This window comes from Balaenoptera musculus, chromosome 11 (assembly GCF_009873245.2).
Source record: "Balaenoptera musculus isolate JJ_BM4_2016_0621 chromosome 11, mBalMus1.pri.v3, whole genome shotgun sequence".
Taxonomy (NCBI): domain Eukaryota; kingdom Metazoa; phylum Chordata; class Mammalia; order Artiodactyla; family Balaenopteridae; genus Balaenoptera; species Balaenoptera musculus.
In genome coordinates this window covers 23,449,621-23,571,516 of record NC_045795.1, presented here as the reverse complement: position 1 = coordinate 23,571,516, position 121,896 = coordinate 23,449,621, and the positions used below count along the sequence as shown (strand labels likewise).

Genomic DNA, 121,896 nt, shown 5'->3' with positions numbered 1-121,896 from the left:
GGGGCCTTTTCTCAGAGGAGTTTTCAAAGCATTCCTTTGCTCAAAGTCCTGCATTGCCTCTCCATTTCTCTCAGAATAAAAACCAAAGTCCTTACTGTGGCCCACAAGACCCTAGATGACTTGGCCCTCTCTTATGTTTCTGATTTTATTACTCTGCCTATCTGCACAGACCTGTCTTTACCCTAGGGCCCTTCTGCTCCTTTTCCCTCTGCCCAACTGACTCTTCCCCCAGAAACCTGCATGGCTCGCTCCTTTATTTCCTTGAAGTTTTTGCCCAGTGTTGGTCACCTCCTCAAAGAGGCCTCTCCTGATTACCCTTTCAAAATTTTAATCTTCCCTGACCATCCTGGCACCCCTCATTCCCTTTAACCTGCTCTACGTTCTCTTTTTTTCATAATACTTGTCATTTTCTAATAGATCATATAAATTTTAAATTATGTTTACTTTTTATTGTCTGTCCTCCTCCCACACCAGTTCCCACAACAGAACGTAAACTTCACAAAGGCAGGGATCTTTGTTTTGTTCACTCTTCTATCCCAAGCACCTGGAATAGGGAATGGAACATAGTTAATGTCCAATAAGTGATTTTTTAAATCTTCTTTAGAGTAGCCCCCGCTCACTGCAACTAGAGAAAGCCCGCATGCAGCAATGAAGACCCAACCCAGCCAAAAAAGAAAAAAAAAATTCTTCTTATCAAAGTGTGTAATATATATGTGTATTTCATATATATATATGAAATTTTGATAACTTTTCATGAACTGAGCAAAACATGTAACCAAAAACAGAACCTTAACTAGCACAAAAGCTGCCCGAGGGCCTCTTGTAGTCACTGCCCTCCCCCAAGGCTAACTATTATCCTGACTTCTAACAATATATATTAGTTTTACTTGCTTTTGTACTTTATATAAATGGAATTGTACAGTAAGGGTTCTTTTATGTCTGTCCTCTTTTGCTCAACATTGTATTAATGAAACTGATCCACATTGTTGCATGTAGTTGTAGTCTGTTCATTCTTATTGCTATATAATAGTAGTCCATTGTGTAAATATAACCCAATTTATTTATCCTGAATGAACAAATTGTTTAAGCTCCAGATCCTTCCTATCCTCCTTGGTGTCGCCAGAGTTGTCAGGAAGATTAAATGAATTAATACACAGAAAGCATCTACCCAGTGTATAGTAGGTGCTCAGTAAAGCTTAGCTATTAATTTTGTTATATTCAGAAATTTTATTGAACCCACATTGATCTCGTCCTCATCTGAAGTCCTATACAGTTACTGTAGCACTCTTTAGGATGCCAACCTGGCTTTACCATTGGAAAGGGCCAAAATGAATGGCCCTAGGGGCCTGATCTGTCCTTGGTACATGAAACAAGCTGGGCCAATTTGATTCTTGCTTTCCAGGGAGTAAGGAAATCTGAAATAGTGGCCAATGACTGGGAGTTGCTGGAGTTAATGCATCTGGACCCCTTGGAGGAAAAGTCCAGGAATAGCCTCACCAAAGGCCTGGGAACTCTCAGGCTCCTGCCTTCCCTGGAATTGGCTTTTTAACCCTTTCTGCCATCCAGGGATCCTGTATCCTCAGAATATGCCCTCAGTACTCTCCTAATACAAGCCCCTTTTCCTTTTATTAGATAGACTCGGTTGTTGTAGCTTGTCCCCAACGGGACCTCAAGACTCATTTTCACTTAAATTATCAGGCTTTATAGTGTCGTGAATCCTTTACTTAATTCAATAACACCAGTTCTTTCATCTATCCATCCATCCATTCATTCAAGTTTTAAACATTATTGAGGGCTTATGATATCTCAGGCACTGCAGGATAGATCATATTACTCTCATTTTCAAATGAAAGACTCAGAGAGGCTGAATAATCATTGAGGTTACAAAGCTTATAGTCATAGAGAATGTTGGTTCAAGGTAATCCTTGCTCTTCATCATGAGCTTGGATGATATATTTTTTTGTCTGTACATGTCTTTTCATCCCACTTAAATTCCTTGAGGGAGGTCAAGGCTATCTTATACATCTGGAATCCCCCTTGGTGTACAAAACCATCTACTGTAGTAGACATACTACAGAATTGTTGATGGATTGCTCAGATGGGCAAATCCTTGCTACCCTTCCCTCAAAGACGCTTCACTCCTTCCCAAACCCAGGAAAAAAAAAAATCCCCCAAACAGTGACCAAGCTGATCTGTTGATCTGAAGGAGGGTAGTTTATTTAAATTAGTTTAGCTCTGGCTCACAATTTTGTGTTCTTTTTCCATGTTGGAGTCATAGAAGCCCCTTCAATCCCACCACATCTCCTTCACCACAAATCAGGGCAACTCAGAGATAGCCTTCTTGGCTGGGGGACCCGCTGGCTTCTCCTGTTCTCTTGCTTTCTCTTCATACATCAGGATCCTGATGGAGATGGGAAGAGACACAAGGATCAGGGGACAGTCCTCTCAAGAGAATAAATTTTAGGCCGCTGTGAAAGTCCAGGAAAAGGATGAGGTTTGTGGGGGTGGGAGGAGAAGGAGAAAGGGCAGGAGTGGGAGTACTGGGGGCTGTGGGGACCAGACCATGGATGAGGATAGCACCTTGGAAGGGTCTCTCAAAAGACGGAAGAGAAATGCATGCTGAGTAATGTGTAGAAGGTGAACCTGGGGATGGAGGTGGGGGGAGAGGAAACAGGTAAGTATAGGGGAGGTTGGAACTGGACCCTCACATTTTTAAGATGGCAGATCTCTTGCCCAACATCATCTTGAGAAAGTCAGAGTAGCTGAAAGTCTCCCCAGGGCCGCTGGATACCTCCCTGATTAATTTCTTTAGCTCCAGGTGAGTCTTGGGGACCTCAAGTTTCTCCAGCATTCGCTTCAGGGACATGATATCTGGAGGCAGAGGATGGGGGTAGGAAGAGGGGGAGCCTCTCTCACTCTGTCGCCTCTACCTCCTCATCCCCATTCCCCTTCCTGCCCTGGTCGATGGGCCCTCTCCCGAACCATTGGGAATGGAGCACTGTGGGAAAGACCTCCCTCTTCCTAGATCTGCACACTCCCCCAGGATCACCCTTTTCTCACCGATATCTCCGTTTCCATTCAGGTCAAACTCCATGTATTTCTCTGGGTGAGGGGAGAAAGCAGAGAGGGTAAGCACTGGCTGGAGGGTCCCAGGCAGGGGCAGGGCAGGGATTGACCGAGTGCTAGGTGTCGGGGGAAGATGAAGCAGAGGTGGGGCAGGTAGAGGAAGTGTGAAGGTTGGGAGGCTGAGGGCCCTGGTACGGTGTAGGGAACTAGAGGGGCTCCTGAGAGGGGCAGGCCGGGGAAAAGGACTAACCAGCGTGGCGATAGAGGCAGCCTTCCTTTTTCCCACCCCAAAAGTCAACTTCGTTTCTGCCATCTGCTCTCTTCCTGGGGAAATGCTACCCTCCTCACCCCCTTCTCCACCCCTATAGTTTTCCCCTCACTCTTGAAGGCTTCCAGTTTGGAGGGCAGGTCCTCGTCACTGCTATATTTGGGATCATCCAGGAATTGCTGTGGGGGAAAGCAAGAACCTGGGTAGGCCCTCCTGGTCACACACCACCGCCCCCCACCCCGCCCCCCGGCCCCGCACCTTAGTTCTTCCTTTTACCTTGTTGATTTCACTGAGTCGCTCTTCTTGCTGGGCCTTCAGCAGCCCAAAGGCTTTTCCTCCTGAAGGGGCGCAAAGGTTAATGTAGCCTCACTGCACCCTGCCTCTCGTCACCCCCAAGCCCAGCCTGAAGCCATCACAATTCTGCCTTCATGGGCCAGATTCCCAGCCCCCAGCCCAGGACTGTCCACCTCCTTTCTCCCGTTTTAGGATCCTGCCTATTCCACCTTCCCTACCCTGTAAATCCCTGGTTTGGCTCATAGCTCAGCAGATGCTGGAGGAGACAGACCAGGCTGGGCGCCTCTCTGTCTGCCAGCTGTCCTCTCCCACCAGCTTCCTGGAGGCCTCCCTCCCAAACTTCCCCTTTCCCCTCCTTCCCTCCTCCTCTGAGTTCCAGGCCTCACTTCCCCATCAGCTTCTGCTGACACTAGCACCCAGGAAGAAGGGGGAGCTGGGTGTAGAAAGGAGATGAGAAAACAACATTCTCCTTAATTCCTCTTAAGGGGAGCCCAGTGTGCGTGTGAAAGAAATATTTCGATAAGCCACCAAAGGAGTGGGGGAAGGTCAGTAAGACCCCAGGGAGCGTTTATTCTCAGGAACAAAGAATCTCTGAACAGGTCTGGAGGTTCAGGTGACTGAGGCCCAGGTTTCACAAGTCTGGACACGCAGGTTTGGATAGGGAGCTGAGGAAAGGCTGACTGAATTTTTCTGCACTGTGGGTGGGAGAAGAACCTGAAGTTGCTGGCAGATCTGGGAGGGTGGCAAGATGGGTGCAGGGTCTGGAAAGGGAGAGGTACTTCACTTCCCACCTGGCAGCTCCAGAGAGGCACTTGGAAATATGGAAGTGTCTGACAAAGGAGTCTTTGTTTGCTTTAGGATGTACAATGTAATCCCCTCATCTTATCTCCTTTGAAATTTTCAGTAAAATCTACAGAGCTCTGGAATTTGAGAATTTCAGTAGATTCTTTGGGGGAATTCCCTGGTGGTCCAGTGGTTAGGACTGTGGCGCTGTCACTGCCGAGGGCCTGGGTTCAATCCCTGGTGGGGGAACTAAAATCCCACAACCTGCATGATACGGCCAAAAAAAAAAATAGATTCTTTGGAGGCCAGTGGTGCTGAGAGAGATAGCATTGGTGGACACAAGAGCCAGGGGGTGAGGCCGACATTAGGGGTGGGGCGGTGCTGGTCACTGTGGGTTCAACAGAGTGGGGAGTAGCCTCTGATAAATGTCCTCCCTAGGCACAGTCTTTATCCCCTTTGCTGCTCTTTTTGGCTAGTGGCTTCTAAGGGAGGCCAGGACAGTGCGTCCCCCTCACTGAGACACTTTAGTCTAAACTCCCTGCCCCAAGCTCCAGCCACTCTGCCCCAGCACTGATGGGCACACCTTTCCTTCCCTCCCCCGCCCCCAACCTATTTCCTCTTCTGCAGCTGGGAGTCTTCATTTCTCACTGCCCTCTCCCTGACCCACATGATTGGGGGAGATGCTGATGGGGACTCTGGCCTCTTGAGTTCCCTTTATCACAGCTTCCTCTCCCCCTGAGGAGAAAGCTGCAACCCTGCCCTCCCGATGGTCTTGGTGCCTAGTGGGGGGAATCTATTTTTTTATTCATACATTCATTCAACAAATATTTATTGAGTGCTTACTATATGCCAGGCACCTTTCTAGGGCCAATGAACCAAATAAATGTAAACTCTTGTCCTCATGGACAATCTAATTGGGGGAGACAGACAATAAAAATAAACAAGTATATTAAAGGTGGTAGGTGCCTATGGAGAACAAAGTAGGGAGGGAGATAGGAAGGGCTGCGCAAACTGCAGATTTAAATAGGGTGCTTAGGGAGGCTTTTCTGAGAAAGTGATATTTGAGCAAAGATTTCAAGGAGGTGAGGGAACAATCCACGTGGATATATAGGAGGGGAGCATTTCAGGCAGAGGGAACAGCAAACGCAAAGGTCCTAAGGTGAGGACGTGTCTGGATGTCTGAGTATTCGTGAAGCAGCAGGAAGGCCAGGGTAGTGGAGCCAGGTGTGTGAGGGGAAGCAGAGGCAGGAGGTGAGGTCAGATTGCATAGGGCCTTGTAGGCCATTGGGAAGAATCTGGCTTTTATTTGGACTGAGATTGCGTCCCAGAGTAGTCTTTCCCTCGCGGGTGGCTTGGCAGACTACCAAGGTGAGATAGAGCTTAGATGCTCAGAAAAACTTCCTGGGAAAGAGAAAGTGACAGCTGCTCTGACCAAGGGACAAAAATGAAGTGTAAAGAGTAACTAGATGGGCAAGTGAGTGGCGAATGGAACTCAGCATAAGCACGGATGTGGGAAAGCCTGTGAAGAACAGAGATGCGAGAAGACACCTCCCACCAAAACCCAGGGGCCGGCCCGCTGGACCAAAGGGAGGGCAAGCTCACAGTCCGAAGTCAAGGCTGAAGGGGAGGTGGGGCCTCTGGGCAGAGAGCTGCCAGGGAGCAGCTGTGAACCCAGAAATAAGGGAAGTAGGTAACTCTGTGACAGGCTGCAAAATCTAGCTCTGAGGAGAGACGTGCAGAATCTCCTTAAAGCAGTGGTTCTCAGCGAGTGGTCCTTCCACCAGCATCACATGGAAACATGTTAGAAACGCACATTGTTGGGCCCCATCCCAGACCTACTGAATCAGAAACTCTGGGGGTGGGGTCCAGCAATAGCTTTTTAACAAGTGCCTCAGATGATTCTGATACACACTCAAGTTTGAGAGCCATGGGCCCTAAAGCAAGAGAGTGACTCCCAAGCCTGCAGGGCTTACTGTCCTCACTGAAGGTGTCAACATGGCTTAAGTACGTGTCAGTGGGTGGTGGGGCTGGTGAGTCTTGGAGGCAGAAAAAGGAGGAGTCACTGAGGCCAGAGTTGTTAGTGTCCAGCCAAGCAGTCAGGGAGAGAATGCTGAGCTGGCTCAAGAAATGACCCGCTAGAACCCTGTGAGGTTAGAGCCCCTTACAGGACTGGCACCGTGTTGCTAAGTATCCCTGATATGGTTCCACACTCTCCAGGGGAACTCCTGGTTAGAATTAGGCCCCCTGTGTACCTACATGAAGAAAATACACTGGCCAGAAAGCTTGTCTGTGCATGGGGGTGGGGGTCCTGGATGTCTTCTGTTTGCCCCTCCATTTTCCCTCTCCCACTCTGTTCTCTGCCCCAGGAGACTAACCTGTACAGACTATATCAAGGGCACCTCTGGCTTCTAGCTGTCTTGGCTGATGGGGAGCCTGGCAGGAAAACAACAGGAGGGAGGACATTAAGGGTATTCATTCCTCTGGCTCCCTTCCCACAAGGTCACCTCAGGCTGGCTGACACCTCCATCTATGGGCAATGCTCCTCTCCAGGCAACCTGCTCTACATGATGCTGTCCTTTTCCAGGTTTCAGAAGCCCAGGAAATAACTTTCAGGTGGTCTGTGAATTTGGAAAAGAAAAAAATGTACAACCTCTTCTCACGTCCAACATTACACGTGTTGCCTTGTCAAAGACCACTTCAGAGTTTAAAGTTCTTACTCAAGCCAACAACATCTTTTGCACTGATATATCTTTATTAAAGTCTAACTTCAACTTGCCTGTATTTCTTTTTTTAATATTTATTTATTTATTTATTTGGCTATGCCGGGTCTTAGTGTGGCACGCGGGATCTTTCATTGCGGCATGTGGGGTCTAGTTCCCTGACCAGGGATGGAACCCGGGCCCCCTGCATTGGGAGCGTGGAGTCTTACCCACTGGACCGCCAGGGAAGTCCCAACTTGCCTCTATTTTAAATCTCTTGTCTTTTAATGTGGTAATAAGTACATGGTTTTTTCTATCCCAATATTTTATTAGTATTTTGATAACTGGAGCTCAATGTAATTGTTTTACTTTGTTATATATTTTTTATTTTACACTTTACCAGAATGCCGAAGAGATCTGTGGCACAAAATGAGTAAAAACCACTGCTGTAATCTCTCCTCCCCTCATCCCTTTGGGCCGGGGTTACAATATGCCTTGTGATTCACGTATACCTGACCCACACCTTTGTAAATAAACTATCTCTGGGCACTTCCCTGGTGGTCCAGTGGCTAAGACTCTGCGCTCCCAATGCAGGAGGCCTGGGTTCCATCCCTGGTCAGGGAACTAGATCCCACATGCAGCAACTAAGAGTTCGCATGGCACAACTAAAGATCCCGCATGCCGCAGCTAAAAAAAGATCCTGCGTGCTGCAACTAAAGATCCCGCGTGCTTCAACTAAGACCCAGCCCAGCCAAATTAAAAAAACAAAACAAAACTGTCTCCTCAAATGAACCAAATTTGAGAACCTGAATGGATACAGTGTACATGTGTGTATGGGGGGAGTGTGGGGGGCTGGGAAGAAACGGATCTCTGCTGCAGCTCTATTTCTTATTGTAAATGAACAAAAGGGCATCCTGGTGTTTGCACCTGACTCAGGGGCTTGGTTAACAAGAGGCTTTCCCTGAGGCGGGAAAACAAGTTAGGATTCTGAGTCTACAAGGGACAGCTCTGTAGAACCATAACCGACTCACCAACATTGCTTTTGCCAAAAAGTCTTTTCTTTTCTAAAAAGCCTCCTTGTAGGGCTTTGAGGGAAATGTGGCAGCCGTTTATTTCTAAATTTCCCCTCTTGACGCCTGTAAAGAGATTGGAAACACACACACACACACACGTGCACGCGTGTGCTACATTTTCAGTGAAGCTAGGAGATACAGAGTACCTACAAACTCCGATTTATGTGTCTGTGTGACCAAATTCCCCGCTGAGCAGGCATTCCCCAGGAGTGCCTCTGAGAAGAGCAGGGGAGTAGGGAGGGTCCCAGTGACTGCTAAAAAAAGAAAAAAAAAAAGCAAATATTCCTTCCTGGGAGGAAAGGCCTCACCCCTGGAGGGAAAAGCTGAGGGCAGTGCTGACTGAACAGATTCAAATACCCGTAAAGGTGGAGACAGAATGTTTTGTTTTTTTTTAAAATAAATTTATTTATTTATTTATTTATTTTTGGCTGTGTTGGGTCTTCGTTTCTGTGCGAGGGCTTTCTCCAGTTGCGGCAAGCGGGGGCCACTCTCCATCGCGGTGCACGGGCCTCTCCCGTTGAGGAGCACAGGCTCCAGACGCGCAGGCTCAGTAGTTGTGGCTCACGGGCCTAGCTGCTCCGCGGCACGTGGGATCCTCCCAGACCAGGGCTCGAACCCGTGTCCCCTGCATTGGCAGGCAGACTCTCAACTGGTGTGCCACCAGGGAAGCCCCGAGAGAATGTTTTAAAGCAGCCAAAGGGACCCAGATGTGGCAGCCAAATTTTCCTAATATTAAGTTCACCACCTTAGGTGCACTTGGGAGATGGCAGCCTGTGAGGTCTCCTGTGAAATAAAGAAGCCTAAGGTTGGGGGTAAATGCTTACTTAACTGAGAGAGGTTCTCAGAGGCCAAGGAGGTAGTGGCTACACAGAGGTGCCAAATTTAAGGAAATAATCCATTGTGATGGCAAAAGAGGAGTCCTTGAACTTGTAAGTCTGGAAAGCCATCCTGACCCACCACCAAACGTCCTCCTGTTAATAATTTAGAAAAATCTAGCTCATTTAAATATGAGTGGAACTTCCCCAGTGGCGCAGTGGATAGGACTCCACGCTCCCAATGCAGGGGGCCCGGATTCGATCCCTGGTCAGGGAACTAGATCCCACATGCATACCGCAACTAAGAGTTTGCATGCCACAGCTAAGGAGCCCACGAGATGCAACTGAGCCCGCCTGCCGTAACTAAGGAGCTCACGTGCCTCAACTAAGACCTGGTGCAACCAAATAAATAAATAAATACTAAAAAAAACCCCTAAACTGATAAACTTTAAAAAAAAAATGAGTAACAAAAAGAAATGACCAGGGCTTCCCTGGTGGCGCAGTGGTTAAGAATCCACCTGCCAATGCAGGGGACATGGGTATGAGCCCTGGTCCGGGAAGATCCCACATGCTGCGGAGCAACTAAGCCCGTGTGCCACAATTACTGAGCCTGCACTCTAGAGCCCGCGAGCCACAACTACTGAGCCCGTGTGCCACAACTGCTGAAGCCTGTGCTCCTAGAGCCTGTGCTCCACAACAAGAGAAGCCACAGTAAGGAGAAGCCTGTGCACTGCAACGAAGAGTAGCCCCCGCTTGCTGCAACTAGAGAAAGCCCGCGTGCAGCAACAAAGACCCAACGCAGCCAAAAATAAAATAAATAAATAAATTTATTAAAAAAAAAAAAAAAAGAAATGACCAAAGCATCTGTTCAATTAACTATGAAAAAAAGGTAAAGAAGAAGAACACAATTTTCCAACAGATGACAACACACCAGAAATGTATTGCCAAAAGCAGGTGGAAACTGTGGCCCAAAATTCCATCATGAATTGAAAAACAACAAAACTTAGCATAGCCTTTTAACAGTGAAGGAAGGCCACATATCAGAAATCCAAATACTCCCACAAGAAATGATGGTTAACAGAGGGTACTAATAGGAACACAAGGAAATGTATACAAAAAAAAAAAAAAAGACAAAGCCATTTCAAAAACATACACTAAATTTCACTGGAGAAGAGAGGCATTTGTTATACAGTCCTAATTTTTAAAATCATAAATGACTGTTGTGAAATGATTTTTTTTCTATTTTAAAAATTTGAGTGGTTGTTTATCATAAACACCTTTTGTAAAATGCTTTTATTGTATTGATTGAGATGGTTATATGAATTTTCCTCCCTCATCTCTTCATGCATTGAGTTGTATGAATGGAAACTAGGTATTGCTTGGTCAAGGTTTTTTTGTTTTTGTTTTTGTTTTTTTTTTTTGGCCGTGGTGTGCAGCATGCGGGATCTTAGTTCCCTGACCAGGGATCGAACCCATGCCCCTTGCAGTGGAAGCATGAAGTCCTAACCACTGGACCACCAGGGAATTCCTGATTAAGTTTTACATTATTTAGTCAATTCTGGTTTAGGTTTGCTAATATTTTTAAGTTTTTTTTTCTTGCATCTATGTTTGTGAGGGAAATTGTTTTATAATCTTCCTTTCTCAAATTGTCCTTGCCTCTAAATCCTCTCCTGAAACATAATGTAGACATATGATTGTGCAGTACGTGGAATTCTCAATAGACTCTCTGTGTAAAAAAAAATTAGATCTGAAGCAATTGTGAAAAATGTTAACATCTGACAAAGCTAGGCACTGGGTACATAGGTATTCATTATATTATTCTCTATTAATATTTCAAATGCTGAAAATATTTCATGATAAAAATCTAAAAGAAGGGACTTCCCTGGTGGCGCAGTGGTTAAGAATCCGCCTGCCAACGCAGGGGACACAGGTTTGAGCCCTGCTCCAGGAAGATCCCACATGCTGCGGGGCAACTAAGCCCATGCACCACAACTACTGAGCCTGTGCCCTAGTGCCTGCAAACCACAACTACTGAGCCCACATGCCACAACTACTGAAGCCCACGTGCCTATAGCCCGTGCTCCGCAACAAGAGAAGCCACCACAATGAGAAGCCCATGCACCACAACGAAGAGTAGCCCCTGTTCACAGCAACTAGAGAAAGCTCGCACGCAGCAACGAAGACCCAGTGCAGCCAAAAATAAATAAATAAATAAATAATAAATTAAAAAAAAAAAAAACTAAAAGAAAACAGAGTGCTACTAGGCACCAGTCAGAATAGCTAAAATTAAAAAGACTGACAATACCAAGTGCTGACAAGGGTGTGGAGCAACTGGAACTCTCATACACTGCTGGTGGGAATGTCAAATGTTACAGCGACTCTGGAAAATGGTTTGGTACTTCATTATAAACATAAACATAGAATTACCATAAGACTCAGCCATTTTACTCTTAGATATTTACCCCAAAGAAAGGAAAACGTATGTCCACACAACGATTCATATACAAAATGTTCATGGCAGCTCTATTCATAATATCTTTTAAAAGACTGGAAATAGCACAAATATCCATCAACAGGTAAATGGATAAACAAATTATGGTACATCCACACAATGGAATACTACTCGTCAATAAGAAGGAATTAACTACTGACACATGCAACAACATGGATGAATCTCAAAAAACATGCTGAGCAAAAAAAGCAAGATGCAAAAGGATACATACTGTATGATTCCACTTATGTGGAAGTTTAGAAAGACAAATCATCTAGAGTGACAGAAAGAGGATCAGTGGTTGCCTGGGAAGGGACACAGTGGAACTTTTTAGGGTAATAATATCTTTTATACCTTGATTGTGATAGTGCTTACACTATCATTTGTCAAAACTTATCAAAATGTACACTTAAAATTGGTTCTTTGATTATATGTAAAGTATACTTTAATAAAACTGATTTTTAAAAATTATTTATTTAAAAAAAATTGTCCTTGCCTGGCTTTTGTAGCAAGGTTATATTAGTCTCGTGAAGTAAGTTGAGAAACTTTTCCTGTTTTCTGACCACTAGAATAATGTTTTTTTGGCGGGGGGTGCTGTGTTGGGTCTTCATTGCTGCGCAGGAGCTTTTTCTCTAGTTGTGGTGAGCAGGGGCTACTCTTTGTTGCGGTGCGCGGGCTTCTCATTGCGGTGGCTTCTGTTGTTGCGGAGCACGGGCTCTAGGTCTGAGGGCTTCAGTAGTGGCAGCATGCAGGCTCAGTAGTCGTGGAGCACAGGCTTATTTACTCCTCGGCATGCGGGATCTTCCCGGACCAGGGATCGAACCCATGTCCTCTGCATTGGCAGGCAGATTCTTAACCACTGCACCACCAGGGAAGTCCCTAGAATAATTTTTATATGACTGGAATGATCTCTGTTTTGAAGATATCATAACTATCTGGGCTTGATGATGTTTTTGGTGCTTAAATTTTGAACATCTGATTCAATTTCTTTAATGGTTATAGGTATATCAGGCTGCTAATTTTTTCTTGAGTCAGTTTTGGTCATATATTTTTCTAGAAAATTATTCATCTTATCAAAGTTTGCAATCTAAATATCTAATGTATCAGACATTACATTCCCTATAAATTACTTTTTTTGTGTGTATGTGTATGCCTTTTCTTTTTCTGTTTTACCAGTCTGGTCAGAGATTTTTAATATAAGTAGTCTCTGTAAATATGTATTTGTTTTCTGCTCTATTATTTCTTTGTTTTCTAGTTCATTAATTTCTAAAAGTATCTTTATTATCTTCTTCCTAAACTTTGGGGGATACTCTGTGCACTTTTTCTAATTTCTTGAAACGTCTGTTCAACTCATTGATTTTCAAACTTTCTTTCCTAATCCTCACATTTACTTTCTTCCATGAATTGTTTTAGCTGCATCCCACAGTTTAGTTAGGCAGTGTTTTCACTGTCATTCAGTTCAAAAAAAAATTTTTTTTTCTTTTTTGGCCATGCCGAGTGGCTTGTGGGATCTTAGTTCCCCGAACCAGGCCCCGCCGAGTCCTAACTGCTGGACCGCCAGGAAATTCCCAGTTCAAAATATTTTAAATTCCATTATATTTTCTTTTAACCTTTGAATTATATAGAAGTAAGTTTTTAAAGTTTACAAATACAGGGACTTCCCTAGTGGTCCAGTGGTCAGGACTCCGTGCTCCCAATGTAGGGGGCCCGGGTTCAATCCGTGGTCAGGGAACTAGATCCCACATGCATGTCGCTGCTAAAGATCTGCATGCTGCAGTGAAGATCCCGCACCGCAACTAAGACCTGGCGCAGCCAAAATAAATATAAATAAATAAATAAATAATTTTAAAAGTTTACAAATACATTAGAAATGCATTTTTAAATTTTCCAAATGTATGATAAATATTCTTTGTTACTCTTTTACACTGTCATGGATTTTGGTCAGCAATTGTGTTCTAAATGATTTTGATGATTTTTTCTAAACCTCTCTCTGTGTACCTGAAAACAATGGATATTTTCTAATTATTCTAATATTCTACATAATCCCATTACATCAAGCTTCTTAATTGTCTGCTTTTACTCTTTTATATCTTTAGTAATTATGTGCTTGTTTGATTTATCAGTTTCTGAGAGATGTGAGTTAAAGTCTTCCTCTAATATTGTAGATTAAATTTTTTTAAAAAAAAGGATCCTTGCACAGAGTGTCCGTGGGCACCCAGGACCACCCAGGAGTGGTCCCAGCCAGCCAGCCTGGCAGAGTTAGGGAAGGCTTCTCAGTGGGGTGGGGGGCGTGATCAGTCCCCAGAGGAAAAGGAGAGCACTTTGCCAGCCTTGGCTCATTCTCCCACTCAAAGAGAAATGGGGGAGAAAGAGGGTGAGAGATGGGGTGGGGGAAAGAGGTGTCCTGATGGGGAAGGGTGGAAGGGACAATGTGGAGAAAGATGGGAAAGCAGAAAGAGATGTGGAGACAGATGGGGGAAGAGAAAGAGAAATATGGAGAGAGAGGATGTCTGTCACATGGAAGGTGCTCGCTAAATATTTGTTGAATGAATGAATTAGTGAATAAGCAGACGTTTGCGTGCGCGTGCACATTAGCCTGTGTACATGGATGTGTGTGTGCATGTGTGTGTGAGATGTTTAGAGAGATGCAGCATGTAGATAGAAAGATAGGGAAGAAACAAGTCATATTAATAAAGATGGTGAGACAAAAAATAAGAGTTGTGGACAGAGATATATGAGAGATAAGGAGAGAGGTAAGGGAAAGAGAGATCAGAGAAGATGAAGATAGGATGTCTAGCACATGGAAGGCACTCAGTAAAGGCATAGTTGAATAGATGGATGAGCCCTGATGCTCAGATAGGGAGGCGTGGAATGGATGTTGAGAAGAAACCCACTATCCATCAGAGAAGCAATTGTCCTAGTTTCATCCTGAGATGATGAGGGCCTTAACTAGCAGTGAGAATCAAAAGGCAGAGGAAGATACTTAGATATCTCAGAGGCAGAATGGATAGCACTTGGGGTTTGTTTGGATGGGGGAATGGAGGGAGAAGGCAGAATAGGATAAGTCCCAGGATTTTGCTTTGAGTGACTGGGTAGATTGTTTCCATTCACTGGGGTGGGGAATATAGAAGGCTGACCTGGTTTGGGTAGACACTGATGATTTTGAAATGCCTGTGGAACATTCTGGAGGAGATGTCTAGAGGGAAGTTAGATAATCTGGACTCAGATCTCAGAAAGAGGCCTGAGGTAAAGGTACAAATTTAGATGGAGATATAGACTGGGGACTCGACAGAGACTAGCAGTAGTTAAAACTGCGGCTATGGACTTCCCTGGTGGTGCAGTGGTTAAGAATCCATCTGCCAATGCAGGGGACATGGGTTCGAGCCCTGGTCCAGGAAGATCCCACATGCTGCGGAGCAACTAAGCCCGTGCGCCACAACTACTGAGCCTGCGCTCTAGAGCCTGCAAGTCACAACTACTGAGCCCGCGTGCCACAACTACTGAAACCCGCACGCCTAGAGCCGGTGGTCCGCAACATGAGAGGCCACCGCAATGAGAAGCCCGTGCACCGCAATGAAGAGTAGCCCCCGCTCACCGCAACTAGTGAAAGCCCGCACAGCAACGAAGACCCAACGCAGCCAAAAATACATGCATACATACATACATACATAAATGTATTTATTTAAAAAAAACACAAAACTGTGGCTATGACAGAATTGCCTAGGTAAGCCCATAGTATATGCTCAGTTGAATGAAAGTAAGAGAAACATCCCGGAAGCCTTCCAACAGGAGAATGGTGTGAAAGCACATGTGGGGGTTACAGGAGTTGGGAGGGACTCAGGTCTGATTGCTTTTATGTCCCTGTGAAAGAAGAGGTAAGATGGAGAAAAGATCCAAGGTATAGGTCATGTAGAGTCAAGGTGATGGATGGAGTGGACAAGGTGAAGGAACTGTGAAATTAATGTATTTAAAAGTAATTTGCGGGCTTCCCTGGTGGCACAGTGGTTGAGAATCTGCCTGCCAATGCAGGTGACACGGGTTTGAGCCCTGGTCTGGGAAGATCCCACATGCCGCGGAGCGACTAGGCCCATGAGCCACAACTGCTGAGCCTGCGCGTCTGGAGCCTGTGCTCTGCAACAAGAGAGGCCGCGATAGTGAGAGGCCCGTGCACCGCGATGAAGAGTGGCCCCCACTTGCTGCAACTAGAGAAAGCCCTCGCACAGAAACGAAGACCCAACACAGCCATAAATAAATAAATAAATAAATAAATAAATAAATAAATAAATTTTAAAAAAAAGAAGACCTTAAAAAAAAATACACTTAAAAAAAAAAAAGTAATTTGCAAGTTGTGTGCAAGAATGTTCATAGGAGATGTACTCATAATATCAAACCAATAGAAATAATCCAATTGTATACCATCAGGTGAATGGATAAACAAACTGTGGTACATCCATATAATGAAATACCACTCAGCAACAAAAAGGAACAAGCCACTGACACCTGGAACAACATAGATGAATTTCACAGACATTATGCAGAATGAAGGAAGCCAGATACAGTAGTGTATACTATATGATTCCATTTGTATGAAGTTCAAGAACAGATTAAACTAATCTATAGGGGTATAAATCAGTAGTTGCTCCTGGGAGGGGGAGGGGATTGACCAAAGAGGGGCATAGGAGAGTTTCCTGGGGTGGTGGAAATGATCTGTATCTCAATTGCAGTGCTGTTTACATGGGTGTATATATTTGCCAGAGGTCATCAAACTGTACACTTAAGATCTATGTACTTTACTATATATATATATATATATATATTTACATCTGTATATAATGTCGTATACATGGACATTAAATCTTCCAGAGAGATGGCAGAGATTGAAATAGAGAGGAAGCTGGAGAGTCGGGCGTCTGCTCTTGGTGAATGTGAGGGAGTTGGACAATGACAGCAAGAAGGAGAGGCCAAAGGAGGTGGGGTGAACCTCAGAGGAGTCATGGTCAGAGGGTGAAAGTATAGCCTGAGAACCGTTAATTAGTTGAAAAATATTTATAAGGACTCAGCTGGAGGAGAAGTCACCCAAGTCTCACCCTTGCCAACACATAGAGGAGGAAACACCAGGTGAGATGGGATCACTTGTGCTGGGATTCCAGAATCTCTTCTGTTTTTTTCACTCCTTTTCCTGCTCTAAGCTCTAAGTTGGGAGTTTGTTGGCCCTGACCACCCTCAAGGCAGCCCACAGCTGGATGTTAAAGCAATCAGACCAGAGACGTGTGTACATCCATTTCACAACTTTCCTACTTGTTGCCTTTCTTCTTGAGTACCTGGTAAAAGTTTCTTTTGAAAAGTTACATCCTTGAGTTTGCTGAGCGGATTAGCACAGCAGTTCCCATCCCACAGGTTAAAGTTCCCTAGAGGGTCTCAGATTTATTGAAAGGGTCCTTGAATCCACACATACACCAGGATTTATTCTAGATGGACTTTAAAAAAAGCCAAGTACTGTCTTCATAATCCACAACAGTTTTGGATATTGGAAATCTTAGGTGGACAAAAGAGGTTGAAAGAGCAAAACACCTTTGAGTTCAGGCCCAGCTATAATCTTGGTCATTCTAGCCCAGGACTGGGGAGGAAATAAAGCCTAACACACACTGACCCTCCACTATAGTGGAGTCTGAAAACTGACAGACGCTACTCCCATTTTACAGATATGTAAGTAGGGGAACCATGATTCCTATTTACGTTGACTTGGCTTCTAAGCTGCATTGCCCTGGGACATGGAGTAGTGCCATGTGATTAATTATATGCCCTGTGAAATATGGAGTTTTATCCTCAGGCCAGTTGCCCATTCCAGCCCCTCACCCCCACTCCACTGGTGATGATCTTCCCTCCCTCCCCAAACCATGGGGTTCTCACAGTTGAGTACCAGAGACAATTTGCTCCACATTGACCCTTTGGGGATGGGGATGGGGCGTTGATAGGACAAGGCAAGGTAAGGGACAGGGCAGAAGCTGGAATTAAGGCCCAGTTGAGAAAAGCCACATATTGGTGCCTCAGGCCTCCCTCTTCTCTGTGACCACCAGGGGGCAGCCCTTGCCTTGCCATGGCACCTCATTTCCACACCCTCTGGTTAGATGGCCCTGAGGAGGCAGCCACTCCACTAAAAGAGAATGGCTGAGTCAGTCCTTCCCAGATTGTGAGGTACCGTGCTTGTCTAGGTGGTTCAGAGAGGTTCAATAATTTGTTCAAGATTATGTAACTAGTTTGTAGGGGAGCTGATCACAGCCTGACTTCAAGCCAGCATTCTTAACCATAAAATTACTGCTTCTCCAAAAATGCTCCAGATCACTGCAGTGGAGATTAGGACTGCACGATCTATGGCTGTATTGTGAAAACAGCGAGAAACTCGGACAGAAAGAAAGAATATGTACCGATATAAAAGGAGCCAGAGGGAAAATGTGTGGCGAGGGCTGGGCGGGCTTCACCCAGCATATTACACATCATCCTCTATTCTCTGTGCTGTGTTATCTCATGTAGGTGTGTAATACGTATGCAAGAGTGTGTTGCATACTCTTGTACTAATCCCTGCATAACCTGGGAGTTACGTGTAACATAATGGTATAACATAATGTGTATTTCATTTGGGTCTGTCAAAATGCATTTCATGTAATGGAGGCACTTTGTGATTTCTCAATGTTAGCTAAATAATGAATAAAATAAAAAATGAGTGAATTGACCAGTGGGTGATAAATCTGTGCAGAGCACACCTGGTAAAGCAGACCTCTGCAAGAGGTGTATTCCTTTAACAGGGATCTGAATGTGAATGAATCCAAACTTCCCCATCAGTGGCACTCACTCTGCCAATCCACCCAAGTCAACACATCCTAAGTGAAACAGGGTGATTGCTACGCAAATGCAGCTTCCAGACAAAGTCCCTGGCAACTCCCTGCCACCACCAATCAGCTGACTTCTGCTAATCCTCTCACTTATAGAATTTCTAGAGCAGCCCTGGGGGAGGGCCGGACTCAAAGGAAGGGAATAGATGGGGTGGACCTGGGCACTATTGAGCCAAGGGGAGGGGAAGTAGGTTAGCTCTGAGCCCAGAAAGGCTCTTGGAGGCTAATTCTTGGTAAAGGGTTGGTCTTCTTGAACCTCAAAAAATAGGGGAACCACATCCTGGTCTCACCCGTCCACCCACCCACCCTAGCATTACCGGCCATCTAAGCCCCACCCTCCCCCTCAAACACTTAGGCAACATGCCCACATGCTGCCCCCACCTCCTAACGACCCAGATATCACCGTCAGCAGCATCCTCTTTCCTCAGGGAGGTGTGCATCTGATGCCCGAGGCCCTAGGGAGTTGAGGTCCTTTGTAAGTGATGTGTGAGTCCTGTGTGTCACAGGAAGCTCCCCACCCCCATCCAGTGACCAAAGTCCTGGTCAAAACTAGTGGGTTGTTTTCCTCCACCCAGACCTCACTGCTCATGTCCCCCTCGTCAACAGGAACACCCTTCGACATGGCCCGGATGCTGTTGCTCATCTTCATCACGGTCCATCCAGGTGACAGGGGTTTCTCCCAGGACCCTGAGGGGTGTGGGGCTGGGAGGATGGAGGATGGGGGAGGCTGGACATAGATGTCCTGGGGGAGCAGACTGGGTGGGGGCTGAAAGCAGGGGGTCCCTCCATAAAGCTGATACCCAGTGGGCTTCCCCAGTTCGCAGTTCCCTCCCTGTCACCAGCTGGGAAGGTCATTCTCCAGCTTCCATCCCAGAACTCTTCCTTCCCAGCCACGTTCCTAACAAGATAAAGTTTAAAGAACTAGTGAAAAAAGGGCTTGAAGGAAGGAAGGGCTTGAAGGAAGGGGTCAAATCTTTTTAAGGGGTCAGTTTTAATTCGATGAGTTTAATAAACTTATTAAACAAGGCTTATTATCTAGGGTCTAGATATAATTAGGAGTTTAGGAGATCTAATTAAATCTAAGTTAAGTTTCTTAATGAAACTGATTTTAATTGTCAGACATATTCATTAACTAAAGGCAGTGTGGATTCCAGACCAGCATCAGCATCAGTGGGGACCTAGGGCAAATTCTCAGGACCCACTCCAGACCCACTGAATAAAAAATTCTGGGAGTGGAGCCTGGGAGTGGGGCCTGTTTTAACAAGCCCTCCAGGTGATTCCAACGTGCCCTCAAGTTTGAGAATCACCGAAATAGAAGAATGATTAGTAAATTTCATTAACTAGAGAATTAATCAAGAATTTTAATAATTGGTTTAATTCATCAATTTAGGTAAGTTAAATAGGGATCCCAAGCAATTATAGCCATGTCTTCACCTGGAGATTTAATTAGTTAATGCTCTTTAACAAAAAAAAACCAAAGTAGCAAGGATGGTATGCTACAGAATGCTATTAGTACTAAGATAATACCTGGAATAATATAATTAATGCTATTAGTTAACTAGGCAGCCACATTCATGAATGAGCTTCACTTTCACTGTGACAAGTTAAATTTCAGCAAAATATTACTAGTGAACGGAACTGGAGAATGATGGGAGAGGGTGAGGGTGAGAGTTGGTATGGGAAAGAATTTGAAAAACAATTTAATAAGCAATGTTAAGAAATTAGATTGGTAAAGAGGAAAGGATTAATGAGACATCTAAAGTGCTCATCCCTCTGGGCCCTCTGTGGGTGGGGTACAGCAGGGATAGTCTACTGCAAGCTCTCTTGTCCTTTCTCTTTGGAGTAATTGGGGAGGCGTTTCTCTGGGTCTTCTCTCTGCCCCCAGGATCCTGTGCTCTCTGGGTGTCCCAGCCCCCTGAGATCCGTACCCAGGAGGGCACCCCTGCCTTCCTGCCCTGTTCCTTCAATGCCAGCCAAGGGAAATTGGCCATTGGTTCTGTCACGTGGTACCAGGACAAAGTGGCCCCAGGGAAGGAGGTGAGGAATGAGACCTCAGAGTTCAGGGGCCGCCTGGCCCCTCTTCCCTCTTCCCGCTTCCTCTGTGACCACCAGGCTGAGCTGCACATCTGGGACACCCGAGCCCGTGACGCCGGAGTCTACGTGTGCAGGGTGGAGGTGCTGGGCCTGGGTGTCGGAACAGGGAATGGGACTCTGCTGGTGGTGGAGAAAGGTGAGGTGCTGGGAAGCTGTGCCTCCTTGGCCGGAGGCCCCACTCTCCCTGGTAGTCGAGTTGAGAGTCCTTCCCTGAGGCCCGCTGTCCTCCCTAAGCCTGTGCACGCTCCTTCCCAGGGTCTCCTTTCCTAAGCCCTTCTCCCCCTCCCCATCCCCGCCCACATGCAGGACCTCCTCAGCTAGCGGCCGGCACAGTCTTCCTCCTTCGGGCTGGGTTCTATGCCTTCAGCTTTCTCTCAGTGGCCATGGGCAGCACCATCTATTACCAGGGCAAATGTGAGTAGTGGAGCCGGGACAATGGGCGCAGAGATGGGAGGGGCACTGAGAGGGCTGGAGCAGGCGGAGACAGAGACCAAGAAGAGAAGGAGGGCTGCAGCACTGAGCTACTCCTGTGGCCTCTCCACCAGGCCACTGTCACATGGGAACACACTGCCACTCCTTGGATGGCCTCTGATGAGTGATTTCAGACCCCAGTGATCCCAAGTTCTTCAAGAGACCCCCCCAATAAATCCCTCTCTGCCCCACCATTAACTCCTTTTGTGTATTTCCTGCTCCATCTCTAGATGCCCCAATGTGCCCTGTTCTGGGTTCTCCCAACTCTTACTCTCCCTTCTACCAAGTCTGGTCTGGAAAGGTCCAAGGAGGGAGCTTCCCAGGATTGTGCCTAGAGTCCCCTCCCACCATCATCCTGAGACTCAACACACCTCCTTCTCCCACCCAGGAGGCTAAGGCCCTTTGTTCTGAGAAAAGTGGAATATCAGACATGATTAGTTCTACTTCTCAATGGCCCACAGACAAATGCTCTTTTCTGGCCTTCAGGGGAGCTTGGGTCCCTAAACACTCTTCTTCACCCAGTGAATCCCAGGTGGGTAAGAATGGGTGGGAGAGTAAGTTGCTTAGGTTTTGATGGTGGCCCTGTTGAGCTGGGGCTTGAGGTGGATGGAGAAGCCTGAGACACAGAGGGTGGCGAGACCATGGTCTTTACTGGGTGAACCACAGGATGGCCCTGACCACCCGCCTGGGTTGGACGAGGCGTCTGGAGGTGCTCAGATGGGTTTGTTCTTGGCAATGCAGGCGTAGTCCGTGCTGGGGTCCTCCTTGCTGCCTTCCCTTTCTTGGTTGCCGGGGCCAGGTCCCTCCCGTTCAGGCAGCCTCAGCAGGGACGCATAGTGGGGCTCCTGTTTCGAGAGCTGGGCCTGGGGCCGGGGCGGAGGGTGCTGACAGGAGGTCCCCAGGAGCCTCCCTCCCCTGACACTCCCCTCTGAGTTCTTGCTGCCCCCCGCCCCACTTTCTTACCTCATTGCCTCTATTTGCGCGCTCTCTCCCTCTCTCTCTCTTTCCGTCTCTCTCTCGTCCTTTTCTCTTTGTGTCTCTCTTACTCTCTCACTCTCCCCCTCTATCACTCTTAATCTCCTTCTCTTACTTTTTCTCTTGATTTCTCTCGTTTTCCCTGTGTCTCTCTCATTCTCTCTCTGATTTTTCCCTCTCACTTTTGTCCCTATCTCCCTCATTTCTTCCCCTCTCTCTCTTTTCTGTCTTATTTCTTCTTTCCATCTCTACTCCTTTCCTTTCCTCTCTTCTTCTCATCCCTTATTTCCCTCTTTCTGCTTCTCTCTTACTTCCTCTGTCTCTCTGTCTCTCCTGCTCCTGTTTCTCCCTCTTCTCCTGCCCCCCGACCTCAGCCCCCTCTTGTTGCCCCATCACGCACTTCCCTGCCCCAGACTCACCCAGCTCCTCTCCAGCCTCCTCACTGGAAGAAAAGAAGAAGCTCAGCTCGGCCCTTGCCTCCCTTGTGCCACCTCCCAGCCCTCCTCGCTCACTCTCCCCACACCAGCAGGTGTTTCCTCACTTGCCAACCTCCCTGTGGTTCCCACAGCCAAAAGCCAAGGTCTCTCTCTTTGGACACTCTCCCCTCCCGTCTCCCACCCAACTTCTGCCCCCTTCCTCAACAGGAGGGGCGAGTCAGTGTTGATGGGGGCTTCTGGGAGCACAGTAGGAAAGGGTGTGTGTTGGGCGGCACAGGGTGCTGCCTGGGGGTGAGGGGCGAGGGGGTACGAGGGAGGTGAGGGTGGGGCTCACCTCTCCCACGGAGCCGACACAGGCAGATGGACAGAACGACCACAGCGAGGGGCAGGAGCACCCCCAGCCCTAGGCCCCCATATAGGTAAGGGCATATCCCTGCAGGGAAAAGGGGTGAGTGTCAGAGGGCCCATTTCTCTCTTCAGCTTACCCCATCCTCCTCGTTGGTCAGGGATCTCAGCTCCTTTCTCCAACAGTTTTAGAGGCAGAAAATCATTCTCTCAGAGGTTCTTCACCCCAGACTGTGTTCCGTCACCTCCTCCCAGAGGTGGCCATCCCTCATCAGTGACCTTGCTCGTCCCCGAGACCACTCGCCCCTCAGAAACCTCCCACCACTACTGCTGCCCTCTCTGGGCCTCCCCATGAAGTCCCTTTTCCCCTGCACTGGCTGGCCCCGAGAGACCCTGGCCACCTACCCACGACCCGCGCACACACGGCTTTTTATCCACTGTTCCCTGTGCACCACAACCCTCCCTGGGCGGAGGGTTACCTTACCGTTTGCCTCACAAGCTTTCATTAGGTTGGGGACTGAAGACTAGCCTGCAGGTTGGGAAACCTAGCGCTGCTCTTCCAGGCTAAATGGCCTGGGGTGAGTCACGTGCCCCAAGTTCCTCATCTGTAAAGTCCGGGGCCTCTGTTACAATCGTTTCCCAGACTGAGGAGCCTTAGCTATGTGTCAACCCTGAACTGGGCTCTTTCTATTTGTCACCGCTAATCCCCATAACAATGTAGGGTATTATGGTGCCCATTTCCTTGGTGAAGGACCTGAGACTCGAGGCTGGACTCCGACAAGGACGTCCAGCCCAGAAGTGGCAGAGCTGGGGTTCAAGGCCAGCTCTGTCCAGCTCCAGAGCCCACTCTGTTTCTCCAACCCTAGGCTGACCAACTGGTTCATAGGGGCCTCTCCAGCACTGGATAGTTCTAGTTTCCGGTGAGGGGGCTGAGGCAGGAGCTGGGGTCCGGAGGGTGTGTGGGGACGGGTGGGAAAATAGGGAAGGTGGTGTCCAGCGCCACCTGGCAGCTACGGCCGCTCCCTCAGCCCCAGAGCAACTCAGGAAAGGGGGGCCCCCACTTGGCTGGTGTGGAGAGCCGCTTCCCTTGGGCAGATACTGCTGGGGCTGAAGTGGGACATGGAGGAGCGTCTGGGGCCCATAACTTCCCCTCAGGCACTTCCTGCCCTACAACCGCTGGTTCCTGTTTGAGGGCAAAGAGGGGGCTGCTGACTTCATCCAGAGCCAGATGCGGTGACCAGGGTGTGGAAACTGAGACCATCCTGGGTTCAAGAGGAAGGCTGGGATGTGGGGGGTGGAGGGGGGGAGGAGGGCCTGCGGTGGCCATGACGGGGAGTGGCGGCAGAAGTGGATTGTTTAAATTTCTTTGGGGAGCGCAGACAGAGGCCAGACAGAGGATTCCCTCAGGGCCCAGGGAACCTCAAAGCCATATTCTCCCTTCCTTCATCTTAGACTCACCTCACTCTCGGGGTGACTGTCCCCTCCCTGGGTTTCCTTCATGGGGGTTCCCTGCTCTCGCCCGGCTTACCTAGAGTCTGTGGCCAGACTCCAGACTGACCGGAGCTGCCTGGGTAAAGTGTTGCCACCTCAGACATTCCTGCCCCTCCTCTGGTTTAACTTCTCCCCCAGCCTGGGTGCCTCCTAGCATTGTTAGGAGAGGAAGTTAGGCTTTGAGGGTTAGGGTTACAACATCTTTTCCTTTCAGACTCCTAGGACTATAATTCAGCCTGTGATCCCTGTCAGCTCCAGCCATCCTATTGATCCTGCAAGTCGTCAGTGATCATATACCTTCTAGGTGCCTTCCCTGATTCACTTTTCCCAATTACACTGTGTCGCTGAGAGCTCATGATCCTGGTATGTGTGGACACACACTCCAGCTCCCAAGGCAGACTGGGAGTTCTGGTGGATTTGGGTAACTCTCCTGGTATTCTGGGGCTGTATCTAACAGGGCACTTGGCTGACTGATTAACAAACAGGAGAGTCAGAGACAGCCAGACTAGATCGACATGAGCACTGCTGATAGATCTAGGACAGAAAGTTGATGACAAGTTGGTGTTGGGAGAAGAGGTGTGGGCAATCCAGATGGCCTTCCTGCAGGGAGCAGCATTCTGATATTGAGCACAAAAGTAAGGGTGGTAGTCCAAGGACCTGGATGAAGGCCTCATAGTGGCACTGTGATGGAGAGGGAGATAACTGCTGGAGGATGGCACACCTAGTCCTTGAGGAGGGTGAAGACGTGGGAGCTCATGTGGAAGCAAGGACTGAAGAGGAGATCTGGTGCCTGGGCCCATAAGCATTTGCATTTCCTTCTCCAGATTGAGAAATTTTCTGCTACTTCCTTCCCTTCCCCCATCCACAGTGTTCCCATGCAGGACAGTAGGAAAATATTGTTTCAAAATGTTTTATTATTAAAACATTCAAACAGAAAAAAATTGAAAGAATTGTACAGTGAACCTATCCCTACCACCTAGATTCTACAATTAATATTTTTCTATATATTTGCTTTATCATATATCTATCAATCCATCTCATTTTTTGATACCTTTCAAAGTTGCAAACCTCAGTACATTTTACCACTAAACCCTTTACCATGCTTATCATTGACTCAAGTTCAGTATTTGTTTCCCTATTCTTTTTTGGGGGGAGTGAGGAAGGTGAGATTTACATACCCTGAAATGGACAAATCTGAAGTCAGTGCTCACTTTTTAAACTGTCTTGTGGTTAACGGCATGGAGCCAGACTGCCTGCGTTCAAATCCTGTCTCTGCTACTACTGTGTGACCTTCCACAAGTTCTTTAACTTCTCTGTGCCTCAGTTACCTCTTAGAGTTTTTTGGGGGGTTTTAAAATAAATTTATTTATTTTATTTATTTATTTTTGGCTGCGTTGTGTCTCCATTGCTGCACTCAGGCTTTCTCTGGTTGCGGCGAGTGGGGGCTACTCTTTGTTGCGGTGCGCCGGCTTCTCAATACGGTGGCTTCTCTTGCTGTGGAGCCCGTGATTCTTAACCACTGTGCCACCAGGGAAGTCCCCCTCTTAGAATTTTTATCAGGATTAAAAGCATTATTATAGGACTTCCCTGGAGGTCCAGTGGTTAAGAATCCACGCTTCCACTGCAGGGGGCACGGGTTTGATCTCTGGTTGGGGAAATAAGATCCCGCATGCTGCGCCGTGTGGCCAAAAAGAAAGGAAGAAAGGAAGGAAGGAAGGAAGGAAGAAAGAAAGAAAGAAAGAGAGAAGGAAGGAAGGAAAGAAAGAAAAAGGAAGGAAGAAAGAAAGAGCATTATTATATATAAAGTGTGTAGATTAGTGACAGGCACATACCAAATGCTATCTGGATATTAGCTATGTTGTTATTATTATTATTATTACCTGAACACACAGAGTTATCAAGAAGGGGAAGTGATCTGGGACCACCTCCAACTTTCTTGACCTGGTTTTTCCTCCCTTCAACTCCTACTGCTCTGCCTACTATACCATTCATTTGGTCCTTACTGCTTTGTTTCGCTTACTCATTCATCCTTTTGTCCTTTCTTCACTTAACACTTAGTCAGCATCTACTAAATGGATGGAGCTCATTCTAGACTGTGAAGCTTTTTGGGGGTGGATGCCTCATCGCTCTCCTGTCTACACTCTGTGTAGCAAGGGAGGTAATGCTCTATTTCCATCCCTCCTCAGTGAGTCAATAGTCAGTGGTGAGGCTGAGGCCCCCTTCAGCTGCCATCACCGTGGATTGGCTTAACTCTGCCTTTCTCACCTAGCTCTGGGGGCTTGGAGGGAGCAAGGGAATGGGAGGAGGAGGTCAGTCCAATGTGGGGACAGGTTCTTCTTAGGAACCTAGACATCCATCCCTGAAGATTCCAGTTCTCGTCCTCCTATTCCAGCCCTTGACCTCAGGGATATGGATGCAGCCCTCCCTCCAGCACCCACCTCTGGGGTGCAGAAGAATGCAGACCAGGGACTTCCCTGGTGGCATGGTGGTTAAGAATCCACCTGCCAATGAAGGGGACACGGGTTCAATTCCTTGTCCGCAAAGATCCCACATGCCGCGGAGCAACTAAGCCTGTGTGCCACAACTACTGAGCCTGCGTTCTAGAGCCTGCGAGCCCGCGTGCCACAACTACTGAAGCCCGCGTGCCTAGATCCCGTGCTCCGCAACAAGAGAAGCCACTGCAATGAGAAGCCCGTGCACCGCAACGAAGAGTAGTTCCTGCTCGCTGCAACTAGAGAAAGCCCGTGCGCAGCAACGAAGACCCAGCGCAGCCAAAATAAAAAAATAAATTAATCAATTAATTTAAAAAAAAAGAAGAAGAATGCAGACCACACTAGCTATCTGGAGTTCTGTGTTCTCACTGTAGCTGCCTGACTTTCTGCAAGCTAGTTTCCCTCTCTGGGCCTCAGTTTCCCTTCCCACTGAGTCAGAAGATCTCTAAGGCCCCCTCCAGCTCTACCCTGAAAGCCTGTCTCTTCACCCCAACTCCCTCCCCAGTTCAGAGAACCCAGGCATCCAGCTGCCCCACCCTAGCTCTGGGTAAACAGGAAGCAGGGTGAGGGGAGCAGGGGTGTTCGGAAAGTCCCAGCCAGGTGTGTGGGTCTACAGGGAGGGGGTGGCCCCACCCCTGAGATATGAAAGCCCCCCTGCCCTGGCCCTGGCTCAGTCTCAATGGGGGCACTGGGGCTGGAGTGCCGGGGTAGGAGGCCCCAGGGGAAGGGATGCCTCCTGCTGGCTGTCGCAGGAGCCACTTCCCTGGTGACCCTCCTGCTGGCTGTGCCTATCACTGTTCTGGCTGTGCTGGCCTTGGTGCCCCAGGAGCAGGGAGGACTGGTGAGTGGCTGCCACAAATCCTCCAAGGGCCGTATATTGCTGATGCTCACTCACCTCTGGCTACGCCTCTTGCCTCCTCCTGCTCAGCTGGCTTGGCTGTCCCCCAGTGGGGATGTCTTCTCTGTCTCTTTGCTGGTTCTCTTTCCACGTTCCTGTGATGCTGTTGTGCCCTGATGTCACCAAGCCCCTTTCTGGTTGTCTGTATGTCTCTTCTCCTCTTCCCAAGACATACTTGGGCCTCTGTCTCTCTCCCCAAGTACAGATGCCTTGCTTGCTCTCCATTCCAGGGAGGTGTGTTTTGAGGCTGGGGCTGGCGGGAGAAACCCCAAGTCTGGAGCTTGCATCTATGTTGGGAATGGGAGGGGTGGGGTTGGCATCAGCTAAGACTGAACTCTGGGCCCTGTGACCCCACCCACTCAGGTAACAGGGACCGCTGACCCAGGCGCCCAAGCACAGGCCCATCAGCGATTTGGTAAGAGCCGACCATCTCCCCCTCCCCTGCTTCTGCCCCTCAGGGACTCCCAGCTCCCATCCACCTGCATCCCCAGATACTCTCTTCCTCCAGGAATCCAGGTGCCCCATCCCTGGGCCCTGGCGCCTTGTCCTCTCAAGGTGACTACACGTGGGTGGCCGCCCTGCCCCCAACCGTGGACTCTTCGCCCCTTCCAGAGTCCGGGGAGCTGCCGGTGGAGGAGGAGGCAGAAACAGATCTCAGCCCCAGGCTCCCGGCTGCCCACCTCATTGGTAAGGATCTCATAGACTTGAAGAGTCCAAGGGTGCCAGTTCTGCTCGCCCACAGTTAGGGTCCCTTTGCTCTGTTACTGCCGTGCTGGGTTGCCCACCTGCTTCGCCGCTTCTATAGTACGCACTCTTCTGCTCGTCCAGCATTCTAGCTTCTCGCTTTCCCCCCCCGCCGGACGAGGCAAAACCCGGCCTGGATCTCCCCACCACAGCGCTCCGTACCGCACACCAAGGTGCCCTCAGTCCCAACTCGTACTCATTGCAGAGGGAGCGCCATCACCCCGCTCCCCCAGCCCGGCTGGACTCCTGCAGTGGGTTAAAAGCCCCAACTGTCCCTCATGCCCACCCTCCCAGAAGTCCCGGGCCTGGATCACTCCTTTCAGGATCGGATTTCCGAGAGCCAACTGGCCCGTTTCTCCGCAGGCGCTTGGACCAGGGGGCAGGGGCTAGGCTGGGAGGCGAAGAAAGAAGAGGCTTTTCTGAGGAGCGGGACGCAGTTCTCGGGTGCCGAGGGGCTGGCCCTCCCGCAGGACGGCCTCTATTACCTCTACTGTCACGTCGGCTACCGGGGCCGGGCGCCCCCTCCCGGCGGGGACCCCCTGGACCGCTCGGTCACGCTGCTCAGCCGGCTGTACCGGGCGGGGGGCGCCTATGGATCGGGGAGTCCCGAGCTGCTGCTCGAGGGCGCGGAGACCGTGACCCCAGTCTTGGACCCCGCCCGGAGGCACGAGTACGGGCCCCTCTGGTACACGAGCGTGGGGTTCGGTGGCCTGGTGCAGCTCCGGAGGGGCGAGAGAGTGTACGTCAATATCAGTCACCCCGATATGGTGGACTACAGGAGAGGAAAGACCTTCTTTGGGGCGGTGATGGTGGGGTGAGGGCTACCCGCGTCCCTAAAACGACTACTGCATGGTGGGAGTATGTGAACGAATCAGCCTAGATACTGGGGACCCAGACACCAGGGACCCCATGGCCTTGGCGAAAATGTAGAAGACTGTTTGGAAACTGATTTTGAGCCTGGTGAAAATAAAGAATGTAAAACTTTAGTGCTGCCGGTACAGATGCTGAGATGCTAATGTGTCTTCATTCAGGGTGGGTACACAAATGTTGGTTAAATAGGCTCTCTATTTTTCTGGTCACTTGAAACAATTCATAACACCTGGCGTGGCCTCTGTTCCCTGGGGTGGGGATCTGTGGGTCCCACCCACCCCTGCCTCTGACTGGCCTTGCCCCAGCATTAGCCCATTTGGAGGGTAGAAGGAAAGGGCTCTCCACAAACCCCAGAGCATCTCCAAGCAACCTGATTCTCAAGGCCACATGGTCCCCGCAGACTCAACACTGCACTTTTCTCTCTTGGGTCCCTCCCGGTAGTGATAGGGGTCATTACCGGGGAAGGCAAGCACCACTCAGAAAGGCCCAGCCAGCAGAGTAAACCTGAATAGGGCTGATAATGAAGCACTGAGGGGACAGCGTTTCTGCCCTGCTAGCTGCCTGAAGGCCCTGTTAGCCACAGTTGACTCTTCTCCAAGGGAAGACCCACAGCTCGGGGAGCGGGGGAGTGGGGGTGGGGACCGGGGCATGAAGGGAGGAGGCTGAAGGAGTTGGGAGGGTGGTTGAGAAAGAGAGATGGGGTGGGGATAGTGCCCGAGGACACCAGGGAGAACCTGGGGAGGAGGGGGAGGAGGAAAAACTGATGTCACCTGGCCCTGTCCAGGGTGGGATGGAAGGTCCTCACCCCTCAGTCACACTTCAGGTCCCCTTTCCATAAGTGGGCAAGTGTCGGGGCCCCAGAGTGAGTAACAGCAGCCCCTTCACTCCATGACCGACTTTCAGCCCCGAGCTAGAGGAGGCCGAGGAGGATCCAAGGCTCTATCTAGGTTACCCCAGTGGGTCACCCCACCTCTGCGGCACACCGCACAGTTTTCCCCCTGCCTGGCAACGCTAGCAGGAAGGAAAGCCCAACTTCAGAGCCCAGTGAGGGCTGCCACTCTCTGAGTCTTCATTTCTGACTCCATATTTGTCTTTGACTCTGTGTCCAGAAGAGCCTTCCTGGAGGGGTGGAATGCATTTCTCTTTCCACTTCGCCCACCTCCCATCCCTCTCCTCATCATTCGCCGAGAAAATCAGGGAGACCAAGCTGGCATGGGGGGTGGGTCCTTCACCTACATCTTATTCCTTGTTTTTTATTTTCTTCCTCCTCTTCAATTCCATCCACTGAGAGATGGAAGCGGGTAGAAGACTGGGGGCTGGGAAAAGGGAGAAAGCCAGAATTCACCGAGTGCTCCGCTAGGTGCTCTGTTGTAGAGTTTAGGTCTTCTGTTCTCACAGGGCCCCGTGTGCGGTGGGCGTTCCTACTTCTCTTTGATAGACGAGGTTCAGTGACTGGTTCAGGTTGCACAGTTAGGACTGCGCTGGCACGGGGAGGGGCGTGGGGCGGGATCAGGCGGTTTGGAGCCCAGGTGCCTGACTGTCTGGAAGTCCCTTGGCTGTGATTCAGGTACCTGAGAATTTGGCCGCTCCCCGGGTCTTTCGCTCAGGCCGCAACAGCCGGAAATCTCATCTGAGCTGCAGGACTTCCCCCGCTTGGATAGGAATTCCCAGAGTTGGAAATTCCAGTGCCCTGAGGGAGAGTTAATTAAGTTCAGGTTCCTTTCTTGGGGGAGGGGCATATTCAGCTGGGCTTTGTTTTATGTAGGGTCTCCTGAGCCCCAGCAGTCCAAGGAGTGAGGTGCAGGGATCTTAAGCCCTGTGGAGAAAGAACTTCAGGGAGCCATGTCTCACCCCCAAGGAGAGGCCAATGAAGAATTAATTCCCAGGAAGACGCCATATTTCTTTTCTAAGCACACTTTATTTCTCGCCACTGACCAGTAGGGCGGTTACAGACACGACTCCCCTGGGGAGCAGAGGTTCAGTGATGTAGCGACAAGTCAGTCACCAAATCAGCATTATTTAGGCAACTTGATCAGATAAATATTTTTTAAAAACATAAGCAAAAGGAGGCACAGAGGCCAGGAGGCAGGGTGGGAATGACCTACAGTTCAGCTCCGTTTTCACAGAAAACACATCTGAGCCAAGGCAGCCTCTACATTGGGTCTCCCAGGACACCTTGACCTCCTGAATAAATACATTCATTAGTAAATAAATAAATAATAAATAAATAATAAATAATCACAAGTGCAAACATAAATAGAGGGAGCTGGCCCCGTTGGGGTGCGGCTGGGCTCCGCATCTCAGGGAAGTCTGGAAACATTGGAAGAAAGGGAGGCCTGAAGTCCACTCATGTCAAGTTCTGGGTGAGATCTTCTCAAGGAGTGTTCTGAAGTGTTCCAGTCAGAACCCAAGTTCCCCTGGCCCCCACATTCTGGCTGTCCCAGGTTGCATCCAGGAATCCAAAAACGAGGACCCCAGTGAGTTCCAGAGCTCCAGTTCCAATTCTTGGTGGTGGTCAGTGCCCCATTGTCCAGGCCACACTTCCCTGTATCCCTGATTTCTAAGTGTTGTTGTTGTTTAAAGTTCTAAGCTTGGAGCCCAGCCCTGAGCCCCTAATTCTCTTTCTAAACCAGAAGGGGATGAGGGGGTCTGAAGGAGTAAATAATAAAGTAATTGAGGTGGGAGAGGATGGATGTCCTGCCCCCTCACAGGGCAATGATCCCAAAGTAGACCTGCCCAGACTCAGCAAAGTCCAGATAGTCGGGCAGGTTGATCTCAGCACTGAGTCGATCACCCTTCTCCAGCTGGAAGACCCCTCCCAGGTAGATGGGCTCATACCAGGGCTTGGCCTCAGCCCCCTCTGGCGTCTCCCTCTGGCAAGGGCTCTTGATGGCAGAGAGGAGGTTGACCTTGGTCTGGTAGGAGACAGCGATGCGGCTGATGGTGTGGGTGAGGAACAAGTGGGTGGAAGGGCAGCCTTGGCCCCTGAAGAGGACCTGGGAGTAGATGAGGTACAGCCCGTCTGTCGGCACCACCAGCTGGTTGTCTTCCAGCTTCACGCTGTTGGCCAGGAGGGTGTTGGCATATGTGTTCAGCCACCGGAGCTGCCCCTGAGCACTGAGGTTGGCTGGAGGGAGGGAGAAAAAGAGGGAGGGGTGAGTCACTGTGACCCTGTCAGTTCCACTCTCCACATCCTGGCCCTCAAGTTCTGCCCACCCCCCCCACATCCGGTTCCTGTCCCCTCTGTCTGTCTTCCCACATCCCATCTGGCCATGAGGTTCTGAGTATCCCCCTCAAATTCTAAGTATCCTCCACCCTCCCCTTGAGCTCAGTGAGACCTTCTCACCCTGTCTCCAAGGTCTGTCTACCCTCAGCCTGGCTTCAGCTGCCAAATCCTACCCCTCTCCATCCCATCTGCTTCTTCATCCCCCAGACACATCCTCAGAACTCTTACCTACAACATGGGCTACGGGCTTGTTACTTGAGGTTTCAGAAGATGATCCTGAAGAGGAAAGAGAAAAGAAGAAGGTGAGAGACCCTTAAGCTTCCCAGAAAATATCCCACTACTTTGACCTCCTTTCCTCCTCCCCCCAAACCCAAACTCTAAATTTCCCCTACTGCTTCCATCCCAGGACTAACCCCTACCCCCACCCAAGCCCAGAATTAGGAGAGAGGCTTTGGAGACACTTACTGAGTGTCTGAGCCAGAGGGCTGATGATGGAGTAGCCAGTTGGGAACTGTTGGGAGAAGAAGGAGGATTAGTATCAAAGCAAGTCACCCCTGAAGGAGAAACAGCCGGCTGCTTCTCTAGCTTGTACTCTCTGCCCTGATGTGTCTCGTTTTCTCTCCCCATTCATCCATTTTTTTCATTCATCCATGCATTTAACAGTTCTTGCATTGAGTTCCTTCCGTGTGCCAGACACCCTTAGCTTCATCTTTCCTAGCTCTCTTTCATACCTGCTGTATCTCCTTCTGTCTCACCATCTTTATCCAGATGACTTGTTTTCTTCCCCATCTTTCTACCCATATCCCTTATCTGTCTACACATCTCTCTTTATATCTAAATCCCTGCTTACTCATTCATTCATTCGACAAATATTTAGAGAGCAACGCCCATGCGCCAGGCACCCTATTTCTCCATCCTTCCTTCTCTTCCCCCATCTCTCTCCACGTCTCCTTCTGCCTCCCCATCTTTCTCCACTGTTTGCCTCCCCAAGCCTCCCCATCAGCACACCTCTTTCCCCCACCCCATATCTCGCCATTTTTCCTCTCCCATTTCTCTCTGGGTGAGAGAATGAGCCAAGGCTGGCCAGGGACTCACCTCTTCCCTCTGGGGGCCGATTACCCCGAAGTGCAGCAGGCAGAAGAGCGTGGTGGCTCCTGCGACCAGGAAGAAGGAGAAGAGGCTGAGACACAAGCACCTTCTGGAACCCTGGGAGCCCCCTGCCGTCTTGGAGAGCGCCTCCTCTGCCAGCTCCACATCCCGGATCATGCTTTCAGTGCTCATGCTGTCTTTTTCTGAAGGGCTCAAGTCCAGCTGGGAGACGGTAGAGCCCTGTGGCAGGCTGTGTTAGAGGGAGTGAGTCGTCTGGCTGCCTGTCGGGGTGGGGGTGTGTGGTCTGGGAGGTTATTTCCAGGGGGGTCTGGAGTTGCTTGTCTCTCTCCTGGCTGGTCCCCTGGTGTCCTCGCTCTGGGAGCTTCTGCTGGCTGGGTGTGCAAACAGCTGCATTTATACGCTCTGGGGTGAGAGGAGGGCGGGGAAAGGCTCTCATTCAACCAGCGGAAAACTTCCTTGGTGGAGAAACCCATGAGCTCATCTGGAGGAAGCGGTAGCGGGTCCTACACCTTCTGTCTCGGTTTCTTCTCCATCACGGGGGCGGGGGTTTGGAAAGTTGGGGACACCCAGGCATCAAGGATACTTCCTACCCTACCCACCCGGATTCTGAGGGGGGCTCCCTGGGCCAGTTACTGCTGTAGATGTAGGACCCTGGAGGCTGGACCCCATTTCCCCTCTGCCCCCCAGTTCCCACTGTTTCCATTTCTTTGGGGGATGAGTTCTGTGGCCGATTTCCTTCTGATTTCCAGACCGGACTCAGGTAACGGTAGAACTAGAAATGGGAGGGGCTTCAGAAAGCTGAGTCCTTAATGGAGAGAAATCTTGGGGGAAGCTGTGCTGGGTCCTGAGATGTGTGTTTGGGTCCCTGGGGGCAAGAGGAGCTGGAGGAAGGGAAGCTTGAGGCTCTGCAAGGGCTGGGGGAGGATGGCAGGGACAAGCCTGGGACAGCCCCAGAGGAGTGAAAGAGACGCTGGGAATTCACGAACCCCACCACGGCAGGTCTTCTCCTTTCACTCTGACCGGGGACTCACCAAAACTCTGGTGCTGGTTTCAGTCTTGGCTTCCAAGGGCATGTGATGCCCCAATTTTTGCATGAAGACCCCACCCTTCAGAGTCCCTGTGTGTGGCCATGTATCTGCAAAGAATTCCCTGCTCCCTCCAGTTTCCTGGAGACAGCCCTGGCCCTCAGAGCCCCTGCCCATGACCATGTCTCCTGAAATGTCCCCTATGTTTTCCAGTCCCCCAGCCTTGGAGGCTCTCCCACTCCTCGGGGCCCTGGCATGGCCACGTCTTCCAGGGGGCCTCATGCTCCTCCTCCACAGTCCCAAACAAACACCCTTCAGTGTGGTCACTGCTCCTCAGAAGCCTCCTGTAACCCCCATTCCTCAGGGGTTCCCTGACCTCCCCTTCTCCAGACTTTGGACCTGCATCTTTCCTTTGTCTTCTCAGCTTATCCTCTGGTCTCCTCCCACCCCTGTTAGGCCACCATATTTCACCAGAGCCCCTTAGGCCTCTCTGTATGCCCACAGCTCCTGTCCCTCTAATTCCTGTCCTCCCTCCATTCCTTAGAGACATCTGGGGAATTCTCCCCTCCCAGACAGACAGATACAGGCAGACAGCATTTCAGAGAAAAGAGGTTTATTGGGCTTCATCAAGGGTCAGATGTTTCCTCGTGGGGTGTCCAGTCAAGCAATGGCTGGCTCTTAAGAGCCTTTCACTTCCTTCCAGAGCCCCTTGGTCCCTCAGACCCACTCTTTTTCTCTCTTGCTAGGTCATCCTTGTGCCCACGCCCTCTCACTCTTCATCTCTTGGGTGTATTATCTCTTTCTTCTGCCGTCCCCCTTCTCTCCATCCTCCATAAATAAATAATTTAAATTTTTTTCCCTTCATAAATAACCCCCCTCCCTGCCCCCAGTCATCCACCCAAGCTCCCTCATGTGTCAGCTCCCCTTCCATGTCCAGGGCAAGGCCCCCTAGATGGGCAGGGCAGAGGAAGGGCTCTGGGCGGGCATTTCCAGGCAGGCTTGAAGTCCTCAGCCGAGCATCCGGGGTGGTTCAGGAAGGTGTGGCCCCCTGGGGTGCCTAGAATTCCTTCTTTGGAAGCTCCAGGTGCCGAGAACGGGGGAAGACTTGAGACTGATGGAACGGTCAAAGGAGAGGTGTGGTGACCCCTGAAGTGGTCAGAATGGAGGCAAAATGGGGAGAAGGCCTTGAAACCAAATTTTTTCTTTCTGGATTTTTCTATAGAGCAAAGGCTCCGAAGAAGACACTACTGGGGCTGAGGAGCAGGTGGGAGATGCCATCTGTGTGAGTGGATAGCCGGTCTCCCCGAGTGAGCAGGAACACAGCCCCCTGGTACACTGAGCGCACCCAAGGTCCCTGTGGCCCTGGGCACACGGACTTCTGAGCGCTGAGGAGAGGCACGTGGAATGGGTACTGGGAGGAGAAGAGCTGGACCTCGTGGGCCAGGTAGAGAGGGGTGGGGGTGGCCTTGGGGAAGCAGCCTTCCCCGGAGAAGACCACCTGGGAGTAGACAAAGTAGAGGCCACTGGTGGGGACCAGGAGGGAATTGTTGCTCAGAGAGAAGCCGTGGCGGAGGAAGGCACGATCCGTGTTTGCTCTCCAGCGCAGTGAGTCCTGGGTGCTGGGGTCTCCTAGGAAGAGCCAGAGGGGATGGCAGTCAAGGACCTGGGGGTCAGAGGTCTCAATCCCTGAGGAAGCAGGTGCTGGACTGAGTTCCTGGGGGATGGTTGGGAGGACAGAAGGGAGTGGGAGTGGGGGTGAGCTGGAGGGGATGCTTGGGTCCCTGAAGGGGGATGGGAGGAGGGCTGGGGGCTACATGTCTAAGAGGACAGGTGAATGTTTACCAACAAGGTGAGCGGCAGGTTTGAAGGTGCCTCGGGTGAAGTGATTCGGGGGGTGCTGATGGGCAGGCTGTGCAGTTGAGGGTGGGAGGCCAACACCAGAGAGCCCCTAGGGGAGAACAGAGTCAGAGAGGTCCTCAGGCCCAAGGTCAGGCTGGGCTGCCCACACAGTCCCCATTGCCCTGCTGCCTCACCTGGGCCTCGCGCGGCAGGGCCAGCAGCAGTCCCAGAAGGAGGAGGAGTAGGGGGGTGCTGCACACCCTCAGGAGGTAGAGACGTCCAGGTGGTGTCATGGGGAGAACCTGCAGGGAGAGAGACAGTGAGCGGGGCGGGGCGCGATGCGGAAGACGGGCCTCCTGCCCGTGGAGACAGCCACCCTGAGAGACAGGGCGACAGACAGAGAAGGGGACAAGATGCAGTCAGGGAAACCCCAGGTGAGCAGGGGGAGAGAGAGAGAGAGGAACAGAGATGAGAAGGGAACAGAGAGGGATCAGAATGTGTGACACAGACAGAGAGAAAGAGATTGACAGATAAAGAGTCAGAGAGAGGGGAACAAACCAAAACCAAACCCACCAAGGCCACGGCCCAGGCCCAGGCCCAAGCAGGAGGTGCAGGAGGGGCCGAGGCCCAGGCGGAGGGACTGAACGCCCCGAGGGAAGGAGTCCACAGCCGGGGAAGCCCAAGGAGATGGGGTGGGAGAGTCTCACCTGCTGTGCGGGGCCCCTTGGCCGGGACGCCTGGGTCCCTTTATAGAGGAAGCGGCAGTGGCAGCGTGGCAGGCGGCGGGCGGGTTCTAGGCCGGGGCTGGGGCCCGGGGAAGCCCCCAGGGCTTAGAAGATGCTGCTGTTTCAGTCGAAGGCAGGAAAGGCTGAGGCCTAGGAGAGAACCGCAGGCTGGGGGCTCAGACGACTGAGTTCTGGGAAAGGGAGTGGGGTCAGGGGAACTGTGGGCTGGGAGGGCCAGGGAGCGGGGGTCAGGCTTAGGAGTTCCAGAGAAGGGACAGTAAATTCAGAGGAGGAGGAGAAGGGGAGCAGCTGGGGCGTGGGCTGGAGGCCCGGTTCCCTGAAGAGCAATTATGTATAACACCTCTGCACCCTTGGCTGATTACAGGCTTCTCTCTGTGCACATTTCCTCCTCTTGTACCCCTGTCCTTGTCCCAAAGACTCAAGTCACACTTGTCCCAGTATGTGCATTTTCCAGTTTGTCTGGCAGGTTTCATATCAAGAAGTTCCATTATATACCCTCCTGCCTGGTACATCCTGGTTTATGCCTGTTGTCCTGGTAGAAATATTCATGGACCCCCTTTTACTCTCAAAAGTGTTCTGGTTTGGAAGATCCCGCTCACGATGAGCCATGAACTCACGTATGATGAGGTCTTGTCTCACTGCTGAAGGATGCCCTCCACCTCATCCCGACCTCAGGTGGGCTCCACAGATCAGATTTATATAACCCCAGACAAACACATTCCAGGATCAAGGAATGTGGCAATTGCTAAAGTTCTCTACAGGGGATGCTTCAGAATTCCACACAGGTGGAGCTTAAGGGTGGCGACCTAGGGCAGGGTGGGGACAGCAAAGGGACTTGTCTTGCAGCTGCACTTGTAAAGCCAATACACTGTTGTAAAATCATTAAGGATTTCCCCCTTCTATTGATGTAGAACTCAGGTACAGTGAGGTGCACGTCTCCTAAGTGGGCAGCCTGATGAACTTTCCCATCTGTTTATAGCCATGTAGCCACCATCCAGTTCAACATAGTTTTTTTTTTTTTAATTTATTTTTATTTATTTACTTATTTATTTATGTCTGTGTCGTGTCTTCGTTTCTGTGCGAGGGCTTTCTCTAGTTGTGGCAAGCGGGGGCCACTCTTCATCACGGTGCGCAGGCCTCTCACTATCGCGGCCTCTCTTGTTGCGGAGCACAGGCTCCAGATGCGCAGGCTCAGTAATTGTGGCTCACGGGCCCAACATAGTTTTAGGTCCCCAGAAGGTTCTCTCGTGCTCCCTCCCAGTTCATACCTTCCAAAGATAACCAACCACTTTCTGACCTCTACAACTATAGATTAGTTCTTCCAGCTTTTGAGCCTCATATACATGAAATCACACAGACTTTACTCATCTGTATTTGGCTTCTTTCTCTCAACGTTATGTTTGTGAGATTCATGTATATTGTTGTGTGTATCAGTGATTTTTATTTCATTGTGATGTGATGTTGTGTGAATATACTCTAATTTACTTATCTATTTTTCTGTTAATGGGCATTTGGTTCGTTTCTAGTTTTTGGCTAGTATGAAAAACGTTGATATGAACGTTATTGAACATGAGCGAGTTTTCGCTTAGCTTGCAGGTTAAAAAAAAAAAAGCAAGGTTTCTAAAGATGATTTTAGTCACATTTCATGAGATTGAGAAAATAACAGTTGGCCCCTCAAATATTATTATTACTCTTACTAACTTGTTATGCTTTCATTTGGAGGTTTTTGGAGGGGCTGGGGCTGAGGATGGTGGTGATGGAAACTAAAGCCCTCCCTCTGCTGCACTGGGCAGAAAGTTCCTGAGGTGTCTTGGTGTCCTGTGGCACATAAGTGATATTCAGGGTGTGCATCAGCTAGTTCTCCTGTTTTCCTCCCCGCTACTTGAGGCCCTGCAACTTTGCCTTTCATGCCTTCCTAGTCTAACCTATTACTTCTTTTCATTCCATCTTTTTGGGTTTTTTTGGCTGTGCCTCGTGGCTTGCAGGATCTTAGTTCCCTGACCAGGGATTGAACCCGGGCCACGGCAGTGAAAGTGCGGTGTCCTAACCACTGGACCACCAGGGAATTCCTTCATTCCATCTCTTTAGCTTTCTCTCTATTTCACAAACATTTATTGAGCATCTGCACAAGGCATTGAGGAAACAGATGTGAAAGACAGTCCCCTGACCTCTGGGAGCTCAAAGACTAGTGTGGGTTCTGTGACAGTGGGCTTATGGCAGCCCACAGTAGAGCCATCACACTTGGCCTGGGGGAGAGGTGATTCAGGCATTAAGTATCAAGGCCAAGATGGCGAAGGGCATTCCTGATAGAGGGAATAGAAGGTGCAAAGACTGGAGGTAAAAGAGAGTATGAAGTGCACTAACCTGTGCAAGTGAGTACACATAAAAGGAGCAGAGATGAGGCTTGGGAGGTAAGCTGAGACCACATCCTGAGGGGTTTAAAACCAAGAAAAGAGGTTTGGATTTCATTGTAATTGTGATGGGAAGCTACCAAAATTTTTGAGTGAGAGAGGGACCCACCCAGATTGGTATATTTAAAACATGAGTCTGGATGCTACATGAAGAATGAATTGAGGAATGGGAGTTGGGGTCTGGAGGGGAAACCAGAAGTGTGGAGACCAGTTAGGGGGGTTTTGCAACAACTCAGCAAGGAGGTGACAAGAGCCTGCATTTAAATCGAGGCAGTAGCAGGAGAATGAAGAGGAGGAGAGAGTTTCTAGGCAAAATCTACAGGTCTTGGTGGCTGACCAGATGTGATGGCGGAAGAAGGGTAGCCACAGAGGCCTCTTTTAAATATCTTGGTCTCTATCTTGGTTTCATCTTATTTCTTTTAACCTCACTGTGTCTTGTGTCACTGTTGGCCTCCCTCTTGGTCCCTGCTCCTTTCCTTTCCTCTGTGTCCCTCTTTCTCTGGAGTCCCTTTTTCTTCCTGCTATCTCTTTCTGCCTCTCCAATGGTAGGAGCCAATGGACTAGGAGAACTCGGCTATATTAAAATGTAAAATGGTGTTGCAATTAACGGTGAGAAATAGAGAGAAACGGAGAAACTTCGGTCAGAGAGAAAGACTGGGGCACTGAAGAAAAAAAAGGGGAAGATGAGGACAAGTGATGGGGAGACATGAGAGACAGAGAGGAAGGAAGGGTGAGAACTGGGCCGAAGCTCCGTGTCACAGGCATTTGCGATGTGCTGAAGGATGCTCCTTGTGATGGGCCAATGTTGGTTTCAATCTCAGTTTTGGAGGTTGTGTGAAACTCAGTTTCTTTCTTGAGGAGGCCAGCAGTTGGTTTGGGACTTTCCCTGAGTGGGAGGGGTGATGACTGGAGTCTTGTGCTCCAAACCGAGGGATATACAGTTTCTACAGTGGTCTCTGTGGAGAAACTAGTGAAATCTCTGAGCCCTCCAAATAAGGCTGAAATGACAATAGCCTCAAACTTGAACCTAGCCTCAAAACCTAAAGTGGGATTACATATCAACTTTGATCCTAACCCATATTTAACCTCAACCCAAATCACAACTCAAACTCAACCCTAACCTCAAATCTAAACATCTCAATAAATGAACCCCCAAATAAACTTATCCTCTAAACTAACCCAGCCCTGTTTCTAGAGCTAATCTTGGAATTAACTCATCCCCATTCCTAATCCTATAGTTAAACCTGACTCTAAATGTAAGTTCAATTTGAACCACAAACCTAAAGTTGAGCTTTATCCTGCTTTTCCCCATTATTCATCCATGCCTCCATTTAACAAGTCTTTATTGGGAGCTTACTATGTGCTGGGCACTGTTCCAGGCAGTAGGAATATAGTGGCAAACAAGTCAGACAAGGTACCTGTACTTGTGGAGCTTCCACTCTAGTGAGGCAAGGCAGAAAAGAAATACACTGAAGAAGAAGGCAGTAAGTAGGGCTATGAGGAAATAAGATAGGGCCATGTGATAAGAGTGGCAGGGAACTACTTTAGACACAGTGGTCAGGAAAGTCCTTTCTGAGTAAATGGCATTTTAAGCTGAGACCCAAATGACAAGAGTGGCCAAGTGAAGGTATGGGGGAGAAGCATTCCAGGTAAAGGGAACAGCTACTGCGAAGGCCAGAAGGTGGAAATGAGCTGGGGGTGTTGAGGAACAGAAAGGAGGCCAGCGTGGCTGGAGCAGAGAGAGGTGGGAGAGAGGTGGGAGATGAGGTCAGAGAGCAGGGGCAGGGGCCCGATCATGCAGGGACCTGCAAGGACGGATAAAGCACCTGAATTTTACTCAACCATGGGAAGCTCTGGAGGGTGTCAGGGTGTGCACATGTTGCGTGGGGGTGGGGGGAGGAGGGAGGGAGGTCTGAGGTAGAGGTGATTGGATTTACATTTTTAAAAGGTCATTGTGGCTCCTGTGTTTAGACTGGACTGTAGTGGGTAACATTGCAAGCAGGGACACCAGTTAGGAGGCAATTGCAGTAATCCTGGGGAGAAGATGGTGGCCGCCATGAAGATGGAGAGAAGTAGACAAATTTGGGATATATTGGGATATATTTCATGGGTAGACTTGACAGGACCAGATGATGGATTGGATGGATGGTGGTGGGGTGGAAGACGGGGAGACTGGGAGAGAAGCAGGATTCTGATGGGATGGGAGAACCAGAAGTTCAATTTTGGATTTAAGTTTAAACCTATTGGACAGACATCCAAGTCTTGGATAACATTCAAGCCTTGCCAAGAAATGTCACTTGGCAGTCACATATATGAGTCTAGATTTCAGAGGCAATGTGAGAACTAGAGAGTCAACAATGGGAACTGTTGGCACGAAGAAAGCCATGGAATTGGAAGAGATACCTTATTTTACGCATCCCCCTAAGATTCCTTCAAAGTGTTTTCCCTCAGGATAAATGCAGTGTATCTCCCATCCTAAATTCCAGAAGCAGCAGCCTCTTGCTTCCGGAAGCAAAATCCTCCAGACTTAGTTTCCTTCTGAACTCTCACTGGGATTTAGCCTCCCTGGATCCGATTCCCTACCCAACAAAGGATGTTTCTACCAATCCATTTCACAGTATTTTATGGAACTCCTCAAATCCTCTATTTCACTTTTGAAAGCAACTTCCTCTGGTACTTTGAAACCTGGCTTTTCCCTAATGATGTTCCTTCTGTCTTTGGTGAAGGCTGCTCTTTCTTCCACACCCATCACTAGGAGCAGGGGGGCAGAGGAGAGGCCACTGTTCTCTCTCCCCTCTGCATCACTGATAACATCCTCCTCTCTTGAAGTCCATGCCTTTTGCATTTTCCACGTTCTTCTGGTCTTCACAGCACAATCTTCTCCACCAACATCTCTACCATGTACTTAACAATTTATATATCTAGATAAGTTTTTCTTCATCTCTCATTCCCTTCTTGATATTCTACCAAGAAAATCTTGAAAAACGTGATTTGGGTAAACTCAATGGTCTCATTCTTGGGTCTTTCTCCTAGGCTGCCAAGCATTGCAGAAGAGAGTCATGTCCTCATAAGAGGCCTACTACTAATCCTGACCATCTAACCTCAGAAAGCCCTCAGTGTTCCCTAATCTTTGTTTGTTGATTCCCTTGTTCTTCTCCTGCAGGTGATGTTCTAAATCTCCACGCCTCCCAACCTCTTTACTCTCAGTTGGTGATGCTATCGTCCTTTTATTGAACTTAAGGCCATCCAAGATGGATCTCTTTACTGCTTTCTTTTCCCTTCACTTTATGTTTCCTTTTTCCTTTCCTCTTGATTCAGAGAAGGACTCTTTCTCCTGTCCAAGGCTGATTCTTTGTACTCTGTTTCCCACTTCCCCATGTTTACCATACTCTTTCCCACCTTTCTTTTGTCTTCAGTATCTCTCTTTTCATGCGCCTTCATTTTACATACTCAACTTTATTTCTTGAAAATAAAAAGCCTTCCCTGGACTTTCTCCCTTAAATGTCCATCCATCTCTCACCCTCCTTTTCTGTGTGATGTCTCAAGAGACTAGCCCCCTAACTAACCACTTTTTCGGGAACTGGTAAAATTTTCCTCACTGTAAAATTCGTGGGTTGAGCTAGAGATGATACTGTTACCTTCAGTATTCACCATTCTATGCCTTTGTACTCACCACCTCCTTTTCCTCACCTCCCACTCATTCCTTAACCTACGTAAAGTGATTTCTGTGCTTCTGGTAAGTGGAAACTGTTTTCTCAAAATCTGTAATCGTCTAGTTCCTGAACCCAAAGGATCTTTTGAACTCTCACCTACTAGACTTCTTTGAAGCATCAGATATGGCCGCCCAGTCTCTGCTTGGCATACCTCTCCCTTGCCCTACTTCTCTGACTGCCCCCCCGACCTCTCTCCTTTATTGGTTCCTCTTCCTTTGATCATCCTCAAGGCTCTTCTGGTCACCCTCTCTTTTGGGGATCCTGTCCACTCAGAGGCTCCACCTCTACTGGAAAAGGAATGATGCCCAAACCTATGCCTCCAGCAGCCCCAACTTTTCTGTCGGGTTCCAGACGTGCTCACTGGAAATCTCCACCTGAGTGTCATGCTAACACCTCAAACTCAGCAGGACTTTCTTGAGTACTTTATTACTCTTAGCAGGTGCACCTCCTGTCATCACGTGTAGTTGGTCCTTGTCTGTATGTTGTTTCATTAGACTGCAAGCCCTATGAGGGCAGTGACTTTATGTCATTTATATCCGTTGCCTAGCAGAGCATCCTGCTCCTTTCAGGTGCTTAATAAAAATTTGATTGTATGTCTGAAATTAACTCATTTTCCCCTTAGCCACACTCCTCCTTGGTTTAGGGTATCATCGTCTTTCCTATGCCCTTGGCTCAAAACTTGGAGTCATCTAAGACTCCTCTTCCCTCACTCCCACCATCCAATCAGTTGGCATGACCTAACGACTTATCCCTGTCAAAGTTTATAAAATCTGTTCCTTCCTTTAACGCCACTTGGAGTTATTGGGACCTAAGTAGAAAGTACACAAGTTTTGGAGTAAAATGAGTTTGATGCTAATTCCACTACTTTTGAGCTGTGTGACCTTAAGCAAGCTATGGTATGTTTATGAGCCTCAGTTTCCTCATCTGTATAATGGAGATCCACCACGTCCCTTTTGGACAGTTGCTGGCAGGATTCTGACATTAGGAAAAGGGCTTGACATGGTTAACACATAGTATGTGGCCCCCAAAATGGCAGTTATTTTTATTCCTTGTCTGTACACCTGCAGCACTCCCCTGTACTCCCTCTTCTTCACAGCTGTCACAGTGCCACTGCCCACAGATAAGGTCCAAATCCCTTACCTTGACATTCTGTGTCCTTTCTTCAGCACATGCTCCCTCACACCTGTGCTTCGTCTACCTCAGGACACTTGTCTTTCCTGTTTTCTGACTCCTGGCCTCTGCTCAAGCTGTTTCACTCCTCTCTGGGGCCCTTCCATTCCCCCTCCCACAGAAATCCTACCCATTCATCAAATGCCCGCTCCTCCCTCAGAGACCCCCGGGTGCTTTCAGCCGGAATCCACCTCCCCTTCCCTTTTTTGCACATCCACTGTACCTTACTCGTTTTTACTCAGAATGCCTGGAATCAGTTGATTAGGTATGGGCCTGCCTCCCCTATTGGATGGCAAACTTGAAACAGAGTTTGCATTTATCATTGGGCTATTTGATGCTCAGCTGAACTGCACTGAATAGAGTCCCTCCCAGACCCTTCTAACTTAATCCAAACCTGCCCCAACCCAATCCCCCAACTGACCCTCTTCAATCTCACTGGTCTCATTCCCAATCCCGTTTCTCTAACTGAACCCCAACGCATCCTCCTCTGAGAAGTGATTCCTCTTTCCAGGTCTAGAGAGCGAGATATGCACACTCCTACCTCCCCAGTGTTTCATGGTAGGCACTGAGTCACCCCTTGGGGATCCCTGGTTCCTCCTCCCCACCCCCACCATGGAGGACAGGATGCCTGCCGCCTGGCCCCAGGGGGTCAGAGGAAGCCAGGGCCTCTAGGGTTCAGTATTTTTATCAGCCTAGGAAATTAGAGACACAGAAGCGGAAACCGTGTGGTCAGAGAAAGTGAACAGCCCTCATCTCAGGGGAACCCCCAACAGGGCTGGGGGCCAGACACCAGGGAGAGACGTTGAAAAGAGCGAGGTCTTGGGGGCCAGGTATCAGGGCTTGTTTTGCTTTGGTTTTATGTGACTCTTGCAGAAGGGCAAATGATGTGCTTAAAAACCAGACAAAAGTCTGCTGGACGAAGGAACAAATATGGACACCAAAGTTTTCTGTTCTTACCTCTCAACGCCCAGCTTAGGGGTCCTAACCCCAACCCCGCCTCCGCTCCCAACCTGAGCTCTTTGCATGCCACTTCCGAAATCTCCGGCCTGTGAGAGGAACCGGACGCCTGGGTTGCTCACAGCTCGCAGTCTCTTCTCTGAATCACAGCAGCTTCCTCTCACAGGATCTTTCTCACCAGCCCTTCCTCCTCCTGCCCCCTGAACATCTGCCTGGTCCCTCGGAGACCTGGGGCCTCTTGGCTCTCTGTCTTCTCCAAGGGTCTCACACCCGCCCCATGTTTCCATGCTTCCAGAGGCTTCCCCTCCCTGTCACCTCTTGCCCTCCACTTCCACTCCTGGGATGCTCCTGTGTAGACCGGCATTCCATTCCAAACCTGAAAAATAAGTTCTGATTCATGATTCTCTGATGCAGACAACATGCGGACTGTGCACGTGCCAGCACATGCCTGTACTCTCCTTAGTCCTGCCCTTTCTCTTTGCTGAGTTCCTTCTGTGTCCTGCTGGTGGCGGTGGGGTCTGGTGCTGTCTGCAAACTTCCTACCCCAGTTCCCGGGAGCTGAAGTGGGGACTGAGTATGAACAGTGGAAGGGAGGGTGCCCTTCCCCACCCCCCACCTTGGGAATCCTGGACCCTCTCCCTCTACCCTCCAGGCCCTTTCCTCAACCTCAGGAAAAGGGGATGTTTATCTGGAAGGCCAAGACTGGGCTGCCCAGAGATGAAGCCCAGGTTTGGGATGGCGGCAGAAGCTCGATGGAGGGAGCCGAGAATCGGGACCCTAGAGGAGGAGAGACGGGACTGAGAAGCTAGAGGAGAGGAATGGCCTTGGGTGTGGATCCCTGGTTGCCCAAGAACAGACAACCCAGGTTACATAATTTGGCTCTTTCCGCCTCCTTCCCCTGCTCCTAATTTTAGCAACCGAAATTCCACTCCCCCACAGGGCTCTTCCTCCATCCTTTCTGCTTCCATCCCCCATCCTCCCACAACCTCCTCATGGTCCCCCAGCTCCAGCTGCCCCCAGTTCAGATCATTCAGTGACTCAGCAGAGGGAAAGCCCTGTGTTGGGGGAAGGGGGTGTTAAGTGGGGAGGAGGATGTGGTTCTGGCTGGGGAGGGGAGGGAAACTGGTTTTGTTCCCCTTTTTGCCTCTGTTCACATCTACTTCTCCAACCGCTGACTGAAGAGTGGAGAGGAGCCCAGTGTAGGGAGCGGAGAGACTGGAGGGCAAGCTGGGCCTTCTTAGGGCCACCCTCGTGGGCGGGTGGGCAGGCAAGCAGGGGGCTCCTAGTCTCCAGCTGAGGGCACGAGTTAGGGTGTGCGTGCATGGTGCAGGTGTGCAGGAGCTGTGGGTTTGGGCAGGTGGAGTGGGAGAGGAGATGTTATGGGTGATGAAAACCAGTGATGGAAAAAGGCAGAGGAGACACCGGGAGTGAGAGGTGGAACCAGGTCTTATTAGGAAATGGCAGAGTCAAGGAGCAGTGGTGGTGGCCCGCATCCCCCCACCCCTGCTCATTACAAGTTTTGCTCCCGCCCCACATCCTCTGCCGTTCAGCACTGGTCTCCTGACCTTAGCCTTCTTACTGCCCTGCACTTCCTGCAGTTTCTTGCTCTTTCCCTGGGGTCACTTGAGGGCCTCCGCATGGCGATTCAGGGCCTGAGAAAGGGCTGTCACAGCTCCCATCACTCGGCCCAGCTCCCAGGTCTCAATCTGGCTTCGGAATCGTTGCAGGAAGCGGTCGGGGTGCCAGCGGACCTGCTGGACCCTCAAGTACCTCCTCAGAGCCCCCTGCTCCTCCAAGGGAGGGCCCCTGGCCACCAGGGCTGCAGCCATGGCCTCTGGGTCTCCTCCGCCAGGGCAGGGCCAGGGCACATCACCGAAGCGCCAGAGTCTGCCCCTCCCTGCTCCTCTGGGGTGCTCTGCCCTGGGCCCGGCCCTGGCTGGCTCCGGCACTCGATCCCCAGGAGCCTCCTGTGCCCTCCTGGCTCGGCTCTCACGCAGTTCTTCCTCCTTGGCCCGGGCTCGCTCCCGGAAGAGCCGCTGCTCCTCCTCCTGCTGCCGCCGGCTCTGACCGGAACCCTCAGCCCGTGGGGGTCGGCAGGCTCCCTCTGCCTCACGCTGTTGCGGGCGCTTCTGGGCATGTTCCCGGGCCATGCGATCTGACCAGGCTGAGAAGGACTCGGGTTCCTGGGTCTCATGGGAAGCATCATCTGTTTGGGAGGGTGGGAGGTGGTGGTCGCAGAGGGGCCATGAGAAGGTGACAGGCAAGAGAGGTGGGGCAGCACAGAAGAAGGGACCATAGGAAGCCGGTGGGAGCATTCGTGGAGTGGGTGTAGGAAAAGCAGCCAGTACGGAAGAAGGGCGGCCGTGGATGGAAATGGATTCCTTACCTTCAAATCTCCCAATGACTTCCTGCCACTCGTCCTCCAGCTCTCCCTGCAGCTTCTGTCTCCATTCCCGTTCCTTAGAGGCCTCATCTTCTTCCTCCTCTTCGGCAGAATCCCAGGGGGGTCCCCAGCCCAGTATTTGCCCTGGGGTCTCCCCATCCTTATTCTTTATTCCCATGGCAGAGGGACAGCGACTCAGCAGTGGCAGGAAGAAATCCGTGTAGGCTGTTTGTGGGAGAGCAGTGAGCAAAAGTTAGCTGGAACTCTCACTCCTCGGTAGGGCCGCCATCTTGAATCCTACAGGTTACTTACTCTCTTGGTCTTAGAGCAATGAAAGGGTTGCCCACATGGATGCCTCCTGGGTGCTAGGAAATCACCAACACTGACAAATATTTATTGATACTTTACCACATGCGTGATAAGTGTGGTAGTTTAAAATATCCTGACCTGCGTCTTCACAAACTAATTTAGTGTCCTGGGAGCTCTACTACGTCAATGACATTTTCTGGTCTGCCTCCAGCCACCTAGGGTGATGTCAAAACCCTTTGACTATGTATTCCATTTTTGGCTTGAAAATATTGTCACTTTATACCTCTCATTGTGCTTCTCACCCAAAACTATGTTCTCCAGACTGGGAAAATACCTGAACACTCTGATTTGTACCATTCTAAGTATACAAATACTTAATACTTTTCTTTATATCGCTTTTCAATAAGCTGAGTAAGATAAATATTTTCAGGGGAATTTCTCTCAGCCAGCCTTAGCCAGGGGATGCTGGGAGGGGGACGGAGAAGTAGAGAGTCCAGCCCAGTAACGAATTTGAGCCATAGAAATGTTCCCAGCAGCAGAGCAAACTCTTTCCAAATGACTGCTGACCTAGGGCAGGGGAATGGGGCTGAGATAGAGGGTTCCACTCAGGGCCTGGCTGACAGGAGGCTGGGGGAAAACAGGAGAGGGACTGACATTCCTGAGCTCCCCTCTTCCTGAGCCCTGACCTCAACGCATCAGCTGAGTGCCATGCTGCTCTCCTCACTGCCCACCCAGCACCCTACGCCTGGCCAGCCTGCCACCTGCCACGGTCGCCAACCACCTCTGCACTCTCAGGACAGAGCAAGATGAGTGAGGCACCCTCCCTTCCTGTGGACCTAGTTTCTCTCCCTATGGCAGGAAGAAGTGGGCCGGCAGTCTTTAGATCTTTATTCAGTGGTGCTAGAACATACTGGCTACCTGGCAAAAGGATGAGAGAGAGGAAGGGTTGTCCTGTCACTGCCAGGAAGGCAGAAGATAGAAGGGTCCAGCCTTGGCTGGCCAAGGTCCACTGCCCCCACCCATCTCCTGGCACACCTGAGCATCACCCAACCCAAACCACATCAGAACGAGGGGTGGGGGCACTTCTCTTTAGTACTGACGTGACCTGTCACAAGCCCTCCCAACTTGTCCCTCCCAGCAAGTACCTGGTCTTGTCTTTCAACGGCTTATATCCCACCAGGGCTCACAGCAGGTGTGAGGGTGGGTGGAAGGTTTTTAAATTCATAGGTTTGAAGGGGTAAGGCCTCCAACTATAAAACATCGTGAGTAAAATCTGGTACAGAATATTAAATAGCCACTAAAAATTATGTTTGTGTGTGGAAAAAGCTGGCTGCAAAACTGTACATAGGATACAATCACAACTCTGTGAAAAAGAGACCAAATCCCATGCTTGAAATAGATAGACTGGAGGGGAATATGTAAACATTCTAGTCTCTGGGTGGTAGACTATGGGTGGCTTTCCTCCAACCTTAGCTGATATTTTAATGTGAAAGGGACATAATTAATATGAAATTTTCTTTTCTTTTTAAAGACTAAAGAATAAATTTAATCACTGTTAACAGTTTGCTGTGGTGCCTTCTAGTCTTGTCTTGGTTTATATAAACACATAATGCACAATTTCTTTTCAGTTATGCGACCATACTACTATATATTGTTTGGCAACTTGCTTTTTTCATTTTAACACCTCATTTATATTTTCCACAGGAGTATACACAGTCTACCTCATTCTTTTTTATGACTGTGTAGTGTTCCACTGTGTGCATGAAACAAATCTTCCCACCCCCAATAGAAAGACTTTGTTTCCAAAAATGATCAGTCTTATGTGTGTGTCTCTGTGGACTCCTTACAGTACTTCTGTGGGGCAGGTTCTCAGAAGTGGAATTTCTGAGTCAAACAACATGTGCAATTTTGCCAAACTGCTTTCAAAAAGTTTGTGCCATCAAGAATATATGAGCACCTGATGAGGTTATAGCTTTATCACTTTCAGGAATCTTTTTATATATGCGATAAAGAATATTATTCAATTACTCTTGAAATGAACTAGGTAATTATCAAAGTTAAAAAAAAAAAGAATATATGAGTGCCTGTGTTATCCTTTACCAAAGCTGAATATCCCCAACCCTTTAAATTTTGCCCATCTGATAGATTAAAAAAATGACTTTATTAATGAAAAATTTCATATTCATATTCTTTGTCTACTTTCCCCTGTAAATTATACATGTACATATGAGAGCTCTTTATATAGTATAGACACCAACCCTTTGTGTCTGTGTCACGTATATTGGAAATATTTTCTCCCATCTGTCTTTTCAAAATTGTAATGTAGTTAAATCTGTATCAATATTTTCATTTTACAGCTTTTGACTTTATTTCATTCTTAGGAAGGTTTTTCTCCACTCCAAGATTATGCCCTTCTGTGTTTTCCTACTATATTTCTAGAAATATAAAAAAAGGAAAAAAGTACAAAGTATAGTATGATAAGCAACCCTATTCCTACCACAAGGTATGTTAATATATTTTCATTTTGCAACATCATTAAAAAAAAGAAAACCATCATAGATAAAGCTAAAGTTTTCTTTGATACGGTCTTCCAAGTTTTATTCCCCCCAGGGAAAACCCTCCCATGCATTTCCTGTCACATATAGGTGTTTAATCTGCTGTAATTTACTTTTAAGTCAGGTGTAAGGTAAGACTATTTTTCTCCAGAGAAGACAAATGGTCCAGTATCGTTTATTAAATAGTTCACCACCACCCCCTCCAGTGATCTGAAACACCAACTTTACCACCAATTTAGCAGTATAGATCAACTTTTCCCTTATGTTCTTTAATTAACATGTTGTACTTTTATATTGGGAAAAATAAATGTGAAAAAAAAGCTTTGTGGAGTAAAAATGTACTTCTTCTTAGTGATGGTAGCACTGTTCTTCTCCTCCCCATAATGAGACATGATTTCTACATTAATGAGATGTTCATACTAATTGGTACAAAACACTTTTTAAAAATGCCGGACCAGAAGTTTATATTGAGTGACAACTGAGACACAGGAAGAAAAGGTAACAGTGGGCAGGATGGTTGGAGACGGCTTCCAGGAGGAGGTGGGGACTTACACTGGGCTGTGAAGGGAGAATAATCTAGCAAGGTGGAAAACTTAGTAGGGCGGACAGGAAGGCGATAGGCAAGAGGCAGATAAAAAAACAAGCATGTTTGTTGAAAACATGCTTGGGGTCACTGAAGACAGAGTCACGAAGCAGGAGTCCCGGGTTTGTGGGCTCGCCGTGGGAGGTAAGGTTGGAAAGCAAAGAGAACATAAACCGGACAGCTCAGTCATCTGCAAAGCAGGGCCACAGCCTACTTCTACTGAGCAGATCAAAGTGGGTAATGGATGGGAAATGTCTAATACTGTGCTGGCACAGGTGCAGTGAATGTTACATTTAAAAAAAAAAGAAAACAAACACACGAGCTGGCTTTGGACTTATTCTTTTTGCAAAGACTGTGAGAAAACAACCCCGTTTCTCAATGTTCACTCATTCTTGCTGTATGTAGAGAATGGCTATTGTTGGACTAAGGTGTGTTTATATGGGGTCTCTGACAGCTAAGACCACCTCCCCATGAGGTGTTACCAAAAGCCTCAAAGGTAGTGGCCATTCACTGGCATCTCACTAGGTGTGACAACCCAGCCCAGCCAATTCAGCGTGAACTGGCACATCCCTTAACATGGGAACTGAAGGGAACCTACCCTCCCCCAGGAGATTCTGGGTCATTTCATCTGTTCAAAGGAAATATCTGCATTTTAAGGCAGAGTGGTCTCTAGAGACAGGCCTTTCTACCAAGGAGTTAGAAGGCCACCTGGTGGTAGGGCTGGCAGGGGACCAGGAGGAAGGAAGGCCTGAGAGGGCTAGGGAGTGACCTGAGTGTAGGTGAGATTTCAGCAAGGTCCTGAACCTTCTGGGCCCTGCTTTCCTCATCTGTAAATGCAACCATAATGTCATTCTCACATGATTCTTAGAATTCAGTACAATGAAGGAAGCACCTACCATACTGTAAGAGACATTTCTGTTAGTTAAAAAGCCTTAATTGAATAATACAAGAATAAAAATAACAATACTTATCATCTAGTGAGGACCAAAACTGCCAAGTGCTTGCCTCACTTACTCGCCACAACCTCCATTTTAGAGAAGCAAATTAGGTTCATAGAGGCTAAGCTGCATATCCCTGTCATATAGCCTGTAAGTGGCAGAGCTGGAGCTTGGACGGGGTCTGAGGTCGGCCTCAGGGCACTCTGCTCTGTTGCCATGTACAATGTCAACTGTCGAGTTAGGTGCCTGCGCTTTGTAAACCTCCTCTCTTTGTTCTCAGTTAAAAAAAAAAAAAATCTGAACAGGGCAGCCTATCTCACTTATGTTAGGGGAATTAAAGAAAAGGGGATTTTTGACTATATGGGGGAGGTTTCAGGGATGTGGGTGAGGTTCCTGTGTATTCTTGGGGAGCTGGGGGATGATAATAGCAATCAAACTGAGTTCAGGTTGTTCGTCCCAACCTAAAGGTTTTCATCTAATGTTCTTATTACAGAAGGAAAATCTCTAAAAGGGGAAAGGGGTTTCACCTGTTATTTTCCTAGGAGGGCTGTACCTCTGCAGAGCTGCCTCCGCTGCCACTAATGTATCAACAAGTCCCCATCTGAAACCCTCAATATCACAGGCTTTCCAGAATGCAGATATTTTTGGGATTTGATAGAGTTGATCTGAAAGTATACATATAGTTGGCCCTCCATATCCTCAGGTTCCACATCCGCAGGATCAACCAACCATAGACCTAAAATATTCAGGAAAAAAGAGTTCCAGAAAGTTCCAAAAAGCAAAACTTAAATTTGCTGCTTCCCTGCAACTATTTACATAGCATTTACATTGTATTAGGTATTTTAAGTAATCTAGAGATGACTTAAAGTATACAGGAAGATGGTTTGTAGGCTATATGCAAATAGCATATCATTTTATAAAAGGGACTTGAGCATCTGTGGATTTTGGTATCTTGGGAGGGGGATCCTTGAACCAATCCCTCTCGGATACCAAGGGACAACTGTACACTGTATATTATGTAGCCCGGGAGAGACTGGGTAGCCCCAGTAACCAAACACGTGAATGTTTCTGCAGTGAAACATATGAATATTGACATCAGTAGGATAAAAACATCATAAATAGCCTAGCTTTAGTTTATGTTAGGTTTTGTTACCAAATGAGTTTGGTGGCAGACTGATGAAAAATGTTTGGTTCTCAGAGTGTTTCTGAGTTTCAGAACTGTGGGTGAAAGAGTATGGGTCTGTTGATAACCACAGGAACAATGGCCAGTATCTAGAGTGTTTATCATGTGCCAAGTGCTCTAATTATGTACTGTGTCAGCTGATTCTCAAAACATGTCACAGCATGGGTGCTTTGAACACAGGCGTTATTACTGTATAATTCTATAAAGTATCTCACAGGTTAGAGCATAGGCAGTCTAGTTAGGCTGTCTGGGATACAACCCTTGCTCTTAATAGCTGTGTGACTTTGGCAAAGTACTTAAACTTCTCTGTGCTGTTTCCTCATCTGAGAAATGGGGGATGATGTTAGTACTTATACCTTCATAGGGTAGTTGTAAGGATTAAATGAGTTGCTTTGTGAGAAGTGTCTGGCACACAGCAATGGTTGCTATTACTTAATTTTGCAGATGGGCAAATGAAGCATCAGGCAAGTTTAGAAACTTGCCAAGAATACACAGCTATTAAGTGTGGAGCTGGGATTTGAACCCAGGCAATGTAACTGCAGAGAGTACCCTCTATCCTGCTTTTCACACTACAGGCAAACAACCAGTCAAGAGACAAAGTACCTACTAATCTAGAGAGATGTGTAATTTGAATACTAGTTGCTGTTTGGGGAATGTTGGGCTCTTCAGACAATGGTAGCTCAATAATGTAAAGGCACAAATGACAGCCACAAGCCAACTTGGTCAACTATTTCCCTAAGTCCCATGACCAAATAACTAGCTTATTTTTCAACCACTGGCCTTCATCTCAGACCCCACCAGTTGCTCATGACCTTGTTCCCCACGAAGCCGACTCACCATCAGGGCCCTGGCGGGCAGCAGCATGCAGCGCCGTGTCCCCGTGGCGGTCCTGGTGGGCAGGGTCAGCCCCAAGCCGAAGAAGCAGGCACAGGGCAGGGGCATCGTGGCGGGCGCAGGCCCGGTGCAGTGGTGGAGGCTGCCCAGCATCTACATCAAGGCCTGGGTGTCGCTGGAGGAGGGCTTGGGCCCGGACTAGCCGTCCTGCAGACAAATAACGACGGAAGCGACGCTCTCGGCGTTGGCGACGGGAAGTGGAGGCCATGGAACTCTTGGGCTGAGGAAGAAGGATAAACAGGCAGCAGTCAGGACCCCAGCCTTGGATGGTCCCTCCCCCTCCATCTCTGACACTCCCTCTGTTTCTCCCTTCGGTTCCCCATTTCTTCTTACATTTTCAGCAAGAGATGAGGCCAGTCCTAACCCTCATCCCTTTACCAGGTGATAGGTTTGAAAACAATTTTGAGGGGAGCTGGGGTCACATTTTTTTTTTAATGTGAAATTTGAGAAAAGGATAAATGATTACTTAGAGGCTCATTAGTCCAGGTAAATTTTTAATAAAGGACTTTGTTATATAATAAAGACAAATAGAGACTGATGGGGGAAATTTTTATCAATAGAAATCTGAATTTTAAAAAGTCACAATTTCAAATAATGATCTAGAAATTGAATATAATGTACCCGGCAGACAGATGTAGAGGCTTCTCCCTCTGGGACTTGGGGGGAGGGGTTACTCATCAGACCTGCCCCCCGCCCCCTAAGTACCCCCGGAGCAGTAGGCCCGAAGCCTGTGTTTAAGACGCTCCGAGGAAGGGAGGCGGGAAGGGCGGAGACACTCTAGACTGACGGAAATGGCGCAAGCCGAGACGCAGGTAAAGGGCGGAAATGAACTGTGAGGCGCGTTACCGGATGTCATTCCTCCCCGAGGGGGCGGGAGGTGTTTCCTTGGCCTTAGCCTCCGGGGGGAAACTAGGGAACTTAAGATAAAGGGTCCGTCTGAAACCGGAAGACTGGACGACAGGCGAGGAAACGGAAGAGCAAGGGCTTTTTCGAGGTTTAACCCCGCTTCCGCCTACTGGGAGGAGAGAGGAGATGGTTCAGTGATAGGCGGAAAGATGAGAAGAGAGAGAAAACAGGGGAGATAAAGACAGGATAAAAATCCCAGTGAAAATGAAAAATCAAAACCACAGTGAGGCCAAGAAAGGGGCAGATCATAAAAGAGAAAAACACAGGAAGCAAAAGACAAGGAAAACAACCGCAGGACAAAGCAAGTGAGGTGAATGGAGAAATTTGGAATTGGGAAAGGTGTAGAAAAAGGAGATGGAAATGGGAGGGAGAAAAAGGAAGAGGAGTTGGAAGAATTCAGAGAAGCCCAGCATACTCTATTCCCAACACAACACGCATGATAATTTCCTTACCTCCTCACCCCATTCTCAATCCCTCTTTGCCTCCTTCTCTCTCAAATACCCCTCTCCTCTCGGCCCCTGCCCCCATTCCTAGACCTTCCAACTGGGAAAGCCCTGCACCTGCTGTGAAGTTAGCAGGCAGCTTTGGACCTGGTCTCTGCTGCCCCCAGGCGGTCCTTCTGGGTACTGCCAGAGTGAGAGGTGGGAGAGGAGGACCAGCCATCAATGGGAGGATCAGTTTGGGGGAGACACCCGGTGCAGGAGGCTGAGCGAAAAGGGGAGCACTAAGACCCAGGGGTAGTGGAAGGCTGCAGCAAACAGCTGGAGGAGGAGGAGGAGGAGTAGGCGGTGTGGGGGGAGGGGAAAAGTGGGAGCCATCTGGTACCTTGGTAGCTTCCGAAACGGCATCGGTCATAACGACAGAAATGGCCAGTCAATCCCAGGGTATCCAGCAGCTCCTGCAAGCCGAGAAGCGGGCGGCTGAGAAGGTGGCAGATGCCAGAAAGAGTGAGTCTCCTTATTTCTCCCTTAGGAATCTGGAAAGAAAACTGGGGGTGGAAGGACAGCAAACATTTGAGTCCTTAGGATAACCCAAGGCTGGTGGGGCGGGGGGAGGGAGGCTGGGGGCGCTTATTAGGAGGAAAGAAATGGGTGGGTGTCAGAATCTAGTTCTTGGCTGGCTGAGAGAAGGCACTAACGTTTTGGGAGGGACTGACCCCTGCTCTCACATTTTGTGTGTGTGGGGTCTACCCCCACTTTCAGTCCTTTCTCCTGCCTCCAGGGAAGGCCCGGCGTCTGAAACAGGCAAAGGAGGAGGCACAGATGGAAGTGGAGCAATACCGCAGAGAGAGAGAGCAGGAATTCCAGAGCAAGCAGCAGGCAGTAAGTCGTAGGGGAGGCTGGGATGGGACCCCAGGGTGCAAGTTGGTGGGCATATCTGGTGAGGTGTGTACAGGGTGATTCCACAAGAAAATAAGGTAGTAAAGGGCTGAAGGGGACCTGATGAAGACCATGATATTGGTCAAGCTTTGTGATGTGTAAGAGAGTCTGGGAGTTTTGAACGACTTGTACAGCTTGTGGAGGTGGGGGGGATTGCCACAGTCTCTGTAGAGTATGATGATATTTGGGGTGGAGGGCAGAGTTTTATGGGCATGGGTGGTGAGGTGGTGGGGATGGTACGGTCTGTTGTAGGATGATGCTGCATGTCAGGTCCTAGGGGAGAGGGCATTATGTTGGTCTCTTCAGTGTCTAGATGTTTCCATGGATGGGAGTGGTTTTGGAGAGGGCCTTTCTTCCTGGTCTTGCTCCAGGATCCTTCCCTCCACATGCGTGGATGCTTCTTTCTCTGTTTCTGCTTTCTCCTTTCTCTTTTCCACCCTTTCTCCCACCCACCAGGCCATGGGCTCCCAAGGGAATCTGTCAGCTGAGGTGGAGCAGGCTACAAGGCGCCAGGTGCAGGGCATGCAGAGCTCCCAGCAGAGAAGCCGCGAACGTGTCCTGGCCCAGCTTCTTGGCATGGTCTGTGACGTCAGGCCCCAGGTCCACCCCAACTACCGGATTGCTGCCTAGGACCCACCCTAGGGCCTGACTCCTCCTGCCAGTTCCCTCCTGCAAAGAAATCCCCAAGTGAAAATCAACTCCCACCATAATCCTTTCTCTCCCTTGCATTCCCTAAAAATTCTAGGAAGCAGGATCCAATAATTCTCCTGTGAAATTTATAAATATCCTGCTCAGACCTGAATCTCCTTATTGTTCTTTCACTGGGAGCTTGGAAACTGCCAAGTCACCCTCACCCAGCCCCTCTGTGAAATTTGTAGCATGGAGAAGTAGGGATGCGGAAAACACTCTGACTTCAGAGCCTGGCAGGCTCGGGTCCCTCTTCTGACCCTGCCACTTGCTGGCTGGGCAACAAGAACAAGCTACTTAAACTGTAACCCCAGTGTCCGTCACAAGGTTGGAATAATAATAATAATGCAATAATGCCTACCTTGCAGGGGTGTTGCATTGATTAGGAATCATTCTATAAAGAGCCTAGCATGGTTTCCAGCATGTAGTAGCTGTGATTCAATAAATGGCAAACCTGTGATATTATTACTACTCTCTGCCCACCTTCCAAAACCTAAACACAGCTGTTTTCTCACTTCTGTCTGTGGCTTTGTAATTCTACTCATTCATTCTGTGACCCTAAAAATTCTCTAAAAAATTGGTTCTTCCCACCTCTCTTTCCCCAAAGACCTTATTATCCCTGAAAAGATGAAATGATGGCCTCATTTAGCCTCTCTTCTGTGGTTCCAGGAAGATGTTTGCATTTCTTAGCCTCTCTTTTTGTCTCTGTTAAGTTGGTCTTTCTCTTTATTGGATTTCCCCCTTTTCCTGTTTCCCCAAAGACCCATCAGATGCTTATTACTGCTTCCTGAGATCTAAAGTGATGCTGTGTCCCGCATGTGCATGGCCTTCCTTTCTACATCCTCAACACCTTACTTTACCTTTGTAACAATGAAAAAGTGTCAATAAAATAATTATGGGCAAATCAATTGCTGGGTGGAATCAGCCTCCTTTTGCTCCATCATTTCTCATTTTCAGTCACTCTTGTTCCTTGTTTATGTATTCCCCAAACACCCAAAAGGTGTTGGAGCTTTGAGAAACAAAAGCAAATGGTACATCATTTTTTCTCTAAAGTGAGAAACACGTGGCTCCTCCTTTGTGAACCTGAGGACTATAGATGGTAACGGTAGAGAAGAGCTGGGGTGTAGGAACAAGCACTCTGCCCCTTACCTTGCTTTATTTTCCTTCATAGCACCTATCGATACTTGACATGTTCATGTGTTGTCTCCCCTGTTATGTGAACTCTGTGAGGACAGGGCTGTTCACTGTTGTGTCCCCAGATCTTAGGATAGCACTTGGCACAGGACAGGCAGTTGATAAATACTGTTGAAAAAGATTAATATTGTGGGTTTGAAAAACTGCGCTTCTGTAACATCATCCTTGGATCACTGTTATTTCTTTTGGCCACAGAAAACGAGCCTACTTCACCAAGCACTTGAACCAGTGAGGTAATCTGTAGTGTGTATTTACTAACCAGACTCTTTAAGCAGGGAGTCAGGATACAGTAGAGAATAAAGAGGTGTTTACATCCTGGCTCTGTCACCTTATTAGCTGTATTACTTTGGAAATGTTGCTTTATTTCTCTGAATCTGTTTGCTTGATATAGCATGGGAATAAGGGTGCACCTTGGTGTTAAATGGTTAAGTGTGATAACAGGTAAAGGGCCAAACGTCTGTTGTCAGTTTTGTTAAGTCACATCTGACTTATGTAGCATACAAAAGCGGGGCGGGAGATATCAAATGTTTCATTCAGGAAAAAAATCCAGGCTGAACCAAGGGGCTATTGGGGGCAGGGCTAAGCACATTCTGGTAGAATTAACAACATTTGTAAAAAGTTATTTAACCCTCAAGCCCTACCGTTTATCGTTAACATTTGGGGCAGAGTCTAGACCCTGTCCCCCACTCAGTGGATTCAGAACCCCTTCCTGATTCCAGCCCAGGCCCACGAACCTCAGGGCCCTTAAGGCATCAGCTACATCGGCCAACATTACTTTAGGCAAATGCCGTCCACCGGCTCCATGGCTGAGGAAAGGGTAGGGGTAGGACTCGTGAGCACTACTCACTTCCCACACCTGGGGCCGGTTGTTCCCTAGCTCCAGCGCCAACGCCCCCAGGTCACCTTGACTACCGGGCCAAGGACCCCGTGGGAACTCGAAATCCCGCCACCTTGGGTCTTCCTGCGCCCATGGAGGGGTGCCCAGAGAGAAGGCCTGCGTGGCAAGAACGTAAATGAAGAGAGAGGCGTGGAAAAGAGCAGGACAAGAGAAAAAAGATAACAATGGGGAGGATGCTAGTTTCCTTTATGCCTTTTGTTACTGGCAGTAGCGGAGAAGTTAGAAGTGGCTTAAAAAAATTTTTTTTTCCACACAGGCATTTTCTAAAGGCAACCCAGGAGCGCGCGGAACTATAGAACCGTGGAAGGTCCTTCTTCCGGTCCCTTACGTCTGCGCGGTCGTAAGGCGGGAGGCCGGGGTAGAGGGAAGCCGGGAACCGGAAGTGAAGGCAGGTTCCCTCCTTCGTCGCTGTTGCCGCCGCCATACGCCTTCGCCTTGCTCAGGTAAGCTTTGGCCTTCGGCACCATCCGCCTCCATCTGCGTTTCTCTGCGGCTATCCTGTCGCACGGCCTCCTGATAACCCTTGTACAGGCTATGGTCTGGTCGCTGGAGTCTGATTGGGTCGTTACTTCCATCACTTGCATCCCTCGAGATCAAGAAACTTCGGGGGGAGGTAGGGAATCCAGGGGGGCCCAATCCAAGATGGTGGCCCCGGCGCCATTGTGCTTCCTTTGCTCCTCGCTCTTTCGGTGGGCCCCTCGGTTACCTGAGAACCCAGCGACAGTGAGAGGCGGCGCTAGGCGTCTTCTGGTCCTGGGCATTTGCAGAGGGCGGGGCTCTTCCCACTTTCCCGCTTATCTCTCGGTCCGCGGTGGGAATGGAAGGAGTACCGATTTGTGGGCCTAGTTGGATTTTTCTCACCTCGGACTGCCCACCATTATCTGGAGTGTTTTCCAAATGTTTACGAGTGGTGTCGTTGTGTGTTTTCGGAAATGAGTTACACCGAGGAGTAACATAACGGTGATGGGAGGTCACTTGGTAAAGCTTCTGTTAGCCGGAACGAGGATACATCTTTCTTAACTACTGTGTTTTTTTTAATTCATCGTATGATGGAGGAGTGGGTTTTTTCCCGGCCGAGCCATTTCTCTAAGCCTCTCTCTCCGCCATTAATTACACAAGGATTTCTTAAACGCCAGAAGGAGGTTATTGAGGAGTGGGAGGCTGGAATGCTGCGAGAGGTGGATGGCAGCCACATGATGTTTTCATTTTGAAAAGTGAGCGCTTTGCGTAATGACGACCGTAATCTATCACCCTTGACTGATGGCTGCTGTCGACACCTTGAGATTATAGGGAAAGCACAAGGTCTTCCGTTGAGGACTTTTCGTTTTGTCACTTTCATCTCCATTCTCCATTTTAAGTCATTAATAGTATTCTGTTTTTCAAACATGTATTTTTTTTTCTTGTTACTGTCACAGACCAGGAATTTGTAAGTCGGTTTTGCCCTTCCAACTTTCCGGTTTCTGCTTCTCTGATCCTGTCTTTTTGGGAACTTATGTCCTAACCACTTCCCCTAGGCCCACTTTTCCCATTCCCTGTATAATGTTTGCCTTTCGCTTTTATGTCTTGTCCTTCTTTATTATTTTTTTTCCAGGAAAATGTTTCCTAGTTTAGGGAAAGTGGAAAGAATGTGGGGATGGAAAAGATGGTGAAGGCTCTGCTCATGACTGATGAGTTTTCTCTCTGTTTTTTTTTTTTTCCCCAGCTCTTCTGTCAGAAACTAGTGTGTTTCTTTTCCTTTACTGTTCCTCAAGCCCCCACTTTCCTTCTCTGTCTTCCCTTATTCTGCGTGAACTCATCCAGAGACCCCTCCCCTTCACCCCCTGCCGGCCCAGTTATGGCAGAGAACGATGTGGACAATGAGCTCTTGGATTATGAAGATGATGAGGTGGAGACAGCAGCTGGGGGAGATGGGGCTGAGGCCCCTGCCAAGAAGGATGTCAAGGGCTCCTACGTTTCCATTCACAGCTCTGGCTTTCGTGACTTTCTGCTCAAGCCAGAGTTGCTCCGGGCCATTGTTGACTGTGGCTTTGAGCATCCATCAGAAGGTAAATTTTCTGTTGGGCATGGAGTATTCATTAGGGTCTTTAAGGATACAGGAAACAGTATGGTCATGGTCCCTCAGGTGATACAGATTTATATTCAGGATAGATCAGGAAATAAGTACCAAAAACTATTTTAGCAATAGAAGAGGTTTATATAAGTTGGTCTTTCATTCATGATAGCATGTAAGTGCTGGTGATCTAAAAGCAACTTGGAGTGGCTGTTTTTCTTGCCTGTTTTTAATTTTGTCTCTCTGACTTTTAATTTAAAATTTCCAGAGAGGAGCTGGTTGGACCCTTGGGCCAAGCCAACTCTGGTCTCTGGAAACCTTTATGGCTGGTCTAAGGATGGCTGGCTTTTGGGTCAGGTACCAAGTTCTGCATTTTGTTCAAGGTTGTTGCAGGCTTATGTGCCCCAAAGCATGACAATCTAAGTATGAGAAATGGCCTGTAGCAGGCACTCAAAATTCATGGATTGCTACAGATTAAGGAACATTCAGACAGAATCAGGAGCACCTAAGGCGTCCAATTGGTAGATGCAAGAGGGTTGTTAGCAGGACTTTGGGCCCTGGAGCTGGAAGAGGCTATGTTAGAAGGAACTGGGAAGGTCTGATTTGGGAATCACTTGACTGAGAGGGCAGAGAGGTAGAAAGGGTCTGGAAATTGACAAGAACAACTTAAGAATTGAGTGGTGAGAAACGGGTTTGGCCTGGTGAAAAAGGTGGTGGAGTTCTCTGGAGACTAATTTATCTTTTTTTTCCTTACTTCTAGTCCAGCATGAATGCATCCCTCAGGCCATCCTGGGAATGGATGTCCTATGCCAGGCCAAGTCAGGCATGGGAAAGACGGCGGTGTTTGTGCTGGCTACACTGCAACAACTGGAGCCAGTTACTGGGCAGGTACACTTGGGGAGAGACACTTGGGGAGAGTGCTGGGGAAGGCATTTTGGCTAGTAATATTCAGGAAGGGTATTTTTGTCTCAGCTACATGATGCATTCAGAGCCGGGAGTGCTTGTTGTTAAGATGACCTTTATCGTCCTTGACCAATAACCATGAGAGTATTCTGTAGTAATCACGGGGTTAATGATTTAGATCCAGAATTGTAGTCACCTGTGATCTGCTGGGTGTGCTTTTGTGACATACCTGGTGAAGGGGTATACTGTATGTGTGTCTCCATCTACTTCCCCCCCAGGTGTCTGTACTGGTGATGTGTCACACTCGGGAGTTGGCTTTTCAGATCAGCAAGGAATATGAACGCTTCTCTAAATACATGCCCAACGTCAAGGTAAGCCAGGGTAAAGAGACCTGGGGGAGTGAGGGTGTGGGGGAGTTGGAGGCATTGGAGTCTTGTTAGATCAGCAGTCTTCACATCCCACAGGTGTTAAATAGCTATACAGAAATCTCAGTTACGTGTAGTACGTAGTAAGTTTCTGCAACTTAGGCGTATAAGAGATTTATGTTCTAGGGTTCATTTGGGTATGCATTGTACTTTCAGAGATGTCTGCTGTATTTTGATTTTGGAGAAGCTTTATAGTTTGCCTTGGTTTTAAACACGTTCTATAAATATGTTTGTGCATTGTGTAACCTTGATATTCAGGGTGTGGTTCCCAGACCCGTGGTTTCAGTGTCATTTGGGAGCCTGTTGGAAATGTAGATTGCATGAGTTCCACCCCAGTCCTACCGAGTATGAATATGTGTTCTGACAAGATCCTTGGGTAATTGGAGTTTGAGAAGCATAAATATATGCTTGATGTATATAACTTTGTACCCTCCTTGGGTGGAAAAAAAACAGTATTTTTGTTCAGATTGTTGTAATTTTCCTCATAATTGATTATTAATTTACATGTAGAACTAGGAATGTGTGAGTAATAGCCCTAAACTAAAAGTAATTTGTTTAAAACCAAAGTAGTAAAAATAGTATCTGTGCCTGGTAAAAGTGCATAGGTAATCCAGAGGGCCTTATAATGAAAAGATTCTGTTCTCCCGTGTAATAGTACTTCACAGAATACCACTAGTTAACTTTTTTTTTAAGTTCTGATGTTCTGTGAAACCAAGTATTAGGAGCTATTTTCTCAGTTTGTCAACTTAAAGGCCTTTTTGACTTTTTCGTGAAAGATTATTTAGCTTGTTTACACTTTTTCTCCTAAAATTTGAAAACTGTATTAATTTAAATTTTCTAAATACAGTCAAAGCTGGTGTGTGTGTTATGTATGTTTGTATTCTTATATGGTCAGTTTCATTGGGGTTTACTTTCTGTCCTTTTAGCAAGCAGTCTTGTTGGTAGGTTGATTCTATAAGTTGAAAACCAGGAAACAGTTGCCATAGTTAATGACTGTGGAAACATTTGTCATTGAGCTCAGTAGAGGACTAGGATTGCACTTCTTCCTGTATAGGTCTGACTCATCACCTTGTGGACGGACTCAAAAGAGGATGGTCTTGGTGTCAAGATCAAATATAAATTTTCATGACATAGTCTTACTTTTCTTTCTTTTGCTCAAAATTATGCTTCAGTGATTTGTTTAAGAGGTTGGGCTAGTTCTACAGAATGTCTTACCTCTGGGTTTGTCTGGTTACTCCCTTGTGTGTTTTAACTTGTTCTTCCCTCCCAGTGTTTCCTATAAACTGAGCTTCCTTGCTTTCTTTCTCTCTTTCTCTTTCTCTCTCTCTCCCTCCCTCTCTCCCTCCCTCTCTCCCTCTCTCCCTCCCTCTCTCCCTCTCTCCCTCTTTCCCTCTCTCCCTCCCTCTCTCTCCCTCTCTCCCTCTCTCTCCCTTCCTTCCTCCCTTCCTTCCTTCCTTTGCCGCGCCACGCGGCATGTGGGATCTGAGTTCCCTGATCAGGGATCGAACCCGCGCCCCCTGCGTAGGAAGCGTAGCGTGTTGACCACTGGACCGCCAGGGAAGTCCCTAAACTGAAATTTATATTTGAAAGCTTAACTGGTACAAGTTAAACATTTTTGGCTAGAATTCTTTATAGATGATGCTATGTATCTCCTGTTTTGTTGCAAACCTGCTTGTCCCACAGTTAATGGTTTTAGATTTACCCTAGAATTAGGGTCCTGACAGTCTGATCTTTCCCCCTTGAAACTAAAAAGGAGTTTTTGGTGCTATTTGAGAGAGTATAAAGGCCCAGATCCTCAACAACCATTCCCCTAATGGTTTTAACATGGAGTAGTATATTTAGCCTGAATCAGTAATTTCATAGGGTTTATGCAAAGGAGTTTAAAAATCTGGGGTCATTTAGGAAAACTTGATGTCCATGAGGTTTTTTTGGTACTTGACACTCTGGTGATTTCTTGCCGTCCTCGTTTTTACGGTGAAGCCTGGCCTTGGGGAAGGAAGATTGTTAGATTAAGTCAGAACTAAATGCTGGTCCTCACTGCCTCAATCAGCCATGTAATTTAGGGCAGGTCACTTTTGTTTCTTAGGTTTAATGTTTGGGGGATATAATAATTTTAGATTAGGTGATCTCTTATGTTCCCTTTAGCTCCGAAGTGTTCTAAGACTTGGTTTAGAGTAAACTGAAAGGATGGGAACCTTGGGGAGGTTGAATTCTTTCCTTCCTTGTGAGATACTCTTTTCTCCTGGGTTGGCAGGTCGCAGTGTTTTTTGGTGGTCTGTCTATCAAGAAAGATGAAGAGGTGCTGAAGAAGAACTGCCCGCATATCGTCGTGGGGACCCCTGGCCGCATCCTAGCCCTGGCTCGAAATAAGAGCCTCAATCTCAAACACATTAAACACTTTATCTTGGATGAATGCGATAAGATGCTTGAACAGCTCGGTGAGTAGCAGTGCTGGGACTGGGCTAGTGATCTGGGAGTTGCCTTTTGGAGCCAAATGATGTTTATTCGATACTGGAGCACTTTAGTGCCAGGACGACTCTTAATCTATCACCCATGACTGATGGCTCTGGCTTCCCTGGTCAGTCTTTGTTAGGCTTTTTAAGCATCCTTAGTGGTCAAGGAGGAAGGTGTTATGTTCTTTCTTTTGGTGATGTTTATCTTTGAGAAAAGGGACTTTGCTGATCTTGGATATTAGTCACACCACTATTCTCCTTTGTAAAACCCTATAGTGGGTGTCATAGGGGAGAAACTTGAGCTGGATGAGGAGACAGTCTACTCTTTTGGCATCCTCAGCTCAGCATATATTGTCAGAATTCATAGCCAAATAGATCTCTAGACTTAAATTCTAGAATTAACGTGGAGGGTGTTTGTGGGAGTTTGTGTGGTGTGGTATTCTGGTGTGCTAAGTGGGGTTAAGGAAGATGTTTTGTAAGAACTCAAATTTGGTGAATGAGAGAGTAGGGATTGACATAGCCCCAGGGATAAGTCATTCCAAATGATCTTTGGCTATTCTAGATGGCGAGCTATAAGGTGGGCTCCAAGTAGAGATGTCATATTTGCCTGACTGGATAGGACAGTGTGATCCAGAGGAAGCATGGAATGGACTCTGACAGCTGGAATGTAATAGGTGCGCGATATTTGTAGACAATTGGAGCTTGGGGAGAGAGGAATAGGGAGAAGGGCCTTGTAAAGCATTTTTCAAAGGACTTATCTTTGTGAGCCTCTGCAGTGGGCTTTATCCCCATTTTTTAGTTGTGGGCTTTGGGGTTTCATCTAATTTCTTGTGTGGTTAAAATACACAGCTGGACCCTGGTCCCAAATCCATTGTTCTTTCCACTGTGTTATTCCTATGCATATGATTATATGGTGGTTGGAGAAAACAGAGTAGAGAGAGGCCTGAGGCAAATCTTCCCCTGAACCGAGACTCTTGCTTACCAACAGTCTTTTACCTCATTGGTAAGCCTGTTTCTGGTCTTTGTTTACGATATATGCTTCTCTTCTATTATAGTTTCTTTTTCTTGTAGACATGCGTCGGGATGTCCAGGAAATTTTTCGCATGACCCCCCATGAGAAGCAGGTCATGATGTTCAGTGCTACCTTGAGCAAAGAGATTCGCCCAGTCTGCCGCAAGTTCATGCAAGACGTAAATACCCTTCTACCTTCTCTCCCTCCACTCCCCGCCCGCTGCCTCCTCCCCCTCCGCGCCCTCTTCCTCCAGACTCCCTTGTCCTTCAAGCGCCAAGAAGGGGGCACATGCCCATTTGGGAGTGATGACTCCTTGAAGAGACACACAGAGGCAGAGACAGTTAGTGTTAGGGTCTGCGCGGGCGCCAGGGAAACTCCGGAAGACTTGGTCGGGTTAACGTGAGAGCGGGAAGTGTTCGACTTTTTTTTTTTTTAATCACAGTATTTTTGAACCTCTTCTCCCATTTGGGGGAGGGCAGGATTTTCTGCCCTACCACCCACCCATCGTCTCCTACACACTCCCTACAGCCACGCACCCTCAAGGTGGCATCGAGCGTACAACCGGAGCCTTCTGCTCCCCAAACTCATAACGTCCCGGTGGCAGGAGAGCAAGAGAGGGACAGACAGATGGCAGGGCATTGTCCAAAAGAAGAGCAAACAGCACAGATGAATCCGCTCCCTCCCCACCTCCAGGGGTGGGGGCCTTTGGCACCTCAGTCCCCGAGTCCATACTCCTTCCCACCCGTACCTCCTCCTCGCACCCATCCGGAACCTTGGTTGATGTGAGCCGGCAGCAGAGAAGCACCGTGGCGCGGCGGGGGAATGCGGACGGCACCCGGCGGTGGATGGCGGCAGCGGAGGCCGCGGGGAACCTGACCAGGAAGCCGAGGACCAAACCAGCCTCTTTTTCCGTTCCCGGTTTTTTTCCTGAACCCAAGGCGTGCCGTGTTCCCTATTTCCCTCCATTTGTGTTGGTGGGGAGGGGTGTTCTGAATGGGGTGGTAGATTTTTTTTCATTTTTTAAACACTTTTTTTTTTTTTTTTAATACTTGGATATGGGAAAGGTAAAGTGAGGAGCTCCACTTGGATGTAACCAGGTGGGTGCTAGGGTCTGGGGCTAGGCGGGGCCGTTGTATAAGCAGTGGAGTGTGTTCTTTCCCTCCCTGCTCTGCTCCTTCCCATGGGACCAAAACTCTTCAGCTGTACTTGGGGCTCAAATTAGATCTGAAAGAAGCCATGGAACTTCTCTTTGGAAAGCCTGCCTTTGCTAGTCTGACTTCTGAGATTGGGCTTCTGGTTTTCTCCCATGACACACACATCCTTTCCCGAAATCTTGGACCCTGGAGTTTTATGTTAACTATGTCTTCAAGTTAGTGAAGAGTGCTAGGAAAGTTGGGCTTTGGAGTTGAGTCTTGGGTCAATTTTCCCTTTTTTTTTTAAATGTTGCCTTCCTTCCCTTCAAGGGTTGTGTGTGTATATGTTTTGTTTTGTTTTTAAAGATGAGTGAATAACTGCTGCTCTGAATTTGCTTCTTAGCACCACTTAATGATACCTTCCACGTAACAGTATAGGTGGTTTGATTTTTAGTTGAGACCAGTCTTATCTAAAACTGTTTCCTTGTGGTCCAAGGGCAAGTTGTTGCTCATCTTGCGTAATTTTTGCTTCTCTTTTCATGGCATTTTGACTTATGTCCACTGAAGCATTCTGATCTTCCGCCTTTCTAATGGGGATATGGAAGACGTCCGCGTTTCTAATGGGGATATGGAAGACGTCCACCTTTCTAATAGGGATATGATTCTCGTAGTTGAGAGCATAAAATGGAGTAGTCCTTGTCCTCTCACCGATATTAAACCAGCTCTGATGGCGTTATTCTGACCTCGAGTCACTGTTTCCCATCATTTCCCAGGTGTTTGGATCATGTTCTTTCTTGGAGAATCACCTCCCATTGTTTTCTTTCCTCCACCACCACCATTTGAGGTAATGGCATCTTGCCATTGGGTGGTTGTACTGTGTCTTTTCCTCCCTGCAAAGTTTCTTTCCCGTGAAAATTTTCAGTTGGAAAATCTTAAAACTCAACTGATAGGAAGGAAATTAGATCTACTGTGGAAAAGACCACATTAAAATGTGGGTATTTTTGGGGGTGGGGTTGGGTTTCCAATCTCCTCTCTTCTCCCCATCCCGCCATGGGGTGTATTGGAGATCAACTTCCTCCACCCCCCCAGGTTTAACCCCCCCACTCTGCCCTCCTCCCGTTCCCCACCCCTTCCCTCCCGCCTCCCCCCCAGCCAATGGAGATCTTCGTGGATGATGAGACGAAGCTGACGCTGCATGGGTTGCAGCAGTACTACGTGAAACTGAAGGACAACGAGAAGAACCGGAAGCTCTTTGACCTTCTGGATGTCCTTGAATTCAACCAGGTCAGTTGTTCAAGGTCCAGTAGGGAGAATGAGCACGTCTCCAACTGTTGCAGAAACCTCTATAATATATCCTTTTATTGAGGAAACCATGTGTGTCCTGTGAAAGAGAATGGTGGAGAAAGTCTCTTAAATGAAAATTCTATTAAATGAGAGAAAAATGTCTTTTGGTGGCACTGAGCGTGAGCAAGGTGGGAACTGCTTTTCCATGGCTGGCGTAGATATTCAACAAAATAAAGCTCAAATTATAAAATCCTTGAAGAGTTTTAATAAGTTGGTGAAAGTGCAGAAATACATTAGGCCTGTTAGGTTCTTAAATTTTATTTGTTTCTTGTACTACTTACTAAGGGAGAAGTGTTCCATCACTTTACCTGTTGTGTGATTTGCTTGCACTAAAAACTACTTTCTAGAATTAGGGTAGGTTCTTATATTTGATGTTTTGGTGAGTCGGAGTATCGGTCGTGGTCTTTCCAGACTTTAGTTCAAATTTTTACCACTCATGAGGTGGCTTCATCCTTGTCTCCTAATATGTCTGGTAATTTTAGTTCCTGTTTTCCATACCTTCTCTGCAGCATGTCTGTCTGCTCAGGAAAAATCAGAGCCAAGAGGGAAAGGCTAAGTAATATTTAGAGCAGAAGAGGAAATATGTGATGGGGACTAAGAGGAGTTCTTTTAGAAGAGTGTAATTACTGAAAACTCTTGCACGTAATCTCTCTCACACACACCCACATGGACGCACATCCCCCCCAATCTTATACGTACACACACACACACACAGGTGGTGATATTTGTGAAGTCTGTGCAGCGTTGCATTGCCCTGGCCCAGCTCCTGGTGGAGCAGAACTTCCCAGCTATTGCCATCCACCGTGGGATGCCTCAGGAGGAGAGGTGAGTCAGAGATGGGGAAGATGCTTTGTGTCCTTGCGAGGAAAAGAGACCCTTGAGAGTGAGGAATCTCAACATTTTTCTGCTTTCCTTTCTCACAAAGGCTTTCTCGGTATCAGCAGTTTAAAGATTTTCAACGACGAATTCTTGTGGCTACCAACCTGTTTGGCCGAGGCATGGACATTGAGCGGGTGAACATTGCCTTTAACTACGACATGCCTGAGGATTCTGACACCTACCTGCATCGGGTAAGCCCCGCACCCGGAAGGTATCCCAGGGTCCTCTCCCACCCCCTTAGTTTCTTTATTCATACCGTACATCTTCATCCCTCCTCTTGGGTGTCTTCCTTCTTTGGGGTCTACCAGTTCTATCATCTGTCTTCTTCCAGGTGGCCAGAGCAGGCCGGTTTGGCACCAAGGGCTTGGCCATCACGTTTGTGTCAGATGAGAATGATGCCAAGATTCTCAATGATGTGCAGGATCGCTTTGAAGTCAATATTAGTGAGCTGCCTGATGAGATAGACATCTCCTCCTACAGTGAGTAACGATCTCATGAAACTGGCTCCCCCAGTCCTTTAGGTTCTCCTTGTTCCTTAGTGGGTTTTTTCTTAAAGCCCCTGGTGCATGGTGGGCACTTGACAAATTTGTCATCTGTTTTCTCCCCCGCACCCCCATCTTGATGCCCTGTTGGGATGTTTAGTTGACCTCTTTATGGGGTCTCTTCTCATCAAATTACTTCTCATCGAAGTATTTCTTTCTTTACCCCCAAATGTATCCTCTGACCCACACACTGCACAAACATCTGCATGTATTTCGGAGGGGCCTTTTCTACCAACCTAGCTTTTTCGTTTCCATACATTATTCTAACTGCCATGTTTTTCTTCAGTTGAACAGACGCGGTAGAGGACTCCCCACCCATCCTGGAGTGTGACAGTCTGCTCCTCTTCAGGAGATGATGCCAGGCGTGGGGGTGAAGGAGACACTGCTGCCGCCTACCCTTGACGACCCCGTGCCCCACCCCATGGCTTCCCTGTTTTGCATCGCCACCACTCCTAAACCCCCATTTCCCTGATTTGTCAGAATTTTTTTTAACAAAACTAAAAAACACATGCGTCTGTGGTGTCTGTAAGCGCTCCGTCCCTTTATTGGATTTGGGCTGAGGCTATTTTAGGGCATAATCCAGAGTAAATTCCCGTGGGGACTGTGTACACTGCTGTGGGGCGGAGGTCAGTAGGAGGTGTCAGACTGGGGGATGTTACTGAAAAGACTGCAGTGGCTTCTCACTACTTTCAAATTTCTGGCCCTTTGTGGTGGTTTCTTCCGTTTCCTTAGTGGCCTGGGAGAGGCTGGGATGTTTCTGATCGAAGGGCTGGGGAGGGTAGTGTGCAGTATTTCCAGTGTAGGAGGGTGAAGGGGCAACTGGTGGAAAGCTTAGGCGTCTTCTCCCAGGCTCTCTCTGTGTCTCCTCATCTGTTCCTTCAGCTTCTGGATCTTGAGCACCAGGGCCTGGGCTTCCCAGGCCCCCTCTTGCCCTTCGAGCAGGGCTTGGTACAGCTCCAACTGCTGCTCCAGCAGCTCCTCAGCTTGGGCCAGCTCAGCTGTGGGGCGGGGCCAGGGGTCCTGGGAGAGGAGGGTGTTAGGGAGAGAGCATCAGCCAGGGCAGGGGGCTGAGGCTCACTGCCTCCTTCCTGTTTTTCAGCCCCATTAGTTTAAGGTCATCTGTACTGCAATGCCAGCAGTACATCTGGACTGCTTCCTGTCTTAGGCATAGGCCTGGGGGGAGGGGGAAAGTTAGAGATCACAGCCCAGGGGCTGTAACTGGACTTCTGTGCGACGTATGGGAAGGGGAGGACTGGCTGTCCCAACCCCCCCTGAGAAATAATTAACTGTTGGATGAGGGGAAATGCCTGTTCAAGGACTTCGTGGACTGTGCAGGGAGGGAGGGGTGTAGGTAAAGGGTGCTCTGAGGTCTGGAGTGGGGTGGGGGTGCTGGGGAACTGAGGAACTAGGCAGCATGCTCTAGGGGTGGCGGTAGTGTCTGCATCCAGCTGGCCTGTGGTACAGGGTGAGATGGAGGGGATTCCCTGCCCCCAGTACAAATTTGCCCTCACGCTCTCCACCCTCACTCTTGGCGCCACTTACCCTGGAAGGTGACGTCTGCCCAGTGCCTGTGGAGCTCGTCTTTTCTGTGCTTGCCTTGGGACCCTGGGAGCAGCACCTCCAGGAGCCCTGGAGTGCTGGGGGCCAGGATGGTAGGAGGAGGCGACGGCAGCAACTTCGGGAGAGCCAGGGCAAAGGGAGAACCATGGCTGGGGAGGCAAGGAGCTGTCTGAGCCACCCAACAGCCACCAGGAACTGGCTCGCTCCAGGCTGTGGCCTCGCTTCAGTGCCTGGCCCTGCCCCTGCCCTGCTCTGCTGCACCCACCCGCCTCCTAACCTGGCCCCAGACAGAGTCCAGGAACTCATGTTCCCTGGTGTGAGAATGTTCCTGCCAGGTTAGGCAGAACTTGCTTTAGAACTCTGGTCCCCAGCCTGCTGCATGTCTTGTGTCTGTTTTTCTTAGCACTGTGTGTTTTCTCATTCCTCTAAAATCTGCAAGGTAGAAATTGCATTACTGGTTGGCAGATGAGGAAATGCTCAGAGAATTTCGTTCAGCACTTGCTCAATTCAGTAAGTATGGGCTGGGGCCAGCTCTGGGCCAGATGTGCTCAAGGCTCCACAGCTGGTTGGTGGAAAAGCCAGGAATATTCACCCCCAGGTCTACCTGACTTGAAAGCTCATACCCGTTGACCTGGCTCAAGTATTGCTTCTCCCTCTGTTTCCCTTTCCTCTTCTTACTGGCCCAGAGAGACCTTTTTCCTTGTCCCCGTTGTACATTGCACATCGTCAGGGTTTACCTTCTCTGGTAAGTCTGGGCACTGTACACTGGTACCGGTTTCAAGCTTTGTTGAACTGGTGAGCCCTCCCATCAGATCTGCACTAGAACAAAAGCCTTGTGCACCCACTGTGTGAGCCTTAGGTATACATACCGGACTTCCTGCAGTGTGTCCTGCGATGTCCTGTTGTGGATGGAGGGCACAGCCACACCTCTGTGGCTCAGAAGGGGGTGGATGGTTCCAGCTTCGACCTAGGAAAAGATAGGTCCTCGGACCTACCTTTTCCTAGGTCGAAGAAACTAACACATGCCTCAGAAAGCAAGGTTGCTGGAGAGTGGACAGCTGCTAACCAGCTTGCTATCTGGGACATCACTGAATTTGCAGGGAAGATGGCCTCTGCCATGGTGTGGGGGTCCAGGAACCAGAGAGGAAGGCCTTCCTGCAGGTCAGTGGTTCTTGAACTTGAGAGGCTGAAGCACCTTTAGATGAGGTCAGAGACCTCACGTTCCCCATTAGCTGGCAGGTTCCCATTTTTCAGTGGAAAAAGAGAATCCCTGTAAAATTCTGGAAGAGAGAAGCTTTCCTTCTTGTCTCTCAGTGATAGGGTTATACATGGTTCATTTTTGAACTGCAATGTATGCACAGGCTAAAGTCTTACGTATTGGGACATAAGAGGCCCAAACTACTGTTGTTACAGTTAAGGGAAACTAGTATACGATTAAACAGCCCACAACATTCAACATTGAAGTGAAACTAACCACATTTATAAATTAAAAGCAAGATTAGCAGCTGTTAAGAAAATAAATGAAACTTGTGTAAGGCAATCTAAATGATGCACAAATAACGAAGTATCCTTCCTGAAAATTAGACATTTCAACCATCTGAGTTTTTATTTATTTATTTGGCTGCACTGTGTCTTAATTGAGGCATGTGGGATCTTAGTTGTGGCATGCAGGATCTAGTTCCCTGACCAGGGGTTGAACCTGGGCCCCCTGCATTGGGAGCATGGAGTCTTAACCACTGGACCACCAGGGAGGTCCCAACCATCTGAGTTTCTATTTCAGGTTATGAACTCCAAAATGGACTAACATCCAATAACTTGTAGTGTGCAGTCCTAAGCTGTGAATTGTAATAGAGTCTGTGGATTTGGCTTTGTTCGTCTGTGAGAACTAAAGAAAAGACTGGTATTTGGATCAGTTCAAATCTATTGGATGAGCTGTGGATCTCATAGTCATGGAAATGAAGGGATGAAGATAGATAAATGTAAACCTAGATTTGTTACTGTATATATTTATTTTTGTTATTCCTGTATCTAATAGTCTTTCTTTCTTTATATAATAAGTTTTATTTATGTTTAGTAGTCTTTTTTTAAATTATTTATTTTTATTTATTTATTTTTGGCTGCATTGAGTCTTCGTTGCTGTGCATGGGCTTTTTTCTAGTTGCAGCGAACAGGGGCTACTCTTTGTTGCGGTGGTGCGTGGGCTTCTCATTGCAGTGGCTTCTCTTTTTGCGGAGCATGGGCTCTAGGTGCGCGGGCTTCAGTAGTTGTGGCACGTGGGCTCAGTAGTTGTGGCTCTTGGGCTCTAGAGCGCAGGCTCAGTAGTTGTAGTGCATGGGCTTAGTTGCTCTGTGGCATATGGGATCTTCCTGGACCAGGGCTTGAAACTGTGTCCCCTGCATTGGCAGGCAAATTCTTAACCACTGTGCCACCAGGGAAACCTTGCATTTATTTTAAATGAAAAAATTTTTATTGAGGTATAGTTGATTTACAATATTATGTTAGTTTCAGGTGTACAACATAGTGATCCAAAATTTTTATAGATTATATTCAATTTAAAGTTGTTACAAAGTAACGGCTATTTTTCCTTTGCTGTATAATACATCCTCGTAGCTTATTTATTTTATACATAGTAGTTTGTACCTCTTTTTTTTTTTTTTTTTTTTTTTCAGGTTTTAAAACTTTTTATTTGCATATTAAAAAAATTGTGCATTCCAATAATTAAAATCATTTGAACAACAACAACAAAAAAAATGGCACTCTGATTAAACTGCATTTTACAGCCCGCAGGACACCTTGGACCAGCTTGCTCTTTACTCTAGATTTCACTGTCGTCCCACCCAGCCTCCTTCCTTCACCAACATGCAAGTTCTTTTCCTTCCCTGCCAGCCAGACAGGCGGATGGGAGGCAGGCGCGGCCTTCGTTGTCAGTAGTTCTCCATTCTTTGATGTGAAAAGGGACAGCACAGTCATTTAAACTTGATCCAACCTCTTTGCATCTTACAAAGTTAAACAGCTAAAAGAAGTAAAATAAGAAGGCAATGCTCGTGGAATGTACAGTGCGTACTGGCGGCGCGCGCCTCATTACGACTCGCCCGCTTGCTTCTCCTGTTCAATCGTTTCTTGTGAAGGCAGTGGATTTTTCTCTCTCGTTTCTGTTTTCTTCAGTTTCGACTTATCGAATTTCTCAATCTCAGCCATATCGGGTTTGTCAGACATGGCTGCAGAGGAAGCGGAGCGAGTTGCGAGCCAGCAAAGTAAGGTCTGCTCAGTGGTCGCCGCCGAGTCAGTTTGTACCTCTTATTCCCTTACCCCTATCTTGCCCCTCCCCGTTTCCCTCTCTGCATTGGTAGCCACTAGTTTGTTTCTATACCTGCTGTTTCTGTTTTGCTATATTCATTCGTTTGTTTTATTTTTTAAATTCTACATATAAGTGATAACATACAGTATTTGTCTTTCTCTGACTTATTTCACTAAACATAATACCCTCCAGGGTCATCCACGTTGTTGTAAATGGCAAATTTTCATTATTTTTAATGGCTGAATAGTATTCCATTCATCTGTTGATGAACACTTAGGTTGCTTCCATATCTTGGCAATTGTAAGTAGTGATGCTCTGAACAGTGGGGTGCATGTATCTTTTTGAATTAGTGTTTTCATTTTCTTTTTTTTTAATTGGAGTATAGTTACTTTACAATGTTGTGTTAGTTTCTGCTGTACAGCAAAGTGAATCAGCCACACGTATATATATATATATATCCCCTATTCCTTGGATTTCCTTCCCTTTTAGGTCACCACAGAGCATTGAGTGTTTTCATCTTCTTTTTTAAAAATAATTAATTAATTAATTTGGTTGCGCTGGGTCTTAGTTGCGGCAGGCAGGCTCTTTAGTTTCAGCTCACGGGCTCCTTAGTTGTGGCACACGGGCTCCCCAGTTGTGGCATGCGAACTCTTAGTTGTGGCATGCATGTGGGATCTAGTTCCCTGACCAGGGATCGAACCCGGACCCCCTGCATTGGGAGCTTGGAGTCTTATCCACTGTGCCACCAGGGAAGTCCCCATATGGTAGTTCTATTTTTAGCTTTTTGAGGAAACTCCGTACTCTTTTCCACAGTGGCTGTACCAATTTACATTCCCATCAACAGCATACAAGTGTTCCCTTCTCTCCACATCCTCACTAACATTAGTTATTTGTTGACTTTTTGATAATAGTTATTTTGACAGGTATGAGGTGATAGCTTATGGTGGCTTTGATTTGCATTTCTCTGATGATTAGCAGTGTTGAACATCTTTTCATGTGCCGGTTGGCCATCTGTATGTCTTCTTTGGAAAAATGTCTATTCAGGTCTTCTGACCATTTTTTAATTGGATTGCTTGTTTTTTGATGTTGAGTTGTATGAGCTGTTTATGTTTTATATATTAACCCCTTATCAGTCACATCAATATTTTCTCCCATTCATTAGGTTGTCTTTTTATTTTGTTGATGGTTTCATTTCCTCTGCAAAAGCTTATGAGTTTTGGACTTCCCTGGTGGCGCAGTGGTTAAGAATCTGCCTGCCAATGCAGGGGACACGGGTTCGAGCCCTGGTCTGGGAAGATCCCACATGCTGCGGAGCAACTAAGCCCGTGTGCCACTACTACTGAGCCTGTGCTCTAGAGCCCGTGAACTACAACTACTGAGCCTGTGCGCCACAACTACTGAAGCCCGCACGCCTAGAGCCTGTGCTCCGCAACAAGAGAAGCCACCTCAATGGGAAGCCCGTGCACCACAACGAAGAGTAGCCCCCACTCGCTGCAATTGAGAAAGCCTGCACATAGCAATGAAGACCCAATGCAGCCAAAAATAAATAAATAAATAAATATTTTTTTAAAAAAAAGCTTATGAGTTTTGGGACTTCCCTGGTGGTCCAGTGGCTAAGACTCTGTGTTCCCAATGCAGGGAGCCTGAGTTCGATCCCTGGTCGGGGAATTAGATCCCACATGCTGCAACTAAGAGTTCGCATGCTGCAACTAAAGATCCCGCATGCTGCAACTAAAGATCCCGCATGCCACAATGAAGACTGAAGATCTGGCGTGCCGCAACTAAGACATGGCGCAGCTAAAAAGATAAATAAATATTAAAAAAAAAAAAAAAGCTTATGAGTTTTGGGAATTCCCTGGCAGTCCAGTGGTTAGGACTCGGTGCTTTCACTGCTGCCACTAGGCGTGACCAAAAAAAAAAAAAAAGAGCTTATGAGAGTTTAATTAGGTCCCACATGGTTATTTTTGCTTTTGTTTTGTTTCCTTTGCCTTAGGAGACAGATCTGAAAAAATATTGCTACTATTTATGTCGGAGGGTGTTCTGCCTGTCTTCTCTTCTAGGAGTTTTATTGTTTCAGGTCTTACATTTAGGTCTTAAATCCATTTTGAGTTTTTTTTTATATATGGTATGAGGAAATTTTCTAATCTCATTCTTTTACACGTAGCTGTCAGTTTTCCCATCACCACTTGTTGAAGAGACTGTCTTTTTTCCATTGTATATTCTTGCCTCCTTAGTTGTAGATGAACTGACTAGATGTGTGAGTTTATTATGTGTCTGTTTTTGTGCCAGTACTATGCTGTTTTGATTACTGTAGTTTTGCAGAATAATCTGAAATGAGGGAGCATGATACCTCCAGCTTTGATCTTTTTTCTCAAGATTGCTTTGGCAGTTTCGGGTCTTTTGTGGTCCATATAAATTTTAGGATTATTTGTTCTAGTTCTGTGTGTCCCATAGATTTTGGATCATTATGTTTTTGTTTCAATAGTCTCTAGGTATTTTTAAATTTTTCCTTTGATTTCTTCGGTGATCCATTAGCATGTTGTTTAGCTTCCATGTGTTTGTGTTTCTTGCAGATTTTTTCTTGTAGTTGATTTCTAGTCTCCTTTGTTGCCTCATTTTGGCTAACTTGCTGTTTTTGTTTCTATGTATCTGATAGATTGGTTACATTTCCTGATCTTGGAAAAGTGGCCTTTTGTAGGAGACATTATGCATCCCAGCTGTGCACTCCTCTCTGGTCACCAGAGCTATATGCTCTAGGGGTGCCCCCTATGTGGACTGTGTGAGTCCTTCTGTTGTGGTGGGCTGACTACTGTGGACCGTCTGGTAGGCGTGGCTGACCCCTGGTCTTGTTGATTGCCAGGCCTTGCCTTGTGCAGAAGCTGATGGCTGCTGTTTGGCAGGGCTGGGTCATGAGGTAGCTTGTGTGGGATCCCAGGGGCTCTTGGGGCTAAAGCTGGCTCACTGGTGGTCAGATCCAGGTTCGGGGGTGGGGGGGTGGTTGTGGATTCGGGTTCCTGGATCTAGTGTTGGTCTGCTGATGAGTGGAGCTGAATCCTGGGGTGGCTGGCTGAGGAGTCTAAGGTATCCCAAAGCTGGTGTTGGCCTGCTGGTGGGTGGGGCCGGGGCATGGGGGATCCCAGGGCTTGTGCCCGCTCACTGGGAGGTGGAGCTGGGTCCTGGGGTCTCTGATTGCGGGGCCCTAGGGGTCCCAAAGCTGGTGTCAACTTGCTGGTGGATGGGGCTGGATCTCAGGGCAGCAGGCTGATGGGTCCAAGGTGTCCCAGAGCAGGAGTTGACCTGCTGGTGGGCAGGGCTGGGGCTTAGGAAGTCCCGGGACTGGTGCCAGCCTGCTGGTGTGTTGGCTGGGTCCTGACAATGCAGGCTGCGGGGCTGTGTTGGTCCCTGGGCCAGTGTCCACCTGTTGGTGGGTGGGGTTGGGGTCCGGATGATCCCAGGGCTGGTGCCCACTCACCAGTGGGTGAAACTGGGCCCTGGGGCTAGTGCTGGCCCACTGGCTGGCAGAGCCAGGACCTGGGTTCTCTGGCTTCTGGGCCCAGGTATCCCAGAACTGGCGTTGTATTGCTGGTGGATGGCACTGAGGCCCAGCAGGACCTGGGGCTGGCATCGCCCTGCTGGTTGGTGGGCTGGGTCCTGCCCTGTCAGACTCAGGGCTGTGGTGGTCCTGGGGGTGGTATCCATTCACTGGTGGGGGGAGTTGAGGTTTAGTGGGTTCTGGTGTTGGTGCCTGCTGATTGGTATGTGAGGCTGGTCCCGAGGCTGGTATCGACTTGCTGGTGGATAGTGCTGGGGCCCAGAGTGTCCTGGGGCTGGTGCCTGCCCACTGATGGGTGGAGCTGGGTCCAGGGGTTTCGGACTGCAGGGCCTTGGGAATCTTAGGTCTAGTGCCTGCACACTTGTGTGTGGGGCTGGCTCCTGGGCCCTCTGGTGGACAGGGCCACGTCTAAGGGTGGCTGGGAGCTCAAGGAGTTTAAGGCAGCCTGCCTGGGAGCCCACATCCCCTCATTCTCACCGCCACCCCCCACCCAACACGTAATGATCCTTTTGAGGTCTGTGCAGCGTTGCATTGCCCTGGCCCGCCTCCTAGTGGAGCAAAACTTCCCAGCCATTGCCATCCACTGTGGGATGCCCCAGGAGGAGAGGTGAGTTAGAGATGGGGAAGATGTTTTGTGTCCTTGCGAGGAAAAGAGGCCATTAAAAGAAGGGACTTTCAACATTTTTCTGCTTTCCTTTCTCACAAAGGCTTTCTCAGTATCAACAGTTTAAAGATTTTCAACTGTGAATTCTCGTGGCTACCAACCTGTTCAGCCGAGGCATGGACATTGAGCAGGTGAACATTGACTTTAGAATTCCGACACCTTCCCCTGAATGTTCAACTTGTCAGCATTAGAGACCAATACCGGGCCCTGATATAGCACTATCTCTTGAGTGACCAACTAGCTGCTAATTGACAAATTGACTTGCTTTCTGTCCCCTCCATCCTTGCAGGGCCAGAGGTTCATCTTCACTGGGACAGACACCTATTCCATGTACGGATCTTCTTTTCCAGTCCTCAGAACTTTAGCCAGCACCGCTACCTGGTGGCCATTGAAATTCCTGATGCACAGACTTAGAATTGCTCCTAGCAGAGTATCTGACCAGGGGCCAGCTTCACAGTGGAGGAGGTGCAGGCTGGGCCATGACCATGAGATCCACCTGTCATATCACAATCTGCACCACCCAGGGGCTGCCGGCCACACAGAATGCTGGACAGGCCTTCTGAAGATGCAACTAAAGCTCCAGCTTTGAGGAAACATCTTGAAGGGATGGGGTTACATCTTTCTGGATGCAGTGTATTATTAAATCAGAGACCTTTATATAGTGCCATGTTCTCAATAGGAAAATAAGGTGGGTCCAGGACCAAGGTTTGGAAACAGGTGTCACTCCATTTACCATTACTTCCAATCACCCACTGGGGGATTTTACACTTCCTGCCTTCACATCTCCACAGGGTTGGAGGTCCTGGTTCTCAAAAGGGGCACTCTTATAAGGTATACCACAAGGATACCATGGAACTACACCTCTACACATTACTGTTGCCACCAGGGAAGTCTGGACTCCATGTGCCCAGAGACCAGCAGGTGAGAAGAGGAGTTCCCTCTTCTCGAGGCAGGAGTAATTTACCCTAATCTGCAGAAAGGGGTGGAGCTACTATCACACAATGAGGGCAGGAGGAATCCATTCAGAAGTGGTGGTAGACTGGGCGCTTCCTGGTTCTCTCACGTTCCCTGTAATTTGAACAGACAAATGCAGCAACCCAGCCTGAGAAAGGCTGCTCAAGCTGTAATGACAGAATACCATCGGCTGGGAGACTTAAAAACAGAAATTAATTTGCTCACAGTTCTGGAGGCTGGAAGTCCAAGATCAAGATGCCAGCAGGGTTAGTGTCTGGTGGGGCCTCTCTTCCTGGCTTGCAGACAGTGACCTTCTCACAGCCTTTCCTCTGTGAGCACAGGGGAATTGAAAAAAAGAGACGGAATTCCCTGGCGGTCCAGTGGTTAGGACTCCATACTTCCACTGCCGAGGGCCCGGGTTTGATCCCTGGTCGGGGAACTAAGATCCCACAAGCCACTCGGTATGGCCACACCACCACCCCAACCAAAAAAAAAAGGCTATCTCTGGTGTCTCTTGCTCTTCTTATAAAGACACCAGTCCTATCATATTAGGGCTCCATCCTTATGATCTTGTTTAGCCTTAATTACCTCCTTAAAGGCTTTATCTTCAAATAGAATCTCATTGGTCTTTAGGTCTTCAACATAAGAATTTGGTTGGGAGGGATGTAATTAAGTCCAATAACAGAAGTGTTTGATTTCCAGAGGCCCAGACCCATCAGGTGTGAAAGTTTGGGTCACACTCCCAGGTAAGGCACAGGGCCCACGCTCCTGTGCTCTGAAATCTATGGCAGCGTTTGTGCAGAGGCCCTGCTTCCCGTGGGCTGTTCCCAGACAGTAACTGGTCACAGCAGGGACACTATGGGAGGCTCATTCCTGGGAGACATGGGACTCCTCTGATGACCAACTGTGACTTGAGGACTCCCTCTGGCGTTGCTTAACTTCGCTTAGATTGTTTTTGGTGGTCTTGGATAGTCCAGGAAACCTCTCCTTCTGTCCATCACTTTCGATCAGAGTTGCATCTTGGTCTGCTGACTCTCATCTTTTCTGGTTCCCTCTCCATATTCTCTGACAGATGTTTAATAAAATTCTGCTGAATTTAATCCTATTTTGGCATTTGTTTCTTGGAGGACTGGGACTAACAAAATAATTTCCATCTGTATACCAACAACCTGTTTACTTATTCCATCTTGTAAAATCCTTCTCTTTATCCAACTTCTCCTACCAGCATCTGTTCCATTTTGCTTGTTTCGTATTATCTCTTTGAGGTGATAGATGTTTGGTTTTTTAAAAATTGAAGTGTAGTTAAGTTACAATGTTGTGTTAGTTTCAAGTGTACAGCAAAGTGATTCAGTAAATACATATATATTGATATATATTCTTTTTCAGATTCTTTTCTATTATAGGTTATTACAAGATATTGAATATAATTCCTTGTGCTATCTATTGGATCATTGTTTACCTATTTTATATATAGTAGTGTGTATATGTTAATCCCAAACTCCTAATTTATATCTTCCCCCCACCCACTTTTGCCTTTGGTAACCGGAAGTTTGTTTTCTATGTCTGTGAGCCTATTTCTGTTTTGTAAATAAGCTCATTTGTATCATTTTTTTTAAGATTCCACATATAAGTGATATCATTTGATATTTGTCTTTCTCTGTCTGCCTAACTATAGATGTTTGCTGTTTTAAGCTGCTAAGATTTAGAAGTAGTTTGATACACAGCAATAGATAACTAACAAAGCTCTCTTAAGTCTCTATTGTTCTATAGGTATTGCCTAAATCTGTTTGATCTCCTTTCACCTTGAAAATGTTATTTATACTCATTTCCAAATCCTCTCTTCCTCTTCTTTCTTTTTTTTCCCTTTTTTCCCCTCTTCTTTCTTTTACTTTTATTTTCTTTTGTCTTTTCTCCTTCCCCCTTGCTTTCTTCCTTCTCTCCTCTCCTCCTTCCTTTATTCTTATTACTGGATGTTTCAAACATATAAAATAATACTATGTGGTTATACTGAAAGGAAGCATTATCTGTATATGCTAAAATTATAATGCCAAGGTATATGGAATAAAAGTAAAATAAAGGAAGAAAAGAAAACACGTGGGTGATTCTGCAAACAAGGAAGTGACTTTCAACTCCTATTTCCTTTCCTTAAGCTGAGTTTGTTTGTTTCTTTTTAAAAAATATTTATTTATTTGGCTGCATCGGGTCTTAGTTGCGGCATGCGGGCTCTTCGTTGCGGCACGCAGGTTTCTCACTAGTTGTGGCGCGTGGGCTCCAGAGCTTGCAGGCTCAGTAGTTGCAGCGTGTGGGCTCTCCAGTTGTGGTGCAGGCTCAGTAGTTGCAGCGCGCTTAGTTGCCCTGTGGCATGTGGGATCCTTGTTCCCAGCCAGGGGTTGAACCCGCGTCCCCTGCATTGGAAGGTGGATTCTTAACCACTGGACCACCAGGGAAGTCCCAAGCTGAGTTTGTTTCATTTTCAGAGCAAACACATCAGCTCCATGAACTCTTACACATTTCTGGTAAAAGCTTAAGTTGGTACTAGCACTTGTTTTTACTGAAGTATAGTTGATTTACAATGTTGTGTTGGGTACTAGCACTTTGGAAATCAAAATAGCATTATCTAGTATGGTTAAAGTGTATATACCATATACTCCAGTATTTGATTTTTAAAATCCTGAAAAAATATTTAATTTTAATTTTGGTTTTAGCACATACATGAATGCTTTGATGCTCCTCCCTTCCAAAGGTGGAGCTTAATTTTCTCCTCCTGAGTGTGGGCTGCACTTCATGACTCACTTCTACCTGATAGAGTAATGCTGATGTAATGGTGTATGACACTGGGTCTAGGACATAAAACTCACTTCAGCTTCCATCTTTGTTGCTCTCTCGCTCAGATCACTTGCTCTGGGGGAAGCCAGCTGCCATGTCATAAGCAGCCCTATGGAAAGGTCCATGTGGCTGCAAATTGAGGCCCTCTTCCAAGAGCCGTACGAGTGAGCCGTGTTTCATGTGAATCCTGCAGCCCTAGTCAAGCCATCAGATGATGCAGCCCTGGTTGACAACTTGATTGTCTCCTTTAGAGAGGCCCAGAGCCAGAAACACTCTGGGAGATAATAAATGTTTGTTGTTTTGAGCAGCTAAGTTTTGAATAATTTATTTTGCAGCAGTAGGTAACTAATATAGTGTCTCAGGAGGAAAATAAATTATTGTACTTTAATTTTTGTTTGCTCTAAATTATAAGATATTAAACATGTCATTTGGTTTTAAGATTTAAGAAGAATTTCCTTCTTAAATGGCTAATAGGTTTTTTTTTTTTTTTTTTTTTTTTATTTTGGTTGCGCTGGGTCTTTGTTGTGGCACACGGGCTCTTCCTTGCGGTGCTCAGGCTTTCTCTAGTTGCTGTGCGCGGGCTTCTCTTGTTTCGGCCTCTCTAGCACGGGCTTAGTTGCCCCGTGGCATGTGGGATCCTAGTTCCCCAACCAGGGATTGAACCTGCATCCTCTGCATTGGAAGGCAGATTCTCAACCACTGGACCACCAGGGAAGTCCCAATAGGATGTATTTCATTACTATTCAAACACTCTATAAACTTGAACTTCAGTTTCTAGCTGTGACCCAATTAAACACAAAAGGAAGAACCAAGCCATGATAGGCAGATTCTATGAAGGACTTCTAATAACCACCCCCCTGGTTATTCACCTTGCTCACAGTTATTCAACCAAACACTAATGTAGGCTCTGCTGTGGGGATGGGGTGGAAGCCAGCCAGGAAAGGCAGCAGGAAGAGAGCACCACAAAGGGTAGCAGGGATCCTCAGCTCCCCAAGGATCCCACATGGCCAGAATTTTTTTCTTTTGTCCCAGGCTGTGCGGCCTGCGGGGTCTTAGTTCCCTGACCAGGGATTGAACCCAAGCTACGGCAGTGAAGGTGCCCAGTCCTAACCACTGGACCACCAGGGAACTCCCCAGATTTTTAATAAATATGTATCTACAGGCTTAGCAGGATATTCTTTGCAGATAGTATTTACTACATTCTGTGGGGCTGCATAAAACCAATTGCCTTGCAATGTTAATCAGGGTAAAGAAAATAATACCAAGTGCCCCGACAAAATATGTACATCCCTTAGGTGTTAATCATAAACATATGCAATGCATGAATGTTGGTGAAGGGCATTTTGACTGCACTGAATACTTGCACCTTTGGGGTGATTAAAATTTGCACACTTTTCTAGTTGAAATACACAGTAACACATTGTGCTTCCATGTATTGAAGATATTATGTCCAGGATCTGTAGGGAAGGAAAACTTTTCCTTTCTTCCCTTCTAGGTTCTTTGGCTGGTCTAATAATTAAATTGACATAAGACAGATTAGCAGGAGAAAATAAACTTAATTTCATATGTATGGGAGTTCATAGACATATGAGACCCAAGTGACCAAAACAGGCAGCTTTTATACCTTTTAGACAAACAATAAAAATTTGAAGAACTGACAAGACAAAGAAATTGGGCCTTGGGGCAGTAAATTAGTGAAGTAAGAAGTTTCCTTTAAACAGCCTTCTTGGCCCTAAATTCCCTACCTCTGGTGTTAAGGTTGCCTTCTACCCTCCTGGTACAGGGAGGGTACTTTTGACATGCGAGATTTACTTCCTGCTTTCAAGGAGACAAAGGGCGGTCAGAATGTCCTTCTTGCATTGCTGTTTCCTAAGTAACTGTTAATGAAAATTCAATTAACTATCAAGTTAAGAAGAAAAAAGGGAATTTTATTTGAGCGAAACTGAGGATTATAACCTGGGAAGCAGATTTTCGGAAAGCTCTGAGAACTGTTCTGCCTGTTCGAAGTCAAAGGCATAGTCACATACATTTTCGAGACAAAGGATCATACATCAAAATGACATACTGATATTTTACACAAAGTTCACCAAGGGTACATAGTCCAGGTAAGTACGTACAAAGCGTACAAGTGAGCAGCAAGTCACCATGACCCCCTACAGAGCTGGGAAAGAATGCTATATTCTTTTAAGAAGTTACACTGCTAGCGTCAGAAGAAAAAAAGAAAGTTGATCTTTATGGTTGAGCAGGCACTCCCATCTTTGAGGAAGTTTGGTTAATGTGTAATGCGAACACACACGGCACATTAGAGAGGGAGGGAGGAGGCCCAAGCAAGCACAGAGAGAGAATTTTATGTTTAATTTTTTCTTGTCTTGCCTTAAAATATAAATTTTATTTCATCATAACTTCAGTTCAAAATAATCAATATGCCAAAATGGTATATTTTGGGGTGGTATTTTTCTGCTCCTCTTCAACTCACACAAACTCAGGGATATGGAATGAAGACAATTTTAAAACACAGCAACACAGGAGACACTGATACATGGTTTGGGAAAGTAAAATTTAGGAGCTTTGTGAGTATGATTGGCAGTGCTATTTAGACACATTTCTATATTGGTAAGGGCCAAAATCAGTTTTACAGATTAGATTCCTGATGTTTGTGGATCATCAAGATTGTGCTCCCCACTATAGTTAACAAACACAAAGGAAACTGATCCATATGGGAATCTCTCTGGTGTTTTCAGGAACAACTTCTCCAGGTTTAAAGCACAAAACCCCTGTTCCTCCACCTCCATTCCGAGGGAGACCTCACTCTCTGGCATCAAGGTCCCTAGCGGGTGAGTTTTCTTCTAGAAGAGTCCAAGGGGTGAGAGGCAGATGGTCCTGTTCAGCCACGATGGTTTCAGAAAGAACACTGGAGGAAAAACTGGCTGAGCCCAATCTGGGCATGGCTTCTTGGTTTCCTCAGACAGCCCCTGGGTCAGGACTCAGAGAGACAATGTGACGAAGAGCACTCGGTGCAGGAGGAGCGGGATCAGAGCAAAGTCCCAGAACTCGAGTGTGGCTCACAGGGTCTCTCTGAGGGCGGTGTCTGGGGCGGGGACGCTCCGTGTTGGGGATTCTTCATCTCCCCTGAGTTTCACTTTCTCTCTCACAGCCTGTGTCGAACCGTCCTGACTGGATACTCATGACGACGCCCCAGTCCTCACTCCCATTGCGTGTCCGGTTTCTAGAAGCCAATCGGCGTCCCCGCGGTTCCCGGTTACGAAGTTTCCACCGACCCGCCGGAACTCAGCGTCTCCTCAGACCCCGAGGATGCGGGTCATGGCGCCGCGAACCCTCCTCCTGCTGCTCTCGGGGTCCCTGACCCTAACCGAGACCTGGGCGGGTGAGTGCGGGGTCGGGAGGGAACGGCCTCTGCGGGGAGGAGCGAGGGGACCGCCTGGCTGGGGGGCAAGACCCGGGGGGGGGGAGGAGCAATTCCGCAACTCTCCGCCCACACCCTCACCTCGCCGCCCAGCTCTGACCGCTCCCCTGTCCCTTCCAGTGCCGTAGACCCTCCTCTCACCCATTCAGGTCTCACGCCGCCCCTTGCCCCCCACCCCCCAGACTCCACCACCTCGGACCCGGGGACCCGCGCCGGGAGGAGGGTCGGACCAGGTGTCACCGCTCCCCGCCCCCAGGCTCCCACTCCCTGAGGTATTTCCACACCGGGGTGTCCCGGCCCGGCCGCGGGGAGCCCCGCTTCATCGCCGTCGGCTACGTGGACGACACGCAGTTCGTGCGGTTCGACAGCGACGCCCCGAATCCGAGGAAGGAGCCGCGGGCGCCGTGGGTGGAGCAGGAGGGGCCGGAGTATTGGGAGGAGGAGACGCAGATCTCCAAGGACGACGCACAGACTTTCCGAGCGAACCTGAACATCCTGCGCGGCTACTACAACCAGAGCGAGGCCGGTGAGCGACGCGGGCCCGGATCCGGGTCACGACCCCCATCCCCAGGGACGGGCCGGCGTCGCCCTGAGTCTCCGAGTCCGAGGGTCACCCCAACATTGCGGGACCCCCCGGCCCCCGACCCGGGAACAGCCCGCGGGGACTTTACCCGGTTTCATTTTCAGTTTGGGTTTAATCACTGCGGCTGGTCGGGGCGGGGTCAGGGTCTCACACCCTCCAGGAGATGTACGGCTGCGACGTGGGGCCGGACGGTCGCCTCCTCCGCGGGTACAGACAGTTCGCCTACGACGGCGCCGATTACATCGCCCTGAACGAGGACCTGCGCTCCTGGACCGCGGCCGACGAGACGGCTCAGATCACCAAGCGCAAGTTTGAGACGGTTGGTGCTGCGGAGCGCAACAGAGCCTACCTGGACGGGGCATGCGTAGAGGCGCTCCTCAGATACCTGGAGACCGGGAAGGACACGCTGCAGCGCGCAGGTACGAGGGGCCGCAGGGCCTCCCTGGTCTCCCCTCGGGCTGGAGCTGGCTTCCCACAAGGGGAGGAAATGGGGTCCCTGTGGGAACAGCGCCCCAACTTCTTGTCGGGAGAGGGAGGAATCCGCCCAGGTTTTCATATTCTGTACAAGACAGTGATTCACCGGTGGCCTCACTTCTCTGAAAGACAGTTAAGGAATCCAGTCTCTTTGGGGAAGAAGCCGGAAACCATCCCTGAAATAACTGATCATCGGTGCCCTTTGACCCTGACCCCCATCTTGTGAACCATGACTTTCTCTCTCAAGGCCTGTTCTCAGCCTGAGGACATCTTAGGAGGCCTGACTCCAGCTTTTCTGAATCATACAGCCTCCACCAAAGTCAGGACCATTGCTCTGTATTCTCCCCTTTACATGGAGCCTCCTACCTTGGCTTTCATCCTTATTCTAGAACTTTCCAAGGACTGGGAGATTTTCCCAGACCCCGGAGTCCAGGCCTGTGTCTGGTGTTTGTGCTCGTTATTTTCAAACCCACTGTGCTGTCCATTCTCAGGATGGTCACATGATGCTGCTTTAGTGGCCCATGAAGGTAACACTAAGTGTGAATTTTCTGATTCTTCCTCCTCAGATCCTCCAAAGACACATGTGACCCATCACCCCATCTCTGACCGTGAGGTCACCCTGAGGTGCTGGGCCCTGGGCTTCTACCCTGAGGAGATTTCACTGACCTGGCAACGTGATGGAGAGGATCAGATCCAGGACATGGAGCTTGTGGAGACCAGGCCTTCAGGGGATGGAACCTTCCAGAAGTGGGCGGCCCTGGTGGTGCCTTCTGGAGAGGAGCAGAGATACACGTGCCATGTGCAGCACGAGGGGCTTCAGGAGCCTCTCACCCTGAGATGGGGTAAGGAGGGAGATGGGAGATGGAGCTTCTCAGATAAAGCAGGAGCCCTTCTGGATACGTTCAGCAAGGTCAGGATTCAAGCCTGAGGTCAGGGCCCCTTCCCTTTCCTCCACAGAACCTCCTCAGCCCACCGTCCCCATCATGGGCCTCATTGTTGGCCTGGTTCCCTTGGTGGTCACTGGAGCCGTGGTGGCTGGAGCTGTGATCTGGAGGAAGAAGCACTCAGGTAGGGAAGGGAGGGAGGGATCTGAGTTTTCTTGTCTCACTGGGGGGTTTCAAGCCCAGGTAGAAGTTTGCCTGCCTCATTACTGGAAAGTACCCTACACACACATGTGGAATATGGAGCTGAGTGCTAACACTTACCCTTTTGTAAAGTACATGTGAAAATGAAAGACAGATTTTTCACCTTCATAATTCCAGTTGGGGGCCTGTTTCTCAGCACTTGAAGGTCAGAGGGGGAAGGTCCCGCTAAGGACAGAGTCCCAGGAGGGCAGCTGGTCCAGTCCCCCCACATCTCCTTTCTTCATGTTCCTGCTCCTGTCCTGGATTTTTGGTTACAGTTCTGGAAAGTTCTCTGTGGTCCAGGACTAGGGGGTTCCTCTAAGATCTCAACTCAGTCTTTTCCCTGGCCTCTCACGTGATGTTTTCTTCTTACAGGTGAAAAAGGAGGGAGCTATGCTCAGGCTGCAAGTGAGTATGGAGGGGGTGTGATTCCTGAGACCCTTGTGAGGGTGCAGACAGGAGGCCATGGGGGGCTCACCCTCCTAAAGTTCCTTCTCTAGTTTCTCTCCTGTGGGTTCTGACCACGTCCTGGTTTTGTTCTTCCCCAGGCAGTGACAGTGCCCAGGGCTCTGATGTGTCTCTCACGGATCCTAAAGGTGAGACCCTGGAGGGCCTCGATTGGGAGAGGTGTTGGGGCCGAGGGGATTCCCCGGGTGGTGGGGATCTTTGAGTGGGACATTTGACCATGTGGGGGGCTGTTGGGAAGGTCAGTACTTACATGATTGACCTGAATTTGTTCATGATTATTTTCTTTCACAGTGTGAGACAGCAACCTCATGGGGACTGAGTGATGCACGATCCCACTTTGTGGCTTCAGATCCCGTGACTCTTCTTTCTGCAGCTGCATCTGAATGTGTCTGTGTTCCTCGTAGCATAATGTGAGGAGGTGGGGAGACTGGCCCACCCCTGCCCACCACGACCCCTCCCCACCCTGACCTGTGTTCTCTTCCCTGATCCACTTGCCTGTTCCAGCAGAGGCAGGGCTGGGCCACCTCGATCCCTGTCTTAACTTCGTGTTGCACTGAGTAATAATGTCTTATATCCTTATTGAAAATAAAATCCCTATATATGAATTTGTTTTTTTTCTAATTCCTGCCATGAGGGGTTGATGGGATAATAAAGGAGAGGATTCCTAAAGTTTGAGAGAGGAAATAAATGGAAGCACTGAGAACCTTCCAGAATCCGTGTGCTTGCTGTGCTCTGTCTGTTGCAGGTGGGACAGGAGGAGGCTGTGAGGAGCCGAGCGTGGACGCGGCCTGTGCCCACTCCGTGCTCACTGCATCGTGGGCTTTGATGTGGTCACTCCTGGTCACATCTTCTCAGCTCCTTTGTCCTTGTCCCTTCAGTAGAACTTTGTCCCACCAGGAGCTGTGATCTCAGAGGAAGTCACCAGGTCAGCCTCGGCTCAGGCCTGTGTCCAGTCCTCATCCCCCATCTTTTGGGTGTTATTTGTTGTTTCTTTGTTTCTTTAGAGGTTTTTGCCTGAGTTTGTGTCTTATTCTCCTCTGGGTGTCCCCCACCTCTGACAGCTGGAGGAGTCATTTTGCCAGTCGTGGTCCCCACAAGGCCCAAGGCTGCCCCTGCACACAGGAGAGTCTGTGGTGTCCAGAGATGGATTTTCAGATTCATCCAGCTCTTGCCCTTTGTCTAGGGTTTGATTGTTCTTTCCATATTTCCCCCAACCTTCTCAAAGGATCCAGATTCTGGAATTAGCAGAAAGGCGGGAAACCATAATGTCTCGTCTTAGGTAAGTTCCTGTCGGAATTCTGCTCTGCTCGCCTACCCATTCACTCTCTCTGCCCTTAGCTCTAGTAATCCCAGTGCTGGCTCCAGTACAAACTCATGGATTTATAAAGCAGAGTCTAGGACTTCCCTGGTGGTCCATTGGTTAAGATGCTGCTCTTCCACTTCAGGGGGCTTGGGTTTGATCCCTGGTCAGGGAAGTTCCACACCCTGTGTGGCCAAAAAAAAGAAAAAAAAAAAATGTAAAGCAGAGTCTAATTTAGGTTTATATTTGGTTGGAAAATAGGACCAATAAGTCAAAGATCATTGTTTTCTGAAAAGAAGAATATACTTGTGGGAGGCAGCGTGGAGGAAGGTTGGTTGGTGGGAAGGGGAGAGCAGCACTTGTGAGAAAAACACCAGCAGCACTGATGTCAATGTGAGTAGATGTTGTGCTGTAGCTGCCACAAAACAGCATTTGGCCTGAGGTCACATTAGTAAAGATGCTGTCTCTAGAATAGGGAGGTGCTTTACATTGAACATTCATTCAACTGATACCGTTGTGTGCCAGATATATGACACAGTATTTTGCATCTGGGAAACATCACTGAAGTAAAAACAGAAAGCTTGCTGGCCTTGTGGAGCATGTATTCTAGTGGGAAGAGACAGACTATGTGCTATCAGCATAGTAAATAAGGAAAGTGTTCTGTTACAAGGGGCTACATACAATGGAAAAGATGCAGTGGAGAAGGTGATCCAGAGAGTGAGTATGGGGACAGGGAAAATGGCTATTTTACTAGGGCGGTCAGTGTGGGCCTCACTGGGAAGGTGACCTTTGAGGAAAGATTTGAAGGACATGAGGAATTATCCCTGAGGATGTCTGGAGGAGGTTCTTTCCAGGCAGAGGGAACCTCCAGGCAAATGCACCAGGGCAGAAGCATGTCTGTGTGTCCCAGTTAAAGTGAGGAGGCCAGTATGGCAGGAGAAGAGATTAATTGAGATGAGATCAGAGGTACAGCCAGACCATGTAGGCCTGGAGGATGTTGGAAGGGTTTTGACGTTTGCTCTGAGGGAGATGGGAATTATAAGATAGTTTTGAGCAGAAGAGGGACATGGTGTGACTTCTTGATTTTTTTTTAATATTTTAATTTTATGGGAGTATAGTTGATTTACAATGTTGTGTTAGTTTCAAGCGTACAGCAAAGTGATTCAGCTATACATATACATATATTCTTTCTTTTTTAGATTCTTTTCTCATATAGGTTATCACAGAATATTGAATAGAGTTCCCTGTGCTATACAGTAGGTCCTTGTTGGTTATCTATCTTATACATAGTAGTGTGTGTGTGTTCATCCCAAGCTCCTGATTTATCCCTCCCCCCCACATTTCCCCTTTGGTAACTGTAAGTTTGTTTTGATATCTGTAAGTCTGTTTCTGTTTTGTAAATGAGTTCATTTGTATCTTTTTTTAAAATTAGATTCCACATATTAATGATATCACATGGTATTTGTCTTTCTCTGTCCTTACTTCACTTAGTATGATAATCTCTAGGGCCATCCATGCTGCTGAAAATGACATTACTTCATTCTCTTTTATGGCTGAGTATATTCCATTGGACTTCACCTTTAAAAGTATCACTTTGGCTGCTGTGCTGAGAACAGAACTGGGAGGCAAGGAGGGAGTGAGGACGTAGGGAAGCAGTGGGAAAATAGTGCAGTGTCCAGGCTGGAGATGGCCATTGCTTCAACTGGGGTGTGAGCGGTGGGTGTAATGGGAAGTAATTAGATTCTGGACACGTTCTGAAGGTGGATTTTACAGCATTTGCTAAAGGCTTAAATCTGGAGTATGAGAAAGAGAGTCAAGGAGGACACCCTAAATTTTGGACTACGTAAGTAAAAAGATGGCATTACTCTCACCAGAGATGGGGAAGACGAAGGAGCAAATTTTGGGGGAGAGGGGGCATTATGGGCATTTGGTTTAAGAGATGTTGAGCTGAGATTTTATTAGAAATACAAGCCAGGTAGTTGGATTAGCAGTTGGACAAATGAGTCTGGAGTTTAAGAGCAATGTCTGGGCTGGAGAAATAGATTTGGGAGGCGATGCCACATAATGATATTTAAAGCCTTGAGAACTGATGAAGTCTCCAAGGGAGGGAGTGATGGCTGTAGAAGAGGAAGAACAAGGACTGAACCCCGGACCCCCCAGCGCTGTGTGATTGGATCAGATCACACAGCTGAGCAGACTGCGTGGTTCTGACACCCCGTCTAGAAGGCCCAGAGACCCAGGAGTCTGATCTTTGCTTTGTACAGGAAACCCCTGGACATCTTTTTAAGATTCAGGAAGTCTGGAGTAGGGCATGAGATTCTGGGTTTAGAACAAGGTTGATGCTGATGCTTCTGGTCTTCAGATCACACTTTTAGTAGCAAGAATTCAGACCAGAATTCCCACGTGGCTGTGCATCAGCCTCACACATAGGGCTTGTTAGATAAGCAATTCCTTGATCTTTTTTTTTTTTTAATTTATTAAATTTATTTATTTTTGGCTGCATTGGGTCTTCATTGCTGCATGTGGGCTTTTCTCTAGTTGGTGACTAGCGGGGGCTACTCTTCACTGCAGAGCGCGGGCTACTCTTCACTGCAGAGCGCGGGCTTCTCATTGCGGTGGCTTCTCTTGTTGCGGAGCACGGGCTCTAGGCGCGCAGGCTTCAGTAGTCATGGTGCGCGGGCTCAGTAGCTCTGCGGCATTTGGGATCTTCCTGGACCAGGGATCAAACCCGTGTCCCCTGCATTGGCAGGTGGATTCTTAACCACTGCGCCACCAGGGAAGCCCCAATTCCTTGATCTTGTGCCTAATACTCTGAGAAGGTGGTCCTGGGGAGAGGCCTGAGCATTTTGTAAGAAGCCCCACAAGCAATCCTGGTGCTCAGCCACTTTGGGAACCACCAAGGTCAGTGACAGAGAGTGGCCAGAGAAGGGTCTTAAATCCACATTTAACAGTGTTTTGTTTTGTTTTTTTCAGAAAGAAAAGGGAGTACCTATATTGTCAATTATGAGATATGATGTTGAGAAATACATGTAGTTCTCTCTACCATGGGTGGAAGTCAGATGGAAGACTTAGGAAATGGTTCAGCATAATGAAATCCTTGCTCTCTGAAATTATTCTCCAGATTGAGTTCTCACTCACTCTTGGAGCAAACAATAGGATCCAAAATTTTTCTAATTTAGGCAGAAAGTACCATATATATATGATATGGGGGCTCATATCATTTTGGGAAGGCCACAGAAGCAGGCTTGAGGCTCCACGGGAACAGAATCCACAGTGTCCACCCTAGGCCAGGTCCCACATAGGAACATTGGCCCCTGTTGCTGGGCACAGATGTCACTGCTCACACAGTGAGCCCCGCATGCTGGACGTGGACCCTGCGGCGAGGACGGCTGTCACTGCGGCTCCTGACAACTGGAGGTTGTGTAACTGCCACTCACACCAGCCTTGCCAAATGCATTCTGCTCAGTCCCAGCCTCTCTGTGTCACCACGTCCTGAGTAGAGCCTGAAATGTGGTCTCCTGAGTGGTGGGGTCTGAGCTCCATGCTGTGTCCACCTGCAAGAATGTTTGGGAAAGTGGGTTTTCCTCTTTTATGGAGGAAGGTGTTCTCTGCCTCCTACCAAGACTCTTTTAGTGTGGAATTCTCCTAATCTAGGAATTTTCCTAATCAGGTACGGGGGTGGCGAGGGATGGAAAAAGAACGTCAAATTTCAATTCTTAGAGCAAAGATCTGAGACTGGAACTGGATCTGGTACATTGTAGGCACTCGGGTTTGGTTGAAAGAACAAGTGACTAATAAATGACATCCAAGGTAGAGATTTACTTGCTTATTACTCTTACTCTGAATTTCTTTGTGAGCTGGTGAGGGATTTTTTCCTTCACGCAAACAATCCTCTGATTCTCAGATGCCAACTGGGTGTCCTACAATTCAACTCAATTCTGACACGAGCTACCTGGAATTAGCATCAGACCCCACAGGTTTAAGGGCTCGGTCCCGCAGACTTCCTTTACTTCACAAGCAAGTTGCAAGCATCAAGTCCCTGTGTTACCTGCACTTCTGTCTGACTTGACTACAAAGCTAGGGGTTCCCCCCAAGTCTGATAATTTGGTAGAACAAGTCATAGAACTCAGGAGAACGCTATGCTTACCATTACAGTCTATAATAACTGATACAGGTGAGCAGCCAGATGAAGAGGTGCCTAAGTCGAGGTCTGGAAAGGTCCCGAGTGTAGGAGCCTCAGTCACCGTGGAGTTGAAGTGTGCTACTTTCCCAGCATGTGGATGTGTTCACCAATTTGCAAGGTCTGTGAATTCCATCATTTTAGGGTTTTTAATGAAAGTTTCATGATGTAGGCATGATTGATCAAATCATTGACCATTACTGATTGACCTCATCTCCCAGCCCCCCTCTCCCCAGAGGTCAGGGAGTGAGGCTGAAAGTTCCAAACCTCTGATCATGGCTTGTTCTTTCTGGTGACCAGCCCCCATCCTGAAGCTGCTAGGACCTCTCAGAAAAGACTTATCTCCTTAGCACCCCGAAGACACTCGTATCACTCAAGAGATTCCAAGTGCAGGGACAAAGACCAAGTTTCTTTTTTTTTTTTCTTTTTTATTATACCACAGGCCACCCCTGTCTTTGACCACAGATCCTTTAGAGCAGAAGGACCATAACAGTTAAAAGAGGCTGGCACATGACTAGAGTCCCATTCAGTCATTAACAACTTGTCTAGTCCATCATCCTATTGAGGATATTTACATGACAAGTAAATCCATGAAAAATTGCTCAACATTTTTAGTCAGAGGGGAAATTCAAATTAACCATAATATGGCATCGCTGCACATTGCCCAGAGTGGTTAAAATGAAAAAGTCATGCAAAATCAGTTGTTGGCAAGAATTTGGGCTAATTATCTCTCATATATTGCTAGTTGGAGAGCAAATTGATTCAAATATTTTGAAAACGTCTTTGCTGGTAGCCAAACATTCACTCACCAGCATTTCCACTCTTAGTTATATACTCAATGAATATGCATGCATATGTGTGCCAAACATATGAAAATATTATTCATAGCGGCCTGATTTGTAAAATCTGGATATAACACAAATGCCCATGAACAGTAGAGGACGAGAAATGTGGTCTATTCATATAATGGAACACCATGAGAGTAAATAAACTACAACCACACACAGCAATAGGAGTGAGACCCGGTGACATAATGTTGAGTGAGAGAGCCAGACGCAGAGGGGCATCCACTGTATAATTCTTTCCAATCAGAAACTGGCAGATCTTACCTATGGTGTTAAAAATCAAGATAATGATTACTCTGAGGGGTGGGGTGGGGAGGTTCCTTTATGACTGAATAGGATTCGAGAGGGTTTCCTGGGATGCTGGACATGTTACTTGATGTGAGTGTTGTTTACCCCAATGTTCACTTGGTGAAAATCCACTGCACACTTATGAGCTGCCCACCTCTCTATGGGTGTTGTCCTTCATGAAACTATAATTTCGTGGATTTTTGAAATAATTTCCTCTAAGCTAACATAGAATTCTTCTTACTGAAAGCCCTCAGAAACGCTGAAATGAAAAAAAATCACTACAATTTTTAAAAATTCAAGGAAATGTGTGCCTGTGAATCAGATATAAAGGAGAGAAGCTAAAGTGAGAGCAGTGAGCCTGGAAGCCGACACAAGAATAGTTTGGGGAATGGCTGTCAAGCCAGGAAGTAGGAATCAAAACCCAAGGAGGCCCCTGGGAGGTGGACAGTGTGAATGATCCCCCCAAGTAGTGCATGAATGACTCATGGGCAGCAGCTAATGGACTGACTGGCCGGTCAGGAACTTGAGCAAAATAAAGTTGGAAAATTGAGAGGTGAAGGAGAGATGCGTTCATGGACCTCTGGCCATTAGCAGAGTGGATGGAGATGCGGGTGTGCACGGGTAGATGCCCAGAAGAGGGAATGTATGTGGTGCGGGCTGCTTGTAATCGGGTGGGGGGTGTGATTTGATGGATGGTCAAATCGTGTGGCTGTCCCCAGTTTTAAAAGTACTCTAAGGACTTTCGACTGATTTAGAGTGAAATCCAAGCTCCACCAGGCCTGGCCTCTCCCTGCATCCTCCTCCCTCAGGCTCCCTCCAGCCTCCGCACCTGCGCACCCTGTGCCCGCCCTCGTGCTCCTCCCAGGGGGCTGCACAGCCTGCTCCTCACCTCACTCCGGCCTCAGCACCACATCCCTCCTGAGAGAGGCCTTGCCTGCCCTCCATCTAATGCCGCCCCTCCCCACACAGCCAGTTTCTACCACATCACTGTCATTTATTTTTTCTCTTCATATTCATAGCACTTATTATTGTTTGAAATGCTCATTTGTTCATGTAAGTACTTGCCCGTCGTCTGTCTCCCCAGCACCACAAGGTTTGCTATGGAGTCCCTCCCTGCACAAAGTGGCCATGACAACTAGGACAAAGACTGCATGGGCTCAACAATATGGCTTTCCACTTAGCAAGGCCGACCTGGCATCAGCCATTGCTGATTGCTCAGCCTACAGATAGCAGCTTTTTTTTTTTCTGTTTTTCTTTTGGCCACACCACACAGCATGTGGGATCTTAGCTCCTAGACCAGGGATCGAACCCGCACCCCCTGCAGTGGAAGCATGGAGTCTTAACCACTGGACCACCAGGGAAGTCCCTACAGATAGCAGCTTTGAAAAGAGAAATAAGGGACTTCCCTGGTGGCACAGTGGTTAAGAATCCGCCTGCCCATTTTTCACAGAACTAGAACAAAAAATTTCACAATTTGTATGGAGACACAAAAGACCCCAAATAGCCAAAGCAATCCGGACAACAAAAAATGGAGATGGAGGAATCAGGCTCCCTGACTTCAGACTATATTACAAAGCTACAGTAATCAAGACAGTTTGGTACTGGCACAAAAACAGAAATATAGATCAATGGAACAGGATAGAAAGCCCAGAGATAAACCCACGCACATATGATCACCTTATCTTTGATAAAGGAGGCAAGCATATACAGTGGAGAAAAGACAGCCTCTTCAATAAGTGGTGCTTGGAAAATTGGACAGGTACATGTAAAAGTATGAAATTAGAACACTCCCTGACACCATACACAAAAATAAACTCAAAATGGATTAAAGACCTAAGTGTAAAGCCAGACACTATCAAACTGTTAGAGGAAAACATAGGCAGAACACTCTTTGACATAAATCACAGCAAGATCCTTTTTGACCCAGCTCCTAGAGAAATGGAAATAAAAACACAAATAAACAAATGGGACCTAATGAAACTTAAAAGCTTTTGCACAGCAAAGGAAACCATAAACAAGACCAAAAGACAACCCTCAGAATGGGAGAAAATATTTGCAAATGAAGCAACTGACAAAGGATTAATCTCCAAGATTTACAAGCAGCTCATGCAGCTCAATAACAAAAAAACAAACAACCCAATCCAAAAATGGGCAGAAGACCTAAATAGACATTTCTCCAAAGAAGATATACAGATGGCCAACAGACACATGAAAGAATGCTCAACATCATTAATCATTAGAGAAATGCAAATCAAAACTACAATGAGGTATCATCTCACACCGGTCAGAATGGCCATCATCAAAAAATCTAGAAACAATAAATGCTGGAGAGGGTGTGGAGAAAAGGGAACCCTCTTGCACTGTTGGTGGGAATGTAAATTGATACAGCCACTATGGAGAACAGTATGGAGGTTCCTTAAAAAACTAAAAATAGAACTACCATACGACCCAGCAATCCCACTACTGGGCATATACCCTGAGAAAACCATAATTCAAAAAGAGTCATGTACCAAAATGTTCATTGCAGCTCTATTTACAATAGCCAGGACATGGAAGCAACCTAAGTGTCCATCATCGGATGAATGGATAAAGAAGATGTGGCACATATATACAATGGAATATTACTCAGCCATAAAAAGAAATGAAATGGAGGTATTTGTAATGAGGTGGATGGAGTTAGAGTCTGTCATACAGAGTGAAGTAAGTCAGAAAGAGAAAAACAAATACAGTATGCTAACACATATATATGGAATCTAAGGAAAAAAAAAAAAGGTCATGAAGAACCTAATGGCAAGATGGGAATAAAGACACAGACCTACTAAAGAATGGACTTGAGGATATGGGGAGGGGGAGGGGTGAGACGTGACAGGGTGAGAGAGTGTCATGGACATATATACACTATCAAATGTAAAATAGATAGCTAGTGGGAAGCAGCCGCATAGCACAGGGAGATCAGCTCTGTGCTTTGTGACCACCTAGAGGGGTGGGATAGGGAGGGTGGGAGGGAGGGAGATGCAAGAGGGAAGAGATATGGGAACATATGTATATGTATAACTGATTCACTTTGTTATAAAGCAGAAACTAACACACCATTGTAAAGCAATTATACTTCAATAAAGATGTTAAAAAAAAAAAAAAAAAGAATCCGCCTGCCAATGCAGGGGACACGGGTTCGATCCCTGGTCCGGGAAGATCCCACATGCCGCGGAGCAACTAAGCCTGTGCGCCACAACTACTAAGCCCACGCCCCTAGAGCCCATGCTCCGCAACAAGAGAAGCCACCACAATGAGAAGCCCACACACCGCAAGGAAGAGTAGCCCCCGCTCTCAGCAACTAGAGAAAGCTCGCGTGCAACAATGAAGACCCAACGCAGCCAAAAATAAGTAAATAAATAAATAAAAAATATCAGCTGAGGATTTATAAGAAGAAAACCAAGTAAAATACTGAATTGAAATAGTTATTTTAAAAAGAGAAAATAGGCAAAATTCAGAACAAAACATAGTTGTCTGAGATATGTCACTGCAGACAAAGCAGAGATTTAAACAATCTTAAAACTGAAGAAATTTATGTCAATGGAAAAGACTTACTACAAGTCAATAAGTTAAAGCAGTTATAAAAATTGTTTCCCTTCAACGTTATCCAGAATGTTTTAGAGGTTAAGTCCTACCAAACCTTCAAGGAAACCTAATGATCTATACAAAATATTCAAGAGAATAAAGAAATATAGGTTGTATGTAAAGTATGCCCCAACCAAGTTGGTTTTAAAACTATTATTCTCTTTGGAATCTGTACTTTGGTTAGGTAAACAAAACAAACAAAACACCTTGTTCTTGTTGCTAAGAGCTACACCCTGCACATCTGGAGGTAAAGAGTCCTAAGGTTTGCAACTTACTCTCAGGTAGTCCAGCAATAACGATGATAGCCACCTTTTATGTATTCAGAGGGAGATCAAACAGTTATGGTAAAATTTTAATAAATGACAGAACTACAGAATAGGGCTTCCCTGGTGGCGCAGTGGTTGAGAATCTGCCTGCCAATGCAGGGGACACGGGTTCGAGCCCTGGTCTGGGAAGACCCCACATGCCGCGGAGCAACTAGGCCCGTGAGCCACAATTACTGAGCCTGCGTATCTGGAGTCTGTGCTCCGTAACAAGAGAGGTCGCGATAAAGAGTGGCCCCCACTTGCCACAACTAGAGAAAGCCCTCGCACAGAAACGAAGACCCAACACAGCCATAAATAAATAAATAAATAAATAATTTAACAACAACAACAAAAAGAATAAATATAAGTTAGAAATAATAAAAATATATTTTAAAATTTATTTCCCCTGTAGATTTTCCCACCCTTTTCCATCTTCTCTCTTCCCTTCTTCAACCCTTTCTCCCTTCCCGTCCTCCTTTTCCCGGTCTCTCCTTTACATCTTGTCCCCTGCACATTCGAGCACCACAGTGAACACAGGTGACTCTGTCCACCTCAGGCCAGATGCGGGCGGACAGGGGAGTGGGCGCTCGCCGGGGCAGTTTGTAAGCTGTGCCTGGACCCGCTGTTACTGTGTCCTTTAGTGAAGTCACTCCAGTCTTTGAAGGAAGTCACACCAGCTCTAAATTATGTTCCCCACGGAAGAAGGAACATTCTCGGTGGGTATTTCCTGGATCCTTAGTCATTGATTTTCATCCAGATCGGCGGAGCCGACTCAAATCGGACGTTGCGAGGCGGACCCTCTGCTTCCTGAGGCGGAAGCAAGGCTGAAGGAAGAGTTTTTGGTTCTTAGAATCTAAGGGCGGGGCCAGGGGTGGGAGGGGCTGGAAGAAGCATTTCCCTATTCACACGCCTCAGAATCAACCAAGACCTTGTTTAAAATAAGTCGGACTCCAGATCCCCTCCGGATCTACCAACTCGGAATTTCCGAGGACCACATAGGTCTTCATTTTCTCAAGCGGCAGTTTGAGACCCAGAAATCTAAATGCAGCTCTCTCCCCTCCCAGCCTGCACATAAGTTCCCTTATTCTGCTTTTAAATCCGTGGACGACTTTTATTTCCTTCAACCCAGGGTTTGGCAGACAGGTGATTTCCAGTCCTCACTGTAAACTCTGGCCCAGCAGAGAAAACTTCAGGGCCTTCCTGCAAGCCCCGCTTGGGGTTCTGTGAGCATCTGCGCTGGGTGGTTTAGGTTCCTTTTCCGGACCCAGCAGTGGCGCCAGAGGTCTGCAGCGAGAAAGATGCCGCTGTGCGGGTGACTCCAGGGGTACAAAGGTGAGAGTGGAGGGAGAAAACGTCTTTCATGGGGCAGAGCAGAGGGGGCTGGAAGCAGGGTGGGGTGGAGGGAACACACTTTGTACAAAAGACAACCTGGGAAGCTTGGGCGGGGGGCTGGTGTGTGTTGGGGGGTGAGGCAGCCAAATCTAGATCCAGGGAGCAACCCTGACCCTGAGCCCTATACCATCAGGGCCTCTTCCACCCCCAGAATGAGTAGGATTGGCTTTATCTCTAGTTACAATCGTCTCTAAATGCTGTGCAACAAACCTAGAATATTAGCGTTAAAGTATTAAAAGTCTTTTCTGGGAGGGTGGGGGTGAGCTGAATGAGATGGTTTGCTGGATTTGCACACCTAAGAAGTCCTCTAAGGAGTGTTGACATCATGGAGGAAAGGGCTTGGGCCCAGCTGTCAGGAGAGCTGGGTTCCATCTGCCACTCTACATCTCACTATTCTTGCTATCTTTAGAAGTGAAAAGATTCTCTCTGAGAACGGGCAGGACCCAATCCCTGAATGGCTAAATAAGTTATGATGCTCAAAGTAATTAATTAATAAAAATGGACGTGAAATCTAAGAAATAGTTAAAACTTTGTGATGCATGACATTTCCATCCACAGAAAAAGTGTAGGGTAGGGGTCTTAGTGGAATGGTTAGTAGTGACAGGCAGAGTTCAATGTGAAAAAGCATTTGCAGGGGAGACAAAGATGAAATGAACACAGTTCCTGCTCCTGGAGTGGCTCATTGTCTAATGGGAGGAGTATAAGATGGTAAGATATGGTTCAAGGGAGGGCACACCTGGTACCATCAGGGAGGTTCAAACCATGGCCTAGACCAGTGGTTCTAAAACTTGCCAATACATTGGAATCACCAAGGGAACTTTAAAAGATATGAAGGTCTAAGTCTAACCCAAGGGATACTGATTCAATTGGTTTTGGCCACTGCCTGAACATACAGACCGTGAAAACTCTCCAGCTGGTTTTAATAAGCAGCCAAGTTTGAGAACCATGGTGTAGGTATTCCAGAGACTAAGAGATGAGTGCTGGGGATAAGTCACAGCTTTCAGTAGAAGGAGGCCTTCAGGATGGCATTATTATTACAGTATTATTGAAGTATAGTTCGTATATCACATAATTCACCCTTTTAAAGTTACAGTTAAGTGGTGTTTAGTATAATCCAGAGGTTGTGCCACCAATCCCACTATGTAAAAGAGATCTTTTAGGATGTGCAGTTCTGATGGGCTGGAAGGCAGAGGAGAGTAATCCATAAGACGGCAATGTGTAAGCAGTGGCATCCTGATGGGACAGGGTAAGGAAATGGGGGGAGCCCACTTTTACTGGAGTCGTACCTCCCACGAAGAGTAGATGGCTTTATCTCTCATTGCAGTCATCTCTAAATGCTGTGAGACAAACCTAGCATATTAGTATTAGTATTAAAAGTCTTTTTTGGGGGAGAGGGGTGTGACTCGAATGAGACAGTTGTCTGCAACTGCCACACCTAGCAAGTCTTTGAAGGAGGATGGTCATGGAGGAAAGGGCTTGTCAGGAGAGCTGGGATCCATCTGCCACTCTATACTTTCACTACCCTTGTGACCTTTCGCAATGAAAAGAAACTCTCCGAGATGGGACAGGACCCAATCCCTGACCTGCTAAATAAATTATGATGATCAAAGTAATTAATTAATAAAAATGATGTGAAATCTAAGAAATTGTTAAAACTTTCTGAGGCACGACATTTCCATCCACGGGAAAAGTATTGGATAAGGATCTTAGTGGAATGGTTACTAATGAGAGGCAGAGTACAACTTTAAAAAAAGCATTTGCAGGGAGACAAAGATGAAATGAACACAGTTCCTGATCCTAAAGTGGCCCATTGTCTAACGTGGGGAATATAAAATGGTCAGATGGGGTTCATGGCAGGGCACACTTGGTTCCATCAGGGAAGTTTCAATCAGGGCTAGACCAGTGATTCTAAAACTTGCCTACACATTTGAAATCACTGAGGGGGCTTTAAAAGATACGAATGCCTAGGTTCAACCCAAGGGATACTGACTCCGCTGGTTTTGGCCATGGCCTAGACATATGGATAGTAAAAACTCCCCAGGTGGTTCTATAAGCAATCAGGTTTAAGGACCATGGCGTAGGAATGCCAAAGACCAAGAGATGTGTGTTGGGGATAAGGCACAGCTTTCAGTAGAAGGAGGCTTTTTTCAGGATGGCATTATTGTTATTATAGTATTATTGAAATATAGTTCATGCATGACATAATTCACCCTTTTAAAGCATACAGTTAGATAGTTTTTAGTGTAATCCCAAGGTTGTACCACCCTTACCACCAGCTAATGGGGATGATCTTTTAGGACGTGCAGTTCTGATGGGCTGGAAGGCAGAGGAGAGTAATCCACAGGAGGGCAATGTGTAAGCAGTGGCATCCTGATGGGACAGGGCAAGGAAATGGGGGGAGCCCACTTTTACTGCAACCCAGGGGAGATGTCACCGGAGAAGTGGAAGATGATGCCAGACAGCTGGTTGTGGCAGCTGCAGGCTTTGATGGTGGAGTAGAGACCTTATGTGTTAATTCTGCAGATGGGGCAGCTGTGGATGGCTGGGGCCTTATGGTTATACCTGGCGACAGGCAGGTGTTTAGGAAGCCTTTCCAGTTCTCTAGGCTGAGGTAGATGAAAGCCTGGACTAAGGTAGCTGCAGTGGGACTGAAAAGGGGTTGGAGGAGCTGACTGTGAGCCCATGAGAGGCAGGGGAAAGGGGATCAGAAGAGACCAAGCTGGTGATGCTTAAAGAGAACTTGGGGAGGGAGAGAGGCTGGTGTGCGGGGAAAGGGGTAGAGTTTGCCTGTACATCTGTTGGGTTTGAGGGGCAGATGGGCCCAGAGGCGCAGATGTCCTGAGGCAGGTTGGAAAGGGAGTCTGGAGAGGTTGGTGTTGGGGTAGATCACGGGGAACCACCTCATTGGGCCTGAATCAAGAGGCTGCCTTGGGAGAGTGTGGATACCTATAGGCTGAGGCCACAGGAAAAGAGACGTGGCTCGGTCTTGGAGTCAGTGGGAGGAGAAGGAGATTATAATGGTGGAAACATCTAGAAGAGTTTGAACTCTTGAGTCCTTCATCTGGGGAAGTGGCTTCTGAGAGGCAGAGCTGCTGAAATCTGCAAATCTGGTCTCAGCGGACTGTTGCCAGTACCTCTGCTGTGCAAGGTGGAGGGAGGGGTTATGTGAGAGAAGTTGTGCCTGAAGGAAGAAGCCCCGAAAGGCCGGAAACGTGGGGTGTCTCTGAAGCAGCCTTGTGAGACCTTCCCTGCCGTGGGCGGGGAGTCTTCTTTGCAGGGGAGGGAGACGGTGATCTGGACGCTTCTGGCGGGGGCGGGGGCGGGGGCGGGGGGTGTGGCGCCCTAACTCTCTGCTGCTCAGAGCCTGTCCCTTCAGCATTTGTCTGCACTCACCCTCCGTCTCACCTTCCTGGGGATCCTAAGGCTTTTCTAGCCTCCCAGCTTTTCTAGGCAGCGGAGGCGGCCGGATGGCGGTCCCCGCTCGGCGGAGGGAGGACAGGGACCGGGACGGGGCGGGGGCGGGGCCAAATTTTTAAACCTCCGTGCGGGCCGTCTCCGCTGCCAGTGTGCCGCCGCCGTCCGGCTCAGCGCCGCCCGCTCGGCTGCTGTCCCGGAGCCTCTGGGAGGTTGACAAGGTCTGGGCCATGGCGCTGTTCCTTGTCCTGCCGTTTCTAGGCGGCGCTGCCCTTTCTGTGCTCCCGGCTACCGCCGCTGGTGAGTGGCGTTCATTGAGGTCCTCAGCCGGGAGCCTGGGGCGGTTTCAGGGTCCGGGTGGGATTCGGTGAGCGTCGCGGGGACCGTCTCACTTGCGGTGCAGCGGGGTGGGGAGTGGGGGGCGGGGTGAGGTCGGGGAGGGGCCGGGAGCTGCTCGGGGCCTGTGGCCACCACAGCACGTTCCCGCTTTTCAGTCTCCAACTCCCACCCTCTGCTCCCCCTGCTGCACCCGCCCTCCCTGCTTTCCTCTTCCTCACACATCCCCGTCCTCTGACTCCCGTGGGTGGGAAGGCTGCCCCCAAGCCCGGGTTGCTCCCGTCAGAGGCGATCAAGGGCTCTTGGAGGTCCGACGCTCAGGCGGCCACTTCCCACCGGTGTGTGGGGCTCCCTCTTAGGCCCCTGAGCGCTGTCCTCTCCTCCTGTTCTCAGCTCTGCCCTCTTCCCGTTTCTGGCCTCGGGAATCGGGGAGCTTCCAGGCAGGCAGCGCTCAAGGGCCTCAGTCCTTGGAGTTGGGGGTCTCTTTCTAGTGACCAGGAGCTCTAGGAAGGGCCCAAGGGCCCTGAACCACACTTCCTACTGCTGTGGGCACCGTGACCGATCCTGGCTTTCACTGAGAGAAGCGACAAAATATGTTTTCACATGTTCAGATACAGGGAAGTCATTCTGGCTTATGCATGAACTAAGTTGAATTTTGCGCTAAGTAAATTGCCTCTTTGTGGCCTGTCAGACATACATTGTACATCTGCTTTAATTATTAAAGGAAAGGGCACATTGACCAGAAGTAAAGAATGTCCATGTTAAAAATAAAGACTAAATGCCCCTCTTCCTGGGACTCCAACGCTGGTTCACCCTTGATGATAAGACTCCCTTCCCAGGTGCCAAGGCCATAGTGTACGTGCTGTACGTGTACGTGCTGGTCTGTTTTTGTTTGTTTGTTTTTAAACCTTGGAGAAATGTAGCCCTACTTGCTTAATGTTCCTTGTTCTGACAAGATATACAACTGTGCTAAAGGGGAATTCCCTGGCGGTCCAGTGGTTAGGACTCGGCACTTTCGCGGCCTTGGGCCCAGATTCCACCTCTGGTCCCGGAACTAAGATTTTGGAACTAAGATTTTGGCACGGCGACAACAAAAAAACCCCACAAGTGTGCTGAAAACCCTGCTTCTCCAGAGCAGTTTCTCAGAGTTATCTGGGAAGCTGGTTTCTGGACTAGTCCTTAATTTGGCTCAAATAAAACTCTCTATTCTTATCATAGATTGTTTATTGATTATTTTCACTGACAAAAGTTAGAGTGTGACAGCTTTGGAGCCAAGGGATTCTTCCTGTGATTTCTGTGGTCTCCACTCCGCACCTCCCCCCTCCCCTGCCAATGTTTACTCTAATTTTCTGCTATGCCCATGTTCCCACCCCTGATTCTCTCCTTGCCTCCTCCCCTGCCGTCACTTGTGCCCCCTCAGGATTTGTCCTCCCCCTCCCTGCTGTCCCCTCCCCTCTGTGGTTCTCTGATCCCTTCCTACGGCATCCTCACCCTCATCGCCTTTCCCACCACCGGGCCCTCTCCTCCTCTCATGGCTTTTTTAAAACATTTATTTTATTTTATTTTTTATTTTGGCCACGCCCCAACCCTGCAGGTTGCAGGATCTTAGTTCCCCGACCATGGATTGAACCTGAGCCTTCACAGTGAAAGCGTCGAATCCTAACCACTGGACCACCAGCAGACTCCCCCCTCATGGGTCTTTACCTGCAAGGATCAGACACCTGCATGGCTCCTACCTCCCCCCAGCTTTCACTAACCTTACATTTCTGCGGATGACTTTTGCCCAGGGGGACTTCCCTCCCTCATCACTACCCTATGTTATCACCAGGGGGAGCTCTGCTGCTAATGATAACTGGGCCTTGAGCACAGTGCACAGCCCCTGTGGGAGGACCTCTCCCCTGGTCTTGGCACCCATCCTCCTAGCTCCGCCCCAGTGCAGGCACCTGCTCTTGGCCCTCGTTCAGTGTGGGCGTTTCACCCAGCACTGCCCCTTCCCCACTCCTGCATCCTAAACCTCACCCTCTTGAGACCTCCACTCTCCAGGCCTCAGCTGCTGGACTCCACTTGCCCTGGTCCCTCTGCACCTACCATCATGGCACCTTGCCCAGCTCCCACTCCTTGCCCGAGTGCCTTGGGCCCTCACCACGTTCTCATCAATCACAAGCTTCCTCCCAGGAATCACCATGCCATCCTCACCCTCCCTCAACCAGAGCCCCCCTCCTCTCCTGTCTTCACCCCACCCAAGGTCCCCCAGAGTCACCCCTGAGGCATGCTCATCCCCTGCCCCCCAATCCAGGCCCTCACCACTGTCTCCTCTGCAGCCCCTTGCCCTTCCTCCCTCCCCAATAGGAATACTACCCTTGGTCCAATTGCCCACCTCCTTGGCCTTCACCACCCTCTCTTAGGTTCACTGACCCCAGTGGGCTCTCACTACCTCAACCATGTATCCAAAATCCTTGTTGATGCCACTTGGTGAGTTGGCCTTTCCCTACAGGGGGTCTTCCCCCAGCCCCGCCCTCCTGTGCTGGCTGCCTGACCCACACCCTCTGTGGAGGTGTGACCTGCCCCCAACCACTCCCACTGTGCAGGTCCCTCCCAATGTGCACCTTGGCTTTCCAGTTCTATTTTCTCTTGCCACCGCTCCTTCTAATTCTCCATGGCCCTTGGGCACATGGCACTGACTCAGGCCCCCAACACCCACCTCTCCCAGGGGACACTGGCAGGTCCAGCCACCTCCCCACCTGGGGCCTCACCATGCCTCTTGCACTCTGGGCCCAGACTCACTGCTTCACCTCCACCAGGGGTACTGGCCCACCTTCCACTCTCTTAGGGCCACAGCCCAGCCCCTCAGGCCCCTCTGCCTCGTGCCTCACCCTCCCTTGAGCCCACCTCGTCCATGATGAGCCTGCCCCACGGGCAGCAGCCCTTGCTCTCTATCTCACCTGACTGGCCTCTGACCAGGGATGCCTCTGATCCTGGGCTGACACTGCCCCTCCCTCCCCTCTGACTCCACCTCCCCTCACCCTGGTCTTCCTGCCTCTCCCTTGCCCCCTGCAGGCCAGCCTCTCCCCTTGGCCTCCTGCCTGGACCCTTAGGGAGCTGGTGCCTCCCTGTCCTGGCACTTGTCCTGAATGTTTGCCCATCTGCACCCCTCCCTCCACTCCTCAATTCCCCTCTCCTTCACTCCTCTTTTTCTTTTTTCCCCTGTGTTGGAAAAATTCTCATTGTGGTCCCTTGTACACGTGCATGTTCTGCATCCTCAGTCCTGGAGCAGGTCAGGACAGCAGAACTTGTCTGGTAAACATTTGATGTGCACTTGTTTCTGGAAAGCTGTTTCATCTGCGGTTGCCCCTTCCCCAGGACCACACAGTCTTCATTACAACCTCACGGTGCTGTCCCGGGATGGATCTGTGGAGCCCAGCTTTTTCGCTGGGGGACACTTGGATGGCCAGGCCTTCCTGCACTGTGACCGTGAGACAGGCAGGGTAGAGCCCCGGGGACTGTGGGCAGAAGAGCTGGGAGCTGAGACGTGGGACACAGAGTCCAAGGACTTGACAGAGACCTGGAAGGACCTCAGAAAGCTTCTAGCAGAAATCCTGGCCCTGCAGGAGGAGAAAGGAGGTGAGAGTGGGGAGAGGCTGAGAGTGCTATGAGGTGTTTCACTGGATTTGGGGGCAGGGGCCAGAGGACAGAGGTCTGTGAGTTCAGCAGGGGGGTGGCCATGACTCAGCAGCACTGGGAAGACATGGAGGGGAGCAGGGAGGGAGCCCTCTGGCTGGAGTTTCTCACTTGGGTGGGAGGACAGAGGGACATGGGGACTGGAGGAGTCACTGCTGGGGTGGGGTGGGGTGCAGGTGTGAATTCCCTCCAGGAGATGGTGGGCTGTGAAATCCAAGAAGACAACCACGCCTGGGGCTTCAGGTTTCTCTGCTATGATGGGGAGCTCCTCCTCTCCTGTCACCCAGAGACCCAGGGCTGTACAGTGCCCCAGTCCTTGGCTCGGAACTGGGCCATGGAAATGGAGAAGTTCGGGGACACAGATAGCTTTCAAAGCAAGTATTACTGGGCCCACGTGCAGGGAGAGCTTTGTGGAAGACTGCGGGGCTATCTGGAATCCTGGACAGGCTTCAGGGAGAGAACAGGTACTGCTCCTGGACCAGGGCCCTTCCTCTCCCCCAGACCCCTAGAGCCTCCACGCCGTGACTCTGCCCACAGAGACCCTCCCTGTCCTCTGGGTGCATATATGCTCTGTTGGCGTGGTGTCCTGCAATTTGCTGTTCTGTTAAATCCACTGTAGAAAGATGGGCAGGTGGGGAGGGGAATGAACCGCCCCGGTGACAATCATCCAGGGAGCAGTGGGCCCTCTGACAGAAACTGTACCAGGGAAGGTGGGTGTCAGTCAGGAGAGGAAGGCCCTAGACTGGAGTGGGCCCCCTGGCTCCCAGCCTGCCTGTCCCAGAAAGTTCCCTGCTGGTCCCCAGGAGCCCACCCCGCACGGCCCGCTCCTCAGCATCAACACGTGGATCCAAGAGAGTGAGGCCCCGTCACAGCCCCTCCCCTGCCCGGCCAAAGGAACTGGGCCCCAGCGTGCAGAACAGACTTGGAGCAGGGCTGGGGTGGGCGGGGGCTCAGCCAGAGGCGGAGAGCGGGCAGCAGCAGCCCTGTCCTCTCCGTCTTCCTCAGAGGGAGCAGGGCTTGGCCCCGGGCCTCACTGGCTCTGTGCTTTCTCCCCCAGGGCCCCCAGCCGTGAACGTGACCCGCAGCCAGGACTCGGAGGGCACAGTCAACCTCACATGCTGGGCTTTCGGCTTCTTTCCCCGGAATATCTCAGCGGCCTGGTTTTGGGATGAGGAACCCATGAGGCGGGACACCCAGCAGTCAAGGGTGTCCTGCCTGATGGGAACGGGACCTACCGGACCTGGGTGACCATAAGGGTTCCCCAAGGAGAGGAACAGCGTGTCAAGTGCCACGTGGAACACAGCGGGAATCACAGTGCACACACTGCGCCCTCTGGTGAGCCTGGGGTGATCCTGGAGGGGGTTGTGACCCTGGGAGGGTCAGAGGCCAGGATCAGGGAGAGGAGAGCAGACCTGTGGCTCTGGGGTGCCTGGGTTATATGTAATAAGGCCCTTTCTCAGGAGAGACCCTGGTGTATCAGAGTCAGTGGTGGACCATCCTGGGTGTTGCTGCCTTTGCTCTTGTTTTTATCATCGGGCTTTGTGTGTCCTTTGCTGCATGAAGAAGAAGAAGAAGACAGCATCAGCTGTGGGGAGCCCAGGTGAGAAATCTGGGCAGGGGGTGGGGATGGGAGGGGCTCTGCCTGGGATGTAGGGTCCCCCTCGTATCCTTCTGCACAGATGTAAGAGGATGAGAAACCTCTGTTTCAGGAGCTGGATTTTGGGTTATTTGTGAGGGGAATGGGAGCCACGTCTACTGTAACCCTTTGGTCCTGCCCAAAGCCAGGGCTGGACTGGGGCCCTTTAGTATCCAGCGGGGCCTCTCTTTGCTCTGGGTGAGACTGGGTGACAGTCAGGGTTGCGGCTCTCTGCTCTGTTCTCATCTCTTTTTGTCCACTCTCGGCTTGTCAGGCCTCATCTAGGGGGGATGTGTGGGATCATATACTGGTTGGGAGGGTCTAGGTCATCATGAATTGATTCAGAGGGAACCTGAAATAAAGTGTCTGTGACCTCGTGGCGTGGAGTTAAAAACTGAGGAGGAATTTAGATGGAAGGCAATGGCTCTTATCTCTTCCTGAATTTCTCTTCCCCAATTTTTTAGCCCTTGTTAAAAATCCAAGTAAAAGAACCACAAGGCTCAAACTAGGGGTCAGTGGATGGTGCTGGAGCCCTGACCATGATGTCCCCTTGGGAGGTCCCACTTAGAAAGAGATGTTTTGCATCTCTGGGAACACACAATTAAGTGTCTATGACCTGGTGGGGAGGCGTTAAAAACTGGAGAGGAATTCAGATGAAAGTCCTGAAATCTGGAGAGCCTGAGGAGGGGGTATCCTTGAGAGAATACAAGTGTTTCCTACCCAATTAACTCATCTGTTTTTTTGTTTAATTTAATTTATTTATTTTTGGCTGCGTTGGGTTTTCGTTGCGGTGCGCAGTCTTCTCACTGCGGTGACTTCTCTTGTTGCAAGGCCCGGGCTCTAAGCCCACGGACTTCAGTAGTTGTGGCCCGCGGGGTCTAGAGCGCAGGCTCAGTAGTTGTGGTGCACGGGCTTAGTTGCCCCGCGGCATGTGGGATCTTCCTGGACCAGGGATCGAACCCGTGTCCCCTGCATTGGCAGGTGGATTCTCAACCACTGTGACACCAGGGAAGCCCCTTATTTTTATTTTTTTGAATTTTATTTTTTATACAGCAGGTTCTTATTAGTTATCTATTTTATGCATATTAGTGTATACATGTCAATCCCAATCTCCCAGTTCATCCCACCACCATCCCCCCGCCCCCCACCACTTTCCCCCCTTGGTGTCCATACCTTTTGTTCTCTACATCTCTGTCTCTATTTCTGCCCTGAAAACCGTTTCATCTGTACCATTTAGACATTCTTTTTTTAAATATCCTTTTCCATTATGGTTAATCACAGGATATTTTTTTAAAAATAAATTTATTTATTTATTTTTAATTTTGGCTGCATTGGGTCTTCATTGCTGTGTGCGGGCTTTCTCTAGTTGCGGCGAGCAGGGGCCACTCTTCGATGTGTTGCATGGGCTTCTCATTGCAGTGGCTTCTCTTGCTGCGGAGCACGGGCTCTAGAGCACAGGCTCAGTAGTTGTGGTGCACAGGCTTAGCTGCTCCGCGGCATGTGGCATCTTCCCGGACCAGGGCTCGAAACCGTGTCTCCTGCATTGGTAGGCGAACTCTTAACCACTGCGCCACCACGGAAGTCCTATCACAGGATATTGAATATAGTCCCCTGTGCTATACAGTAGGACCTTGTTGTTTATCCATCCTATATATAATAGTTTACATCTGCTAATCCCACACTCCCAGTCCTTCCCTCCTCCACCCTGCTCTTCCTTGACAACCACAAGTCTGTTCTCTGTCTGTAGCACTTTCACTCTTGATGCCTCCGTTTCTTCATCTGAGAAATGATGAGGACATTGCAGCACTAACCTCTAGGACAGGGTTTCTCACCATTAGCACCATTAACTTATTGGGCCAGATAGTTCTTGGCTGTGGGGGGCTGTCCCGTGCCTTGTGGGATGTTTAGCCGTAGCCCTGGCGTCTATCCACTAAGGGCAGTATTTCCTCACTTTACAACACCTGCTTCTGCCAAGTTAGACAACAAAAAATGATCCAGACATTTCAAAATGTCTCCTGGGGTCCAAATCTCCCACGATTAGGACCCACGGAGGTGCGGCCAGGCCAGGAGCTCTGCTTGCCTGGGTCTCCTCTGGGTCCAGGGCAGGATTAGGTCAGGCATTTGCCCACCTGTATAGGTGAGCTCCTCTTTTGCTTTGGTCCAAATAAGGCCTTTGCCCCCCCTTTTTTTTTGTCCTGAAAACTTCTATCCATCTTTAAAACAAATCAGTTTCTCCCTTATATCTGCATTCAATGAATCCGTCTTCACACTTTCTTTTGGTGCCTTCTGGAATGTATCAATTCAATCCTAGTAATTGGCATATTTGACATATAGGATACATGATATTGCCCTAAGTAGAGTTCTGATTCCTTTAAGGCAGAGAATGTGTTCTCGATTCTGCTATCCAGAGGGCCTAATATAGTTTATTTTACTTTAGTTCACGAGGATGTTGCTTCTCCTCTTTAAAATATGAATAACACTTGAATTACTGGGCACTTCTTTTTGACCATACGGCTTGCGGGATCTTAGTTCCCCGACCAGGAATTGAACCTGGGCCCAGAGCAATGAAAGTACCGAGTCCTAACCACCAGACCGCCAGGGAAGTCCTGAATTATGGGCACTTTATTCCTTCATGCAATGTGTATTTATTGCGCACTGTATCAAATATGTGGCATTATATTGTCTCAAGGATCTCATCAGGTAAATAAACTATATTAAAGATGCTGTAAACTGTATACATGTACTTTATGTCCAAGGAGATTCATGTTCTGTGGTCTTTCTAAAGAGTATCTCTGTGTGGTTTCTCATTAATGTCTGTATGGTATTTCTTTTTTCCATCCTTTTACTTTCAACATTTCTGTAACCTGCTACTGAAATTGTGTCTTTTGTAAACAGCATATAGCTATTCATTTATTTTTACCCACCTGACCATCTTTGTCCTTAACTGTAGTGTTTGAGTTCATTTATGTTTAATGTCATTACAGACACACTTGGGTTTACTACCACCTGGCCACTTACTGTCTTCTAATTCATTTATTCTCTGCTTCATTGTTTTTCTTTGTTGCCTTCTTTTGGATTAACCAAAAACTTTTCATTATTGTAGTCTTCTTAATTAGCTTTCTAGTTACACATTCTTTTATTTTTCCATTAGTTACCCTAGAAATCACAGTATTAATTTGAGACTTATTATATGATCACTTTCACAACTTTTTGGCCTAACCATCAGACAAACCAAGGGAAGAATAGGCACTCTGACTCTGAGACGTAATGGGATGGAAGTAGGAGAATCAGATGACAGAGCCGTAGATGCACGCCTGCCAAATGTCAGGCTGCGGGCACTGAGTCACCTGCCATCCAGAGGGGATGGGTGGGATTGGGAGGACCCTGTGGCAGCTGTTTTCCTTGTTTCCCTCCCCAACCAGGGAAGGCAGGTCCCACTCTACCCAGGGCCCTGTGCATATTCCCTTCTCTCTGAGGCATCGGGACTTTGTTTCTGGAGCACATGAGACGGAATCTTCCAGACACCAGTATGGATTTTAAACACCTGTGAGTCTGAAAGGACGACAGGTTTTTGTTTGTTTGTTTGTTTTTATTGACCATGGGTTTTTCTGCAGCTCTTTGCTAGCATTTGCCAGTCCCTGTGCCTGGACTGATTTGAATACTCTTTCTTCCTGTGCCACTTACCCTCCCACTTCCCCTTCCAGCCTTCCACCACCCTTGGATGAATGAATTTTTGTAATTCTAGCTGTTGTATTTTGTGGACCTGTTATTCTTTTTCTGTGAAGCACATATATTGGACGTGAGAGGTAAAGGAGAATCTGTTGCTCCTGGTCACTCCCTTTATACCCATCACTGCCTTGTTTCTTGTAACTCAGGTTAGATTTTGGTCTCTTGCTGCACTGCGAAACACAGTCCTGAAGAGATGGGACAGGAGGAGAGACCTCACAGCCCGATCTGGGTTTTGAGGAATGATTTTCTTTCTTCCCCTTGAACAGGAAAAAGCTTTTTTCACTGCTACATTTAAAGTTCCCCAACTATAGGGAAGTACCAATTTTAGACAAGTGCCACTCCAACACAGAATGCTCAGAGAACCTGAACTTTTAAACTCTGGAGGTTTGAACTTTACTGTTGGCCATTGCTGGGTCTGTCTGGTATTTCCGAGGAATATTGGGTGCTGCCAATAGGAACTGAAGGGGTAAACTTATTAAACCCACTAAACATGTTGGTGGGGGGAAGCTGTAGATGCAGAGGCATCTGAGACCTCTTCCTCTTGAACCCCAGCCCCAAAGACCCTCTCCGACTACGGCTGTCCCTGGCCTAGAGCTGAGATGCTCCAGACCCAGCCGAAGGTCACCTCCCTGGTCACACTGCGGTCACGCGCAGTGATGACATGCATTGCCCTGAGGATGATCTGGCCTCTGAGACTTGTCTTTAAAAAGGAATACAGGGACTTCCCTGGTGGCGAAGTGGTTAAGAATCCGCCTGCCAATTCAGGAGACATGGGTTCAAGCCCTGGTCTGGGAAGATCCCACATGCTGCGGGGCAACTAAGCCCATGCACCACAACTATTGAGCCTGCGCTCTAGAGCCTGCAAACTGCAACTACTGAGCCTGCGTGCTGCAACTACTGAAGCCTGCACGCCTAGAGCCCGTGCTCTGCAATGAGAAGCCTGCGCACTGCAACGAAGAGTAACCCCCACTTGCCGCAACTAGAGAAAGCCCGCGCGCAGCAACAAAGACCCAGCGCAGCCAAAAAAAAAAAAAAAAAAAAAAAAGAAGGAATCCAGTATTTTGCCTGTGCAGTGAATATTTATTACAATTTTTTGTCTATCAATCATGCCTATTCCTTGCTAGTGCACCCCAGTATGCTTTAGGGAACTGTGATATACCACCTGGATGTAGCCTGGAAGGCCTGTTGATCAATGTTGATTGCTTCTTTTAATGAAGGAGTGGACAGCAGGCCCAAGCTATACTGACTGGATATGCTGTCACGGGAATGTGAACCTTGAGCTAGTGCAAGAGTGTGAACATTGTGCGGTATTATATTTTTTATCCCAATGGTCGTTCCTTAATGAGACTGAGGATCAGTAGTTGCTGCCCCTGTCCCAGTGCTGCCCTGGCCCCCACCTGCCCTGAGTCTTACTTCTTCGGCTGCACCTATGAGTCTATAATCTATATCCATTATTCCCAACACATTCCCTTTTTCCCGCAGAGTAAGACTGCTTTTGTTTTTTACAAATAACCCAACAGATTACTTCACAAAGTACACAATGCTGTGGGGATGTGAACTCAGATATACAGAGATGTTATTGGACAATTTTTGTCTTTCTTTAATTAATTTATTTTTATTTTTGGCTGCTTTGGGTCTTCGTTGCTGTGCGCAGGCTTTCTCTAGTTGCAGCGAGCAGGGGCTACTCTTTGTTTCGGTGCATGGGCTTCTCATTGCAGTGGCTTCTCTTATTGCGGAGCACGGGCTCTAGGCACGCGGACTTCAGTAGTTGTGGCACACGGGCTCAGTAGTGTGGCTCTTGGGCTCTAGAGCGCAGGCTCAGTAGTTGTGACACATGAGCTTTGCTCCCCGGCAAGTGGGATCTTCCCAGACCAGGGCTCGAACCCATGTCCCCTGCATTGGCAGGGGGATTCTTAACCACTGCGCCACCAGGGAAGTCCTGACAATTTCTATCTTAAAAATAGTAAAAGTGATGAGTGATTAAAAAAAAAACATGTTTATTACCTATTCAGTATAATTCTTAGTGTCAGGTGGAACTTGTAGGATTGTGAAGAGGTTTTCCAAATGAAAATCTAACAGATGAGTATATGTGACCCTTGTAGAATTTAAAGCATATAAGTGAAGGCAAACACAAGATTTGTCCAGGAACATAAAATACATGTTAAACAAGTATTCAGGGAATTCCCTTGCCGTCCAGTGGTTAGGACTCTGCGCTCTCACTGTGGAGTGCAGGAACTAAGATCCCACAAGAAATGTGGCCACAAATACCCCAAAAACAAACAAACAAAAAACAAATATTCGATGGGGTAAGCAGGTTAGCTCAGGGCCACAACTTTTTCGGGGAGAACTCAAGGAGAGTTAACAGTCCCTTTTTCCAGCAGGTTAATACCCACAGGCCATGAGCTCTCATGTGCTAGTAGAATCTGAGAGACCCACTCTCGTTTACCACCATGACCTTGGTCTCTAGGCTTACGCTCTGATACGCATCCCACGAAATGAACATAGGTCCCTTTTAAGTGGTTGTCCAGCCTGTGTTCGTCCATCCTGATTAATGGAGACCTCATCACCTTCTGGCTTTGGAGATTGTTCTTCTTCATGAATATCTGTAGCTATTTCCTCTCCCTTCCATCTAGACATAACCCATGAGGCCATATAGAATAAGCCTAATGTCTGTCATTTTTCCAACATTTATTCTTATAATTGAAGACACACATCTTGTCTTTAATTTCACAGAATCTGCATAATCTCAACATCCTAACTGTTCTTTGTCAACTCTCTAGGTTCTGAACCTCTTGTGGAGCATCACTTATATTTCCTGTTATTCTCACAAAACACGTCACCTGGGATTTTTGCTCTCTGGCTTCTGGTTGGGTTTGCCATTAGCAGGCACTGCAGGGACCACTGTGTGGGAGGAGAGAATCCAAGGCGTTGATGGCCACTCTCTCCTCCAGGGCTGCACTACAGTAATGCCTGCATTCCTCTCCCTTCAGCAGTAACACTTGTTCGGTGACCCCTCTCAGAGGCTACAGCTCTGCTGGGTTCTAGAAACAAATTCCTTCTGCAGTCCCTTCAGTCTAGAGGTGGTAACAGCTTCCGGCTTTTTCTAGTTCCAGGGTACTCTACCTTCTATTGCTATTAGCTGCCTACAGCTCTGTAAATAGCGTGGTCATTACACTCTCTCCACTTATCTCTTTGATTCTGCCAACTGTTTCATTCCAGGACCCTACCAGATTTTGGTCACTCAGAGGGATAAAATATCAACAAGAATTTACTCATATTACAACATTGACCCATCATACTAATGCTAAATTTGGCTTACTGTAATATAGTGAATTAAGAAGTGCTCTGAGCCAAAACAAGCTTGAGGGAAAAAAATGGAGCTGGAGGAATCAGACTCCCTGACTTCAGACTATACTACAAAGCTACAGTAATCAAGACAATATGGTACTGGCACAAAAACAGAAATATAGATCAATGGAACAGGATAGAAAGCCCAGAGGTTAACCCACGCACCTATGGTCAACTAATCTATGACAAAGGAGGCAAGAATATACAATGGAGAAAAGACAGTCTCTTCAGTAAGTGGTGCTGGGAAAACTGGACAGCTACATGTAAAAGAATGAAATTAGGACATTCCCTAACACCATACACAAAAATAAACTCAAAATGGATTAAAGACCTAAATGTAAGGCCAGACACTATAAAACTCTTAGAGGAAAACATAGGAAGAATACTCTTTGACATAAATCACAGCAAGATCTTTTTTGACCTACCTCCTAGAGTAATGGCAATAAAAACAAAAATAAACAAATGGGACCTAATGAAACTTAAAAGCTTTTGCACAACAAAGGAAACTATAAACAAGATGAAAAGACAACCCTCAAACTGGCAGAAAATATTTGCAAATGAATCAACAGACAAAGGATTAATCTCCAAAATATATAAACAGCACATGCAGCTCAATATTAAAAAAACAAACAACCCAATCAAAAAATGGGCAGAAGACCTAAATAGATATCTCCCCAAAGAAGACCTACAGATGGCCAAGAGGCACATGAAAAGCTGCTCAACGTCACTAATTATTAAAGAAATGCAAATCAAAACTACAATGAGGTATCATCTCACACCGGTCAGAATGGCCATCATCAAAAAATCTAGAAAAAATAAATGCTGGAGAGGGTGTGGAGAAAAGGGAACACTCTTACACTGTTGGTGGGAATGTAAATTGATACAGTCACTATGGAGACCAGTATGGAGGTTCCTTAAAAAACTGAACATAGAATTACCATAAAACCCAGCAATCCCACTACTGGGCATATACCCAGAGAAAACCATAATTCAAAAAGACACATTCACCCCAATGTTCATTGCAGCACTATTTACAATAGCCAGGTCATGGAAGCAACCTAAATGCCCAACGACAGATGAATGGATAAAGAAGATGTGGTACATATATACAATGTAATATTAGCCATAAAAAGGAACGAAACTGGGTCATTTGTAGAGACGTGGATGGACCTAGAGACTGAAATACAGAGTAAAGTAAGTCAGAAAGAGAAAAACAAATATTATATATTAATGCATATATGTGGAATCTAGTAAAATGGTACAGGTGAACTGGTTTGCAAGGCAGAAATAGAGACACAGATGTAGAGAACAAACGTATGGACACTAAGGGGAGAAAGCGGGGCAGAGGAGGGTGGTGGTGGTGGTGGTGTGATGAATTGGGAGATTGGGATTGACATGTATACACTAATATGTATAAAATAGATAACTAATAAGAACCTGCTGTATAAATAACATAAAATTCAAAAAAAAAAAAAAAAAAAAAAAAGAAGTGATCTGGAGACAGTGCCAGAAGGAAGCCAGGGTAAAAAGAGTCTGGTAATTAATGTGTGAAATTCAGAGACCCCATGAGATGCTGCTGTCCTGCTGCCTTTTCTCTCTCCCTCTGTTTCTCTCTCTGTTTCTTCAAAAGAAGAAAGAAAAACATGGAGCAGTGCCTCCAAATTTCAGCCAAACTATTCATCAAGCCAAAGAATAATACATGCAACATGTACTTCAAACAGATTCCGATAAAAAAACTACTAAAATATTAATTCCACCAAAATGAGAGAGGGTATTAAATAGAGAAAGTGTGCACATCCATGTTCACTGCAGCATTTCTCACGAAAGCCAAGAGGCAGAAGCAAACTAACTGCATTGGCAGATGTATGGATAAAGATCATGTGGTACATACATATAATTGTATATTATTCAGCTTTAAAAGGAAGGAAATCTTGTCATTTGCTACAGCATGGGTGAACCTTGAAGACCATATGCTGAGTGAAATAAGCCAGTCACAAAAAGATACATACTGCATGATTCTACTTACATGAGGGGTCTAAAGTAGTCAAACTCTTAGAGATGGAAAAGAGAATGATGGTTGCCAGGAACCAGCGGGGAGAGAGAATTGGAATTTTTGTTCAATGGGTATAAAGTTTCAGTTTTGCAAGATGAAAAAGTTCTAGTGCTCTGTTGTAAAACAACAACGTGCATATATTTAACACCACTGCACTGGACACTAAAAAATTGTTAAGCTGGTAAATTTTATGTTATGTGTTTTTTTAACCACAATAAAATTAATTAAGCCTACTCATTGAGAAAGAAAACACATTACTTAATTAAAATGTATTAGTATAAGCTTACCATTAAAAAAGAGAGAGAAAGATGTAGGCTACAGAAAACCAGACATACAACACAGGAGAAAGACAACGAGAGATCCTTTCTGCCTCAACTGTCATCCATGAACCGACAGAATCAGCATCATACTTACCAGATAGAAAACCAAGCTCACAGGTCCCATCCTTGACATCCTTACTCAGTCTGCCTATTAACAGGATGCCCAGGTGACTCCACAGCACTTGGTTTATTTATTTTTAAAATTTTTACTGGAGTATAGTTGATTTATAATGTTATGTTAGTTTCAGGTGTACAGCAAAGTGATTTAGTTATACATATATGTATATCCACTCTTCTTTTCTTTTTTAGATTGTTTTCCCATATAGGCCATGACAGAGTATTGAGCAGAGTTCCCTGTGCTGTACAGTATCCACAGCACTTTAAAGCACTGCCCAGATGGTGGTGGAGGGACATCCTGGGAGGGTGGCTCTGCTCCAGATGTAGAAGATTCCAGTCCAGGTGGGAGCACATCAGAAGGGCCCAGGAGGTTATCTCCAAAAAGGAAAAATTGATAGAATGCCCAAAGTATCCTCACTTCTCTAAAAAATCATACAAATAGAAGAAACATCAAAGTTCAATTACTGAGAGCTACATAGGAAAGAATCAGACAAAAACAAAGGCAATTATTAACTCAGGGAGAACAAGAGGTTGTGCAGAAAGTGAGAAGTAGTAGAGTTTACACATGAGTGTATTAGTCACGCAAAAGAAAAAGCTGAATGAACTAAAGACGATCACTACATAAATAAACTGGGAAAGTGAAGGAATGGGAAGCGTGAAAGAAAGCAATGACTATTAACTATTGCATCAGCCACTGTGTGATGTGACAGACAGTGGCTGCGACAGAAAAATCAAGCAACAGTTCTAACAAGGCATTTTGTTTAGAGACTTGGAAGTAAAAGCCAAAAGAATCAGCTAAAAAAATATAGAAAGTGGTCGCCTCTGGGAAGACAGAAATTGAGGAGAATCAGAGAGGACTACAATAATAGTCTATTTCATATGAAATCTTGCACAGATATTTGACTCCTTAATTTATAGGCAATTGTGCCTTTGATTAAAATAACCACACAAAAAAATGAATGAGTATGAAAGTTTATGCTTAATGACAACTGAGTACAACAAATGACACTTGAGAGTTGACTAAAATGCAAGAATACTCGCATGGAAACATGCAGGCACAAGTGTGTGAATGACATCAACCCTGAAAAAAACATGAAAGAATATGTCAGTATACACCTATCTGGATAAATAGATGCATGAATGAATTCTCTATCCCTGTTGCCTTACTGGGCACCCTGTGAACCCGGCAGGGAGGGAACAGTACCTGACTAGAGCCCCTCATTACCCTCTTGCTTCCAGGCAGGTCCTGCTGCAGAAAGCGCTCCTGTCAGCTGCTTCGAGTCTGTGGGAGGTGCCCCCTAGTACACTCTGCCAGCAGTGCTTTACCCGGGTGGGGCTAAGGTTGTCCTGACCAAGAAGAGCATCACTCACCTGTGTGCCCCAAGACCAGAAGTCAGGAAGGACTGAGGATCAGATGGAGAAATCTCACCTCCCCATCTGCCCTGCAGAAATCAGTCTGAACTGATGGAGGGAGATGCTGATGCTTGATTGATTCCTCTGCCTTCTGGGTTCCTTTACTCTCTCACCTCAGCCCAAGGGTTCCCAGCAGTCACATCACCCTAGAAGCAGACTGACCCCTATTCCTCATAATCAGGAAACCCCAAATCCCTGTCCCTGTCCCCCTCCCATGATATCACCCTTCAGCTCTGCTTCATCACATGAGGGTTACAACTGTTCAGGGGAGATTCCCCGCCCAGCGTCAGCCCCTGAACACTGGCCCCAGGTGTATTTTCTCCCAGCCCTTTATGCTTTGCTGTGAATCTGTCAGTCACTGGGAGCTGGAGGGGAGAGAGAGGTGGAGAATTTTTAGCGCCGTGTCAAGGCAGTGAGATAGACCCCTCCTTCTCCCCAGAATCTTACTCGCTGTCCCTTCCCAGACACGTGAAATAAAACAGACCAGACGTGTACATTTAAAGAGCAATTAAAACTTTTAATATGAAATTATATAGATATTGCAGACATGAAGTAATGCATATACAAGTGTGACAGGGTGTGAAGGGAACCTCAAGTTTCCAGAAAGCTGCTATTAGTCATTTTGGGAGAAGCCACAGTGAGGAAACTTACTGATAAAGCTTATTCGTAATAATTGAATTATTATCCATGTATTCTATTATAACATAAAAAAACAAAAATAGAGTTAGTAATTAGTGTAGTGCATCTGCACCCACCTCATATATGAACGCTTTTAATCGTCCCCACCACAACTGGAAATAAACACTGTTTTTCTCATTTCATAGATGAAGAAACTGAGGCATCAAGAGGGAAAAGTGCTATATTGTAAATAAACTCCACCTCAAAAAATAATAATAATAAATTTTTTAAAATAAAAATAATTTTAAAATAATAAAATAAATAACAGAACACAC

The 121,896-nt window shown here is 47.9% G+C and overlaps 14 protein-coding genes and 2 non-coding genes across 25 annotated transcripts in view; 8 read left to right on the top strand and 8 right to left on the bottom strand.

The window, feature by feature from the left end:
- Positions 1–2,195: 2,195 nt before the first annotated feature.
- Positions 2,196–4,082, bottom strand: AIF1 (allograft inflammatory factor 1). Its single transcript, XM_036869165.1, has 6 exons — positions 3,847–4,082; positions 3,611–3,672; positions 3,447–3,513; positions 3,061–3,102; positions 2,709–2,871; positions 2,196–2,401 (listed from the first exon to the last, which is right to left on the bottom strand). Exons 1-6 carry the CDS (start codon positions 3,869–3,871, stop codon positions 2,317–2,319), a joined length of 444 nt encoding a protein of 147 aa, XP_036725060.1. The 5' UTR covers positions 3,872–4,082; the 3' UTR covers positions 2,196–2,316.
- A 14,701-nt stretch (positions 4,083–18,783) lies between these two features.
- Positions 18,784–21,065, top strand: NCR3 (natural cytotoxicity triggering receptor 3). Its single transcript, XM_036870622.1, has 5 exons — positions 18,784–18,854; positions 18,986–19,042; positions 20,265–20,609; positions 20,780–20,887; positions 21,019–21,065. The coding sequence occupies exons 2-5, from the start codon at positions 19,000–19,002 to the stop codon at positions 21,063–21,065; spliced, it is 543 nt and encodes a 180-aa protein (XP_036726517.1). The 5' UTR covers positions 18,784–18,854; positions 18,986–18,999.
- Positions 21,066–21,591: 526 nt separating this feature from the next.
- LST1 (leukocyte specific transcript 1) lies at positions 21,592–23,251 on the bottom strand. The gene is made up of 4 exons (XM_036870057.1): positions 23,186–23,251; positions 22,691–22,789; positions 22,339–22,361; positions 21,592–21,807 (listed from the first exon to the last, which is right to left on the bottom strand). Exons 1-4 carry the CDS (start codon positions 23,205–23,207, stop codon positions 21,658–21,660), a joined length of 294 nt encoding a protein of 97 aa, XP_036725952.1. The 5' UTR covers positions 23,208–23,251; the 3' UTR covers positions 21,592–21,657.
- Positions 23,252–27,362: 4,111 nt separating this feature from the next.
- Positions 27,363–29,328, top strand: LTB (lymphotoxin beta). Of its 2 annotated transcripts, XM_036869244.1 has the most exons (4): positions 27,363–27,525; positions 27,946–27,997; positions 28,195–28,269; positions 28,690–29,328. In XM_036869244.1, the coding sequence occupies exons 1-4, from the start codon at positions 27,364–27,366 to the stop codon at positions 29,142–29,144; spliced, it is 744 nt and encodes a 247-aa protein (XP_036725139.1). In that variant the 5' UTR covers position 27,363; the 3' UTR covers positions 29,145–29,328. The 2 variants fall into 2 exon arrangements, with proteins under 2 accessions (XP_036725139.1, XP_036725140.1); XM_036869245.1 differs by lacking the exon at positions 27,946–27,997 and having other exon boundaries at positions 27,364–27,525; positions 28,690–29,326.
- A 1,777-nt stretch (positions 29,329–31,105) lies between these two features.
- Positions 31,106–33,842, bottom strand: TNF (tumor necrosis factor). Its single transcript, XM_036869256.1, has 4 exons — positions 33,518–33,842; positions 32,888–32,933; positions 32,651–32,698; positions 31,106–32,323 (listed from the first exon to the last, which is right to left on the bottom strand). The coding sequence occupies exons 1-4, from the start codon at positions 33,701–33,703 to the stop codon at positions 31,902–31,904; spliced, it is 702 nt and encodes a 233-aa protein (XP_036725151.1). The 5' UTR covers positions 33,704–33,842; the 3' UTR covers positions 31,106–31,901.
- Positions 33,843–35,152: 1,310 nt separating this feature from the next.
- LTA (lymphotoxin alpha) lies at positions 35,153–37,946 on the bottom strand. Its single transcript, XM_036869476.1, has 4 exons — positions 37,104–37,946; positions 36,591–36,698; positions 36,400–36,505; positions 35,153–36,186 (listed from the first exon to the last, which is right to left on the bottom strand). The coding sequence occupies exons 2-4, from the start codon at positions 36,687–36,689 to the stop codon at positions 35,774–35,776; spliced, it is 618 nt and encodes a 205-aa protein (XP_036725371.1). The 5' UTR covers positions 36,690–36,698; positions 37,104–37,946; the 3' UTR covers positions 35,153–35,773.
- Positions 37,947–46,821: 8,875 nt separating this feature from the next.
- NFKBIL1 (NFKB inhibitor like 1) lies at positions 46,822–56,050 on the bottom strand. 4 transcript variants are annotated; one of them, XM_036870224.1, is made up of 4 exons: positions 54,860–55,066; positions 54,182–54,458; positions 47,780–48,001; positions 46,822–47,599 (listed from the first exon to the last, which is right to left on the bottom strand). In XM_036870224.1, the coding sequence occupies exons 1-4, from the start codon at positions 54,914–54,916 to the stop codon at positions 47,013–47,015; spliced, it is 1,143 nt and encodes a 380-aa protein (XP_036726119.1). In that variant the 5' UTR covers positions 54,917–55,066; the 3' UTR covers positions 46,822–47,012. The 4 variants fall into 4 exon arrangements, with proteins under 4 accessions (XP_036726119.1, XP_036726120.1, XP_036726121.1 ...); XM_036870225.1 differs by lacking the exon at positions 54,860–55,066 and adding an exon at positions 55,970–56,050 and having other exon boundaries at positions 46,834–47,599; XM_036870226.1 differs by lacking the exon at positions 54,860–55,066 and adding an exon at positions 55,597–55,648 and having other exon boundaries at positions 46,834–47,599.
- Positions 55,762–58,131, top strand: ATP6V1G2 (ATPase H+ transporting V1 subunit G2). 2 transcript variants are annotated; one of them, XM_036870228.1, is made up of 3 exons: positions 55,762–56,091; positions 56,366–56,466; positions 56,980–58,131. In XM_036870228.1, exons 1-3 carry the CDS (start codon positions 56,010–56,012, stop codon positions 57,151–57,153), a joined length of 357 nt encoding a protein of 118 aa, XP_036726123.1. In that variant the 5' UTR covers positions 55,762–56,009; the 3' UTR covers positions 57,154–58,131. The 2 variants fall into 2 exon arrangements, with proteins under 2 accessions (XP_036726123.1, XP_036726124.1); XM_036870229.1 differs by having other exon boundaries at positions 55,976–56,091; positions 56,347–56,466.
- Positions 58,132–59,598: 1,467 nt separating this feature from the next.
- On the top strand, positions 59,599–70,552 carry DDX39B (DExD-box helicase 39B). 3 transcript variants are annotated; one of them, XM_036868801.1, is made up of 11 exons: positions 59,599–59,745; positions 61,005–61,347; positions 62,113–62,240; positions 62,534–62,626; positions 64,935–65,118; positions 66,205–66,323; positions 68,431–68,562; positions 69,338–69,447; positions 69,548–69,692; positions 69,833–69,980; positions 70,330–70,552. In XM_036868801.1, the coding sequence occupies exons 2-11, from the start codon at positions 61,137–61,139 to the stop codon at positions 70,344–70,346; spliced, it is 1,287 nt and encodes a 428-aa protein (XP_036724696.1). In that variant the 5' UTR covers positions 59,599–59,745; positions 61,005–61,136; the 3' UTR covers positions 70,347–70,552. The 3 variants fall into 3 exon arrangements, with proteins under 3 accessions (XP_036724696.1, XP_036724698.1, XP_036724697.1); XM_036868803.1 differs by having other exon boundaries at positions 59,744–59,915; positions 70,330–70,550; XM_036868802.1 differs by lacking the exon at positions 59,599–59,745 and adding an exon at positions 60,363–60,516 and having other exon boundaries at positions 70,330–70,550.
- Positions 60,491–60,568, top strand: LOC118904579. Its single transcript, XR_005022033.1, has one exon. It is a non-coding gene; the product is annotated as a small nucleolar RNA SNORD83 (small nucleolar RNA).
- Positions 65,170–65,246, top strand: LOC118904580. The gene has a single exon (XR_005022034.1). It is a non-coding gene; the product is annotated as a small nucleolar RNA SNORD83 (small nucleolar RNA).
- Positions 70,553–70,576: 24 nt separating the features above from the next.
- Positions 70,577–71,972, bottom strand: MCCD1 (mitochondrial coiled-coil domain 1). The gene is made up of 2 exons (XM_036868804.1): positions 71,586–71,972; positions 70,577–71,063 (listed from the first exon to the last, which is right to left on the bottom strand). The coding sequence occupies exons 1-2, from the start codon at positions 71,907–71,909 to the stop codon at positions 70,875–70,877; spliced, it is 513 nt and encodes a 170-aa protein (XP_036724699.1). The 5' UTR covers positions 71,910–71,972; the 3' UTR covers positions 70,577–70,874.
- A 2,274-nt stretch (positions 71,973–74,246) lies between these two features.
- LOC118903060 (thymosin beta-4) lies at positions 74,247–74,884 on the bottom strand. Its single transcript, XM_036867731.1, has one exon. It carries the CDS (start codon positions 74,817–74,819, stop codon positions 74,685–74,687), a length of 135 nt encoding a protein of 44 aa, XP_036723626.1. The 5' UTR covers positions 74,820–74,884; the 3' UTR covers positions 74,247–74,684.
- An 11,150-nt stretch (positions 74,885–86,034) lies between these two features.
- On the top strand, positions 86,035–89,576 carry LOC118903671 (BOLA class I histocompatibility antigen, alpha chain BL3-7-like). Of its 3 annotated transcripts, none has more exons than XM_036868943.1 (8): positions 86,035–86,283; positions 86,579–86,848; positions 87,049–87,324; positions 87,946–88,221; positions 88,337–88,447; positions 88,879–88,911; positions 89,052–89,130; positions 89,263–89,576. In XM_036868943.1, the coding sequence occupies exons 1-8, from the start codon at positions 86,211–86,213 to the stop codon at positions 89,288–89,290; spliced, it is 1,146 nt and encodes a 381-aa protein (XP_036724838.1). In that variant the 5' UTR covers positions 86,035–86,210; the 3' UTR covers positions 89,291–89,576. The 3 variants fall into 3 exon arrangements, with proteins under 3 accessions (XP_036724838.1, XP_036724839.1, XP_036724837.1); XM_036868944.1 differs by having other exon boundaries at positions 86,125–86,283; positions 89,052–89,099; XM_036868942.1 differs by lacking the exon at positions 89,263–89,576 and having other exon boundaries at positions 86,125–86,283; positions 89,052–89,188.
- A 14,950-nt stretch (positions 89,577–104,526) lies between these two features.
- On the top strand, positions 104,527–109,922 carry LOC118903670 (MHC class I polypeptide-related sequence B-like). Its single transcript, XM_036868941.1, has 5 exons — positions 104,527–104,613; positions 108,010–108,270; positions 108,504–108,791; positions 109,385–109,662; positions 109,891–109,922. Exons 1-4 carry the CDS (start codon positions 104,544–104,546, stop codon positions 109,573–109,575), a joined length of 810 nt encoding a protein of 269 aa, XP_036724836.1. The 5' UTR covers positions 104,527–104,543; the 3' UTR covers positions 109,576–109,662; positions 109,891–109,922.
- Positions 109,923–121,409: 11,487 nt separating this feature from the next.
- Positions 121,410–121,896, bottom strand: part of LOC118903669 (MHC class I polypeptide-related sequence B-like) — an 11,947-nt gene continuing 11,460 nt past the window's right edge. Inside the window, 1 exon segment of the mRNA XM_036868940.1 lies at positions 121,410–121,896. This exon segment is cut by the window's right edge and continues 189 nt beyond it. The gene's annotated coding sequence lies outside the window, so the exon portion shown is untranslated.

Bases quoted from the DNA above. Each gene is read 5' to 3' on its own strand.
- AIF1 (XM_036869165.1), bottom strand. From the start codon at position 3,871: ATGAGCCAAACCAGGGATTTACAGG. The intron at 3,103-3,446 runs GTGAGGGGAAAA...CCCCTCACCCAG, and splicing joins CAAACTGGAAGCCTTCAAGA to AGAAATACATGGAGTTTGAC. The intron at 2,872-3,060 runs GTGAGAAAAGGG...CTCTGCCTCCAG, and splicing joins GAATGGAAACGGAGATATCG to ATATCATGTCCCTGAAGCGA.
- NCR3 (XM_036870622.1), top strand. From the start codon at position 19,000: ATGGCCCGGATGCTGTTGCTCATCTTCATCACGGTCCATCCAG. The intron at 19,043-20,264 runs GTGACAGGGGTT...CTCTGCCCCCAG, and splicing joins CTTCATCACGGTCCATCCAG to GATCCTGTGCTCTCTGGGTG. The intron at 20,888-21,018 runs GTGAGTAGTGGA...CCTCTCCACCAG, and splicing joins CATCTATTACCAGGGCAAAT to GCCACTGTCACATGGGAACA.
- LST1 (XM_036870057.1), bottom strand. From the start codon at position 23,207: ATGAAAGCTTGTGAGGCAAACG. The intron at 22,790-23,185 runs GTAAGGTAACCC...TTTTCCCTGCAG, and splicing joins GAAAGCTTGTGAGGCAAACG to GGATATGCCCTTACCTATAT. The intron at 22,362-22,690 runs GTGAGCCCCACC...CTTTTCTTCCAG, and splicing joins GTGTCGGCTCCGTGGGAGAG to TGAGGAGGCTGGAGAGGAGC.
- LTB (XM_036869244.1), top strand. From the start codon at position 27,364: ATGGGGGCACTGGGGCTGGAGTGCCGGGGTAGGAGGCCCCAGGGGAAG. The intron at 27,526-27,945 runs GTGAGTGGCTGC...CCACCCACTCAG, and splicing joins CCCAGGAGCAGGGAGGACTG to GTAACAGGGACCGCTGACCC. The intron at 27,998-28,194 runs GTAAGAGCCGAC...CGCCCCTTCCAG, and splicing joins ACAGGCCCATCAGCGATTTG to AGTCCGGGGAGCTGCCGGTG.
- TNF (XM_036869256.1), bottom strand. From the start codon at position 33,703: ATGAGCACTGAAAGCATGATCCGGGATGTGGAGCTGGCAGAGGAGGCG. The intron at 32,934-33,517 runs GTGAGTCCCTGG...TTCTCCCAACAG, and splicing joins TCGGCCCCCAGAGGGAAGAG to TTCCCAACTGGCTACTCCAT. The intron at 32,324-32,650 runs GTAAGAGTTCTG...CCCTCCCTCCAG, and splicing joins GCCCGTAGCCCATGTTGTAG to CCAACCTCAGTGCTCAGGGG.
- LTA (XM_036869476.1), bottom strand. From the start codon at position 36,689: ATGACACCACCTGGACGTCTCTACCTCCTGAGGGTGTGCAGCACCCCC. The intron at 36,506-36,590 runs GTGAGGCAGCAG...GTTCTCCCCTAG, and splicing joins CCCTGCCGCGCGAGGCCCAG to GGGCTCTCTGGTGTTGGCCT. The intron at 36,187-36,399 runs GTAAACATTCAC...GGCTCTTCCTAG, and splicing joins ACCTGCCGCTCACCTTGTTG to GAGACCCCAGCACCCAGGAC.
- NFKBIL1 (XM_036870224.1), bottom strand. From the start codon at position 54,916: ATGAGTAACCCCTCCCCCCAAGTCCCAGAGGGAGAAGCCTCTACATCT. The intron at 48,002-54,181 runs GTGAGTCGGCTT...TCCCACAAACAG, and splicing joins TGCCCGCCAGGGCCCTGATG to CCTACACGGATTTCTTCCTG. The intron at 47,600-47,779 runs GTAAGGAATCCA...CCTCCCAAACAG, and splicing joins AGTCATTGGGAGATTTGAAG to ATGATGCTTCCCATGAGACC.
- ATP6V1G2 (XM_036870228.1), top strand. From the start codon at position 56,010: ATGGCCAGTCAATCCCAGGGTATCCAGCAGCTCCTGCAAGCCGAGAAG. The intron at 56,092-56,365 runs GTGAGTCTCCTT...TCCTGCCTCCAG, and splicing joins GGTGGCAGATGCCAGAAAGA to GGAAGGCCCGGCGTCTGAAA. The intron at 56,467-56,979 runs GTAAGTCGTAGG...CCCACCCACCAG, and splicing joins TCCAGAGCAAGCAGCAGGCA to GCCATGGGCTCCCAAGGGAA.
- DDX39B (XM_036868801.1), top strand. From the start codon at position 61,137: ATGGCAGAGAACGATGTGGACAATGAGCTCTTGGATTATGAAGATGAT. The intron at 62,627-64,934 runs GTAAGCCAGGGT...CTGGGTTGGCAG, and splicing joins AATACATGCCCAACGTCAAG to GTCGCAGTGTTTTTTGGTGG. The intron at 69,693-69,832 runs GTAAGCCCCGCA...GTCTTCTTCCAG, and splicing joins CTGACACCTACCTGCATCGG to GTGGCCAGAGCAGGCCGGTT.
- MCCD1 (XM_036868804.1), bottom strand. From the start codon at position 71,909: ATGAGTTCCTGGACTCTGTCTGGGGCCAGGTTAGGAGGCGGGTGGGTG. The intron at 71,064-71,585 runs GTAAGTGGCGCC...CTCCTCTCCCAG, and splicing joins GGCAGACGTCACCTTCCAGG to GACCCCTGGCCCCGCCCCAC.
- LOC118903060 (XM_036867731.1), bottom strand. From the start codon at position 74,819: ATGTCTGACAAACCCGATATGGCTGAGATTGAGAAATTCGATAAGTCG.
- LOC118903671 (XM_036868942.1), top strand. From the start codon at position 86,211: ATGCGGGTCATGGCGCCGCGAACCCTCCTCCTGCTGCTCTCGGGGTCC. The intron at 86,849-87,048 runs GTGAGCGACGCG...GGGCGGGGTCAG, and splicing joins CTACAACCAGAGCGAGGCCG to GGTCTCACACCCTCCAGGAG. The intron at 88,222-88,336 runs GTAAGGAGGGAG...TTTCCTCCACAG, and splicing joins GCCTCTCACCCTGAGATGGG to AACCTCCTCAGCCCACCGTC.
- LOC118903670 (XM_036868941.1), top strand. From the start codon at position 104,544: ATGGCGCTGTTCCTTGTCCTGCCGTTTCTAGGCGGCGCTGCCCTTTCT. The intron at 104,614-108,009 runs GTGAGTGGCGTT...CCCCTTCCCCAG, and splicing joins GCTCCCGGCTACCGCCGCTG to GACCACACAGTCTTCATTAC. The intron at 108,792-109,384 runs GTACTGCTCCTG...TTTCTCCCCCAG, and splicing joins AGGCTTCAGGGAGAGAACAG to GGCCCCCAGCCGTGAACGTG.